Source organism: Nannospalax galili, unplaced genomic scaffold, assembly GCF_000622305.1.
Source record: "Nannospalax galili isolate Female #2095 unplaced genomic scaffold, S.galili_v1.0 scaffold1688, whole genome shotgun sequence".
NCBI classification, from domain to species: Eukaryota; Metazoa; Chordata; class Mammalia; order Rodentia; family Spalacidae; genus Nannospalax; species Nannospalax galili.
The window spans coordinates 692,040-818,349 of NW_008358621.1; the positions used below are offsets into that span (position 1 = coordinate 692,040).

At 51.0% G+C, this 126,310-nt stretch overlaps 1 protein-coding gene across 3 annotated transcripts; it reads left to right on the forward strand.

The window, feature by feature from the left end:
• Positions 1-8,946: 8,946 nt before the first annotated feature.
• Positions 8,947-112,677, forward strand: Pax7 (paired box 7). 3 transcript variants are annotated; one of them, XM_008821811.1, is made up of 13 exons: positions 9,031-9,115; positions 11,544-11,779; positions 12,333-12,462; positions 13,185-13,313; positions 63,873-64,072; positions 70,418-70,583; positions 71,717-71,919; positions 77,112-77,118; positions 78,717-78,746; positions 89,011-89,034; positions 102,061-102,065; positions 103,513-103,759; positions 112,448-112,563. In XM_008821811.1, the coding sequence occupies exons 1-13, from the start codon at positions 9,031-9,033 to the stop codon at positions 112,561-112,563; spliced, it is 1,578 nt and encodes a 525-aa protein (XP_008820033.1). The 3 variants fall into 3 exon arrangements, with proteins under 3 accessions (XP_008820031.1, XP_008820032.1, XP_008820033.1); XM_008821809.1 differs by lacking the exons at positions 77,112-77,118; positions 78,717-78,746; positions 89,011-89,034; positions 102,061-102,065 and having other exon boundaries at positions 8,947-9,115; positions 13,179-13,313; positions 112,448-112,677; XM_008821810.1 differs by lacking the exons at positions 77,112-77,118; positions 78,717-78,746; positions 89,011-89,034; positions 102,061-102,065 and having other exon boundaries at positions 8,949-9,115.
• The last annotated feature ends 13,633 nt before the right edge of the window (positions 112,678-126,310 follow it).

Consider the following 126,310-nt stretch of genomic DNA (forward strand, 5'->3'; position numbering starts at 1 on the left):
GGGGAGGGGAGGGGGAGGGGGAAGGGAGGGGAGGAGGAAGAGGAGGCAGCAATCCAGCACATGCCATCACCTCTACCATGGAAAACAGATTGTTTTGGCTCTGGAAAGTCTGGAAAGAGGAGGAGGAAGAAGAAGAGGAGGAGGAGGAGGGGGAGGGGGAGGAGGAGGTGGCAGTTCAGCCTGTGCCATCACCTACATGACTGGCATTCTAGTTTTCAATGCAATCCGTTTTCCACCACGGAAGATTTACATTTTATTTATTTATTATGTCTATGTGGGGGTAGGTGCACTCACATGTAGAGGTCAATTTGAGAGAGTTGGTTCTCAGTTCTCTCCTTCCACCAGGTAGGTCCTGGAGCTCAAACTCAGGTTCTGAGGCTCAGTGATCATCACCTTTACCTGCTGACCATCTCTCTGCGGAAGTCACATTTTCAGACAAACACCCAGGGAAGCTTTTAAACTACCTGGTGGTTTTCCATGGCTGCTGCAACGAATCACCGATAAGGGAAACCAGCAGAGCACTGCCCCTCACAGCTCTGGAGGTCAGGGACAGAAAACTATGATCACTGGACCAAAGTCAAGATCTGGGCCAGCTGAACTCCCTCAGGGGACTGGGGGTCCCCTTCCTCATCTCTTCCTTTCCCCAGTGGCTACCCATGACCACATCATTCCAGGCTCTGCCTCTGTGGCCAGTGCTGCCTCTCCTGCCTGGGCCAACCTTTTCTTCCTCTGACAAGGACACCCCAGTGGTATTCAGGTCTGACTCAGGCAGATAACCCCCACTGTGGTCCCCGTAATTTGGTCCCATCTACACAACCCCTTTTATTACAAGAGAACAGAAACTAGTTCCAGGAATGAAAACCTGGAATTTGGGGGTGTGAGAGGGCATGACCCAACTGTTACAGACTATGGAGAGAAGGTAGTTCTGGGGCCAGAAAAAGGGACCACTGTGAGGAAAGGGGTCAACTGTGTTAGCAAGCGGCTAATCAGTTGCTTAATTATTGAAATAAATTAGTGGTTTGGCGGGGAGAATGCTGAAGAGTGAATCAGCTTTATTTTATTTTTAATTATGTGTATGTGTGTGGGTCTGCGTATGAGTGCTGGTGTTGGAGGAAGTCAACACATCAGATTCCCTAGAGCTGGAGTTACAAGAGATCGTGAACTACCCAATGTTAGTGCTGAGAAGCCAGGGGAACTTTGCAAGAGCCAACACTTGCTCCTAACCACCAAGCCATCTCTCCAGCTCCATCAGCTTAAAAAAAAATTTAAACCGTGCTGCCTCCAAGCTGTGTGACCTCACAGGACTTGCCTGACATCTCTGGGCCTTTGTTTTATCTCTTCACTACTACCTGCTGCCTGCTGTCTGCATCAGAATGAAGACCAAATGGTATAAAATTGGTGACCCACCTTGCAGCATGGCCTGCTTTTGTCCACCCCAATACATTATTTATCATCGTTACTGTCATGGTTGTCCTTCTGTGAGGCCCACTTTTTTACACAGCTGTGCCCCCACAAGTATCCCTAGTCCTGAGTGAGAAGAGGAAGTTTTCTGGCTTCAGAGCCTTGATGGGGGTGGGGCACCAGGGAGCTGGCAGCCACCGTGTCGGAGGGGAGACTGCAAGGGCACTTTTTGATCTGCTCTAACTGTCACTATAGAGAATTAGATAGAATTCATTTTTATGATGAAGGAATTAATGGTTATGGAGAGAATCGAGTTCAGGTGGAAGACTTGAATCCAAAGAAGGGAATAAAGCCTTGAAATTCAAATGAAAAATTACTATATAAGCATAAAGGAAACCTATTTTACACCTGTAAGACTGAATGTATAAATATGAACCAACGGCTCCCTCTGGGAAATGGGGATTGTGCTTCTAATTCACCTGGACAAATATGCCGTGCATTCCCCTTCCACCTACACATTCCAATGAGGGCCAGGTGCCCACCCCAGCCCCTGTGCCCATGATGACTGCTTCCTCCCTCTGCTGTGCACCTGCCCCAGTCCAGAGCCCCTCTGACATCCCCAGAAACTACAAGTGCCTGGGACAAGGTCACCCCAAGATCTCCTCCTGCCTCTGTTTTTCTGGCCCCAGATTCTGCCACCCCTAGCAGGCCTCATAGGCAGGATAAATATCTTGGTATCATCAGTATGTTCATTCATATTCATTCAGTCACTCATACCTTTGAGCATCCACTCTGCCAGTCTCCTTGCCTGGTGTTGAGATTTGACATCAAGGGGAAACGGAGGCTACAGGTTAGAGTCATTTTCCCAAGCTAAAATTCCTTCCCTACCACTTTGAGCCAGAACATGACCACCCCACCCCAAGCCTACAGGTTAGAGTCATTTTCCCAAGCTAAAATTCCTTCCTTACCACTTTGAGCCAGAACATGACCACCCCACCCCAAGCCTACATCTTCCCTGTAGAATAGAAATGTTGACATTCATCAGGCAGGGCAGCTCAGAGGTTACAGGCTTGCTGTGAAATGTCCAGGGACGAGTAAGCTTGTGCAGTGGTCAGGGGCAACTCATGAACATTCAATTCTGCTCTCCAAATGAGCATCTTTTGTCGTACACGTCTGCTCAGCCCTGGCATTGTAGAGCTGTACACAAAGAGACCCCTGGGACCAATCACAAGGGGAACCAGCATACACTGAGTGCCAACTGTAGATCTCACCCAACCTGGAGATCAAAGACCAGGCTGGCAGGCTATGTCTGGGATTCACTAGGCATAAGACAAAGCCATGTACCCTGCTCACAGGCCACAAGGAAACCTTGGTTGCAGAGGACACACAAAGGTTCAAGGGTACAGAAAGAACCAATAACCCCCCAAGATTTGAGTTAAGGTCCTCCAGCCTTCTCTTGAGCCCAAATAGCCTGCTTATTGAGGAATCACTCATTCATGAGAATACACTGAGCATCTACTTATGGCTGTTGGGATCCAGCAAGGAATTTATAGAACAGCTCCCTCCCTCAATGGAGCCTCCAGGTCCTTTGCTGCTGAAGCCAAGAGAGGAGAGACCCCTCCCTCCTGAGCGAACCACATTGGAAGCTGGAGCCCCCAGGACCTAGCTTCCTCTTGGCGACCGGCCAATCTGAGATGGAGAACAGGAAGCGTTTGATCTTTTCATCCTCATTCCCATCCTTTCCAGTGCCTCCCAAAGCCTGGGGGTCTGAGGTAAAGTTGGCCTGGGCTTGAGGCCTATCCCTGGCATTTGGCACACAGCAGTAAGCTGTAGGCTGGCCCTCCCCAGCTGTAGGCTAGCCCCAAGCTGCAGGCCAGTGCTCCCCAGGCTTGCTGCGCCCCCTTTGATTTGTTAAATGAAAATGCTTTGCTGGTGCCATAGATGCTTAGCCTTGATAAGGTAAACATCCAAGGGCAAAGTCTACAACCCATTAACACTGGATTTGGTGCAAATTGAACTTGGAGGAGGGATCTAAAGGGCCTGGAGCCAGCAGACAGCCCAGTGCCACCTGACACTAGGTCTTTTGTTTGGGCTTCTGGGAGTCCCCAGGATGCAGGAGGCCAGCTACCGACTGGGTGTGCTCACTGACTCTAATGCACATGTGTACACACATGTTGCAGCCACACACAGTGAACATGCACATTTCCATACCCCCCACAAACCCTCTCACTTCCGGTTCCTAGGACTGGAAAGAGACCCAGTCTTCTACTTCTGGAAAGGCTCTTTCCCACTTCAGAGTAGAGAGAAAGGGAGATAACTAGGCAGAGAAGGAAGGCTGCTACCCACTCCGGGGACTACCCTGTAAGCCTTGACTGTGTCTCTGGGAACCAGTGGCACTCAGGGTGAGTCTGGCAACTATGAGGCAGAAGAGGCCAGTAGTTTTCAATGTCAAGGACATCAGGAGAGCTGCCATGGAACCTCCTGGGTCCCCCAAGCATCATCTGCCCTGCTCTTTCTTTCTAGAACTACAGGAGGTTCAGGCTCCCAGGATCATCTGAGAAGGAAGGAGGTAAAGAAAGAAAGGAGAGGAGAGGGTGGGGAAGAGAGGGAGGAAGTCAGGAGGAAAAGGAAGAGAAAGAGGGGAGGAAGCAGGAGCAGAAAAGGAAAAGAGAAATAGGAAGAAGAGGAAGGGGAGGGGGAGGAGGAAGAGGAAGAGGAAAGGGCAGGAGGATGAAAAAGGAAGCAAGGGGAGGAGGGGGAGGGGAGGGGAGGAAGAGGAGGAGGAGGAAAAGGAGGAGAAGGAAGAGGAGGAGGAAGAGGAAGAAAAGGAGGAGGAGGAAGAGGAGGAAGAGGAGGAGGAAGGCTGAGGAGTCAGACCCTACTCAGGAGCCGGAGGCATCTGGCTCTTAGTACTGAGTCTCTGCCTGGAGACCAAAAATCCCGATTCAAATAATTTCATTTTATGATTCTGAGGAAAATAAAAATGTGAAGTAAGAAAACAACTGGCTTCCCTTTCCTTTAGGCTCCAGTCTGAGCAGGCACTTTAGTGTTGCTCCTCCCTAAAAGAAAAAGCAGAACTGTCCTAAGAGGCCTGGAAGTGGGAGGTGTGCTCTCTCCCCAGGGAGCCTCCTTAAGACTGCGGAGTCCGGGGAGCTCCTGGGGCCTCCGGGGTCCTTTGTAGAGGGTACTCCTTGCCTGTCCTCTCCCACGCCAAGCCTCCTGTCTCATCAGACAGGGTGACCACAGCATTCCGGTTGGTGGCTCTGGCCCCTCCCAACCAAGCAGGAGCCTCAGAATACGCGAAAGTTCCGAAATCACCCCCCACCCCCATTTCAGGGCGGATTTAGCACCCTGTAAAGACAGATGTTTTGGGTAATCACTTTCAAAAAGTGCTTATTGCATCTGAGCCAAAATAAAGTGTCCAGTCCTGTAGTGGGCTCTAGGAGGCAGGGAACCCGCTGGGGGGCAGGGAGCCTGGGTTGGCCTCAGTCTCACACTTCCTGTGTGTCAGGGCAGTCACCAGCAGCCAGGGCCTAGTCCCTCAGCTCCTCTCTCGGTCCTGTTTCTCCCTTGCTTAATCCGGTTTGGAGGGCTCCACTCAAACTTGGGAGGAAGAATGTCTCTCTGCATTGTTGTAACCCTTTAAAAGAGAGAAAAGGTTTGAGTGCAGATTTCCAGACTGGCTGACAGGTAAATGGAGGAGACAACTGTCCAAGCCTCCAGCACTGGAACAAGAGTGGCTCCCAGGGGGGCTAAGGAGGCTGGGCCAGCTTGGAGCTGTACCTTTACTCCAAAGAGAACTCAAGGAAGAAGCAGGGTTGAGGAGGAAGAAGAAGGAAAGTAGGAAGAAGGGGAGGAAGGAGAGGAGGGGGAAGGAGAGGGAAAGGGGGGGATAGGGAAGAGGAGAAGGGGAGAGGAGGAAAGGAAAAAGAGGAGACAGAGCAAAGATGGAAGGAAGGAGCGGAAGAGGAAATAGGGGAAGGGGGAGGAGAAAGGCCCTTTCCCCAAGGTCTCTGCTCAGCTCGGTCTGGACCCCAAGGGCTGGCGCAGGGATTCAGGTTAGAGTTTCAGCCCACAGAGCAGTGGAGGCCGGTCATACCTCAGGAAACCATGGAGATGGGAAGGCGGGAGGACCAGACCACAAAGTCGGAGAGGAAACCCGCTGGGAAGAAGTCAGAAAGGCAAAGAGGAAAAGACAAACAGGGACTTTAGGCACAAAGCAGGCGGGGAGGAAGGGAGACAGATGGTGGGGTGCATAGGGAGGCAGGGACAGAAAATGTGTGCAGAGAATGGACAGGGAGGGAGGGAGGGACAGGAAGAGAAGGAGGGAGGAAGGGAGGAAAGGTAGAGGGCAGGTAGGGGGCTAAAGAGTGTTCTGAGCTGGCAGAGCACACAACTGGGGCTGCAGCCCAGGGAGCCTCAGAGGTGCTAGAGGCTTTGGGGGGGGTTGATTGAAGACTGTGTGGGGAGTGTGTTGGGACAAGGAGGCCTAGCCAGGGGGACCAGCCCATCAGGAGAGCTCCCCTACCCCAGCTGCAGCCACCCATCCCTAGGTGAACGCCCCCCTTTCCCCTGCTGGATGTGAAATTGCCATTTCACCCTGCCACACTTCTTAATTGTTGCAAAAATCATTTGTGAAATTGGTCTCCAAGAGGGGTGAGAACCACCACGCTCATTCTGACAGACTTCTCTTCCTTGCCCCCTTCCCCAAGTGGAGGTGCCCGGCCTGGGCTCTTGAAGTCCCCAGCTGTAGAAAGGCCCTGTGGCCAGGGTGGTGACAGACCCAAGGCCTCTGTGTCTTCCTCCATGGAGGGTAGAGGGTGGCAGTGGTGGATCACCTCAAGGATGAGGTGGCCAGGAACACAGGTTCCCAGCAGTATAGGCCCTTCGCCCACGTGACTGGCTGTGTCTGTCCCACTCAGTTAAGGAGTTGTCACAGAGAAACTGGGTGCCCAGGGTTCCCAGGGAAGCCTTTCTCCCTGCGGAACTCACCAAAACATAGCCCCCCGCCCCCATCTTCCTAGTCTGCTTAGTGCTCTGCTAAGGCACACATATGATTCACAACATATTTAGGAACTCACATTTACCCAACTTGACCCAAGACAGGTAAAGACTCCACCAGCACCCAGACACCCACAGACCCCAGGGAAAGCCACAATTACCCATGAGTACATTGGATCATGCCACTGTATAAAGGAGGGGATGCCTTAAAACCTGCCATGTCGGGGGGTGGATGGATAGAGTAGTAATGTGCAATATACATTAAATGTGTATATTATATAGTTATATACAGCTATCCAACTGGGGAGGGAGGTTCAGGCAGGCCAGTGCCACAGCAAATTGTCTTCTTCCTTAGACAAACTGAAAGGCTAAGTACAGTGGCACACCCCTTTAATCTGGGCATTTTGTTGGCAGAGAATGGGTAGATTTCCGAGTTTCAGGCCAGCTATACAGGGCCTGAGCTATACAGTGAGACACTGTCCCCAAAACAAAACAAACAACAAAACAAAAAAACCTCTGTTTCCACACCTGGGTTGGTGAGGGCCCCTGTGGCTCAGGCACCAGGTGTCACCCTGTCTAGTTGGAAACTGCTTGGCCCTCTGCTCTCTAGATTCACTCCTGTAAATTTAACAAGTTTTTCAGCAGGATTTTCGTCCCAGAAAGTGCCCCCAAAAGTCTGATGAGCCCCCTGTGCTAGGAGAGAGGGTCAGGAGCATGCTGAGAGGGGCAGAGGTCACAGGTGAGGAGGAGGGAACGAGAAGAATTGGGGCCAACCAGCAGAGAGCACCCCCAGGCCGAACTAGACTGACCCTTCCGTCACCAGGAGAGGGCAGGCAGGGGGTGAGTTTGAGGGCTGGATTCATTTTATTGTATTTCGCCTTCAGCATTGGACCAGAGACGCCTTTTCCTGGGGAGAAATGTAGGTGGTAGAAATGGAAGACCTACCCTGATGGTGTCCTTCCCCGCTGGGAGGGTGTTGTGCCCCCTGGAATCCATGTCCTGGGGCTGAGACCGTTGGTCTCTCTGGATTTAGAGAGCTGAGAGTTAGGGACACTCAGAACCATCTAATTAGGGCATCAGCCCCCAACCCAAGTCCCCCAGTGGAGGAATTCAGAGTTGGTAATATGCTCTCCTCAGTCATCTCTACCTCATCCAACTCCCAGGTCAGCAGCCTGGGGTGGTGCACTCTCAGGATACCCAGCAATCTTCTGGAAAGGGGTACTGGGTGGTGGCCTGAGAGCCTGAGGAAGAGGAGGCTTAAGCCCCCAGGGAGAGATGGGTTGGGTTGTCAGCAGGGAAAAGAAGACCATATATTCCCAAGCATTTGGCAGACCCAGGTTTCCCTGCATCAGACCCAGATATGTCCTGCTGGACTGCTCAGAGCTGCAGAAGGCCAAGCAAGACTTGGACAGCAAAGCCTACTATTTCACAGGGAAAGTCCTGATCCTTCCCAGGTCATCACCCCAAGCTGTTTCCCCCAGCCAGTCCCCACTCAAGGACACTTCAGAACGTGTGAGTTAGAAAAAGAAGAGGTGAATGACCATGGGCCCTACCCTGGTTGGGGGTGGGGGAGAGAAAGCGCCCCAGCCCGAGGCTGGCTTTCCTGTACAGCCAGGACTTCGGAGAGCAACCTTGGACACCCGAGGGCTGGGGACCCGAGGACCCGCCCATTCATCAAAGGGTGACACTTGGACTAGCTGTCGTCCCTCCCCAGCCCATCCCCACCCTCTGTTTTCATGGGAGGTTTAACACCCCCTCCGCCCTTCCCCCCCAAAAAAAAACGAGGTCGAGTTCGGGATTAGAAAAGAGGGAAAAAAAAATATTCGTAGGCGACTTCTTTTCATTATTGGCCCTCCTTCCGTCCTGGCCCCCTTCCCTCATGAATAAAAGTCAGAACCTATCAGATCTCGTCCGCCGCCGCCTCCTCCTCCCCTCCCCTCCCGTGCAGCCCAGCACTTTTGCACAACTTACCCAGCTGATCGCTCGCGCCCCCTCGCTCTTGCTCTTCTCGTTCCCAGCCCTGTCACTTGGGCCGCCTCCCCTCCAACCCCGAAACCCGAGGAGGCGGGCATCCCCGCTCCAGTCCTCCGGGGGACCCGGTGTGAGAGAGTCGAAAGAGGCGTGGAGAAGAGGGAGGGAGGCAGAGAGGAAGGAGGGAGTCCAAGTCAGAGCCAGAGAATAAATATATAAATTAAGACCTAAAGACACCAATTCCGCAGCCTCTCGGCTCAAGAACTTTGGCCCCCAGCCGGGAGCCAGAGGTTCGCCAGCCGGAGCTGGGGCCGCGTATCCTGGCCTGGTCTGCCCGAGACTGCCCCGAGTGTAATTGCGCACAACTTCTGGCGGAGCCTGGCGGGTGCAGGCGGACTTGGGGTTGGAGTGTTTGTTTGTTTGAACTTCCTTGTCGCCACCCCCCCCCGCCCCCATCTCACCCCCCTCCCCAGCTTCTGGAAAGCGCGTCTGCAGCAGGGGTGGGGGGTGGGGAAGGGAGTGTGCGGAAGGGAGGGGGAAGAGGTTAAAAAAAACAGAGAGAAGAAGGAAAGAAGGATCACAGCAGGGGTAAAAGGAAGAGACGCCAAGCGATTTTTTTTTTGGCCGACTCTGGATTCGTCCCTGGCGTGCGCAGGAATGGCGGCCCTGCCCGGCGCGGTACCCAGGATGATGCGGCCGGCTCCGGGGCAGAACTACCCGCGCACCGGATTCCCTCTGGAAGGTAAGCGCCCAGCCAGGCCTCGCCTCGCTCGCGGCTCTGCGGGTATCCCCAGGGCCTGCGGAGGTGGCACCTTCCCGGGGACCGCGGCGCCAATCCCCGGCTCCGCAGCCTCCAAGTCCCCGCGCCCGATCCAGGAAGTTTTTGGAACCACTTGTCGGTTTCTGCGTGGGTTTCGCTGACCCGAGGCCTGCGCTTCACAGGTCACGGGCAGCCAGCCTTTCCCCGTAGGGTGGGAGTCCCGGTTCGGCTGTGAGTCTGTTTCGGGTCCTGGTACTTTCGCGTTCTTCACAGTCTCTCTCTGCAGTTCCCAGGCTTTCCATGTTCACCCGCCGCCGACTTTCTATTCTCGTTTTGAATCCTTTCACCCTGGGGATGGGGTTCCTGCCCCTTTCATTTCGAAATACCAGGAGGGTGATCCTCTGCAAACTATCCGCTTCCCCCAAAGCAGCGCTCCTGTTTTTCGGCCGGGCAACACTCTATTATAAGATAATACACGGTAAAAAAAATTTTCTGCGAAACAAACAAAACTTTTTACTGGAACTTATGAACTATGCAAATAGCCCGAGAGAGAACCTGGCGACGGCGAGAGGGAACAGCAATCCAACCTGGGGAACAGTTTTAGTACTGTAACGTATTGTACCAAATTCTCCAGCTACCGCGCGAGAGAGAATGGGGGGACCAGAGGGAACCAGCCGGCCGCAAACGAGTCGGGAAGGAGGAGAAAGAGCCCTTTTCCTGATCTCTCTCTCTCTCTCTCTCTCTCTCTCTCTCTCTCTCTCTCTCTCTCGATGGCTTTCAGCCGGTCACGGAGGGGTCATTTGACTTCTAGGGTCAGGCAGCCCAGAGCGTCTGTCATAGGAGGAGTTTTAAATGCGTGCCACTTTTATTTTTTAGTCATTGTGTGGAACCCTCTTGCGGGTGCGGGAGGATGCGGAATGGAGGCGGGGAAGGGCGCGCGGGCGGACTGGCAGCCTGCAGATCTGGGGAGGGAGCCCCCCTCTCGGGCAGCTAGAAGGCACCGGGTCCCCGAATTAGGCAGAGGCGAAGAGAGCAGGCTGCGTGATCAAGTGCGCGCGAGCGGCCACGCAGGCGGGAAAGCGCGGCAGCCGGGGATTTGCCGGAGCCCTCTCCTGTAACGAATGCAAGTAAAACAGGCGGCTGAGGACGCGAAGGATTAGGACAATATTTGCCCAACATGACGCAGAATACTGAGGAGAGCCGAGTGCGGGTCGCTAAAGAGGCTCTTGAATATAAAGTTGGGCGCTCGAGAGCTCTCCAGCGCTAATGGCGTATCCCGCCACAGAGACCGAGTGACTCTGGCTTGGCGACGCACGATTTCTGATTAAATCCGAGGGTGGCTTCAGACACCTACTTTTACAAAGAGAGATGGGGGGGAGTGAGGAGGGGGGCGATAGGAGCAGCTCAGCAGCCCGAGCCTCTTGTAGCCTTCTTTCCAATTATTCTGTCTGCTTCCTCCGCTCGGGCCGCTGTGAAATCGTGCTAATCTTCCAGATTTCTGCAGCCGCGAGTCCCCAAATTGGAGGGATCGAGGCCGGATTAGTGCACCGGGTCTCCCCCCATCCTTCTGTGCGAAAATTGTGTAGACTTTGCATTAAGGCCTGCCTGAGTTCTCCCATCCCCAGAACACACCAGGAATGCTTGTCTCGAATGCTGGAACACACACACACACACACACACACGCACACGCACACACATGAGACTGGCCCCATCTTCTTCGGAGCAGATCCTATAGGACCGACACTTCCTGGGTTTCTAGGACCAATTTGGGGTATTTTGGAGCTTTTCCACTATGGAGTGTGTCCCCAAATTCTCCCAAAACGAAATCAGAACTTCGAGAGTGTTTAGAAGCAAAAGGGGTCTACTAATGGTCCTCCTCTGTTCCCTGAAGCAGTGCAGAAAGCTTTATGTCACCAGACCCTGAGCTGTGCATTGAGATTAAAATGCTGTGAATCAAGCAGCTCTCTTAGCTACTGATCCAATAGCTCCGTCCCTGCAACTGGGAGTGTGAGTGTGGAACTGACCTGGTGGGCTATATCTCATTGCTGGTGGGCCTCATCCAGAGGCAACAGGCCTGTGGTCCAAGCTATGGCCTAAGGATCAATTGCCACTGCTCCCAGGATCAATAGCTATTCCCCACCAGCCTCCTCTCTGCCCCTTTAGGCATCCATGCCCCCCCCAGCAACACACACCCCAGATATGTCCTCATCCTGCAAGTGAGTTGTAGGGAAAATCTGGTAGCCAGGACCCTTATCCCTCTCCCTGTAGGAATCTTCCAAGGCTTCTGGAAGACCCTGGAGATCAATTTGGGGCTCAAGCAAGGGGTGCAGTGTCAACATGGACACGCACATTACACACACTAACCTTAGCTTGTATCCCTCTCATTTCTCCTCTCCCCTCCTTCCTCCAGTGTCCACCCCACTTGGCCAAGGCCGAGTCAATCAGCTTGGCGGGGTCTTCATCAATGGGCGACCTCTGCCGAACCACATTCGCCACAAGATAGTAGAGATGGCCCACCATGGCATCCGGCCCTGCGTCATCTCCCGTCAGCTTCGTGTCTCTCACGGTTGTGTCTCCAAGATTCTGTGCCGTTACCAGGAGACCGGGTCCATCCGACCTGGGGCCATCGGTGGCAGCAAACCCAGAGTGAGTATCTTTGCCACTGAGGCTGACTGCAGGCCTTCCCAGGTCTGGGGACCCTGGCTGCCACCTCTCTCACTACCCCAATGTCACCCAGTATCCCTGGGTGTCTGGAAGCTTCCTATAGAAAAGATCGCATGGGAGTTTATCCCCAACTCTCAGATATTGCCCCATTATTTTCCCCATTATTCAAAAATTTCAGGGATGGGGTACCTGAGCTCTAGGTTGTCCAAGACCTTGAAGCTGATGATCCGTTTTTGGAATGTCCCCACATCTGTCCCTACCCTGGTATGGTCACCCCAGTCAGAGGAAATCTCCCTTAAGTACTGCCTAAAGTGTTACCTTGGGGTTCCTAATTAGATTTTATTGCCTATCCCTGCCTCCTACCTTTGTTATCCTGAAACCAGGGGAGCAGTTTCCTCAAAAGAATAAAGCTCATCTTAGGAGGGAGGGCAAGGCCACCAGCCTGACCTGGGGCTTTGGGGAGGTTGATATTAAAACTATTTCCCTTTTCCCACCCCATCTCCCCACTCCTGCTCTCCCACCTCCACCTCTGAAGCAGGTGGCGACTCCAGATGTGGAAAAAAAGATTGAAGAGTACAAGAGGGAAAACCCTGGGATGTTCAGCTGGGAGATCCGAGATCGACTCCTGAAGGATGGCCACTGTGACCGGAGCACAGTGCCCTCAGGTGAGAAGGCAGCTGAGCCTTCAGCAGAGACTGCCTGGAGTCTGGCTGGGGACTGGAGTGTAGGGCTGGAGGGTGGAGAGAGGAAGGGGGAGGCATGACTGTCAGGCACCTGGGAGAAAAGTTGAGAGAGAAACAGTTCAGCATTGGGGTGCAGCAAAAATAGAAGTAATGTGGAATGGAAAAGAAAGTTGGGAATGGAGAGGGAGGGGGAAGAGGATAGAAACAGGGTGGGTGAGAGTCCTGGAAGCTTTGGGAAGAAGTGATCTTAGACAAAGGGAACTACCCCTGGGGGTTGATGTTCCTGGAGCTCCCTCCCCAATTCAGCACATCTGTTCTGTTGCTCAGCCCTCAGACCGTGCTGCCTGTGAACGGAAGAGCTGCCTGTTGTATGTCTAAGAGTATTCATGTGTACAGGGCCAAAACACCTGGGTGGCTACAGAAAGGGCTGGGGGCCCTCCGTATGGCCCTAGAGCAGTGGGCATGCTGTGAGTGCATCTAGGGCATGAGGTAGTAAGGCACAGGGCACATGTTCAGGGAAGTGTACAAGGATGCACTAGGTGGGCAACTCGGCACACTCACCCGGAAATGTGCACCCCAGGTGTGACTAGGTTTCTCTACAGACAGGAGTGCATAGGGTGAATAGGGCCCCCTGACTTTTGTCGCCTGGTCCTTTGCCCCAACAACTTATACTCCCTCTTTTGCTTTTAATTTCTGAGGTTTAGTGAGTTCGATTAGCCGAGTCCTGAGAATCAAGTTCGGGAAGAAAGAGGACGATGAGGAAGGGGACAAGAAAGAAGACGATGGCGAGAAGAAAGCCAAACACAGCATCGATGGCATCCTGGGGGACAAAGGTAAGGCCCTGCCGCGGCCCTCAACGCCCGAGACCCCATTTTCCCACGCTCTCGGTGCGAACCTGTGACTCCTGCCAGCCCCTGTCACAGGATTAATAGCGGCCACAGCTCCTGCGGGCGAAAAATGTCGCAGGTTTCATGCGGCCTGGGTTTCTCGGGCTTTACCGAGAGTGTCCCTTCCGGACACCGGGCAATCCAAGCACTGCACGGAGCCCGCGGGTGGCCGCTGCGCCCAGGGGACCTGGGTGGCGGATCCTGCGCCCTGGCTGTACCGCCACTCCTCGCGTACCGTTCCACCCCAGTCTGTATTCTCCAGGGTTGGCGTTTGGGCTGCTCATCCGGGTGTCGATCAATTATTTATAGGAAACTTGGGCGAGGGGGTGGGGGGGCGAGGAAGGAGGAGCCGGCCCGGGGCTCCCTAAATGAATTTGTTAACCAGACCCGCACACGCTCTCTAAACGGTCCCTTGAAACCCCGCCTGACAGCTGACTGACCGCTGCAATCAATAAAAATTAGCTCGGGCCGCGCGGCCTGTGTCTCGGCCCAGCTTGGCCAGGGCGGTCTAGGGGCGCCGGGGTGTGTTCCTCTTGGCTAGCGCTGGTGTGATGAAGGCTGGAGGCCAAGTTCCCAGATGCCAAGGGTCTAGGGGAATCCAGAGGAGGGGGAGAGCCAAGCGCCCAGCACTGTCTCCCCAGCCTTAGCAAGGCTTCGCTGCGCGGTATGAGCTCTGAGCTCAGCTGTCTCTAGGGAGCCGGTAGGGCCAGCGTTTATCTTTCAAGCGCCTGCACTTATCCCTGGGGACCAAGTTGTACTTTTGTTTCTTGACTGGGAAGTTTCAGAGAAGGGAAGTCTTTCCTCATCACCCCTTCCCCAGACATTGTCTTTTGAGTAGTGAGGGTCTTACCCAAAAGTGGAGTGGGAGAGGACTGACCAGGAAAAGAAGGTGCCTCAACACTCGCAGGGAGGTCTCAGGAGGAGAGAAGCTTGGAGACAGTATCTTTGGGGAAAGTTTGGGATTGCTTCCTAAGGAACCTTCCAGAGGTTTCTGCAGGCGCTCTTCCTGGTGTCTTCCAGCACCCCTAGCCTAGGTCTCTATCAGGTTCCCAATAAGTCCTCCCAACTTTGAAGATGAACTTCACAGACAAAAGCCAGCTTCCACAGACAGCTCCCAGAGAGGGAGGCCCAGTCCCCACTGGCCCATTCTAGGGGAAAGGATTGGGAAGGGGCAGCCCCCTTCTTGGGCAAGCTTGTGCCTGGGAAGGGGCTGGCTATTGACATTCAGGGCCCCTAGTGGAGCCGCAGCCCCTCTGGAGACAAAAGGGCCAAGGAAGAAAGAGAGCTAGCTGTGCCTGGTACCCCGCTGTGCGGGGCGGCCAGAGGGGCCTGGGTCTGCTATAAGAGGCAGCCCCTGCACTGCCAAGTAGCCCTTAACTTGGCCAGTCTGTCCAGAATACTGGGACCCAGGGTTTATTTCAACTCTTATTGAAAATACAAGCTAGACTTTTTTTTTTTTTCTGAATACTGGTGGTAGATTTTGAACTTGAATAGTCTTTCCAAGGCACCTCAGAGAGTTAACCTCCAGGGAGCAGTGGGATATTTGAGTTCATTTGGAGAGATCCTCTGTGTGTGTGAGAGAGAGAGAGAGAGAGAGAGAGAGAGAGAGATCCATGTCAGTGTTTTGAAGCGTAAGAGGTTGTTTGCTTCTAAGAAAAGGAAAAGAAAATTAAAAGGGAAAGAAAAAGGAAAACATTGTTTTTAGGGGGATCCCTCTGATACAGAGAATTTGGGGGCTTCTGGAGCTCCTCTGGGTTTGCAAAACCAGTGAACAAGAGTCTTCGCTGGAAAGAGGTTTTCTTTGCGGAAGACCGAGGAAGCTCCATCTCCAGGGGTTTAAAGTCAGATGGGAGCAGTTGAAAACACAGGTGTTAAGTCTACAGAACTGCAGGAATGAAGTGGCTTGCAGGGGCCAGGTGTCCTGACAACCCCTCAGGGTGTGCATTGCTGTGCTGTGTGAGTGGTGCACTGGTGTACTGGATGGAGGCTGTCTACCCACCCACAGGCCTTTGAGTCAGAGATGGCCTCAGGTCTTAATCAGCAGGAGATTGCAACTTGATCTGAAATGGGTGTGAAGGGTGATGGCTGAGATGAGAGATGAGACAGGTTTTCATTTTGGACACATTTAGTTTCCAATATGAATGCTGTAGCAGATTCTCTCTCTCTCTCTCTCTCTCTCTCTCTCTCTCTCTCTCTCACCCTGGACATCAGTTTCACAGTTGAGTCAAAGCTAAGAAGTCCTTTCAACCTGAACCTAGGCTGTCTGGGTCAGAAGAGGTCTGAGATGCCCCCAGAAAGCAGAACAGGGGGAGGGATGTACACTCACAACTTTGTTTTGGCTTTTTGCTTTTTGACAAATGCTTTCTCCCAGGGTTGCCCCTCTCGTGGCGGGGAGCCACCAAAGAAGGGGTTTAAGAGCTCTCCTCTTTAAGCACTAAAGAGAGATCCCTCCCTGAGTCCGTTTCTTCCTATCGTCCGCTTGGCATTTAATAATGTTAAGACTTATTAGAGGTGGTAATGAAAACTGGGACTCTTGAATAGGAAACTGTGTTGGAGAGGGGTGTAATAGCTTCCAGGCATGGTAAGAAACTATTTATCCGCAATCAGTCTTCACTCTCAGAGTTTGAAGCACAAACGTTAAGTTGAAGGGTTTTAAAGCAGATTAAATTGAGCTTTTATTTTCTGCACTTTCATCTCTGAGCAGCTCACTCCTGCTCCCCTTGGGCTGATATTCATGAGACTGTTCGTGGGCTTTTTTTCGCCTCTCTCCTTCTTATCCTTGTTAAGACTGAGTTATTAGGATTGTTGGTTGTGGGAATTCTCAAGACTGCTGCCAACAGGGCCTCCGGCCAAGCTCGGCTTTACCTGGAGAAGTGGACAGTTCTGCACCCCTGGCCGGTTAGACTCTTTCCTCTCAGTCCCTCTCCAAGAATCAGGGGATAGATAGTTGAGAAAGCCATCCAGACAAGGATGGAACAGAGCTGGGAAAGGAGAAGAAGAGAGTCTCCACCGGAAATTGATGGAGGTTTGCAAAGAGTGGACCATTCCTCAGTAGCCACTGAGGGGGGCTGGATACAGAAAGAGTGATGTAAATTACAATAGGAACCGGAACACACAATGGATAGTCCAAGCCTCAGGCATCTGACAGCACTCAAGTTGAAACCACAGCTGAGCAGATCAGACATGGGGTTGGTCTCTAGGGTAGAAAACCCAGTGGGGTTACAATTAATATGAAACACTCAAAAAAAGTTTCAAGAAGAGGAGGATGAGGAGAAGGAGGAAATTGTTTAGCTCTGTGGCCAGAATACCTATGGGTGTCAGTCCAGTGGGTAAAAACCTGCACAGTTCCTGGGACCTCTGAAAGACCATTCAGGGGGAAGAGCTGGGAGAGAGCTAGAATTCTATTTTCTACGAGAGGATGGAACCCGGATCCTCACACAAGCTAGGCAAGCACACTCTCTGAGCTACATACAGTTCAGGCCCTAGGTTTGTTTTTCTTTGCATTTTCCCTTAATTTATTTTGAAGAAGGTAAACTTACAGGTGTGGAGTGGAATGGGATATGATGGCGGAGGATTGGAAAGGAGGGGAGAGCCCGAAGTGTCGGTTTTAGACACTTGTAAAAGGAGGTGGGAAACAATTTAATTTGGCAGAGGCGATGGCTGCTAATGCGGTTTTCGGTCGTTTGCTGCACCGGAGGAAGCTGTTTTGATTGTGTGTACAAGGACCTGCCAAATTTAATTAGGCTCCGGGGGAGCGAATGAATAGGGGAAGGGGGGGCAGAGCTCCCCGCAGCCCACACTTTTTCTTAGTGTTTTTTCCCGGACTTCACACCTGGAAGGGGTGCCATTTAAGGGGTAGGTGAGAAGGGGGGTAGGGAGGGTCCTTGGGAGAGGGGCCAGGGAGGAGACCAGGACAGTCCATTTATCAGGAGGCGATCTGCATTGATTTAAACCTACAACTTCCCTCCTCTGTAAATGTGTGTTTAGGGAAAGGTAATTGACACTGCACCAAATCAAAGGATTACCCCGGGTTGGCAATCTAATCAAACACAGTCCAGGCGGGATTTGAGGCCGTTCAGAGGGGGATCAGCTTCGCATAATGGGGGCTCCGAGGAAGATGGGGGGGTAGCAGGCAATTCCCCGGCTTTAGGCAGAGCTCCGCGGTGGATGGAGACAGAGACCAGAGCGAGCGAGGGAGGGGGATTGGGAGGCCCCGACCGCCGGGGTGGGGGATGGGGTGCGGAGGGGTGGGGAGAAGCGAGAAGGTCCCGGGGGAGGGGGCTCCCGGCGTGGGGGCTAGCCCACACCGCGCTGACAAGACTCTCTCCTTCCCCCCACCTCCATCCCCGGAACCCAAGGCGAGCTAGGGAGGAGGGACTCTGGGACCAGGGGCGAACAATGAGGAGGTAACTGTTACAAAGGCAAACACTGGTGCTAGCTTGCTCGCAGCCCCGGAACCCGCGGTAAATAAAGTCGGCAAACTGCGCGCCAGATAAACGGGTGCCTAAATCGAGTGTGACGGGCCAGGAGAGAAGACATAGGAGATAAGACTGGAGAGGGAATGAACGAGCGGAATCTAATAGAAGACATTCAGAAAACAAACAAAACTTTATAAACAAGAGAGCAAGCAAGCGGAGAGCTACGATACGCCCCGGAGCGCGCGGGAGCCGGGCGCAGGGCCTGCAGAGCCGCGGGAACGGATGCCGGGGATGGATGTTGGGGATGCTGCGGGGGATGCCGGAGCGCGGACCCCCGGGGGGCGCGCAGGGAAAGGAGCTGGGCTCCCGGAGGTATTTGGACCTGCGAAACTCAAGCTTAAGTCGAGCAAGTGGGGTTCCCCGCTGCGAGGACGCGCGGGTAGTGTGTTCACCTCCGGGCACGCACCGCCGCGCAGCGGTCGTTTGAAGGAGTCTGTACCTAAAAGATTCGCGTGCACCGCGCGGCAGTTAAAGGAATTAGATATTTACCGGTTTGAAATAAGCCTGCCTGAGACGAGAGAGACACACACACATTGAAAAGATGAGGCTGGGGAAAGACTTCAAACGAATTCATCATTTGGAATGGCGGAGGGAGATTTACCAGACAGTGTTGGGAAGTTATTTAGATATTAATAACACATTTTCCTGAGGCACGACCACGCCAGCCGTCTGTGCTGTTCTCCGAGCTATTTGGCTGGGTAAAATATGGGCGTCTCAAATGTTGGGAGGCGATAAGGCAATGGGGCCAACCCTGGTCCCGAGACTGCATCGCTGTAGCGCTAAACCCGGATTAACCTCCCCCACCCTCCACCCCTCCCCTTTTCACAGCTTTCCAAATTTTTCAGCGGAATTTACATGGAAGGGTTTAAAATCACATATAACACGAGGCATCGAGGTGATTACTGGAGGTTTTATTTATTTATTTTTGAGGAGCGTCTTTCTGAAAATGATAGTTGTCATACACCCCATTATGTATCAGTATTGTAAAAACAGAGAGAGGCCTGTGCAGATGAGACTTTTTTAAAAAGTTCCTATGAACCTGTATCCCATTGCTCTGAACAGAATAGAGGCGGTCTCACTCTGCAGCCCCCGTTAGAGCACCTAAGGATATAAAGATGCAATGTGGCAAGCTCTAGAAGCTTTGAAAAAGACCACGGCCTGCGAAAGGGGGCTCCGGCATTGAAACCCCAAAGGGAAGGTTCTCCCGAGGCTCTGGGCCCTTAAAGGCCTGACTAAGGGGGACACATTCCATGAATTCCAGAAAAATGACTTCTTCCCCTCCCACTCCACTAATGGGGTAATTAGGAAACCCAGTTGGGGATCTGAGGTGATTGGAAGACAGGGACGCCCCCCTAAGTTTCTGTTATCCTGAGCCCTCCCTCTCTTTACCCCTTCCCCCAACTCCTGCTGAACGTGGGGGAAAAGGTGGAAATGGGGTCAGCACTTTCTGACCCGCTCAGACGGGACTGGCCCCACTGGGGTCAGACCCGGGGAGGGAGGGAACTCGCTTTCTCAAATCTAATCAAGGCAGAACGGTGACCTAAGGGGGAAACTGCGCCATTAGTAGATGGATCTCGCCAAAACTTCAAAGTGGGGTGGGGGAGAGGCAAGGCCGGGATGTAGCGGGGAGAGGGGGTGGGGTGGGGGCTCAACATGTGAAGGGGAGGGGCCTGCTGGAGGAAGAGAAGGGGTCGAGGGCAAAGGGGAGGTGGGGGCCAAAGGAAGGGGGTTATGGAGAGGAAAGTGAAGGCTGGGTCAGCCGTGGATGGAAGTTCAGCCCCTGGGGAGAAGGAAAGCCCAGTACCGCCGCTGCAGCCTTAGGAGAGGCGAGGGGAAGTTGTGTGTGCCCCAAATCCAGTTCCGAAGCGCCCAGAGCGTGCGCTCAGTCCCTTGGGGCGCCTGCTGAGCTGAGCGTGGGTGGATTGCCAGGAACCACGAGGTCACCACAGGGCTCTGTAAGGCCGCCACTGCCCTGAATTGGCCTGGAGTGCCCCGGGTCGAGGGTCAGCCCGGTGGCTGGGTTTGCCAAGTCCTGGAAGTGAGAGGCCCAGTGGAGGGTCCGGGAACTGTAGGGAGCTGGAGCCCAAAGGATGGGACGACAAAGTCCCAGGAGGAAAGGGCGACTATGGAGAGGAGTTTAGGGGCGCTGAGCGGCCGCTGGAGACACAAAGAGACGCAGCCACCGAGCTGGACTTGGATGCGATGCGCCCCGGCCGGAGGCGGCGGGACAGGGAGCAGGGCCCGGCGGCGGGTCGCCGCGCTTTTGATCCTCCGCCGCTGCTGCAGATCAGGCGCGCTGGGTGACATTCGCACAAAGACAGCTCATCACGTTACCGCGCGGCCCGGCGGCTCGCTGCGATCCAGTCGCTTAATTAGAGGCGAGCGCGCCGTCCCGGCGGGGCGGGTGGGAGGCCGACGCGGGGTGGGGACCCGGGGTGAGCTGTGATCCGGAGCTGGGTAGAGTCCAACCAGGGTTCGCCCCACAGGGCTTCCCGCTAAGCAATCGCTCTGCGAAGTTCTTAGCTTTTAAGAGTCGACAGCGGGCGACACCAGCCCCAAGTCCCAACCTGGACGCTCGAGACTGGAGGGCCAGTGCAGGGGAGGGTTCGTCCTCGGCCCAGCGCCAGTTGAAGTCTCCGTGCTGCCCAGGGACCTGTTCCACCCACCGGTTCCCTGCGTCCGAGAGTTCGCGGCCCTCTTCCCTCCGCCTGAGTTCTGAACCCCCAGATGCCCCCGGTGTGGCGAAGCAGGAGGGCCTGGGGAGAGCAGAGTGCACCGGTCCCCAGTACCTAGCCTTGTAACTTAGGGCGCATTGTTCAGCCTCGCTGGGCCTCAAAAGAGAGATTTAGACAAAGGTTTCTATCCTGTGGGGGTGGGGTGGGGGAATCCTAGATCCATTTGAGAATCAGGCAAAACTTAAAAGCAACCAACAAAATCACAAGCAACAAAAACCTAGCCCTTCAGAGGTCCACACCTGAATTTCTTAGTTGTTCTGGTTCATTCCCTAGAGGATGAAGAGATGGAGCTGGAGCAACTGGATCTTGGGTGTCCAAACAGAGGCAGCCTCCCACATTTAATGGTTAGAAGGGTCCCTTCTCTGGCATTTAAAAAATTTTTAAACATTTATTTATTGTTTGTGGTAGCTCATGTGTCTAGATCAGAGGACAACTTGTAGGAGTCCATCCCCCTTTGCACCCAGGTGGGTCCCAGTGGGGTGGGGATTAAACTCACCCTAGTCAAGTCAGGCACCTTTACCAGCTGAGCCACATTGCTGGCCCTTCCCAGGCATGTATATTTGCAGATAAGCTGCATTTCATGCCCCCCTTTGTCCCTATCACCAGAAAAGAAGAAAGGGGGAAAAAAAAAAGAAAGGAAAGAAAAATTTCCCCTGGGGAGTAAATATATTTGGATCTCTTAATTCATACTGTAGAACTTTTGTTGAGCATGTAGTAGGTGTGGGACACAGAGTTAAGTAGCTAAGGAATGCTCAGGACATAGGAAAGTCCCTGCCCTCATGAAATTCTGATTCGGCTGGTGGAATGGAAAATCAGCCCTAATAAACAGATCTTTCTGTATCTATGTATGTTCCCATGGGTCTTTTGTGTGCCAGGTGTGTGTCTTTGAACAATGTGCATGTGTGTTTAGGTTGGTATCTGAGCTCACAGTAGTGTGTTTGAGGTTGGCACGGAGTGTAGCAGGCAGCCCCCAGGCTGACCTCTAGAATTGCGGGAATCTTTTGCCCAATCTCTCTGCACTGAGGGTTCAAGGCAGAGGCGGAGGGAGGAGCAGCCCGGCGAAGGGACTAGGAGCCTGGGCTTCACTTCACTCTTTGTCTTACACTGCGAAAAGACCTGAGATCAAAGGGCCCCAGCGGGTTAGAAAAAGGGGAGGAGACAAGAGAAATAGCTTGGAAAACTTTACCCTGAACTTTTCTGGGGTCTTTTTGGTGTGAGCCCCACCCTAGGAATCCCCAGAGAATGGACAGTGGAGTGGGCCTTTCTGAGGGCACCTCTCCAAGGTCCCAAGACTCAGCGTGGGTGACAGGTGGACAGCCATCCCTCTAGATGTGAGTTTGAATTTAGACTACAGAATTTAAATAACTGCAGAAAGTGGAGACAGCGCAGCTTTCCAGAGTGGTTCTGTAGGGGTATGGGGTTGTCCAGGGAGTATGATGTGGAGTTTGGGGGTCTGGGTTCAAACCTCGTGGACCCTAGGAAGCTTGTTGTAAAGCTTATCCTGAACTTACATGGGCTGTGTAGACAGAAAAATCAGTTTGACTTCTAGGCAAGTTTGAGGGTTGGTGGGGGTCAGGGGGCATCTCAAGCTTCTGGAACCCTAGTTCCTAAGCAGCACCCCTATCTCCCAAGTTCCCTGTGACTACAGAACCAATTCTCAGCCCTTCTGCAGGTCTTCATTAAGCCAGCTGACCCTCTCCCCCCATCTTGTAATTTCTCTCCTAGCCTAGACCTCCTGGGTTTGCCCTTTCCAAGGCCCAAAAATCCAGTGAAGAAAAGAAATTCCGGAGGAGGAGGGAGGGCCCCAGCTGGAAGGCACCTCAGGCTTTGGACCTCCCCTGGTCCTGGTGCAGACCTTGCAACCTCTTCCCCTCCTGCCACCCCCAAATACCCAGATGTCACAATGGCTGCCCTCCTGCTACAGTTAGGAGGACTCTAAATTACTGCAGAATCCTAGCATTTCTGGGCTTTATTACAAAGGCTCCAAGATGTTAAGAAACTTGAAGAGGGACCCCATCCTTCCTGGAGATGTCACTCTTTGAGTTGGGACATTCCCCATCCAGGACCAGTTCTGGCTTTAGTGAGGGGTACAGCCACCCCATCAGAGTGCTCCTAGCCCTGCTGCAAATGGCCTTTGGAGCCTCCCCGCAAAAGACCCGGTTTCCCCTCCAGAAAATGTGAGTGCGGTTTGGATCCCAAAGCCCAGGCCGCGGCGTTGTGACCTCTCAGCTGGGGCCTCAGTTTCCCCATCTGGTCGGTGGCAGGGAGAAGCTCTACGTCTGGACCAGGAGGAAAGGCCTAGGGGAAAGCTGCTGGGAGTCAGGAGAGGCCCGGGCGCCTCCTCCCTTCAGTCCCCTCTAGCTTGCTCGCGCCTCAATGGCCACTTTAGAAATACAAACAACTTTGGAAATAAAGTAACCAAACCCCCAAGGGGCTTTGAAGGGGCGAATGCCTGGTGGCGCTTTGCTGGGGTGTGGGCCAGACCCCGGCCTAATCTCGCTTTCATTTCCACCGACGGCCGCGGGGGAAGCGCTTCTGGCCTCCCGGCCCCTCAGGAGGCTGATTAGGCCACAAAGAGCCCCCATTATCCCTAGAAGAAAACCGGGGGGCGGCGCAGGGGGAGCGGCCGCCTGCACCAGGCTATTGACTTAGTGGATGAAGTCAAGAGCCGCACGCGGGGCCTCGAGGGGCGGGGGCTGGGACAAAAAAAAACCCAACAAAACCGGCAGCCAGACCCCGTGCAGCTCTGCCGAGCTGCTGCAGGGTCAGCTGCCTGTGGTGGCCACCGAAGGCTGGGGACAGTGGGCCCCTACACCCTGCAAGGTGGCTTGTTAGGGGAGGGGGTGGGGGGACCTGCTGCCTCCTGCAACCACAAAAAGTTGGTTACCCAAGTCTCTAGAAGTCACCCCATCTGTGGCCTTCTGACTGTCAGAAGCCACTCCAAGAGATGCTGGAGAGAAGATCTCTTCTGGTATTGAAGTGGGGAGGGTACAGGGTGATGAAGGAGAAAGAGACATGCTGAAGCCGGAAAGATCTGGGTAATCTGGAGTAAGGTCCTCTCTTTGCAAATGACAGGAGGGTGAAGTTGCTGGGAAGAGGAAGAGGATAGCACTGCACAAAGTCCTGGGCAAACCACAGGCTAGGTTAATATTCCAACCTCCTTCAAGTCCTCTCTTAGGGCAGAGACTCTCCACTATGACTTGTTAAATTAGAGAGACCCTGAATGTGGGCTGTACCTCCACAGCCATCACCAAAGGTGGGCGGGGTAGAGGCAGGGTCTGTACAGACAGACTACCGGTGTCCTTCCTATGTAAAAACTTCAGACAGCTAACGTATTGTGGACTGAGGAAGGCCGCCCAGCTCACAGAGAACAAGAAGAGGAAGGTGGACACATGGCACCAATTCTTAGGTCCAACAGACACCGTTAAATCTTGTTGGTGCTCTGCCCTTCCCAGGTAGAGGCTGGGCAGCAGGGTGAGGCAGGTGAGGCTGGACACTGGGGACCAAATGGAAACACCCTTCAGGTGGCCATGAAGGTAAGGTTGAGTGACAAACCCCAGCCTACCCATGACATTCCTTCCCCCACCCCAGAGCTGCCTTGAGACCGGATGTGGACCCTGCATGGCTGATGCATGCTCTGCAGGCACAAAGAGATTCATCCAGTCACTCCACTGCAGTTGACTAAGCTAGTCACAGTAGACTGTGCCAGGGAGGTGCCCCAGTGGCCTGGTTGGAGGCTAAAGACTTGGGACTTATTCTAAGGACATTGGGGAGCCAGGGAGAGATTTCAGCTGGGGGGTAATGGACTGAACAGAGAATGTTCGGCAAGATCTAGAGGTTTTGACCAAGGGCAGAGAGGGGTACAGATGGGAGTGGAAAGCAAAGGATCAGTTGGGACACAGGAGGAGAATGGGGAGCCAGCCACTCCCATAGTCCTCTTTGCCCTGGGGGCCTAGATGTGCAGAGTCAGTGACTGCCACTAGAGACCATGTGAGGGACCTTGGGGTTCCTCTCCAAGCTGAGATCCCAAGAGGGCACAGTCAGGATTAAATAGGTCTTTAAGGTCATCCTTTCACAGCTGAAGTTTAGAAGAAGCAGAGGTGAGACCAAGGTGGGACAGGTCACCTAGCTTATTGGTAAAGGAACAAACTTAGCTGACAGAGACTTGCTTCTAGGGAGTTCCTTCTGAACCCCTTTCTCATCCCTGCAGACCTTATGTATTGAGCGTGGTACATGTTAAACTGAGGCAGAAAGATGGTTAGCCCCAGAGGTGGCTAGCACAGTGAAAGGGCTCTCTCCTGAAAGAATCTTCTGGGCCTTGATGCCCTTGACTCCCAAGGGAATCAACCCAGTTCCTCTGTTTGTTACGGTTGGACAATTGTGGTCCAGCACCCTCCCATCTTTGAGGAGCTCCGAACCTTCAGTCCTGGGGAGACTACGGCTCCAACGTGTACCCTACTGCCATTTAGGATTTAAGCACCTTCAAGGTACATTATGAGATCTCAGAATTGACAGATGCCTCAAAGTTGGCCTCTAAAAGGTCAATTTACTCGAGGCATGGTGGTGCACACCTTTAATCCCAGCACTGGCGAGGCAGAGGCAGGTGGATCTCTGGGAGTTCAAGGCCAGCCTGGTCTACATAGCGAATTCCAGGCCAGCTGGGGCTACAGGGAGACCCTGCCTCAAAAAGACCAAAATAAACAGAAGAGAAATGAAGTTCACAGGGCAAGTAGCTCCTGACTGGCGGGAGCTGGAGTTCAGATCCTCAGTGGCCCATGCAGAAGACCTGATCTTGGCACCGAAGGCTGAGGCCTTCAAGGTGAGCCTCCATGTGTGTCTAGTCCATCTCTTTGTCTGAACAGTGACAAGGCAGGCTCAGCCTTGTAGTTTTCCAACTGTGTTGCGTGTAGACCTGCAGCTCTAAGAATTAGTAGCTCACAGGCCGATGCTGGCAAGTTCAACGCTGGGCATGTGTGCATATTGCAGGGCAAACTGTCAAAGGCGGCCTTCCCTGGGCTGATGGAGGCCTTCCAGTGAGACTGGGCTTTGTCCCAGGGAGTAGCAGCCTGCTGCTTTCCAAGGCCTCTCTAAAGGGAAACTCTGTTTACGCCTGGAATTAAAGCCTGGGGCTGTGGCTGTGGGTCTTCAGAGATAAGGCGATATTGTTTATCTGTTGACAAGCCATTTCTGGTCTCCTGATTAGGGAACTTTTCTGTCCTGGCTGCAGCATCTTAGAATAGCAGGCAGGGCTGGTCTCCAGACACTGATGTCTATGTCCCAAGTCTGTCTAGCTTGCTGTGCTTCACTGGGGGGCCTGGCTGTGCAGCAGGTTAGACTAGTATCTTGGGATGATATTAGAAGGAGGATGCAGTGGAATAGAGACCAGAGCTAAGAGGGCAAAGGAGTGTGTCTCAGAGACAGCCAGTAGGTTTCATAAGACATAAACCCTTGGCTGCTTTTTGGATTGGGATCATCTGAATGCGGTGTCATTTGAGGAATCTGCCCAGGTCATTTGAGGGCCACTATGGTAGAAAGTGACTTGTCTATTATAACACACTGGTTTTCGGATAAAGAAACAGAATCAGAGAGGGGAAGAGACTTGGTACTTGTCACACAGCAAGTTAAGAGGAGTCAAAACAGGGACGCCAATCTCTAGATCCTTAAGTTGGGCACTTGAATGCACCAGCCTTCCTAAGTTTCTGGGTTCTTTGTCTTCTGTTAGTGGCTTATCTCTGTCGGGATCTGATCCAACAAGACACAACACTGCCCTGTCCTGCTCTCTTCAGTTCTTGCTTGATCTGTGTGATGGCCTCCAAGGCAACTATCTCATTTTGAGCTTTCTAAGCCTTGTAACTCTGTTGAGTTCAGGGAGTTCCCTGAGCTGTGGCCTCCCTTGCCTCTGCCTTGGTTTTCCCATCCAGCCAAAGAGAAGAAAAGTAACACACACACACACACACACACACACACACACACACACACACAAAATGAGCTAATACAGGGAAGAAACACCTGACCTTTAGGGAGTGCCTGATTAAAATGAGGTAAAAGCCAAGTGTGGTAGCCTGTCTTTAATCCAGAACTCAGAGACAGTGGCAGGTTGATCTCTCTGACTTCGAGGCCAGCCTAGTCTACATAGTGAGTTCCATGCCAGCTAGAACAACACCACCAAAAAAAGACCTGAGCATGGCCTGTGACCAGTAAACCCCCCACCTCCAGCAGCCACAGAGGCTGGTTAAACAGAGGATTCGAGTCGAGTCAAGCATGTTTATTCATCAGGAGCAGTAAAATATGCGTGAATAGATCACCCCTCCATGTCTTTGAAGGATTTACTACAAAGGTGATACATGTTGTGAAACTACTTCCTTCCTCCTCCTCCCTCTTTTGTGTTTTTGGTTTCTTTTGGGTTGGGGTTGTAGTCCCAGCTAGTCTGGAACTGGCTATGTAAACCAGGCTGTACTCAATTTCACAGAGCTCCACCAGCCTCCCAAGTGCCGGCATTAAAGGTAGGTCCCACCACCTCCTCCTTTTGGTTTTTCAGATGGAGTCTATCCCAAATTACCCTGAAAGTTACTATGTAGCCCTGGATGAACTTGAACTCTTGATCACCTTACCTCTACTTGCTGGGATTACAGGCACCTGTCACCATGCTGGGTCATGTGGTGCTGGGGATGGATCAGACCCAAGGTCTCACGCATGCTAGGCCTGCACACTACCAACTGAGCTATATCCTCAGCACTCATAAAGTTTCAAATAATAAAAAGCATAGAAACTAAAGTTTAAGAATTCACCTCCCAGACAGGGCTGTCCAATGTCTCTGTCTGGGGCTGTGTCTGTACCTATCTGAGTGCCTACCTGTGGCTCTAGAGTAGAGGAGGTTGTGCAGTGTTAGCTCACCCTGTGGCTATAGAGGTGTCAAGGGCTGACCATGAACCCCAGGCTACATTTCTTCTTCTGGGCAGTTTTCTTTAGCTTTTCCTTTTTTCCTTCTCCGTGGTGCTGGGGATGGACCCCAAGGCCTTGGGCATATCCGGCAAGTGCTGTGCCACTGAGCGACACCCTCAGCTTCTTACCTAAATCTCCCAGAACTCTGAGTCCCTAAAAGGTTAAGCATCTGCGTCAGAACATTTGCAGGTGTTTGTCCTCTCGAAGCTTACCCCCCCATACCTTGGCTGCCTCTCCTCCCTCCCTCCTCCTGCACCTGCTTGGGCTTCCTGCCTTTTCTAGCTTCAAAGCAGCAGGCTGGGCTTTACCTGCTGCCTTTGAGAAAGGCAGCCAGGTCTGAAAGGGGAAGTGCTATTTCAGGCACTTAATTAGACCCAGGACAAGAAAGGAGGCTGGCGCTCTGGTCCAGCTAGGGGGTATTGTCAGGGGATTAACACCCAGGTAAACCCGTCAGGACTTCAAGGCTCACTGGCCTCCTGGTGGCAGGTGAATACCTGGACCTCAGAAAGGTTGGGCCTATGGACTGATGTCCTAAGAACCACACTGGATGGGGAGGGGAAGACAGTGGTGTATGCTGGGAGAACAATCCCCAACCTCTGACCTGTAGCTCAGTTGTCCCTTTCCCTTCCCCACCCTCTTATCCTGAGAAGGCAGAGTTAGAGCTGTTATTTTATTCCCACAAGAGATGTATGAACATCTGTGTGTGGCCGGGGCTGGGGGGCGGGGACATTGACTAAGAGCATAGGTGTGAAGAAGCAGGACTGGGCTGCAGACTTCATCCACTGGGAATACCCACGAGGAGCCAGTCCATAAATAAGGAGAGGCTTTCAGAAATGAAGGAGGGGACGAAGAGTGGAAGGAAAGCAGAGGATGGGGAGCCATGGTAGGTGTGAGGTACAGTAGGAGGCATTGTTTGACCTGAGTCCTGGGAGGTAGAAAGAGCCATCTATTGAAAACACCAGCAGGGTATAGTGATTCATGCCTGTAATCCCAGACCTAGCACTGGGAAGGCTGAGGCAGGAGGATCAGAAGTTATGGACCAGCCTGAGCTACATAGTGAGTTCCCATCTCAAGAAACCAAACCAAATCAAAACAATGAAACCATCTACTACTGCCTAGGATGACGGCCAGTGAGGACAGAGTGTGTGCTAAGCACGGGCTCAGTACTTTACAGAGAACACCAGGAAGGAGTGATTATTACAAAGTCCATTCATAGAGAAACAGAGGCACAGGGGTCACAATAGGGCAGGACCATCTCAGTGGACATCCTTATTCAGCCTGACCTCCTCTTACCACGTCAGGAAGAACACAGGGTGTATTATAGGCACATCTCATTTAATCTCCCAGCCCAGGCTGTTTGCTAATGAGAACAGCTCAAAGGTTCATTCAGTCACTTAAAGGTTCATTCAGTCACTTAGAATCACACAGCCAGCAAAGGGCGAGTCAGTAACTGAATTCAAGGTCTTTTGATTGTGACATTGGCGTTTCTCTGTCCTACTTCGAAACATTCAGTAGTCCACAGGGTCCTGTGTCCCTGGAGAATGGCTTCCCTGTCTTCCCTAGGGAGATGGTTTACCTTTTAAATATTTTATTTATTATTTTTATTTCATGTGTATGAGTGTATTGCTTGCGTGTGTGTAATTGCCTGTTGTGCAGTGACTGCAGAAATCAGAAGAGAGTGTCAGATCCCCTGGAACTGGGATGGTTGTAAGCTGCCTTGTGGGTGCTGGGAATTGAACCTGGGTCCTCTGCAAGAGCAGTCAGTGCTCTTAACCTCTGAGCCATCTCTCCAGCCCCAGGTTTACCTTTTAGAAAAGACTCATGTAGAGATTGACTCCTTTTTTAATGGGGTCACAGCTGGACATGTTGCCAAATTGCCTTGGGATCCTGAATTGAGAAATCCCAGTATCTTAGGAGTGTGTTGGAAGGTCCACATGGCAATCCTGGCTAAGGGAACAGTCTCTCTTGCATAGATTTTGTGACTGGCATCCCTGTGGATATCCTTGTATACCTGGGTTTTATCTGGGGCATCAGGAAGTACAATTGGTTCTGGTCAGACTGGGGTCAGCAGGTATCTCTGGTTGTTGGCATGAATGGCATATCCCTCTGACAGGACTTGTGTCGGGCTGAGTAAAGACATTGTGTGGATTTAGGTATGTGGCTGCTGTTGCTGTGTGTAGGGAAGTAGCTCAATGTGCACCTACAGAACAAAGGAGGTGTGTGCTCCTGTGACTTTGTCCAGCCCACTCTGTTGGGTATAGGCCTGTGAATTTGCTGATGGCCCCATTCACAGATAGGAAATGGGGACAGAGGGGTCAAGTCAGTAGTGTGAAGGCATCTAGCTGTGAGTGCCAGGTGGGTACAAGGAACCAAGGCCACCTTCAGAGTCTAGCCTCTCTTCTCTGCTTGGGAGAGATTTAAACGGTAACAAAAAGTTTAAAGGGCAGCGTGGTGCCTCTGCTGTCACAAGGGCTGGGGGACATGTGTGTGATCACACCACACCCTGCCTCCTTTCTTTTGCATTGCCTCTCTCTCTCTCTCTCTCTCTCTCTCTCTCTCTCTCTCTCACCCATTCCCGGCCCCCAGCCCAGCCCCATCATACGAGGGCCTTTCTTTTTGAGGATTGCAAACCGGCCAAAGATTAAGGCCTGCAGCTGGCTGCCGCCTCCGAACAATAAGAAGACCAAGGAAGTGAAGGACTCGCCAGGGGAGTACAGAGCCCTGTCCAGAGAGGCAGGTCACGGTCTGCCCGCTTGACTCTGAGTGACCTCTACCTCCCACCCTTCCCCCAACTCCAGCTCCAAGCTGCAGACTGGAAGCTGGAATCCTAAAGAGTCTATGCAGAAATTCTCACTAGAAAGATGGCCTTTAACCAGAGATTGGTGGGAAGCAGTTAGGGAAGGGGAGGGACACTCCTCCAGGAGGATATATTGAAGCATGAGGGAGGGGCTGGGGCCAGAACCACAACTGTGACCCACTGTGTGAGGTGTCAGCCCCAACTCTGTTGTCTACAACAACAAACAAAATGTGACATAATCCCAGCCCTTGCTAGGCTGGGGTAGGAGAATAGGGTGTTTGAGGCTAGCCTGGTCTATACTGCTAAATCAGTCCAGGCAGGATTTCTCTTTCCCATGTCCTCCCTGCTCCTGCCCTCCCGCTCTCCCGCTCTCCCTCCCTCCCTTGAGAGCTAAAATGTCAGGTGCTACCTGAGAATTTGAATAATTACCTGGGCTAGTAGAGAGAGAGAAAAAAACCCAAAATGGGCCAGCAGGATGATTCTCTGAGCTGATTTGGAAAGCAATGAGAGTTGGGTCTAGGGCACATAGCCCAGGGGTACAGCCCTGGCCTAGGATGCTCAGGACCTGGCAGCCATAAAAAAAACCCAAAATGGGCCAGCAGGATGATTCTCTGAGCTGATTTGAAAGCAATGAGAGTTGGGTCTAGGGCGCATAGCCCAGGGGTACAGCCCTGGCCTAGGATGCTCAGGACCTGGCAGCCATCCCTAGCACCAAAGTAAACAAACCAAAAGTAAAGGCGGCAGTGGCAGACAGCAGGAGGTTAGGGGAGCCTGCTAGCCCTCAACTGGATGCTGTTCTGGGCACACACTTGGGTTGACTGATAGTTTGCTGTGTGCTAGGCACAGTCCTAGCCCCCTCCCAAGTCCTGTGAAGGTGAGATTTTAGGATTCCGTTCTTCACCTAACAGAACAGAGGCTTGGAGAATTAGAGTCACTCAGCACAGATCACAGGGCTACGGAACAACTTCGGAGAGCCATTGGAACGTGAGCCTACCTGGCTTTGGGTCCAAAACTGATATCATTCCTGAGTGGTGCCCAAGGGACTAACCATCGGGAGAACTGATCTTATTTAGCTTGCCTTTCTTGTGGTGATTTTAGCTCCCAGCCCAGAGCCACTTATGCCTTCCTTTAATTTGGCCATGATTACTGGGAAATTTAACTGCTGTTTTATGTGGAACTGGTCATGTGCCTATGAACATCTTCCCCATTTCTCCCATCACATACTGAAAAAGAAATAAAAACCACTGTTTTCGTGGGAGACCCTAATGCACCTCCCTTCTATTGGCCAGATGTGGGTCTCCCTGGATCAAAAACAAGGGCTGTGGCAGGTCCCAGCCCCTGACTACAGAGCTCAGGAATGCAGGTGGCCAGTCCTCTCCGCAGATGAAGCCACTTAATTACCTCGTAATCAATATGCAAACAAGTGCCAGACTGGGTTTGAATCAAATTTCTCACTGGGGACTCGGTGGGGGAGGAGAGCTTGGCAGAAGAAGGGTCCTCCAGGGTGGGCTGCAAGGAAGGCGGCTGGCTGATAGAGAGCCGAACTTTCAGGCTTCCATTGGTGGGGACCCAGACACCCCAGGGCCACTCAGAGGCTCCCAGAGTCTCCAGGGTCTGGCATGGGGCCCGGCTTCCCATTGAGAGGAGCTGGGGTCTGTGGCTCCAGGCTGTAGTCTTCGGGAGGGTTTCCAGGCCTGTCAGCTGGAGTCTGGCGGCCTCTACTAATTCATTTGACTCGGAAATCTCAACTTGACCAGGTTCCCCCTCCCCTCCTTAAAACAAACTCATTAAACTTGTCAACACTCATTAGGCCTGTAAAACACTGAACTAGAGCCACTGGGGAGACTTGGAGAGAGGATGTGTGTGTGCTCGGGAGTACGCAGTCCTGAGCTGAGCCAGGCCTTGGGAGACTCAGCCCAGGCTGGGCAGGGACAGACATCACCAGTCCTTCCTCTGCTTCTCGCATTTGTCTATTATTAAAGGGAGAATAAGGTGGGGAGTGAGGCTCTGTGGACTCCAGAGTCAAGCTTTGGAGTTTGGTTTTATCTTCTTGACTATCTGATGCTTATCTTTCTCTGTGCCTCAGGTTGCCCTGTCTGTATGGGCTATAAAATTAGGACTTACCTCACTGAGATGGTAGAAACCAGCACATAGAGAACATCCCTAATATCCTGCAATGTTGCATTTTATTTTGCAATGCTGGAGGTTGAACTTAGGTCTCATATGGGCAAGGCAAGTGTTCTACCACTAAGCTACATTTCCAGCCCTGGCCTGCTGCATATTACAGGACCATACTGGTAACTGGTATTATTGCTCTTGTGAAAAGCTATTTTAAAATGTCCGAGGCAGCTCTGTCTATAATCCAAAAGTTCAGATCTGGTGAAGTTTGGAATTGGAACATCAGTTTCCTGTTGTGAGCCAGTCTCTGGAATACAGCCCATTTTTCTGAGCCTCAGTTTCCCAGAGTCAAAGGAGCAAAAGAAATGTGTGTGAAAAAGCAGGTCTGTGGTGAGGGGTGAGTTGGCACAGGATCAGAACCAGAGAGGTTAAGGTGTGCTGTAGGAATGTCAAGAAGAGATGTTCTTTATCCCCCCATTCCACCTGCCCCCCCACCCCTAACCTCCTTGCCACACTGTGGAATTCGGGAAGGATGTCTAGATCCTAGTTGGGGGCAGGGGGGTCGCTTTTACATCCCTATCTGAAGTTGGGGAAGGCTTCCAGAAGAGGGGCTAGGCCCAAGGATAGAGGGCCCAGGCTAGGGGTAGAGTGGGCTTAGAACCAGAAGCCGAATTCAGCAAAGGGAAACCCAAGTTATATGTATGGTGTTATAGCTTCATCCTCTCCAGAGAGGCAGGAGATCTTTCCAGCACTGGGGGGCTGTGGGGAACTTCATGGAAAAGAGAAAGCTTTAGAGGAGAGCAAATTGCACCCGCCTACAAGACACCACCAGCTTTTAAACGCTGCCTGTTGCAGAGGAAGCCAAATGACCCTAGGTCTACAAATCACTGCTGGAAGACGAAAGGAGCCTTCTGCTAGGACTGGGGTCTCCCTTTCCTTCCCAAATGTCCTCAGAGGTGGGCTCTCTGCCTCCCCGCAGGCTGTGCTGATGAGGTACCCGCTCGAAGGGTCTGGAGACAGCATCCAACCGCCCATGAATAGCTGTTTTGTCTGGGTTCCCTTTTTAGGATTTCTGGTGTGTTCTTTTTCCCTTTAAAGTGGGGTGTCTGCAGGCTCCTGCTCTTTTCTCTCTCTTCCCTTCCCCCTCTTATAGAGAATGCCCCCTTTAAAAAAAAGATGCCAGCTTTCTGCTATTTTTTTTCCTTTCCCTGAAAATGAGAACATCAGCCATTGAAGTGGATTGATGAACTCTTCCCAAAAGTTTATTAAGGAAAGATTAGACAAAGGCCCCAGGGCCTGCAGGCAACTGAGCAGTCAGTATATATACTGGGCCCTTTTGTCCCCCCAGGGCCGACGCTTGAATACCTCTCAATGGCCCTCTTTAGAGTGACAAGATCAAGCCAGACAACGGCTTGTTAAAAGGAACTGCGAGAGCCGTTTCTCTCTGGCCTGCCGGCCGCAAAGCTGCGTCCCCCCACTTTGCTCTTGCATTAATGTACATCTGCACCCTCGGGAATAATTGGCTGGAATTCTGTTGGTTTTGTGTGGGTTTTTCTTTTTTCTTAAATACACCCTCCTCCTCCTCTGCCCTGCCCCCATCTGCTCTTCCCCCCTCCCCCCTTTCCCTCTCCTGCATAGTGGCCCTGGAGCCATGTGTTACCCAGCTCAGCTGCCTAAATCTTGGGGAGGGGGAACCCCTGGGTGGGTATTTCTGGAGAAAAGAACATGGTTCCAGAGCCTCTGTTTCTTTGGGTTCACCTTCACTGATGGTGCCATATCTTGGGGGGCAGGGGGAGATGGGAGCGTAACTACATCATCACCCTTAAGGCCTTTGACATCAGGGTAGGGATCCCCTGTCCTCACATTTGAATGGAAATCCAGGCAGAAGAGTGGAAATACTTTCCTCAGGGGCCACCTGGGACAGACCCCAGGCCTGGCCGACTCTAGGTCTCATTTTGATGTTCAACAACTGTGTTCAAGAGCCCCCAGGAATAGTGGGCTTTCCATAGGGCTGCTGGGAGCTGGTGAGGTTCGGAGAGACTGCTCTGAGGGTCAGGGTCTGGCTAGAAGTTTGACCCAAGGATGTGGGGTGGGCAAGGCCGTAGGAGATGAGCAGAGTAGGAGAGGAAAAGGAGAAGTTGCCTAGGATGGAGACAAGGATGCTGAGGACAGGTGAGGTGAGGGCTCTGGGTGGAGAAGCCTAGGAAAGGGGGGATTCAAACTTCTTTCAGGTAGGCTGGGGAGATGTGCACCTGTGTGTGCTCACATGTGCGTGTGTACGTGTGTGTATACTGTGGATGCTCAGTTCTAGTGAGCTTCGTTCTGAGTTTCCATGTCTTTGAGGGGAAGGGCCCAGTGACTGTATTCCATTCTGTCTGGATCCCCCCAGCTTCAGGGTCAGGACACTGTGAATGTGTGTCTGTGTAGCAAATGCTCCCCGTATCTAGAACCTTCCTGGAACTTATGAGTAGAGAAAGGTAGAGGGGCAGCCCTCCTCAGCCTAGGCCAGAAGCTCTCCCCCACCTTCTCAAACCTCAATAAGCTTTCTTCTTCCTTTCTTCCCACCCTACCCCACCTGCATTCCTCTGGGTGCTGGCAGAGCCTAGAGGAAGCATCCCAGGTGACCATGGCTAGAGATAACCTTCTGAATTTCCTTCACCTTCTTATCAACCCCTTCCTGGTAATGTTAGGGAAAGCTACTCTCATCTGGGCAGGGCTCTCCCATTGGAGATCAGGGAAAGAAGGGACCTTGGACCAACAGCCAGAGCAGAGCCCTCTCTGGTGAGGACCTACTATCTCAGTTTTGGGGCAGCTGGTAAGCCTTCAGCTCCAGGCTATCCAGGCCAGTGGATGACCCAGAGGGCTCAGGTAGATCACCTGCTGGTCAGGGCAAGCTCAGCCTCACTCTGCCTCAGGTATAGATCAGCCCAGGTTCAGATCCTGATGCTGTGGCAAGTCTTCATGGCCAGCAGAAGGGAGGTGCTGTGGCTCCAAGCCGCAGGCGCAGAACAGAGCATGTCCACACAAGCATTCCGGCATCCAGACCCGCCCTGTCTCTGCTCTTCCCCCAGCCCCCTTCAGGTCTTCTGGTTAAGGATGGAATTGGGAAAGAAGAAAACGGGAAATCCAGATGCCACTAGAGACCAGAGTGGGGTGTGTGTGAGAGTGAGGAGGCACCAGGTGGGGAAAGATGACCAGGAGAGCCATTGTATGTAATTTAAGAAATCTGCCTCCCACCCCTGTCCACCCCAGTGAAGAGTGGCTATTTCATGGATGATTCAAGCCAAACTTCCCCGGAGGAAGGGCTCTGACCCCTGACCCCTGTAACCTGTATTTAGCACCTTCAAAAGCTCTTCTTAGCCCCAGAGAGTTGACCTGAGCGAGACCGAGGGAACAGGGCCAGCAGAGCCATAAACAAGCCAGGTCCTGAGCCCAGGAATCCTGAGTGGAAAAACAGAAGGGAGCTGGGAGGTGCTGGCCTAGCCTGTGAGTGGGTGGCCAAAGGGTACCAGGAGTGTGGAAGGATGAGGCTCCTAGAGGGTAAGCAGGAGGAGAGAGCTAGGGAAGCTGCCCCCTGCTCGAGAAAGCGTCTCCCTGGCTCTCTTGGCCCACCTGTAAAATGGACTGGCATCGCCTTCCTCCAAGGGGTTTTGCAAGAAATTGTAAATGATGTGGATGATAGGCAGTCACAGGCCTGGCTTGTGGCGAGGACTTCACTGTATTTGAGGGGGCCAATGCAAGAATCTGTGTCCGCATGGGGCAGAGGATGGGGCGAGTATGGTGATAGTTGCTAACTCAGGTTGTGAGCTCATGACATACATAGCTTGGCTGAGCACTGGAAATGTCAGGCACAGAGCAAAAACCGAAAACAGCATGGACTGGTCCTGTTATGGTGGGGGACAGGACAGACAGGCAATGTGTTCCCCCATTCTGTGTGCCTGAGGGTGTTCTCTTCACTCTCCTTCCTTCTCCTCCCCCTCCTCCTCTGTTTCTTCTTTTCCCTACCCTCTCCTCTCTCTCTTTCCCTCTCTCTTTCTCTGGCATTTAGAGACACAAGTGCTGTGACAACAGACAAGTCACTGTACCTGGATTGGGTTCGTCTTGGTTTTCTTATGCTGTACATTTGCTGTACAACTTTGAGGCTTTCTGATCTCTGGCTGGGGAGATGGTTCAGTGGGTAAGAGTGCTTGCTCTGCAAGCATGAGTTCAAATCCCCAGCACCCATGTAAAAAGCCAGGCACGGCTATGTGCACTTCTAGCCTCATACTGTTGGGAGTTGGGTAGAGACTGGAGGATGGCTGGGGCTTCCTGGCCCCCAGCCTAGCTCCAGATTGAGAGACCTTGTCTCAAGGGAATAAGGTGAAGTGTGATAGAACAGGACACCTGACGTCCTCTTGTGATCACCCATGCACACATGTATACAACACATAGACACACACAAAGGAGAGAAGGACAGAGAGAGAAGAAAGAAAGAAAGAAAGAAAGAAAGAAAGGAAGGAAGGAAGGAAGGAAGGAAGGAAGGAAGGAAGGAAAGAAGAAAGAAAGACTTTCTGATCTCTGCTCCCACCTCCTGCCTCTCACCCCAGCCTTGCCTCTGACCTACCCAATACCTCCTAGATTAGATGTCAGCCAGGCAGAAGGTTAAGGCTGAGAGAGGGAATGGTCTCTGTCCCTACTGTCTTTAAAGGTCTCCTTGGGGGGGCTGGAGAGATGAGTCAGAGGTTAAGAGCACTGACTGCTCTTGTAGAGGACCTTGGTTCGATTCCCAGCACCCGCATGGCAGCTAACAACCGTCCATAACCCCAGTTCCAGGGAATCTGAAGCTGTTTTCTGTCCTCTGCGCACATTGCCTGACACGGGTGCACTGACCTACATGCGGGCAGCACACGCATACACGTAAAATGAGGGAAAAAAAGTTTTTTTAAAAAAGGTCTCTTTGAAAGCTGGCACTGGGCGGACGCAGCCCTTGATCTGCCACCTTTAGGGAAGAAGCCACCTCTGCATACCTGGTGCCAAGGGTGGGGTGTTCCCATCCCTAAAGCAGAACTAACATCACTTCATTCACAGTGTCCGCAGCGTATGGGTTCTGGTGTCTGAGGGACCTTGGGGTCCACACAGGCGTCTAGTCTGCATACAGAGCTGGGGGCCCCCACAGCCTGGTCCAGCCTTTGAAGCTCAATACAGCCCTTTATTACCATAATTAATTACCAGGGGACAGTGTGCTGCCCGGCCCTCGTAGCCTTCAAGGGACAGGAGTGGATGGAGGGCACCCAAAGGGGGGCTTAAGCAGCTGCCTGTTTCCTGTTTGTTTAGAGGTTCAGAGCACTGTGGCATGTATTGAAATCAAAGAGCACTTCCAGGGAGGGGCGGTAGTCAGCCTGGAACTGGAGGGCAGCTGGCTTTATTATGGAGCTCAGGACAGAGTATAGCTTGGTCTCAGCTTGTGCTGGGGTCCTTGGAGGTCTGGGGCTGGGTGACAGCTATGGGTGGTCAGTGGCAAGGGAGGCCACCTTTCCAGGTCGGCTGGGCAGGACAGGTAGGTAGGTTTAGTGTCTCCAGGGCTAAGAGGAACACTTCTGCAGTATGCGACTCAAGCTGGGCACACATCTTCTCTGAGCTTTGTCCTCATCTTCCAAGTGGGTATAAAGATGACCCCTGCCCCAGGGATGGGCAGGAGACTCACTGGTGGCACCCAAAGGAACCTCTGCGAAGCATTAGAGTTTGAACCTGTGCCTTTCTTCAGTTCATCGTTCATTCATCCATTTATTCATTTATAATTCGTCATTCATTAATTCATCCTTTATCACCCGTCAGATAGTCATTCATTCACTTTCTAAGAGCCTTAAAATTGCAGCTTCAGATCAGATTTCTGTGTGGGATTTAAACAGAGCTGGTTCCTGACAAACATTTATTCTTTTCTATCAAAAGAATTAGATGCATATTGTCAAAGAAATTCAAAGTGCAAACAAACAAGCAAAGGAAAACAAAAAATAAAGCTAGGTGTGGCACGCCTTTAATCCCAGCACTCTGGAGGCAGAGGCAGGCGGATCTCTGTGTGTTGGAGGCCAGCCTGGTCTACATAGTGAGTTCCACCCCAGCTGGGGCTACAGAGAGACCCCATCTCAAACAAAACAAAATAGTCAACATGCATAGAAAGTTAAAAGTTTGTATCTCCCTGCATTCCATTTCCTAGAAATTAGAGATTGTAACTAGTTTGAGAGTCACATCTTCTAGATGTTTCTCTATGGACAAGTGTGCTTATCTCCACCTGTACGAAGTGGAATGGTACAATAGACATCGTTTAGTTGGTGCCCAGGGCAGGGTTGGCTGGGGATTTGAGACGTGGAGGCTCCTTCCTGAATGTCTAGCCAGGAATGGGTTTTATCACTTTCTTTTTAAAAAAGAAAAAAATTATTATTTTTTAAAAGATTCTTATTTTTTAATTTTTATTTTATGTGTATGAGTGTATTGCCTACATGTATGTAAGTGTGTCTATGTTGTGCAGTACTCACAGAGATCAGAAGAGGGTGTCAGATCCCCTGGAACTGGAGTTACAGATGGTTGTTAGCCACCATGTGGGTGCTGGGGATTGAACCTGGGTCCTCTTCAAGAGCAGCCAGTGCTCTTAACCGCTGAGCCATCTTTCTAGCTCCTTATTTATTATTTTTATTTTATGTATATGAATGTATTACCTACATGTAAGTGCACCATATCGCACAGTGCCCACAGAGGTCAGAAGAGGGTGTCAGATCTCCTGGAACTGGAGTTATGGATGGTTGTTAGCTACCGTGTGGGTGCTGGGATTAGAACCTGGGTCTCTGCAAGAGCAACCTGTGCTTTTAACCATGGAGCCATCTCTCCAGCCCCTGGGTTTATCATTTTCTTTGGCTGCTGTTGGTCTGGGCAGAAAGAGCTGAGGCCAGTGGCCCCAAGGCTTCTCACGGTTGCCTTTTGGCTCAGCAGGCCAGTGCCATCCTGCTTTACTAATGGTGAGACCTCGAACCAACCGCGGGACTAGTAACTAGTCTAGTCTTAAAGAGGTAGAAAGCAGTGTAGCTGGAATTTGGAATTTGGATTTGTTTGTGTGTGTCTGTGTGTGTGTTGGGGGGGGGTCATGTACTTGATACAGTTCACATGTTCTCTACCTTCCACCGTATAGATTCCAGGGATCAAACTAACGTAGTTGGGCTTGGCAGCAAGCACCTTTATCTACCGAGCCATCTCAATGCTCCTCTTAGCCTTTTTTTTTTTTGGTCTTTTTGAAACAGGGTCTCCCTGTAGCCCCAGCTGTCCTGGAACTCACTATGTAGACCAGGCTGGCCTTGAACTCACAGAGATCCCCCTGCCTCTACCTCCCGAGTGCTGGGGTTAAAGGCATGCGCCACCACGCCCGGCATGTCTAATTTTTGTTATTTGAGCCATGATCTCACTAAATTGCTTAAGATGGCCTTGAACTCATTCTGTAGTCCAGGTAAGACTTGAACTTGTGATCCTCCTGCCTTAGCCACCCAAGTGGCTGGGACATAAGCCTAAGCCACCAGGTCCAGCTTAAGGTTAGAGTTTGCACTGAAAAAGCTCTTGCACCCGACCCTCTAGATTTTGGCTCTGGAGGCATCCAGACCCTCTCACCTTCACAAGGAGAGGAGCTGAGTTCTCAGGAAAGTTAACTGACTGGCCTAAGGTCACATAGCTCATTGGCGGCCAATCAGAACAGATTTTCCTAAGGTCATAGATCATTGGTGATCAGGTGGAACAAATCCCTAGCTGAGGCCATAGGAGCTTGTGACCTAAAAAAGGGAAGCAAAGGTGGGGAGGGCTCTTGCTGCTCCAGGGATGGGGAGTGAGGCAGACACATTGATACCTAGGTGTGAAGCCACATTGATATCCAGGTGTGAAGCTTCACAGTTGACAAAGCTCTGCAAAGCTGCAGCTCTCACCACCCCCTGTGAAAAGCCTTGTCACCCCCTTTTACAAAAAGAAATGGAGGCTCCAAGGGTGATGTCAGTTGCTCAGATAACAAGGTAAGTGGTGGAATATCTGACCTGGATGGACTGAGGACTTGGGAACCAGTCAGTCCTTCCCCACATTTAAAAAAATATATTTTATTTATTATTTTTATTTTATGTACATCAGTATATTGTCTGCATGTGTGTAAGTGCACCCATGTTGTACAATGCCCTACAGAGGTCAGAAGAAGGTGTCAGATTCCCTAGAACTGGAGTTATGGATGGTTGTTACCTGCCATGTGGATGCTGGGAATTGAACCGGAATCCTCTGCAAGAGCTGTCAGTGCTCCCAACTGCTGAGCCATCTCTCTAGCCCCTTCCTCCCATTTTAAATGATGATGAGGACCCAAAGAGTGTTGGCCAGGAGCTTCTTGCCCTGGAGCGCCTTCTAGACAGAGGACAGTGAGCGGGAAGGGGAAGCAGGATAATGTATTAGCTTTCACAGAGCACTTGCCAGCCTTTGGACAGGGTCCAGCAGAGAGGCCGCCCCTTGGCCTCAGTGATTCTAAGCCAGGCAGAATTCATAGTGGTTTGTTCCAGGCTCTGGCCAAGTTCCAATCTTGATTCTGGTGTATGTCCCTGGAAAAATGACATCATCTCTCTGTGCCTCCATCTCCCCGTGTGCAGTGTGCATGCCATTATACAGTGCTTGAGAGGGTAGATGACTCTAGCACAAACTGCTTAACAGAGCCCAGTCACAGTAAGTGCTCAATAAATGCTAATGAGTTTAGTTGAATTGTCAGTGGCTAGAAGGGTTGGCAGTACCTCTGCTCTTAATTTGGGGTTCCTTCACAGGTCTCTGCCCACGCCAGAGGTGGTCAAGATGAGGAACAGGTAGGTTTATGCCTGGTCTGGGTGGGTTCAGTGGGTTCTGCTATGGAATTCGAGATGGTTCCAAGTGAGAAAGGAAGTGGCTGCAGCCTTTATCCCCAGGGCACAACAGTCAGGCCCAGCTTCAAAACAATGGCTCTATTTCTTCAAAAGGTTCTGCAGCCTCTTTGGTGGCCCTTCCCAGTAGGGAGGCTGGAGGATGGTTCCAGGTCATCCTGATTTTTTTTTTTTTTTTTTTTTGAGACCCAGTCTCAAAATCAAACAACAAACAAAAACCCAAAATAAGCTAGGCATGGTAACACATGTCTTTAATCCCAGAATTTGGGAGGTAGAGGTAAGGAAGATCAAGACTTCAAGGTCATCTTTGGCTACCTAGCAAGTTCAGGGTTAGCGTGAGCTATGTGAGACCCTGTCTCAAAATACTAAAATAAAACAAAATTGAGACCCAGTCTCAAAATCAAACAACAAACAAAAACCCAAAATAAGCTAGGCATGGTAACACATGTCTTTAATCCCAGAATTTGGGAGGTAGAGGTAAGGAAGATCAAGACTTCAAGGTCATCTTTGGCTACCTAGCAAGTTCAGGGTTAGCGTGAGCTATGTGAGACCCTGTCTCAAAATACTAAAATAAAACAAAATAGACAACCCTCCCCCCAAACAAATAAAATAAAAAGAAATTGGAAAAATGAGATAGTTTTAGGGCTGGAAGGATATTTTGGCTGTTAAAGGCTTAAGGTAACAACCAAAAAAAGAGAAAAGGTCTACAGTCTGGGGTGAGGGCTAAGCCCAAGGAAATGTCTGGCCACATGGTTTTACACATGGTTCATCTGTGGTCCTCAGGGAGACCCCAAGCTTCCACCTGCTGCTGACTCTGCCCCCAGTGTGACTTAAGGCCCAACCAGCCCTGTGGGAAAGACTTGGGGTAGGAGAGGGCCCACTGCAGAAGATACCTGGCCAGTTAAACCAGGGCACTTCCCTGGTCCCTGGCAAAGTCCTCAGGGGGTTCAACCTCTCACCCAGGTGGTGTGTGGCAACTTCTTACCCGAGGACAGGCTTTGAAAGTCAATTATTTGAAACCGAGGCAGCAGAGGCCTGGAGGGCCTCTCAGAATTCTCAGAGCAAACAGGTTTTTGGCATGTCAGAGTAAAAGAAACAGGATTGAATTTCCCCTCTATTCACCTGGGGAAAAGTCATTCTGCTGTTGGTGAACTTGGCTCGGAGGTAGGCTGAAGGGGTGGGGCCTTTTAGGGTCATTGAGAAAGGCCCCAGAGGTGGGAGGTGGTGGACTTCCCCTCCCATGGCAGCTGGTTCTAGAGTTGAGGACCACCAGGGCTGGTGTGATTCCCTTGTGCTGCCGATCAAAAGAGCTTGCTCCTGTCTCAGAAGCTGAGTTAAGGTGGCAAGTTCAAGTCTTGACGTGATCATGGCTGGTTTGTAAGTGTGTCAGAAAAACCTGTTTACTTTTGGAAGCCCTTGTCAAGAAACTCCAATGGACTCTCATATGAACATTTGAAAATTGCCCTGTTCTGACTTTTTTCTAGTTTCCTGTCTAGAACTTGTAATGTTAATTACTCTTGCCTTTACTTCTCCTTCACATCTCCTATTCACGATTCAAGGACTTTTTTTTTTCCCCCTTAAAGACAATAGCTACGCAGTTTGGGAGTCTTTTAGATAGACCCACTGAAGGGGTACTCCAATTGCCTCACCCTGCGTCCCTGTTCAGCCGGAGCAGTCTGCGTCCCTATTCCCTATTGGCAATTTGGGTAACCTCTTCAGAGGATGGTGTGATAAGAATAGGAGGTAGGAATTGGCTAAACATTTACGGTAAAAAGACCCCAAAGAAATGTAGCCAGTTTCTTAACTAAAAGTCAAAATTTCCTTGGGCCTGTTAGAAACATACTCTGTTCCAAGGCCAAAAATGTCAAAAGTATTTGGGAGCTCTTATCTAATCCCTTAAAGATTTTAGGGTTACCTCTTCAGAGGGGAGGGGGGATGTTAGAGGGGAGGGAGTGCGCATGGATTTGATCAAAACACCTTATATGCATGTATGAAATTCTCAATAAAGTTTTTGTAAAACTGAAAAAAAAAAAAAAAGAGAAAAGAAAAGCCTCTTTACCTCTCTGCTTGTCCTGATCTGTGAGATGGAGGGAAGATGCAGACACCTGTATGTGAGGGCTGGGACAAGTATGCTGGGTAACTGAGCTTTGCCTGAATCCTTTAGAGGACCACAGGGGTGCTATGCTTGTTTTTTTCCAGACAGAATCTCATGTAGCCTAGTCTAGCCAAGCCTGACCTTGAACTTCTAATCCTTCTGCCTTTACCCCCAAGTCCTAGGATTACAGGACTTAGTTAGCAGGGTTGGGGATCAAACTCAGTGAATGCTAGGCAAGCACTCAACCAACTGAGCTATGCCTTATAAAGGTGGCCCTTCCCCCAGAAACCACTCATAACTGGAGCACAGGAGCCCCAATTTCAACAGATGAGTCTGAGGGACGGGGGCCCAGGACCAGATGTAGGGATGTGCACCCCACTTAGTCTCCACGTGTTGTAATGCAGTGGGGTAGGGATGATTGATGTGGGGAGAGGTAGAGATTTGAACTCTTTTATTTTTAAAATTTTATTTGTATAAGTGTTATACCTGCATGTGTGTAAGTGCACCCATGTCATGCAGTGCCCATGGAGGACAGAAGAGGGCGTCAGATCACCTGGAACTGAAGTTACAGTTGTTAGCCACCATGTGGGTGTTGGGATTTGAACCCGCGTCTTCTGCAAGAACAGCCAGTGTTCTTAACCGCTGAGCCATCTCTCCAGCCCCCCTGAGATTTGAGCATGTAGAACTCTTAGAATACAGAGACAGGGTCTAGTGACTTTGCCAGTTTGTACCTGGGCACTTGGACATGGTGCCCCTTGAGCTGAGATCCCTGCTCCAAACTATCTGGGCAAGCCTCAGGTCAGGGGAAAGCCCCATTCATGTCTGATCTTCCCCTCCCTCTAGCACACATCCTCAGAGATTCCCACAAGGAACTTTCAAAACTCCCAATGCCTATCTGGTGTGTCCTCCAGACCAGTGAGATCAAACAGCCCATGGTGGATGGACTGTTTTTAAAAGCTCCCAGGTGGGGCTGGGGATATTACTCATTTGGTAGAGTGCTTGCCTGGCATGCACAAAGCCCTGGGTTTGATTCCCTATACTGGTGGCACTCTGCTGTCATTTCAGTACTTGGGAGGTACAGGCAGGGGAATCAGAAGTTCAAGGTCATCCTTGGTTACATGGTGAATCTGAGGCCAGCCTGGGCTACATGAGACCCTATCTCAACCAAAACTAACTGACTGACTAACTAACTAAATAGCTCCCAGGTGGTTTCAAGAGCAGCTGAACATGAGAGGTGGGGACAGTCTAGCAGCCAATACCCAAGCCAGACCCTTCCAGATGTCACCCTCCTCACCAATAAAACAAGTCACTACACAGAGCCACCAGGCAAATTAGAAGAGATGCCAGTGGGAGAGATGGCCTGGCACTAATAGATGCTCATTAAAAGCTTGCTGTCCATAATAATAGCATCCATTTCTGGAATACCAATCAGATGCAGAAAACACTTAGGTTTCATTGACAGAGCCTTTTCTCTGGACCAGACCATGATTGGGGTTAGCACATCTTCCCTTAGGAGGAAGGCTGCCTTTGTCCTGGTTTGGGACATATGGGTGTGTCTTCCCAGGCAGGTGTTTGTTTGAACACATCTTAGGCAACCTTGGGCAAACAGTGACTCAGCCACTTGGCCACAGAGAAGTCTCGTCCGGGGCCGGGCGCAGCTTCCTCAGGTTTCTCCCTGTAACCTGTCAAGGCCCAGGAGGATGTGGCAAGCACTTGTGGTGGTTTTCCTATGAGGCCCTAGGGAGGGGCTAGGGGCCAAGGACAGGGGTATCTTCTTAACTCCGTGTTTCTTTAGAAACCTGCTTTGTGTCCATACCCACCTCTGTCCTGGATGCAGGACTCAAGAGACTGAGTGACTTACCCTCCAGGAAAAAGAGGATCCAGGGCTGGCTGGACAGCACCCCATTACTGGAACTTGGGGGTTTTTTTGTTGTTTTTTTTTCACTTTTCCCTTTTTTATTTTATATTTTTTTCTTTTTCATCTTTTTGAGACAGGGTCTCCCTATAGCCCCAGCTGGCTTGGAACTTGGTTTGCAGACCAGGCTGGCCTTAAACTCAAAGAGATCTGCCTGCTTCTGCCTCCCAAGTGCTGGGATTAAAAGTGTGTACTACCACGCCTGGCCTTTCCCTTTTTTTAAAAAAAAAATTTTTTTTTATGTGTAGGGGTGTATTACCTACATGTGTGTAAGGGTACTTAGGTTGTACAATGCCCGCAGAGGCCAGAAGGCGGTGGATCTCCTGGAACTGGAGTTACAACAGTTGTTAGCCACTATGTAGGTGCTGGGAATTGAACCCGGGTCTTCTGCAAGAGCTGTAGGTGTTCTTAACTGCTGAGCCAACTCTCCAGCCCATTTTCCCTTTTTCTTATTCTCAGGTCTATACACCAAGATTTGTGGATCGGGGGGTGTCCCTGCTCCAAGGCTCTCAGGGGAGAGCAAGGGGGATCCATGCCACCTTTATTAATTGTACAGCTAATGAGTAGATGACCTGAGGACTTAGTGCAAAGCAACCCCAGCAGGGACCTCCAACAGATTCCTGTCTGGTGTGGCATGCTGTCGTCCACTTTACTCTTCAGTGACATACCTCAAGCATGTCTGGGGGGTCTCTGGAAACAAAGGCTTGGGACCAATTCTAGCTCCCTCATTCACTGCTATGTGACCTCCAGTGAGTCCCAGCCCCTCTCTGGGCTCCTTGTTTTTCTCATCTGTAAGGCACTGAGTTGGAACTGTATTTGCTCTTGGTTTGAGCATACAGACTCCTGATATGGAAGAAGGTCTCAGACAAAGAGACAGCCCCCTGGGCAAACCATTCCTGGAGGAATCTCGATGCCCACATAAGCCCTAAGGTCAGCCCTACAGCGCTGTGTAGAAGCTCTGTGACAAGGAAGGTGGCTTAGCCTCTGTGAGCTGCTTTCTTTATAATGTAATGACAAGAGTTGACTTTGTTACACTGGCTAAGTGAGACATTCTGTAGCATGCCTCTAACAGTGCCTGGGACACAGGCACTGTCTTCTGCATGTCCTCATGGTCACTGGTGAGGTGACTCTACTTTTAAGAGCCTGAGTGTCTCACACGGGCATGGCAGTACCTACCTGGCCAGAGGAGATCCTGCAAGGATTAAATGAGATACTAGGCCCTTGTAGGCACCTGGGAAATAGCCTTAATCGCAAAGTCAACCTCCTTGGGTGTGGTTGAGTCTGTCTCCCTTTGCCAAGCTCCATCTACAGGATTTCTCAGGAGCCAGAAAGTTTGACCTGTAGGGTGGCATGGCATTTAGCAATGCTGTTCAGCTACTCAGGCATCCTGGATACCCGGGCTTCCATCTTTGCCCTGTCCAACCAGTTTAGCCTATGGCTCTGGTCCCACTGGCCCCAGCCCAGCCTGCTTCTTCAGCCAGTGCCAGTTGCACCTTCTTGTGTCCTCTGTATCAGGATTCTCTACCCTTAGGTCCTGAAGCCTGTGGACTTGTAGTCCAGATCTGCAGGCACCGCCCCCTTCTGTCCAATCATTTACCTATTCTCCATCATACGGGAAGTCCTGCTAGTCAGGCTTTTGGGGCTGGAGGGTGGGTGCTGACCAGCAGGGGCCTTGGGCTGTGCAGACAGCAGCTTTGGCCTGTGGGGACAGCATCCACCTGGCTCCTGAGCCCCTTAGGCCCCACTTAAGAGGCTGTCCTTCACTTGGAGGCCCATTCAGCTAAAGATGCCTTCAGAAATGGAAATTTGGTCCATTTGTTTGTGATTTACTCCCTGACACTTAACGGGAACCCGATGGGACCAATAAAGGCTCCCAGAGTGCCCAGTGCCCGTCTCAGAAGGGCTGGAGCCCATCCAGTTCTCTGGAGGCAAAAAAAAATCTCAAAGCGGAGCCGACCGCTCTACTCCCACCCCAGGACACCCCACGTTCACTGAGACTCCCTAAACTCTTGAAAGCCCCTTGCTGTTCCCCAGCCCAGCCGTGGGCTGCCAGCCTTTCCGTGCTGGGGGCAGGGGGCCGAGGGTTCTGATTCTGAGACAGAGAAAAGGCCACGGACGGGATGTGGGCCAGGGCAGGAATATTCTGAGCACAAGGTAGGTAGGGCCAGGATGGAGAACAAATCCAGTTTTCAATTTTCCTCAAGAGAAAAGTGAGCTCATGAGAGACAGAATAATTTTCCAGTGTGCTGGCCATAAGTAAAACCTTCTTGAGACGTAGTGAGTTATTAAAGTCAAGAAAGAAAAGCAATTGTAAAATCACTTTGCCGTTAGCAGAACTGTACAATACCTCTTATTTCCAGGGGAATTTAATTAGAGGATGGGGGCCAAGCTGGGGAGGGGATAGAGGCTGAGGCTGAGGTTGGGCTGGGAGGCCCCAGTGGCCTGTTCAGGAGGAGGATAATGTGGGCAGAAGGGGGTATTGGAGGAACATTTTCCCTCCCAGCACCACAGAAGGCTCAGGGGCCTGGATGTGAATCTGAAAACCTGGCTTTGTCAGAAATGTAGCATAGAAGATAATTGGGTATGTTGGTTCATGCCTGTTGTCCAAACACTTGGGAGGATGAGGCAGGAGGATTTCAGATACTTGAAGCCAAACTGAGCTGCACAGTAAAATACTTTGAGTTTTTGTTTCGAGACAGGCTCAGTTGAACTCCCTGTATATCCAAAACTGACTTTGAAATTGGATCTCCCATCAGTCTCACCACACACAGCATCTTCCCACCACGTGAATCCAGGTCTGGGTCGCGATGTTTAATCCATTCCCATCAAATGCAGCCTTGAACCAAAAGCTCTGGTTTTTACTGGTCCAACTCACAGATTATTCAGAGCAAGAGTATTGCTCTAGGGGAAGAAAATGGGCTGGTAAGGGAAGTGGCGGTGGCAGCCGTAGCATTTGAGTGGTCTGTAGATTCAGTGGTCTGTTTTCTGCTCTTCATGAAGGAAGATGAACTGACTGGGGGCCTGGGTTCAAGTCCTGACTGGGCTACAGATAGCTGTGTGAGCTTGGGTAAGTTCCAGGCCCCCTCTGACTTTCATCCTTTAGAACTGGGTTGGTCTCGGCCCCACAGGGACATGACATAGGTCTGAATGGACAGTTGACACCTTGTGGGTCATCATAGATGCCCGATTTCAGTTCATCTCTGGGAAACAGCCTTAATCAGCGCTCTCCAGCCTAGTCTGAGAGAGCGTCAGTGAGAATGTTTTATGTACCTCACAATACCTCGAAGTGAGATGTTTTCACTTTAAGAACTGGTGTGTCCAGTGTTTACCACCTCCTGCCTGACAGCCACTGCCCTAGCATGGCGGGCCACATTTGGGGAAATAACATTATTTATTCTATCAAGATTCAGCTAACTGGGCTCAGAGCAATAATTGCTGCAGGGTGCAAGTAACAGATTTTATTTTTATTGATCAAAATGTATTTTTTTTTTACCAAAACACATCAAACTAGAAGAGGCATAAGCAGCAGGGGCAAATTGGATTTAAACTCGTTCGAGAAGTGGCTCCTCAGCAGCACATTTGCAGAGTCGTCTGATTTTAGTAAGATTCTCAGAGTCCATGGAGCTCATGTGAGGGTCCCTGGGTAGAAGGGGCCATTCAGCTGCTATGGTGAAGACACTGAATTTGCATCTGGGTCGGGGGAGTGGATTGAACATCTGGATGCAGATGGGGGGTTGGTAGATGGAGGATCTGTATATTGGTTTTCAGGGCTTCTGTCCCCCAGCCTTCTTGGAGCAGTCAGCAGGGGCTGGGCGACTGGTCCTGCATAAATCCATCTCTAATGAGATTCTTGTACAAGGAGATGCTAACAGACATTGCCAACAATTACACTGGCTTGAAGAGCAAACTGTCGTGCACATCTGCTGGGGTGGTGCAAAGTTAGAACACCATTTTGGGCCTGGAGAAGGAGGTCATTCATTCATTCATTTGCGACTGTAGACCAGCTCCTCTCCTGGGCATCAGGAAGAAAACAATGAACAAAACAGAAATGAGTATGTGTCCTCATAGAGTAGACTCAGAGCCCTTCAAGTTGTTCAAGTCAGAGGCTGCACAGTTGTCCATAGATTGGTCCGTGTGGTCCCAATTTCAGCCTTTTAAAGGTCACTCTTGATTCTGTGAGCTCTTCTCCTCCCTCTAACTGTAGAGCTTCATGCTCTGGGAAGGATGTTGGGGATCAAGAACTGGGACTTAGGTCAGAAACCAAATGGAGAGGAGTGTCCAGAGAGTGGTGTCCAGAGGCCTGTAGGAGGCAGCGGGGCCTGCTTCGCTGGGGACTGTGGAGATCCTGTGATACAGCAACCACAGGAGGTTGAATAGGAAGGATCAAGCTTAAACAGGAAATTCGACCTCCACGGTGCCCCCTGATTGTGCTGAACATCATCTTGCCCCAACTTCACTGTGAGAAAGATCACAACTTTCTGTTCCTCAGTTTCCTCCCTGAGGAAGAAGAGTTTTAAGTATTGGGGCTGGAGAGATGGCTCAGCAGTTAAGAGCACTGATTGCTCTCACAGAGGACCTGAGTTCAGTTCCCAACACCCACATGACAGCTCACAACCACCCGTAACTCCAGTTCCAAGGGATCTGATGCCCTCTTCTGACCTCCTCAGGCATTGCAGCACACTTACATACATGTAGGCAAAACACTCATATATATAACATTTTAAGTCTTTTCTTGGGCTCTAGGGCCCTCTGTGCAAAGCAGCCCCACTTTGTGGGTTGCCATAGACAGTTCTGTGGAATCCCTGTACATTAGAGGTTCTCAAAGCCTCATATTTCCCCCTATCCTCCTAACCCCCAGACCGCAGAAGGGGCACTTGGGAGCCAGGCTTCAAAGGGACCTTCTTGGGCTCCACCCCGAGGCCCACCAGGTTGAGAACCACGACTGTACACATGGTTCTTCAGACTGTCCCCTGGTTTGAACGAAGTCCTTGCCTCTTGTCATCTGTGCAGGTCTCTGCACCTTTCTGTGTTTCCTGAGAACTGACCCCCCCCCCACCTACATATGAGGTGACTGAAGAGTCTAACCACCTGTTGGGATTCTGGTTCATCTCAGCACAGGTCCTTAGCAACAGAAGGAAGCTACACAAGGCAGCCAAGTATTCAGCAGGCTCATGCTGGTCACCTTTGCAAACTGACTTCACCAACTCAGAATCAACATTACAAAGTCTGAGAAGAGCTGAGAGGCTGCATCTTAGAATTGACCACAGAACCTAAGACCTTAACACCCTGGAGGGACTAGCTAGCACATCCCTTTCTGACCGGAAGAAACAGGCTCTCTGAGGCACTGCACCTGGTCCCAGTGACAGGGTGTCACAGCTGGCTCCCCTTCCCCATGCCTCCTGACCACCTACCTTCCCTGCTCTGTGCTATCCTTTGAGTCCTCACAGCCAACCATCTCCAAGGGACCCACTAGGCTATCTACCTCTTTGAGCTTTGAATTGAGAGACCCTTGAGTCTGCTGTTTTACCCCCTTAGCACGAGTTTAGAGCCCCACCTGCACACATCACATAGAAAGCACAGCCCCCAAAGTTCAAGTCTGTCTTTCACTTCCATCCACTGAAGTTCCCCCACCCCAGGGTTGGGGGCACCTGGGCAGGGGCAGAGACAGCAGGCCTTCACCTGATGGGGACAGGCGCCAACTCTTGCTTGACTGTCCCTGCTGCCCAGCATCCTGGTGTTAGGACTCGATTGCAGGTCTGCTCTTGACCAAGTCTTATGGGGCAGGGGTGTCTGCCTGACGTAAGATGTAACCCTAATTAAGAAATAAGCCGCCTCGTCCAGCTCCCCAGCAATCATTTGGCTAAGTAACTCGCATGGTCCAATGCCTCAGAAATCACCATTAGAGAACGCTTCTTATGGCCATAAAATTTCTCGTTTTCTGCCTCTCGTCAGTCTCCCCCACCATCTTCAAGTTGCTTTATTTACACATTCGTCCTCAAACAATGGCAATAAACTCTTTCCCAGAGTGTTGCAAATCAGAAATTTGTCCACATTTTTCCACCACCTTCCACTGTGGACCTGCTCTGCCTGGGAAAGGCCCAGTCAGGCCAGCTGGAGAGGGCTGAGCTGCCAGGATTGATGGAGCCCCTGATGGGAAGGGGTTGCTTGGGAGAGGGCAGGAGGGGAGGAGACAGCCACAGGGAATGCTCCTTGAAAGACCTTGGCTACCCAGCTACCAGGCAGATGCAAGGGGCCCTGGGACTGGCAGAGGGAGAGGCAGGGAGAAGGAGGGAGGGGAGGGGAGGGGACATGAGTGGGGAGCTTTTGCCCTTCTAGGAGAGAAGAGGGGGTTAGTAGCCAGGAGAACAGGGCTGGTCCCAGGCAGCATGTGAGGGACAATTTATTCCCCTCCCACATAGAAAACATGATCTCAGGGTACCCTGTGGCCCACACTGCACCCCAAACCTAGCATTCCACCTTCTGGAATTCCTTCAACCCCCAGGGACCCACAGTCTTTTCAAGAGCAATAAGCATCTATCTAATGACAGCCAGTCCTACTGTGTGCTGAATACACTAGGCACAAGGAAAAGTAATGAATAAGCAGGCACAACCCAGGGCCCCTTCTTAGGTTGACCTTAGGTGTCCAGGGGGACCCCTTCTTTTCAGAGATGAGGAAAATGGAGCTCAAAGGGGGTTTAGACTCAACAAAGTTTCCACAGAAATTCGGAGGAATGTCAAGGTTCCCATCTGAACTTATCTTGTTTTTTGACCAACCCAAAGACCTACTAGAGACTCTCTTGTGGATGAGGCTGTATGCCACTACACCTGGCTTCTTACATGGGTTCCAGGGATCAAACTCAGATCCTCATGCTAGCCAACTGGGCTAGCTCCCCAGTTCTCCAGTTTTGTGTCTCTGATGAATAAGTCCTCTGGTTTCTGTTTTTAGCTGATAGGTACATTTTTTTCTTATTTAAAAAAATTCTTTGATAATGTCATACACGTATATAATGTATCTTAATCATATCCACCCCCCCAATACCCCCTCAGGTCCCCCAACACCCTCCCAACTTCATGTCCTCTTCATATATAGCCCACTGAGTCTAATTAATGCTAATTGCACATGGGTGTGGGGTCATCCACTGGGGCATGGGCAGCCAACCAGAGGAAACCCCCTCCCACCCCCCAAAAGAAAAGTCACACCTCTCTCTCAGTAGCAATCAACTGCCAATAATGCCGCAGTTAAGTGTAGGGCCTCAGGATCCCCATTCTCCCTCCCTGCTTGGGATATTTATTTATTTATGAATGTTTTGCCTTCATGTATGTAAGTGTACCATGTGCCTGCAGTGCCTGAGGAGGCCAGAAGAGGGCATTGAATCCCCTAGAACTGGAGTTATGGACAGTTATCCACTATGTGGGTGTTGGGAACTGAACCCAGGTCCTCTGCAAGAGCAACCTGTGCTCTTAACCACTAGCCCATCTCTCCAGACCACATGCTGGAATTTTTAACTGACTTGATCTTATGCAGGTAATGCAGCTGCTGAATTCATATGTGCAACAGCCATGTCATGTCCAAAGGATGGCATTTCACAGCATTCCTCCCCATCCTCTGGCTCGTATATTCTTTCCACCCCCTCTTCCAAGATGTTCCCTGAGCCTTTGGGGAGTGCTTTATGAAGAACATTCTATAATGGCTGGGCACTTGGTAGCATGTGCCAGGCCCTGGGTTCCATTCTCGGGAATGTGAGGAAGAGCATTCTAGAATGATAGGACCCATAGAATTGTTCCCAGTTGCCCCAAACTGGAGTAATATCAAGGATAACAGAAGAAATATAGTCTCCATCCTCCCAAAACTCTCTACTCTGGGGAAGCCCAGTCTGAGGAGGTGACCCCAGTCTCCACATGTGAGAAATTCAAAGGAACCTCTTACAACAGAATTGTCAGATCTCCCTTGTAAAAAGAACGTACCCATCACAAGCTAAGTGTTGCTAGTCATGGTGGGGCACACCTGTGACCCCAGCCCTTAAGAGACTGAGGCAGGAGGGTTGTGAGTTCTAGGTCAGCCTGGGCTGCATTGCGAGACTCTGTCTTAAAGAAACAAACAAAAGCTAAGTATTTTAAAAAATATTTTATTATTATTTTTATTTTATGTATATGAGCGTATTGCCTGCATGCATGTGAGTGCACCCATGTCGTGCAATGCTGTGGAAGTCAGAAGAGGGCTTCAAATTCCCCTGGAACTGGAGTTAAGGACAATTCATAGCTGCCATGTGGGTGCTGGGAATCAAACCCAGGTCCTCTGCAAGAGCAGTCAGTGCTCTTAACCGTTGAGCCATCTCTCTAGCCCCAAAAGCTTAGTATTAATCTCCCGAAGCAAAGGGTGGGAGATGGGACAGATGCCACAGGGGTTCAAGCCAGACTCTGGTGTGTTAGACACAGAGGACTTTGTGGGGAAGATGTCTAGTCTAGGGGAGGTGGGCAGGTAGATATTGGGAAGTGGCCTAATGGTGCTGTCCAGGCTACAAGCTGGACATAGAGCTTGTTGGACTCAGTGAGGGATGACCTGAAATGCTTGGTGGTTAAGGAGAGGCTGAACAGCAACCTTGGCTTTTTAGACTGCAAGGAGTTTATGTGAGTTATCCGTCCCTGAGAGGGTCCGGGTAAGGCCAGGATGCACCCTGCAGATTACTGTGGTGACCACAGAGGCTGGAATGCAGGTTTCCTCTTGGCTTAGTATGGATACCAGGGTAACAGACACAGGTGCCTCTTCTGTGTGGTGTGAGCAGCTGTCCCCCTTCCCCTCCCCTGACTTTGAGGCTTCTTTGGTTTTTGGGTTTTTTTTTTTTTTTTTTTTTTTTTTTTTTTTTTTTTTAAAAAAAAAAAAGAGACAGGGTCTTTCTGTAGCCCCAGCTGTTCTGGAATTCACTATGTAGACCAGGTTGGCCTTGAACTCACATCCGCCTGCTTCTGCTGGGATTAAAGGCGTGGATCACCACGCCGGGGGCCCTGAGGCTTCTTTTTAGGTCACCTCCTTCCTGAGGGTCTGTCACCTTCTTCAGTTGGCCCCCTAGTGTCCAGCACTTGTGTTTCTGCTGACACACTTACCTGAGACACCTCCCCGCACCAGGATCCAATCCTCTGCAGATGCCATTTGCACTTGGGAAAGTCCCCTGTGGAAAGGATGGTGTGGCTGAGTCGTGGCTGTCTGTGAGAAATCGCCACCTTCAAGGAGTAAGAAGGATAGAGAGATGGCTCAGTGGTTAAGAGCACCAGCTGCTCTTGCAGAGGACCCGGGTTCGATTTGCAGCATCCACAGCTAACAACCATCCTAAGTCCAACTTCTTCTGACTTTCAGGGGCATTGCACGACATGTGTACCACGTGCACACATGCAGGCAATACACTCATACACATCAAATAAAAATAATAAATAAAACGATTTTTTAAAAAGCATAAGAAGACAAAGGAGCATTCGTTCACTTGACCCCTCTGAACCCACTTGAAAAGCCGGGCATGGTGACAACAGGCTTGTAATTCCAGCACTGAGGAGTTTGAGACGGGTCAATCCTGGAACGCTCACTGACCAGCCAGCCTGGCCTACTCGCTAAAGTTCCAGGCCAATGAGAGCCCCTGTGTCAAACAAAAAGTAGAAGACACCTGAGGCACGACACCCGAGGCTATCCTCTGACCTCCACATGTGTCTGTACAACATGCATACAGCCTCTCGGTACTCACACGTGTACACACACACACACATAGAGAACTAACCTGAGGAAAAAGTCAACAAAAACTGGTGATTATTTTTAACGTGATCTTAAAGTCACAGGAAGAATGAAAGAAATGTGGAGCTTGGCTCCTCTTAAGGGGGGGCTTATTCCTGCTTCCAAGGCACTCATAGTACCCAGCCCCTAAGTCTCAATCCACAGCTGCCACCTCTCCCCATACTGTATGTCAGCCACATAGGACCATGGGTCTTTAAAGAGACGGAGCTGTAAGGGCTGCTTTGACTTTCTGTCTTTAGGCAGGTTAAACCTAGTTTTGAACTCTGCACCCAAGAAGTCTTACCTAAGTGTCCTTTTAAAAGCGCAGATGTTTCCAACCCTGGACACCCTGCCTTTTCTCTCCCACATGTGATCTGTGTTTGGTTCCCAGTTCAGTGCCAAAGAAAGAGCTCCAGATCCACCATGAAAAAACATAGCTCTGAATTCTGGCCATACAATCACACCGTGCATTTCAAACTGTACCACTTCCTTCTTCCTGGAGTTACCCCTTCCTGTCAGGATGTATAAACAGCGCCCTCTACTGCCTAAGAACAGTACTAGTCGGCTAGCACAGGGTCAAGGTCAAAATGACCTACGTAGACCTCACATTTTGTGGCACAAATTGTCTCTCTAGGACTCGGAACTTGAAAACCCATTGTGGAGTTAGGTGGGGACCTCCTGAAGGAAGAAGGGTTTTGTCAAGTTGTGAGCAGGTGAGAGTTGAGCTCCTGCTTTCCCAGAGACCCTCCCTCTTTCCCATCCTTGGGTTGGATGAGTGGAGTACCAAAGGGCTGAGAGCCCAGAGACCCTGTTTGCATCGGCACCTCTCCAGGACCTCTGTGAAGGCTCCAAGGAGGCGAGTGTTCTGATAGCCTGGGATCTGCTTCTGGGTCCCCAGGGGTCCTTCAGATGTAGAATTGGGTGGGGGTGTCTCAGCTTCTGCCACCCAAGAATTCCCCTGAGAAGGAGGAGGAGGCGCCCCCTGCTGGATGGGTGTAGTTCACCCACCTCCCCAACCCTGGTGAGCGCACCTGAAGTGGGCAAGGCTCTGGCTGAGTAGAGCCTGCCCTGACCCCCAGCCCTGCCATCTTCCTGATGGTAGCCCTGGGCACATCTCTAGGGCTCTGAGTATCAGTTCTCACTCTGCCATGTAACTTTGGCCCAGGGGCTGGAGATGATGGAGCCCTAGGGTCCTCAGGACATTTGGGCTCCTCCAGGGCCCCTGCATAGGGTAGGGGAGAAGAAGGAGACTGCAGACCTGGGGGGCGGGGCGGTCAGCAGGGCTGGGAGTCAGTGGAGGCCCCTCTGCATGAGCAGACGCCTGCTGCTCCTGAGCCCCTGGCTCCCTCCCTTCTCCATCTGCTGGGGCGCCCAGTCTGAAAAGGGTAGAGTGCGTGCCTGGGTCCTTGTAACTAGGACAGGGAAAAGTGTGCACATGTGTATGCGTGCACATGTGTCTCTGTGTGTATGTATGTGTGTGTGCACATGTGCATGTGTCTCTCTGTGGGTGTGTAAGGAAGAGCAGTCAAGTGCAGCTAGAAGTCAGAACTCTGGTCTCCTGTGCATCCCAGAGCAGGACTGGGGGTATTCTACTTTCGAGCCCTAGGTGTGGAGAGGGTGTCCAGGATGCTCAAAAATGAGTCAAGGCTGGACCATGCTTCTCCTCACCAGCAATGCAGAACACAACAGCCCTCAGACTCAGATGGAGCAGGGCACCATGGGCAGAGCCATGTGTCCCCAGCGTCTCTCTCTGCCTTGAGACACCAACTCATCTCTTCATTTGTACATTCGTGCCAGCATCTTCAGTGGCTCTCAGTGTACAGCAGTAGAGAGTCAGTGGTGAACAAATGTGTCGAGAGAGAATGCTTGTCCTTACATGGCTGGTGGTGATAGAGAGAGAGAGAGAGAGGGAGAGAGAGAGAGAGAGAGTTTATGTGTATGTTTGGTGACAGTAAGATGCATCTTTCACTTACCCAATGGCAATAAGTGCTTTGGAAAGGTGAGGCTTTCCAGCAAGAACCCATTCACACAGGGGGAGTCCACAGAATCCTTACGTGGGTCAGTATCCTGCACCTTGCTACTCTGCCCTCCTACCCCTACCTCACAGGACCTGATCAGCCACAGGCTTCAGGAGCCTGCCAGGACGTGACCTCACAGGCATGAGGAGGGAGCTCCAGACAGAGGGCACAGCCTTGAAATAGCCTGCAGTTGTGAGGGAGAGTTGAGGGCGTGGTGGAGAGGACAGGCTTAGGCAGGGCAGAGGCCTGGGACTGAGTTCCTTGGTGCTGGACTGGGTGCATGAGAGTTGTTTGGGTGGCAGTGCCCAGCCCTGAAATGGGCACCCAAGAGGAGCAAATGGAGGAGGTGGACAGAAGGGGGGATTCATCCCCTTGCCAGGAGGCCCTGCCTCTCCGCGGATCACGCTCTCCCTGCTTTTATGCAGGGCTGGTTCCTGCAGACCCACCTGGCCCATGCACACCTGGCGGGATGGTTACAGCTGAGTGCTTCACACAGAGGGGCAGGGAGGGCGCCTGCCACAGCCAGGCTGGCGGCCCCCAGCTGAGCAGTAAATGACTTTTCTATTTGCTGAGGTCTGGGCCCAGGCCTGCTTGGTATTCAGGGACGCTGGGCCCACACTCGCCAGCTCTCTGCTCTATCCGAATTACTTGATTAAAACGCATATCAACTATTATGTGATTCGTTTCTCCGCCACAGCTCTGCACCAGGGCCTATGTTAAATTGTAATAACAGCTAGGCTGGGAGGTGGTGGGAGAGGGATGCAGAGACCGGGCTGGGAGGGCTTCTGTGATGGGGTGGGGAAGGAGAGAGACTCTGGCCAGTGTTGGTTTCCACTGCCTCGGGGTGAGAAGGCATTGGGAGGTGGGCAGATTCAGGGACGACCACGACCTAATGTAAGACTTCTCCTCCAGCATGAAAGAGGACGGAAAGCCTGGGGAGGGAAAGCGGTCACAACGATTTCACAAACACAGAGTTCTTGGCAAAGCTGCTACAGTGAGCATCCATCACCGTGTGAGGAGCCTGGCTCCTTGGCTTTTCTTTCAGCCTCACTGCTCCAGGGCTCCACCAGGCACTGGTAAAATGGCCTGATCTCGCCTGCTGGCTTTCCAAATGATGAGAGAGACTGTATTAGGAAAGTGAAGGATCTACAAGTGCTAGAACGGGACATCAGTGTGTGGCCATGGCTATTGAGGGTATCAGAAGGCATTTATGGTCCTTCTGCCAGGTTGTGCTTATCGGTAAAGCTGTCCTGAACACCTGCTGTATGCCAGGCATCATCCATGTCATGCAAGGATCTGCTGGCCCAGAACAGGCCTATTTGCAGACATGGCTTTTGCAGAGATTACAACATGACATCTGTGTGTGTGTGTGTGTGTGTGTGTGTGTGTGTGTGTGTGTCCATGTCCTGGAACTTACTATGTAGACCAAGCTGGCCTACATCTCATAGAGATCCTCCTGTCTCTGCCTCCAGAGTGCTGGGATTAAAGGCGTGTGCCTGACTTGGTGTTGTTTCTTGTCTTTTGAGACAAGGTCTCTCACTAGGACTTATTGATTAGGCAAGGCTGACTGGCCGGTGAGCCCCAGAGATCTACCTGTTTCTGCCTCCCTGTGCTGGGTCTGTAGTACACAGCATCAGTGGCTTTTTATGTATGTTCTGGGGATTGAACTCGGGTCTTCATGCTTGTGCGGCAAGAATTTTGCTGAGTGAATGTTCTCCAGGCCCCTTGGCCCTGTTTTTTGATGGACAAGGCTTAACAGCCCCCCCAAATGGTGCTGAAATCCACCTGGCCAGGCCTGGGAGGCCTTGCTGAGGGCAACCCACTGTGTAGAATTGTGCTAGATGAGTAGGGCCCCATCCCAAGTCAGGGGGCTGGCTAACAGTGGAGGCAGAGGGCAGCCCCACACATTTGCATGGGAAACCATGAGCTGACCATGGAGCCCTGTGTATGGAAGAGTGGAGAGGACATAGGGCAAGAAGGCCTCACTGGCTTAACTGGGGCTTCCTGGCAGAGCCCCCTCACTGGGCAGGAGCTTCCTGGGTAGGGCTGGGCTGTGGAAGGAGGTCCTGAAGGAGGCAGTGGCAGGGTGGATGTAGGAGGTTATGGGAGTCCTCAGAGACCTCCTGTCCTCCATCAGGTAGAATGCTAACAAACCCAATGTCTCTTCTGCCCTTCAACTGTCCCAGGTTTCTCTGGCTTTTGCAGGGCATGTAACAGTCTTGTTGTTTGATGTCTCTTTGTCCTGTGTCTCAGTTCACTCAGACACAGTGATTCTCCCCTTTGATGAGGAAGTCCCAGCACAAAAGTAATGCCTGCTCCATCAGATTAGGAGACTTTCTTCCCCATAAGATTGGGGGTGCCAAGGTAGAGAGCATGTGTCCTTGCTTGGTATGGGCTCCCTGCTCCTAAGCAGAGGCAGGATCCAGAATCCCAGAGGGGTTTCTTCACTGTCCTCTCTCTTGGGGCCATCTCCAGATCAGTACTCAGCCCCTGGCGGTGGTTGAATCCTGCAAATGCAGAGAAATAGGAAGGCAGGGGTCACAGCTGGCCAGGAGGCTGCTCCCTCTTGCCTACCCGAATCCACCAACTGTCTAATGGATGCTTCCAGGTCTTTCCCCCCGAGTGTTCCCTTCCCAGCCCACTGCCCAGGCTCCAAACCACCAACCTTCCTTGCCACTCTGTGCCCAGTGTACTTAAGCTTGCTGATTAACTTAACTGAGAGGCTGAAGGGCTCCTAGGGGTAGGGAAAGATGGGGGGAAGAAGATGGGGTACAGGGAACCAAATCAAGGGTACCAAAGCATGGCATTGGGGCTCCTTGTGTCTCTTCTCAGGACTGTCTGGTCCTGTTTCTCCACCATCACTAGTAACAACCATCCTACCTGTGTCCTTTTTGTCCCAGATCACTCCCCGTCTGTTTCATTCCACTTCCACAGGTGTAAATGGATATATTTTATCCTCATTTCTCAGTTGAGAAAATCAGAATCTAGAGAGGAGAAGGGACCTCTTCAAGGCTACATGCAAGGAAAAGACAGAGCCCAGGGTCTAGCTCTCAGATCCCAGCTAGACCAGAGCCATCCCAGGGGCCCTTACACACACTCGATCTGTCCCCCTAACTATATCCCTCTCTAGAAATCATGGGCTTAGAGGTGTGTAGCCTCCTTCAAGTGACCGAATCTCTTTGAGCTTTATTTTCCCTGTTTGTAAAAGATTCAGAACTTCACAGACCCGTCAAATGAGGCCCCACAGAGAAGGCTGGTGGTGGTGGTCGGGGGGTCTGGTCCCCTAGGATGGGCCAGGGAGCTTCTGGAAACTGAAGTCGTAAGTAGGCTGCAGTCTTCGTCCCTTAAGATCTCTCTAGATCTCTGTGGACAGAGGGAGAGACTTGTTCTCCTCAGCACCTAGAGCATTGCTATGGCGACACTTTATCCCAGAGGCCTGGTCCACATCCTCTCAGACAGCAGAGATCTGTGGGCTCTGCTCTGCTTCTCTTCAGTTTGGTATCTGGATCCACAGAGGTCCCCAGTTCCCCACTAAGGGGAGGAGCGACAGGGAACCAGGAAGGAACACGCACCAGAAGTCAGTAGGGAGTGTAGACAGCTAGAATTTGGAGAACGGGAGAAAAGGATGGGTTAGGAGGGGACACTAGGTTAGGTAAGGTAGAGTACCTTGGGTTTCATGCCTTAGCCAGCAGAAACCAAACGACCAGTGGCTGTCCATAACTGCAGTTTTAAACACAACCCCTGTGATCTGTAATTATCTCCTTAAGATTTTGCTTTATTTTAAAGACAGGTTTCATGTAGCCCCGGCTGGTCTCAAACTTACTATGTAGCCAAGGTTGACCTTGAGCTTCTGATCCTCCTGTCTCTACCTCCCTAGTGCTGGGATTATATGTGATGCTGGGGATACAACCTAGGGCTTCATGTATGTGAGGCAAGCACTCTACCAAGTGAGCCACATCCTCAGCCTCCTCCTTAATATTCTATGTAAAAGCACTTTAAAAAAATCTAATTCGAGCACCTGGAGAGATGGCTCAGTGGTTAAGAGCACATACTGCTCTTGTAGAGGATCCAAGTTCAGCTCCCAGCACCCATGTCAGGCAGATCACAACTCTCTGTAACTCCAGCTCCAAGGGGTCTACACCCTCTTCTGGCCTCCAAGGGCACCTGCACTTATGTTCACAGACCCACACACATATACACATAATTAAAAATTAACCCTTTTAGGGGCTGGAGAGATGGCTCAGTGGTTAAGAACACTGGTTGTTCTTACAGAAGACCCGGGTTCTAATCCCAGCACCCACATGGCAGCTAACAACTGTCCATAACTCCAGTCTCAGGGGATCCGACAGCCTCTTCTGACCCCTGCAGGCATTGCACAACATGGGTGCACTTACCTACATGCTGGCAATACACGCATAAATTTTTAAAAATTTTTAAATAATTCTTTTAAAAAGTACGTTAGGAGCTGGAGAGATGGCACAGTAGGCAAAGGGACATGCTATTGATCCCAGGGACCCACATGGTAGGAGAGACTCTGACCTTCACATGTGTGCTGTGGCACACTCACACTCACACATACACACACACGCACATACATACACACACACATGAATGCACATGAAATCAAGAAAATGTAATAAAAAAATTTAAAAACCTAATTCAAGGAAGCCACACTCTTGTCAAAGAATATCATTTCCTGTAAGTAGATGGAACGCTCAAAATGACTGACCTAAAACCAGCGTTGTGGTTAAATTCTGCCCAGATGCTGTCACCTGCCCGTAGCGCTAAGCCCAGATCAGGCCTCTCTGTCAGGAACGTGAAGAGTTGTGTTAGACACAAGCCAGGGCTGTGTGACCTATGCAGGAGCCACCAACCATGCAGGACTTTGCAAAGTTAAATGAAAATTAAGTAGCATGGACTGGGGATATGACTTGTCTGGAATGCATAAGACACAAAGGCCAGGTTCTACCTTGTTCACCATGAGCTCATTGACCATTCAGGAGTGCAGTAGGCACTCTGGTAAATGATCTGATAAATGAATGGATGAATGAGTGAATGAATGAATGAACAAAAAAAATCTTGGAGAATGCCAGATATGGAGAAGGAAAGGGAAGGGGGAAAGAAATGGAAACAAAGCGGGGGGGGGCGGTAAGGGGCAGGGTCCCCGGCTGGTGTGCTCTCTCTCTCTCTCTCTCTCTCTCTCTCTCATCATTTGCTAGGCCAGAGATGGGCAAGAGGCTTACGCACTGGTGGGGATGAGGAACCAGTTCTGCTCCACCCACCCACCCTCCCTATCTTTTTGCCCCAACAGCTGGGGTAATTGATCAAGCCACTCCTGCAGCCTCCTGAGCATGATTCATCTGAACCCCACAGTCCCTTCCAAGAGCTAGAAAAAAGAAAACAAGTTCCAGCTTCCTGGCCTCTGCACAGAGGACCAAGGCCTTTACCTCCTCCAGACACCAAAGGGGAAGTCAGTGAGAGGGATGAAGTCACCTGAGTGAGGTCACCCCTTCCTCCTGGGAGGTCACTCAGAGGTCTGGAATCACCCCTCCCATGGCTATCCGTGGAAACCACAGTCCAAATCTTATGTGTCACACAGAAGGAAACTGAGGCCCAAGGAGGGGAGACTTGCTGAGGCCACATGCTTGGGAGCAGAGCCAGGTGGGCGACTGAGCCTTTTAGAGATGGGCTCTGGTGTCCACATCAACTCCCTCTCACCCTCTTCTCCTGCCTTCCTTCCTCCCTTGGCTTTTGCAGTATCTCCACAAAATGTAGGACTATTCTTTTTAAAAAAATATTTTATTTATTATTTTTATTTTATGTGTACGAGTGTATTGCCTGCATGTATGTGAGTACACCCCTGTCTGTGCAATGCCGCAGAGGTCAGAAGAGGGCTTCGGATTCCCCTGGAACTGGAGTTAAGGACGGTTCGTGGCCTCCATGTGGGTACTGGGAATCGAACCCGGGTCCTCTGCAAGAGCAGTCGGTGCTCTTAACCGCTGAGCCATCTCTCCAGCCCCAGGACTATTCTTAAATATAAACAGAAGTGCTGTCACCCTACAGGTGGACATGTGTTCGTGTGTTGGCTTTGGTATTCCACAGTGACTTGGTGTGTGTGTGCTTTTTCCAAAGGTGAAATTGCATGTTGCACTGGTTTTTATCTCTTTTCTTAAGTCAGACTTACTGACATATAATAAAAATCTAGCCAAACTCCTTCCTCCTTTAGACTGTATCATTCTGAGTTTAAAAATTTTTTTACACTTGGTTATTTATTTTTGTGGGGGAGGGGCACATACCACAGCATGCTTTATGGAAGTCAGAAGACAACTTAAAGGAGGAGTCATTTCTCTCTTTCTACCATGTGGTTTCCAGGGATCGAACTTAGGTTGTCATGTTTGTGTAGCAAGCACCTTTACCCACTGAGCCATCTCACCAGCCCTCATCCTATGAGTTTTGACAGATGTATTTTACCATGAAACCATACCCCTCCCCTGAGTCTCAGGTCTTGGGCATCCATGTCAGTGTGGATAATCTAAATGCCCAACTAGAGGGGATTGTCTTTAAAAACAATGGAATGTTTAGGTCACAAAGCATTTACCCTCTCCCTTGGGGCTGGGCACAGAGGTTGCTTCATGTCCTTCACTGCTTCCTAGTCTCTGGGAGGGACTTGGTCCCCAGGGCAGTGTTTAGAGGTGGACAGAAGCATGACCCTGTGCCCTGCCTCTCATGAAGCCCACTGTGTGTCACTGGCTGCAGGGAACAGGCTGGATGAGGGCTCAGACGTGGAATCGGAACCTGACCTCCCGCTGAAACGCAAGCAGCGCCGCAGTCGTACCACGTTCACAGCCGAGCAGCTGGAGGAGCTGGAGAAAGCCTTCGAGAGGACCCACTACCCGGACATCTACACCCGAGAGGAGCTGGCACAGAGGACCAAGCTCACAGAGGCCCGCGTCCAGGTGAGGAGACACCAGGTGTTCACTGTGGTCCAGAGACTGGGATGGAGAAGACAAGGTGGCCAAATCCTCACCCTAGGGGTTTGCCATGGGTAGTCCTCAGACCATGTGCACAGTAATGACCCCAGCTGGTGAAGGAGCACCACATGCTGGTTGACTGACTAACTGATTGACAGAAAGGTGGAGAGCCCAAGGAGGAGGATGGATGCAGAGTGAGACAGGGGAAGAAAAAAGAAAAGAGAGAGAATGGCAAGAGAAGAGGGGAGGGAGGGATGGAGAGAGAAAGAGAGGGCACCAGTCAGCCAGAGCAGGGCACATAGAGTCTCCAAATCACTCATGAGGAGGGACATTTCCCAGCAGGCCTCTATCTTCCTCAGACAGGGAGTAAGCTCTCCGATGCTGGAAGGATGCAAAAGACAGGGCAATAGTGTTCTGGGTAGATTTGAAGCATCGGGTCAAGGCAGGTTCACCGAAGACGTTAAACACCCTCGGGCTCATGGTCCCTCCTCAGTGGGATTGGTAACAGTGAGAAATGTCAGAGCTAGCTGAGGTTCCAGGCCTGCACGGGGGAAGCAAAGTTGGCCCATCTCTTCTCAGGGTGAGCCCTGGAAATATATTCAGCATCTCTGCACCCACCTGGAAAGGACTAAGGCTGGAGGCGGGGAAGGCATGACAGTCCTGATGAATGGCTTGTGTGGGAACCTGGTCCTGGGCATCTCCCACCATGGTCAGGGGAGACGAGGCATCTGCAGAGGGGCCATCCAAACCATGGCATCATGTGTGTGTGTGTGTGTGTGTGTGTGTGTGTGTGTGTTTGTGTGTGCGTACTGCGTGCGTGCTGGCACTGGCTGCCATCCACAGTGTTCAAGGTGATGGAAATTCAAACTCACATGTCAAGTTGGGATGGCCATTCCCCCAATCCAAGTCACAGGTGCAGAAACTGGCATGCAAAAGAAGTGACCTGGAGGCCACAGAGCTGGCCTGGCCTGGCTGACTCTAAAGCCCATGTTCTTTCTGTGCCCAAGAGGAGGAAATGACTCAGAAGCTGGAATTGGAAAGCACTAGGCAAGGTCCTGGAAGAGTCTGGCCTTAAGCCCTCCAGGAACCAGTGTCTTTCCCTCCACCCTCCCACCCCTGGTAATGAAGGGGGAGGGCAAGGAGAAGAGGGCAGTGAGCAGCAGCCAGCTCATCTCCCCCAGCCCCTCCTGGTGACACTAGAGCTGCAGGCTGCCTTCCCTCATTCCTTGATCCTTGCAGCTGTTGTCCCGGGCGCATTCCTCCCTCTTTTCTCACTGTCCAGTCTGGCAGCCTCGCTGCTTCCCACCACCCAGAAGCCTGGCAGCTCCTTGTAAAAAGTTTCTGGCTGTCAGAGCAATGCTTTTATTGGCCCAAAGGACCAAGGAAACAGGTGTCACTCAAGGTCCAAGGAGGGAGGAATCTGGGAAAGGAAGGCAAACCTAGGAAATTTCGAGTCCCAGGCTGATTCTCCACCATACCCCGGGCCCCTCCTTCCATGACCTGTGAGCTCCCAGGGTGGGGCCAGAGCAGAGGAAGAAACAAACAAACAAAATGTTGAGCTTTTTAAAGGATGGACAGAGGCTGACCCAAAAGTTTAAGAAACACTTAATCCTGAGAGGAGTCTTGAAGCTGCTCAGAGGTTTTTGGAAGTAGGGTGAGGGCTGACCACGCAGCGGCTCAAGGCTAGCAGTGAGGTCTGCAGGAGGAGGTTGTGGACAGAGAGTCCCCTTTCCTGCTGATGACCAGTGGCATCCCTTTTCAGTAGCTAGCTTAGCTTCTGCTCCCCAAAGGATGTTTCCATGAGGAACATGGGATGGAGCTCAGTAGCCGCCAAGGCTCCTTCAGGTTCCAAAGTGCTCCCGACACCACAGATGGCCAGTGAGGAGATAAGATCCCTGTCTCTGGAAGCATTCAAACAGAAACATAGTGTTCGGTGGGTAGGGGACCCTGGTGAGGGGCTCCTGCTATGGGCAATGGGGCAGAGACTCCAAGGTTCTGGACACTGTGAGACTCTAGCTCTGCTTCCTGTGTCTTACTCTCTACATTGAAGAGTCTGTGGTTCTCAGGTCTCACAACTCAGTGACATCTCATCTTAATGGGTAGGTGAGTGGTGTGGTTGTAGGTGGGTGTGATTCCAGCCCCATGAATATCCTTTCTGACCCCAGTCTCTTCTGCAAAATGGAAAGCTGGGTGTTGTGGTGCACACCTTTAATCCCAACACTCGGGAGGCAGAGGCAGGCGGATCTTCCGGCAGTGACTGTTCTACAATCCTGAATTATTTACTATCTGGCTCTTTACAAAAAAAAAAAAAAAAAAAAAAAAAAAAAAACCATAACAGAAGAGTGTGCCTCCTTCTAGGGTTTCAGGGTTCAATGTAAAGCAACAAAAAGATAATAGGAAATGGGGCCAGGGATGTAGCTTGGTTGATAGAGTGCTTGTCTAGCATAAACAAACAAGGCCCTTGGTTTGATCTCCAGCACCACATAAACATGGTACTGTGGTACACATCTGTAATCCTAGCACTTGGGAGGTGGAGGCAGGAGGATCAGAAGTTTAGTTATCCTTTGCTACATAGTGAGTTTGAGGCCAGCCTGGGATACATGAGACCCTGTCTTGGGAAAAAAAATAGGAAATGCCTAGCACCCAGAAACACATAAAGGCAGGCTGCTCACAGCTGCCTTTGCAGCTTTGTCCTCTGGCATTATTTATTGAGCACTTGCTGTTTGCCTTGTGTGGCTTTAGACTCTGGAGATTCAACAGGCTGAAATGTCTGCACCTGCAGAGCTGCTGTGTCCCTGGACAGGTCAGCAGGTGTCCAGGGCCAGCTCCTAGCACTGGTATCACTGGCATCAGTGGAAAGCCGGGCCATGGGATGGGAGGACCCTTGGCCCTATTCTGGAGGATTCCCCATTCCAAACAGCTGATGGCCTGGCCCCAGCCTGGCTTGCCTGTTCCTTGAGGGTGAGCAGGTCTGTTTTCTGAGTGCCCAATCCTGTGCCTAGGTGCTTCTGGGAACAGAAGTCATGGGTCTGATGGACCTGGAGGTCACCACGTGTCACTTCCTGCTCCCACTTGGGACAGCTTTCCCACCCTTTGGTGATAAGAGCCAAGACCCTTGGACATTACACGGTGATGCGCCTGATTTGAAGCCCTGCTATCGGTTTCATTTGTTTTTCTGATCAGAAACCCCATTCTAGAGGCACAGTTTAGGTTGTATCTTTTAATGGCTCTAGAGAGTGTTTATGGCATATCCATGACGCAGTAGGTGCTGGTGCTCACCACACTGTGTTGCCCTCACATCTCACTGCAGCCCAAGGGGGCAGGGGGATTATTATTTCCCACATTGCAGATGGGGACACTGAGGTTGAACTGTAGGAAGTTTTCTGTGCTATGTTAAGAGACAGCCAGGTAAAGCACTCAGCTGTATAAGCAGCTAGTGCCTGCAGTGTACTGATCCCAGTGGTGGGGGTGTAGATAAAGGCTCAGAAAAGGAATAATCGGGGTCAGGGGTGTGGCTTGGCTGCAGAGCACTTGTCTGTATTCATCTCCTAGCACTGCATCCTCACATACAGAAACATAAAACACTGGGGGCTGGTGAGATGGCTCAGTAAGTCAAGGTGCTTACTGCCAGACCTGACGACCAACTTAAGTTTGAATCTACATCATGGAAAGAGAGAACCTACAAGTTGCCCTCTGACCTCCACATGTGCAACATAGTATGTTCATGCCCCCCAATTAATTAGTTAAAACCCCAATCTTGATCAAGGCTCTTGGTGGGGTACTGGGGCCACTTCCTTCTTAGAGACCCTGGGAGAAGGAGATGAGATCTAGAAGCAAGGAGTGAACCCTCTTCCGCAGGAAGCCCTCCTGGATTTTGAGAGGCGAGGTCAGAGGCACCTCACCTCCTCAAACCTTCCTTGGGGCACCACATGTACCGTCACAGTCTCAGGACGGTGCTCTAAAAGACAGCATGCCAAGGCTCACCTGATCCATGCCAGGCCCAGGGCAGTGTGAGGCTAGGATGGAGTACTGTTTATCTCTCCTCAGTGTCTCTTTTAGCACAAGAAAAGTCCCCATAAAGCCTAGGGTGAGGAGGAGGGAAGCAAGGGAAGAGGGAGGGGTGGGCAAAGGAAGAAGGGTGGGGGTAGGAAAGGGGCTCCCAGCCTTAGAACTCTGATAAAAAGGCGGCTACACAGAGAATCAGAGCACCCTCCAGCCACCTCTGGAGATTTTTGCCCTGTTCATTGTGAGCTATGGTGTTACCTGCTTTGTAATGAAATCAATGTATTTTCTTCTTTGAGATAGGGTCTCATGTAGCCCAGGTTGGCCTTGAATTTCTTATGTAACCAAGGATGATCTTGACCTTCTGATCCTCCTGCCTCCACCTCTTGATGCTGGGATTTATGTGCCACCATGCTTGGTTTATATGGTACTGGGAATGGAGCCCATGGCTTTTTACATACTGGGCAAGCACTTTACCAAGTGAGCAACATCCACCTCCAGCCCAAATCAGTGTATGTTGAAATGGAAGTGTGTATCCGTTCCATAAAGGAGTTGTAGAAACCATGCACACATAAGAAAGAACAGCATGACTTAAGTCTTGATAAACATCAGGTGCAAAGTCCCCTCCCTGTGTTCCAAAGGACTGAGGGCACATTAACACCAAGACCAGGATGGTTTCTCTCAGGAAGAGACTGGGGTGGAGAACCTTCCTCATCACCTGAGTTCAAAGTTGTATAATTCCCCCTCTGTCCAACTGGCTCATCTACGGGGTCCTCACCTACCCAGGAGGCTGGGAGCCAGGAGACAGTGCTCACAGGTGCCCCCCCTTCCTGCAGGTTACCAGTGGTCTCAGCCTGGCTGGTGGGACCCTCCCAGCCCAGGACCCCCTACCAAGTTCAGGGCCCTGTAGAGGTGTTCTCGGTACCTAAGGAAGTAAGGAGAAGCTGCGACTGATTTTATTTGGAGCAGGTTGATGTTACTTCTGTTGCGTGTGTGTGTGCGTGTGTATAGGTGTGTGTGCTTGTGTGTGTGTCAGAAGTCTTCCTCAATCACCTTTCCACCGGATGTCATTCCTAGCCTGACTGCTTGGTGTCTTTGTTCTGAAAACAGCCATGAATCAGAGCAGCTCTTGAGGTTTAGGAAGCCAATTGGCTTTGTCCCGGGAAGGATAGAGAAAAGACCAGTGTCATCTCGAACTTCTAAGCACGTTCTCTCCCCGCCCCTCTAGCTGCCTGACTCCCCAATCTTGGCAGATGTGATCTTGAGGTTCGGGGTCGTGAGTGACCTGGTGCCAGGGCGGGTTAAGAGTCTTCACCCCTACAAGGGGTTCCAGCTGGGCCCTGTGGTTCCAGCAAAGACATATCAGAACCTCCCTGTGTTCCCTATTCCTTTCTAAATTCCTTCAGCATTTTTTGAGCACCTATGGAATACCCTGTAGGGAACAATTAATGCAGGGTCTTTGCCCTGGAGGCCCAGAACATTGGGAGAGATGGAGAGCCACTTAGCCAGGGGCACATACATAGAATGGTGGTTCATGTGAGGAAGGACTCGGGGTGACACTCTCTGGAGAAAGCAGGACCCACCTGTCCCACCTTAGAAGTAGCATGAGGGTGTCAGCCTAGGAGAACCTTTCTGGTGAGAGGGAAAGAACAACATTGCTCAAAGCTGGAGATGAAAGTGTGCATGCGTGCGTGTGTGCGTGTGTGTGTGTGTGTGTTCTGTATACTTGTGTCTGTGTGTGCATGCACATGTGTGTTGATGTGCACGTGTGTATGCATGTATGTGTGTACCTATACCTGTCCTATTGTCCTATTCCAACAGGGCCAGAGCTTTGTAAGCAGAGCTGGGTCTCAGCTTCCAGGTTGAGAACTAAAGAGTCAGTTGGCACATATGGGTCCAAGGGTGGCCTCACTCAGGAGGTACTGCATGTGTGGCCTCTTCCTGGAGGGCTTCCTAGAGGAGGAGGGAGGCTCGGAGCACAGGTGGGCCCTGGAGCCCTGGGCTGGAGCACTTGCTATAGGAAGACTGGACTGAGAGTCTTAATAGGCTTCCTTGGCCTCCAGTCACCCTATCCTGTGGCCAAGTTACCTCCTTTCTCTAGTTCTCAATTTCCTCCCCTGTAAAGCAGGGGTCATGCTAAGAACCCCTCCCTGGATGGCTATAAGAGGATCTGAAGCACCCCCTCTCCAGCTGTCCAAGGTCTCACAACAGTGGGCTCCATGTCCTGAAGATGGACACTGACCAGCTGGAAGCTGCTGGCTACAGGACCCCCAATGTCGGTGCTTCAGCTCTCCCAGGAGCCAGACTGAGCCTCTTCTTCCCCCTCAGGTCTGGTTCAGTAACCGCCGTGCCCGCTGGCGCAAGCAGGCAGGAGCCAACCAGCTGGCTGCTTTCAACCACCTTCTACCTGGAGGCTTCCCCCCCACTGGCATGCCCACACTGCCACCCTACCAGCTGCCGGACTCCACCTATCCCACTACCACTATCTCCCAAGGTGAGTGTCTGTGGCCCCTGTCCCTCCCCCATGTGTCTGCCTTTCCTTTCTCTTAGAAAAGTTAACCTTTTGTTTGACTATTTGTCTATTTCTGTGGGAGGATGGGTTAAGATAGAAAAGATGGAGTCCTATTATGGTCCTGCCCTTGAGAGTGATGGTCACTCAGGGCTAAAGAAGCAACCTCCTCCTTCCCCTCACTCTGGTCTTTACTGGTCAGGCTCAGACCCCTGAGACCCGTCAAGGAAGGAAGATCCCTTGGGCCCTGTTTTTCCAGTGGCTTTTAAGATTTCAGCTTCAGCCAAGGGGAAGACCGAGGGAGGAAGGCAGAGGTAGGAAGGCCCAGGAGATCTGAGGGACCTCAGGTAGTGAAGTGAAGGTTTTCCTGAGCACCCCGCCTCTACCCCAGCCCACAAGTAATCCCAGCTTGTCTGGAGCTCACCATGTAGACCAGGCTGGCCTTGACCTCACAGAGATCTGCCTGCCTCTGCCTCCTAAGCGCTTGGATTAAAGGCGTGTGCAATGATGCCAGGCTTAACATCTGCTGTCAGCAAAGTCTGGTACTCAGGCATCCTGGAGGCCAAGAAGCAAGAGAGCTCCACCCATGATTTTCAGTAAGAAACTGAGTCATTGTTGAGGAAGGCAGGATCCTAGCCCAGCAGGCTGTATAGAAGGGCACAGGCAGCAAGCAGATCAGCAATCTGGGAAGAGAAATCGCCTCGCTCTGCTCACTCTGAACAAGGCTCACTTATTGGCCCTGACTCTCACAAACCATATGTAGCACAGCCCTGCCGAGCCTCAGTTTTCCCCTCTCTAAACTAGAACTCCCTCTTGCTTCATCCCCTTCCCCAGCATGAATAGAAACACCTGATAGGCAGCCAGTGCTCACAAGGTAGTAACAGTTTGGGTAGATAACAAGTCTCAGCAAAGTATTTATTGAACATATACTGTGTACCTAACACCAAGCACCTAACACCCATGTGCAAGTTGCCTCGAGGTTGACTGCTGGGAGCCAGCTTATCCCATCCCAAGTCACCTGAGAGGCTAGTCCCTCCCCTCCAGGGGACAAGACTGGGTGGAGGAGGTCTATGGCTGCTTTTGCTTCTTGCTCAAGGCCTCTCTGGGTTTCTTCTCAGATGGGGGCAGCACGGTACATCGGCCCCAGCCCCTACCTCCATCAACCATGCACCAAGGTGGTTTGGCTGCAGCCGCTGCAGCTGCCGACACCAGTTCTGCTTATGGGGCCCGTCACGGCTTCTCCAGCTACTCTGACACCTTCATGAACCCTGGGGCCCCCTCCAACCACATGAACCCCGTCAGCAACGGTCTGTCTCCTCAGGTAGGTAAACTCTGCTCTACCTGGGGTCCCATGGCCAGACTGTTGCTAGCCCAGCCAGAGGGGATCTGAGTAACCCAGAGGGTCTAAGTAACCCAGGCTGGCTCTCTTCAGAGGGGACAATGGTATTTCACTCAGAGTTCTAATGGTCTCTGGAAGCCACAGGTCACTGGGGATCCAGAATGTTTGAGTAGGAAGTGGTGTACCTGTCCTCTCTTGTCAGTGTCTGTGATCATGGATCCTGGGCTGATCTTCCAGTTGCAGACCTGGAGCTGGGAGAATGACTTGTGTTTCCACCCAAAGAGGCAACGATTGTAATTAAGACATGCTCTGAGTCCTACAGCCGCTCAGAGCTTGATAGCTGGCCCTCTGGCCCATAGTGTCCAGTCACATATACCAGGCACATTCTGACAATGCACAGGGGAAGGCTTGCTCTGGGGTTTGGATCTAGAACCAAGGATCCTTCCTAGATCCATCCTGTGCTCTGTGTCCTGCCTTTCACCAGGAGTGACCCTTGGCTGGGCAAGGCAGGGATCTCTTATTGGTGGAGAGAATTACTGATAAGGTTCTAGATCAAGACTTCTTGCATTGGGGCGTAGAAACTCACAAGCAGCCCAGTCACCCATGGCCTGATAGTGATTTTAGAAGCCATGGAGCTTGCTTTGGAGGAAGGTAGGCGTTAAATAACCCTGGAGCAGTTCCTGGTGGGTTTGGTGAACAGACCTGATGTTTGGTGTTTGAGTGGTTTTGAGGAGCTTGGATTCTTTTTGTTCAGCTATAACAGGCTCCCAAATCCCCCTGAGGGAAGGGGTTAAAAGGAGACTGGGTTTACTCTGCCTCCCACCTGCTGAGCCCCACCCCTGTCTGTAGAAGATAGACTTGAGGTGGGGAGCAAATTGACCTGAACAGCTGTGGTGTGGGGGAGAACATCCAGGCTTCAGGGAGGTTTAGAGCCTAGTTCTGCTATTCTGGGGCCCGTGTACATCCGGGAGCCTCAACCTTCCCCACTAACAGGGTCTGCTCCTAACAACCTACTGAGAAGTACTTGGTCTGTTCATTGTGCTGACAGGTCAAAGTCTCTAGCACAGCCTGGCACAAAATAGGGACTGAGAAAACACTGGTTTTCTTGGTCTTCTATTATCTGGACAGTATCTTAATAATATGGCAAACCTGTTATCTAAAGAAAGAAAACAGTCAAAGGGGTGGGACGTGGTTCAGTTGGGAGAATATTTACCATGCAAACATGAGGACCTGAGTTCAAATCCCCAGCACAGATGTGGTAGTGACACATATCTGGAATCCCAGGGCTGGGGAGGTACTTTCAGAAGGATCCCTGGTGCTCACAGGCTAACCAGCCTAGCTGAATTGGTGAGCTCCAGGTTTAGAAAGAGACACTGTCTCAGGAAGTAAAGCTGGAGAGTGAATGAGAACTATAGCAAATAGCAGCTTTTGGCCTCTGCACATACGTGCACGTACACACATGAAAGGGAGGGAGGGAGAGAGGAGGGAGAGAGAGAGAGAGAGAGAGAGAGAGAGAGAGAGAGAGAGAGAGAGAGAAAGGAAGAAAAAAAGAAAGTCAAAGGAGGTAGCAAGCTACTTGCTGCAGGCCACATCACCCAGCTACCTGCTTGTGTAAATAAAGTTTTATTGGAAGACAGCTTGTCCCTTGCTTTATGACTGACTGCTTTTGTGAGGAGATTGAAGACAGGGTTTCAGAAGAGGCCACAGGGCCAGCAAAGCCTAAAATGCTATCTTGCCTGCACACAGAGAACAAGACAAGCTCTGGCGTGACCCGTTGCCAGTGAGCTGTCAGGGTCTGTGCTGCTTCCTGTTTGCCTCTGTTCATTTCCGTAGATGAGGAGCCCCCGCATTTCAGTACCATCATTTCCTGGTGGGAAGACCTAGAGCAGGTTGGTCCCCCCATCTGTGCCTAGGTTTGTCTCATGCATGAGATGGGTATGGTGCTCACCCTATGGCTGGTGAGGACTGAATGTACTGGGTAAGGGTGAACAGCTACATATACAGCCCTGAAGCGGATGTGCAGGCCTCTGGGGATGGTTCCACCAATTTGGCAGGACTTGCCATCCTCACATTGACCCTCACAAGGCCTCCCAACTCTCTCACTGGCACCCCAAGTGGTGTTAGCGTCTTTGGGGTTCAAGGTCATGAACTGTGTTAGTGATGCCAGTGCTAACTAGCCAGCCTAGGCTAAACTTCCAGAACTGGTACAGGGGAACAAAGGGTTCCTGGCTCCCAGGTGGGGCTCAGGGGTAGAGATCAGGGATGGAGTTAAAGGTGAGAAGGGAAGGTGGGGGTGGGGAAACCAACCTACCACGGGGGAGATATCCCCTGGGGGCCGGAAGTCCTGTTTCCTATCCCTGCTGGAAGTTCCCGAGTTGGATCCATAGGCCCCTGTCCAAGAGACCCCCGTGAAATGAAATGCAAACTAGAAACCAGAGCCCCCAGGGTTGGCTTCCATCCCCAGCAGTCCATTCCATCCATCCTGGTCCCTGGACTGAGAGGCTTGGAGGACATGATGGATTGGCTGCCTCTGAGCCCCCCCCCCCCTCAGGTTCCCACCAAAGGTGTGAAGACAGATGGAAGGTCTGACAGGGGCAGAGGGGACACCAGGAGAACAGCTGCAAGGGAGGGGCTACCCCTCAGGGAAGGGGCATGGGCAGGCAGGTGGTGCATGTGGGCGCGCGCGCGTGTGGAATGTGGTATGTTTGTATGGTGTGTATGTATGGATGTGTGATATGTGTGTGATGTGGTATGTATATGTAGTATGTAGGTGTGTGGTGTAGGGGTGTGGTATGTGTGGTGTGGGTATGGTATATGTATGTGTGTGATGTGTAGTGTGTGTGTGGTATGTGTATGGTGTCTGGTGTGTATGTGGTATTGTATATGTGTGTGGTATGTGTGTGTGTGTGGTGTAGTGTGTGTATGTATGTGGTGTGTGTATATGGTGTGTGTGTGGTGTTTTGTATGTGGTGTGTGTGTGTGTGTGTGTGTGTGTGTGTGTGTGTGTAGTATGGTGTTGGGGTGGGGGCTCTTGAAGCTTCTAGTCAGATCTGGGACAGGCATGCTCATCTTGCTGGTGGCCTGTGGCTGTTTGTGGGAAAGCAGACCTCATCGCATGCATTGACCAGGGATCCTTGTCTCCACCCAGTCCTGGAAGTGGGTGTCTCCAACCTCAGGGACTCCCTGGAGAGGTCCAGCCAAATCCACAGAAAGTCATTTGTTCTTGCAGTTCTGTAAGGTGCCCCACTCTAGAAGGGCATCTAAGAGGACAGATGCACTGAGTGCAGGCTGTGCCCCAGGCCATGCCCCTGCACTTGGGACAGATCAGTGAAGGCACAAGGGACCCCAGCTCTGGACACATCAGCGCAGCAGAGCAGCAAGCCTAATAAAACCCAGGACCATGGTGACTCCAAGACAGGACAGGGGCACTTCCTGCAGGCCTGTGACCTCAGACCCTGCTCTGATTGTTATTCCTATTTTAACCCATGTATGGAGTAAAATCAGGGTTCAAACCCTTAGAGAATTCCAGATCTTAACTGCTCACCATCCTGCCTTGTAGAAACGGCCCACACTGGCCCAGTGAGGTGGGAAAAGTTCCTTTGAACCATGTTGTAAATGTGGAAATAGGCCAAGGACTATGGGTTGAAACCACTGGCAGAGCTGAATCAGATGGGCAGGAACCTTCCCCGAGGCTTGGTTCCCTCAAAGCCCTTCACACACAGACCCCACCTTATAGTACCAGACACTAAGCACTCAGAGCAAGACCCCCTGGCTTTTGCCCTGAGTTCTGAGGGAAGCCCTCCAGGGACCTCACTTCTGATGTCTGTCCTAGGGTTAGGACTTGCTCCTGGCCCAGGGTCAGTTACTTAGAAAATAGCTCTTAGAAGCACACCGACCTGGCATGGTGGCACACCCTTTTAATCCCAGCATTTAGGAGGAAGAGACAGGCAGATCTCTGTGAGTTCTAGACCAGCCTGGTCTACATAGTGAGCTCCAGACCAGCTAGGGCTACAGGAGGATCAGGAGCTCAAGGTCATCCTTGGCTACTTAGTGAATTCAACGCCATCCTGGGCTACAAGAGACAGTGTCTAAAGAGAGACAGGCAGGCAGGAAGGAAAGAGGGCCTTGACAGTAGGAAAGAAGAAAGGACAGGAGGGAGAAGGAAGGGAGGAAAGAAAGGAGGGAATTCTTTGCAAAGTCAATCTTCTGATTTGGATGTCAGGAAGAGCACAGGAACTGGAGAACAAGGAGGATTCCAGTCTGATGAAGGAGTCCCAGTCTAATTATAAAACAGAGCCCTGGCCTTAGGAAGTAGCATGGCAGAGACAGTCCTAGTCCCAGGTGCCCTGGTGTGATGGCCAGAGCACAGCCCTCCCTTGTCGAGGTTCTAGTGGGAGGTGGAGACAGCTACTAGGAAGCTGAGAAACCGCCATACTTATCCACCTCAGAACCCAAGCAAAGGGTCAGGAGCAGAGTTCAGGGCCCCTGTGCTGGACACTCTTCAGGGGCTGAGTCTCGTGATGTGGGGGCAGAGGGGCTCATTCCCTGGTGTGTTTGAGTCTTCCTGTTCTTTGATAGCTACGAACTCTGCCAGAGATGGAAGTGGAAACTGAGACCCTGAGATTCAGGGTCCCAAGAGTCAGCCTAAGGCACACTATAGGCCCTGATTCCAGGGTTCCTACTACTGTGTCACAGAAGGGGACAGGGTTGCCACCATGGTAGCTAGTGCTTGCTCTTCACGTCCCTTTGTCCCTCTCAGACTTCACAAGATAGAGCCCACACGCCTTTAATCCCAGCACTGGGGAAGCAGAGGCAGGTGGATCTTTGTGAGTTCGAGGCCAGCCTGGTCTACACAGTGAGTTCCAGGACAGCTGGGGCTACAGGGAGACCCTGCCTCAAAAAATGGGGGGAGTTACATATTTAAAGCCCCCAACCAGGCAAATGAGTCTCTAGGTGGGCTGTTAATCACGTGACCAAGACCTCAGCAAACCAAGCTTTCTTGCCCTTTTCCTCTTCTTGGTATTTTCTCTTTCTGTTCCTCCTGTGCCTGTAATAGTTATGGTGACAAGCTGGGGCAAAGCACTGCTTACCCTGCACTATGCCCTGGGTTTGACACCTAGCAGTAAATACATTAATAGATCAATATTAATTAAGAACTCTGAAGGCACAGTCAGAGGCAAGGTGGATCTCTGTGAGATCCAGGCCAGCTGGGGCTACAGGGAGACCCTATCTCAAAAAACAATAATTAAGGAGACTATTAACACAGAATGCTGATCACAGGTCAGGCATAGATGGGGCAAACTGTGGCACTGCTTCTATCCCTAGAACCCTGGCAGCTGCCTTTTAACCCCCATTTTGCAGATGGGGAAGCTGCTTGGTCCAGGGCCATCCATCCATCTGTCCTCCCACCCATCCAATCCATTCATCCATCCACCCACACACCCATTCATCCATCCATCCATTTACCCATCCACTCACTCATCCATCATCCATGCATCCACCCATCTACCCACCCACCCATCCATCCATCCTCCCATCCATCCATCCATTCATCCATCTACTCATCTATCCACCCATCCATCCATCCTCCTGTTTATTCATTCATCCTCCTGCCCATCAGTCCATCCACCCACCCATCATCCATCCATCCTTCTACCCACCCATCCATCCATCCTCTCATCCATCCTCCCATCCATCTACCCATTTATCCACTATCCATCATCCACTCACTGATCCATCCATCCATCTCCTTATTTATCCATCTATCCATCCATCCATCTATCTACATATCATCCTCCCATTTATCCATCCAATGAATATTCATGGAGCAACGTACTATCCCAGTCTCTGGCAGGTTCTAGGAAGTGGCAGAGCTAGGACAAACTGCCTATAGAACCCTCCCTGCTGATGTGTTGTATCTGCCCCACAATGTTGGCTTGGTGGTCCATGTAAAAAAGCTGAGGTCCAAGGCCACAGACTGCAAATGGCAGATCCAGGTTCAGAGTCTGCATCCATACAAAACACGCTTCCCCTTCCTCTTGAGACAGGCAGGAGTAGTGCTCCAGATATGAGAGGTTGTTGGAGAATGCTGTCTCCTGGGCGCATCTCAGTGGCAGATGCCCAGTTCTGTCCTCATTCATCATCTGAGGGCTCCAGGGGAGACAAAGCAGCAAGGACAAGCCCCTGGTACCAGAGCCCATGGGAGCGTCTGGCCTGTCTGAGGTCATTCAAGCCCACAGCTCCATCTACCCTTAGGGAGACATGCTCAGCTCAGAGAGGTTAAGTAACTTGATGAAGGCCACAGAGCCACTGAATGGTGGAATTAGAGTTCTAAAACTGAGATGTATTTGATTCCTGAAACCCACCATCCCTGACCCACAATTGGCCCAAAGCAAGATAGTCTGTTGGCTCTTGGGAACTGAGTTCCACCTGCACAGGGTGGGCACAGGAGACTCACAGCCCCCTTCTCCTCAGACTTCCTCTTCGTCCCACCCCTTTATTGGTGACAACGCGTTTCTAATAAGCATTTAAAATGAGTCTTGCTGGACCAGGGACAAGGAAGGAGGAGGGAGGGAGAGACTTGTAGGAAGGAAGATGGGGAGGGGGAAGGGGGATCATGGGGTGTTAAATAGCCCAGAATTTTTTAAAAACCTGATGCAAATCACTGGTAGGAGAGAAAATTACGCGCAATTACGCCCTGATATTGGAAGGTTTTGCCTAGCCCAGGCAACAAGATCTCATTAACAAGCAGAAAATAAGATTGAAATGGTCTGTAAAAGGGCTGAAAAATGAATTTGAATGCTGCGTTTGTCCACAATTACCCCCTCCTTCACACATATTTTATTGCAATTTTTTATTATTCTTAATCCCTCCATTCCTCAAAGCAGATTGGGGACATCCTGGCATTACCGGGGCATCAGGAGGAGGTGTGGAGGATCCCGGCTCCCCTGAAAGGAGACCCTTTCTCTCCAACATTTTCCAAGGTTGGGTTTTGGAGGGATCGGAATTCATTTCTCCGGCTTAGTGGGTTGTAGGAACACGGGGCTTTAACCCCAGCCAGAAGCTCCTCTGCACCCCCCGCCCGGCCATTCTCCTGCCTCCCTTCTTGGAAGGCTCTTCTGCTACCATTCACTTCCTTCCTGTCACTTCCTCAGAGTCCCTTTGGCACTGTTGTTTTCTCAGAAGGCCTCTTCCTCAGGCTCTACTCAGAGAAGGTAGTCTGGCTCCAGAAACCCTGGGGCAGCTTGCTTAACCTCTCTGTGCCTCATCTTCCTCACTTGAAAGGAGGAGCCTCTCAGAGGCTATGAAAAAAGGAGTTTTGAAGGGGCTGGGGAGATGGCTCAGCAGTTAAGAACACTGGCTGTTCTTGCAGAAGACCTGGGTTCGAATCCCAGCACCCACATGGCAGCTGATGGCTGTCCATAACTCCAGTTCCAGGGGATTCGACGGCCTCTTCTGTCCTCCACAAGCATTGCACGATACGGCTGCACTTACCTACACGCGGGCAGTGAGTGCATACACAAAATAAAAATAATAAATAAAATATCTTAAACAAAAGAAAAAAGGAGATTAAAGTGCCTGGTACACATAGTAGGTGCTACATAAATGCACATTCTCCACACCCTGTGTGTCCAAACTCCATCTTCCATGCCTCTTCCCTTCTCTCCTGGCCCTCTTACCCCTTTCAATTGGAAAATGGCTGCATTGGTTTCCTTTCTAGAACAATGTTGGGTTCTCTGCTGACCCAACCTGGGAAGAATAGAGGTTCTGATGTGCAGGCAGAAACCACCTTGGGGGCCACCCCTTATGCCCCAGAGTGTCAGGGGTCGGGGGGAGATGAGCCAGGAGGGAAATGAGGGATGTCTCAGACTAAGGACACAGGCTTTGCATGACTTTTTCCAGGATTAGGGAAAGCCAACTGAGTCACTCCTTGTCCCATTTCTCATGGTGACCAACAGTGTTGGCAGTGGGTGGGGACAGGTCAGGGGGTCGGTATGTGGACAGGACCAGGAGTCCATGGCTGGATTTTCTTTAACCTGAAGCCCAGGCCGTTTTTCAATGTCTTCTCTTCCCCAACTGGATTTCACTATACCATAGTACCCATAATACTCCCACATCTGTCAGCCCCAGGTTATAGCCTGATGGGGAGCAGCTGGGGTATATGACGCCATCATCTAGGCATCCCCCTCAAACCCTGGGCATTCCCTGGTGTTCCTGATCAAGTTGGTCCTGGCAGGGAATTGGCCACTGCAGAGGTTCGAGCCCATGTTCTTGATGTCTAGCTTTAGTCCGGGGCATTCTGAGCCTCCCTACCCTGGGGGTACAGACCTTGCCAGCGCCTGCCCTCTAGCCACTCCGCCTTTGTCAGAGGTCACCCACCTCCGTGGAAAAGCTGAGTTATTTCCCATCGGCCCAGTAGTGAGCCCCTCACACAGCCACCTGCTTTTGTCCATCAGGGCCTGAGGCTCCAGTCCCTGGGGAGAGACTGGGCAGCTGCCTCCAGTGAAAACAGAGCTGTGTTTATGTCTCTGTTTTGGCCCTTTATCCAGGGCAGAGAGAGCAAGGAGGGGGTGCTGAGGACTGTCACCCTAAAACAGAATGGGAAAACTGTGTAGCTAGCTGGGGAAAGAAGATCATGCATGCAGGGATTGGTCCGGCTTGCAGGGCAACAGTGGGGACTTTCTGTCACTGAAGGGACAGTGGCAGAGCCAGCTAGCCTCTTCTTTCTCAGAGGCAGAATAAGACCCTGGGAGCTGTGGTTGAGCTCACTAGGGAAACACCTACATTCATCTACCTGCCCCCCCAAAAGGTGTGGCCATGCCTCCCTCAACCCCTGCGTGGGGTCAAGAGAACCAGAAAGAGAAATATCCTACATGAAGATACAGAGCACAGGACTTCAGTGGCCCCCAGGCATCTCTGTGCTGCTCAGCACACACTGTTGGTGATTCCTGTCACTCCCAGCATCGGGCACATAGTAGGCCATCAGCATCTATTGGTCAATCCCAGGCCTTGCAGATCTGATGAGGCCCAGCTGCGGTCAACTCCCAAGAGGTCTTTAAAGCAGTGGCTCATCTGGTCTGTACTTAGAATGTCTTCATGTGATTTCTATCAAGTTCATTGGCCATAACACCCTGGGTACTCTGGGTAAAGGAGGCTGTGAGACTGTGCTCTGACAAGGTGCATTTTGGGGAAGATAGCACCCCCTCACTCTTCCCTACCACCCACCACACCCAAAAGCCATTGGAGAATTGGTTATGGACAATTTAGTGTGATTTCTGGTTCGATGGGAAAAGCAGAAGTTCGGAGGCTGGAAGGCCTGGTCAGGCTTCCTGAAGGAAAGAGAATTGGCTTGGGGTAAATAGAGGGATAGGCGCATGAACTGGCCACGTGACAAAGACTGTGACAGCCACTGAAATGTGGCAGGGGCTTGGTGGCATGGTCTGCAGACCAGGGTTTCTATTCTAGTTTCACTCTTTACTTGCCGTGTGACCTCAGTCAAGCTATATGAGCTCTGTGGGCCTCCCTCTCCTCATCCACACCGCTCACTGCAGCCTTAGAATTAAATGGCTAAGTAGCTCAATTGGTAGAAGCCTTGCCCAGCATGCACAAAGCCCTGAGTTCTGTCCCCAGCACCACATAAACCAGTTATGGTGGTGCATGTCTGTCATCACAGCACTCAGGAGGTAGAAGCAAGAGGATATGAGGTTCAAAGTCATCCTCAGCTGTATAACAAGTTCAAGGCCAGCCTGGGATACATGAGCCCCTATCTCAAAAAATTAGAATGAGTCTGTTCCCTGGAAAGAGCCCTCACATATTTTACCACACCTGGTCATTGGTTGAAAAACACCAGCAAATTTGAGTTTCTCTCCCAGCTCTACCTTTAGGCTCACTGTGTGATCCTGACTTGCTTTCCTGCTGTGGGCCTCAGTTTCCCCACCCATGCTGAGGAGGTGGGCCAACTGCTAGCCAGGCGCCTTCCTTCCTGGTCAGAGTAAGTGACTCTGTATACATCCTCAGCAGGGCAGTCACACTCCATAGCCCTGCAGCAGTGTGGGCCCCCCATTCCTACTGTTTCTCTTTCCTGCCCTCCCAAGGCCCCAGCCTAGGTTGCTGGGCTTCCCAGAAGGCCAAGGGTTTAGCCTTCCCGAGCTGCCTGGCTTGGTGGGAAAGAATGCAAATAGCAGATTTGCCCTTCTTTCTGATTAGCATGAGGGCTCCGGATGAGACAGTCCTGGCAGATAGGGAAAAGAAATTGAAGGAGATTAGCAATTAATACTGCAGGCAGACTGGGAGCCTCAAGGCTTGTCCCTGGGGTCCCTGGTGGGAGGGGGCTGCTGGGAGGCCACACAGGACCCCAGGGAGGAGAGGTGGGGGTGACTTTGAGGGTCTTCCAAGGGCCATGTTCTTCCCTCCCCGTCTCTACCTGCTGCCCCTTCCATCTTGGACCCCTTCCCTACCACCCCACCATCGTCTCGAACCCAGCCCCACTTCCTCTTTTATAGATTTGTCCCCCTGGGAAGTGTTCCTGTGGCCTTTCCTAGTGGGATAGCTGTGCCTCCTCAGGCTTTTATCACACTTTATCAGTGTATGGAAAATGCCTGCATTACCAGACAAGTGCTATTAAATAATAATAATTATGGTTACATTTTTTTGAGTGCTTACCCCAGGCCAGATATGCATTGAGCCCAGTTTGTGGGTCACTTTATTCCATCTTTGGAGGGGGTCCTGGAATTATTTTTTACAAGGCAGAGCAGTTTAAGCAATTTGTCTAGGGAAAGCTGTCAAGGGACGGGGCCTTAACTTGAACCCTGCCTGCCTCACCTCAGAGACCTTGCCCTTCTTAGGGCATGTCATAAGAGGGTGGTGCTAGGTGGTGTTCTGTTCTCTATTGTAGTGTTTTGTGTGTATGCAGGCACAACAGTGCACCGGTGGAGGCCAGAGGGCATAAACTTACAGGAGTTCTCTCCTGCCATGTAACTCTCAAAAATCAAACTCAGGTTGTCAGCCTTGGTGACAAGCTCCTTTACCCACTGAACCATCTCACTGGCCCTCTAGGGAGGTCTTTGTAAAGCTCCAAGTGGGACTCTTTGACCTCAGCTGATTGCAGAGCCCTGTATACCAGGAGAGCAGGGTATAGAGGCAGGAAGGGAGAGATCACAGGCAGAAGACCAGAGGTCAGGGAAATGGCTGTGAAATCCCAGGCAGCCTCTTCCCTGCCTCAGTTTCTCTGTCTGTAAAGTGGGGCTTTACAGGGAGTGCAAGGAATAATCTGTTCCCAGATGTACACATATACACCTGCCAGTCTCCGTGGTTGTCCTTAGAAGGGGCTGAGAGTCTCTGGCAGGGACCATGATGGACCCAAGGTTACAGAGCCAGTGCAGGGCCAAGCTAGACCTCGTTTTGGAGAACCCATTTCCCAACAGCTTTCTTCCAGTTCTGTGGGATCATTTCCCATCTTCTTTACTTTTACCCCTCCTTCTAGGCAAGGCGCCCCCGCCCCCTTCGGCCCTTCTCTTCAGCTGGGAACAATCCTCCAACACCTTCTACAACTGGGACAGGTGTTGGGCCACCCAGGGAGGAAAGCTCTGCCTAGGGGGAGGCAAGAGGCACCAGAGACTCTTGCTATGGGGCTGGTTGGAGGCGCTTAGAGCTTGAATTTATGCGCCATAAGGTGCACTTTGGCCTGGCCCAATCCCCTCTGGGGGCCCCTTCTTCTGCACTTTCGAGGGAAGGTAGCCAGCCTTCTCCCTTCCTCCTCCTGGGGGACTTTTCTCTCCTGACTTCCCCAGCCCAGAACTTTCTCTAGACACACCTGCTGGGAAGTGTGCCTTTGACGTGGCGCCTGCTAATTCTTTTCCCTTCCTTTTCCCTCCTTGTCCCCAGCCCCATTTTCCCTCAGCCCCTCTGCCCTACCCCCTGGATACCCCCCACCTCCCTCATACCCCCCATCTTACCTTCCTCCCATTTCACCAGCCACACACAGGGGCTTCCCCCCTTTTCAGGGCCTTCCCCCACTCCTTGGTTCAGACCTTCTTCCCTGCCCTTCCCTTCTTTCTTGGCAGCCCCCCCGCCCCCGCCGCCCCTCTTGTGACTCCACCATCCCTCTGGCTCCCCGCATCTATCCCTGTGACTGATGGTGGTGGTGGGCTGCGGCCTAGCTGTGTGCAGGGTCCTCAGCCCCGGTGTGGGGGTGGGGAGCAGGGGACCGGGATGGGGACGGGGGCGGGGCGGGCGGATGCGTGGATGGACGCCCCACCCGCTCTGCTGCTACTGCTGCTGCTGTTGCCGCCGCGCCTTTGATCCATGGCCCGAGGCCGCCTGACAGTGGAAAATGCGGGGAGACAAAACCACTCAGTCAAAGTGATTCCCAACAACTGTCTCCCCGAGATAAGGACGCGCTCGGCTCGGCCCGCCTGCTTAATTCCTGCTGCCCGGCCTGCGATCCGAGCAGCAGCTAGCTGGCCGCCGGGCCGCTGCACCTCGGCTCCTGGGACCAGCCTCACCCTTCCCAGGACCCAGGACCAGGATGAGGACCTGGCATTAGTAGACGAACCGAAGATGAGGCGCCCCTGGTGACAGGCATTCCCCCCCCCCGCCCCTTCTGGGAAGCTGAACTTCCTTGACAAATTGGGGGGCTCATTCTTTCATTGGGTCCCCTGCGCCAAGGCCACTTGACTTCCTTCTCTGGAACATTCTCCTCCCTCAATAAAACCTCACTCACTCTTGGTGCTCAGCTTTGCACCCACCACTTCCCCTACCCCGTTGTTGCTGGGCTTGCAATTGGTTCTGAGCTCTAACTTTCTCAATATTTCTCTAAAGCAAGGTCCAGGCTGGCTGGTGGCAGAAGCTTCCAGAGAGGGGGTCATGCCTTGGCTAAACCAGCAGGGATGACTGTGGGCCTCAGTCACCCCCAAGCAAAGGACAAACCTTTGTCAGGGCTAGGTGGTTTGATGGGCAGGTGTCTTGAAGTCAAAATTGGTCCCGTGTCCTTAGTAATTGGGGTTGGGTGTGGAGACCAGGGGGCGAGATTATGCAGTGAGGTCAGGAGAGGCCCCAATGGTAGAAACCTCCAGAACCCGGTAATGAACCCACATGGACACCCGCAGTGTTGGGTAGAGAGAGCATTTGTATTTGAGAGGTGGTGAAGCAGAGGTCACAACAAGAGGATTGAGTTCAGGAATTCTGACAGCTGGGGTTGGAAGGGGGCAGTCCTGAGAGTCAGTGAGCACCCATGGTGCTGGACTGGGGCAAACAGAGTGGGTCCTTCTAAGGCTAAAGAGATAAGCTCATCACCAGAGCCCGTCGGAGCCATGCATCAGAAGGATCTGCGGTACCTGTTAAAATTCAACTCCCAGGCTGCCCCTGTGTCAGCCATGACAGATCCGCAATGGGCCTGGGACTCTGGATTTTAAAGAAGGCATTAGCCATCAGAGGCAGCCTGTTGGAGGCCTGGTACCTTCAGAGCACTGTTAGCAAGTACAGTGGGAGATCCTATCAAAGGCCTCCCTGGCTTCAATGTGCCTGTACACCCCAAATGCATCAGCATGTAACCCCTTTTCTTTATAAAGTAACTCTGGCTTGCCAGGCATGGTGGTGCATGCCTTTAATCCCAGCACTCAGGAGGTAGAGGCAGGCAGATCTCTGTGAGTTCAAGGCCAGCCTGGTCTACATATTGAGTTCCAGGCCAGCTAGGGCAACAGAGAGACCCTGTCTCAAAAAGATAAAAAGAAAGGGGGGGGGATTCTGAACAAGACATGATTTTGCATGCCTGCAATCCTAGCACTTGGGAGGCAGAGGCAGGAGGATTGCTGTGACTTGAAGGATTGCTTGTGCTAGGCTGCACAGCAAGACCCTCCTTAGACTGAAGAGATAGCACAGTTGGTAAGGTGCTCACTGTGCAAGCAGGAAGACCTGAGCTCGATCTCTAGCACATACCTAAAAATAGCTGGGTATAGTGGTACATACTTTTAACCCCTGAGCTAGGGAAGCAGTCAAGGGGTCTCCTAAGTCTCTCTAGATGGCTAGCTTGAACCAGCAAGCTCCTGGTTCAGCAAGAGACCTTGTTTCAAAAAATAAGACAAAGCTGGGCATGGTGGTGCACACTTTTAATCCCAGCACTCAGGAGGCAGAGGCAGGTGGATCTTTGTGAGATTGAGGCCAGCCTGGTCTGCATATTGAGTTTCAGACCAGCTGGGGCTACAGGGAAACCCTGTCTCAAAAAGAATAGTAGTAGTAGCAGCAGCAGCAGCAGCAGTAGTAGTAGTAGTAGTAGTAGTAGTAGTAGTAGTAGTAGTAGTAGTAATAATAATAATAATAATAATGCAAAGAGCAACTGAGGACACTGACAGCCATCTCTGGTCCCCACATGTATATACAGACACGTGCATGTGCACTTACACACACACACAGGCCTACACAAATACACATCTTTACCCCTAAAAGAATAAAAAAGAAAGTCACTCTGAGGAGGGTCTGTTGGAACTGCACTAATACTCTGTTTCCAGACACCTCAGAGCTGGGAGATGCCCTGAAATAGCCCATAGCTCACGTTACACCTAGAGATGCTGCACACTTTGGCTACCCAGAGAGACTCAACCTAGTCAGTGGACTTTTCTGAATAGCCATCTGTTTCTAAGGCTATGGCTGGGGCAATGTCTGCTTTAACAGCAGAGCCTGGTAAATCCCACATCCAAAACAGAGACGGAGGCAGCCGTATGGGTGAACCGTGCCAGCTAAGAGGACAGAAGACCCATCCTGCCCTTTCTTTTTGTCCTTCCACTCTGCTGCTGCTCAGACCTCAGCTCCCCAAGCCCAGAGGACTCCTGGGTAGAGCCAGCCCAAGGCCAAATGAAGGCAACCCTCTCATCAGACCAGGAGTTTTTGACCAGCGGCATCAGAGGATTAAGGTCCCATGAGGGTCCTGGCAAGTGTCTTATCATAAAGGGGACATGTCCAGGCTGAAATTGAGACATGGTGCCCAAGGGCAGAAGTTCCTGAGCCTCTCCTGCAAGGGGCTGTCTTCCCTTTCCTACCACAGACAATGCCCTCCCTGCCTAGAACTCTCCAGCACCCTTCCTGAGCCCCCAGGATGTCTACCCCATTCCCAGCCAACTTCACTCTCTCTCAAGGTCTCTGAGGTAAAGTAGCTGTCCCCACATATGAGGCTGCTTTGATCCACTGGGAACTGGGTCTAGCATACTCACTGTGCGTAGTGACTAAAGTGGTGGTCTTATTTTGCTTTGTTTTTGCCCTGAGGATGGAACACAGTGCCTTGTACGTGCTAGGCAAGTGCTCTGCCACTGAACTACATCCTGAGCCTTGTTTTTTTGAGAAAGTTTTTACCTATAATCTAGAATGGACTGAAACTTACTATGTAGCTTGGGCTGGCCTCAAACTGGAGGCAATCATCCTTCTTCTGCCTCCCAAGTGCTGGGATTACAGATATGTGACTTCACATCCAGTTTGACAAAGCATTTTCACTCCAGTTGGCTGTTTGGTCCTGGCTGAGCACTGAGAACCTGAGTCAGACTGCTTATTTTGCAGACTCAGAAGTCAAGTCCAAGGTCAGCACGAAGAGACAGTGTCGGAACCCAGGTCTACCTCTGGTCAGTTCTCTCCTTGCTGGGTGACCTGAGCAAGACAGATAGGCTACTTGCACTCTCGCAGCTCAAGGTCTGGACTAACTTTTAGGAGATTCCCAAGCACTCCATGCCCTGAAGCTGTAAGAAGCACTGGCCAGGTGGCCTGTCCAGCCTAGCCCTACCAGGAATCTTGAGTCAAAGTGTCACCTTGGGCAGCAAAGGATGGAGGGAAGACAAGACCTAAAAGGAAATCCCCAATCATCAGGGGCTGAGAGGAAACAGCAAGAGGGTGAGGGAGGTAAACTGAGGACATCTCTACTCTGAGGTCCCTAACAGAACTGTGCTGACCACCAGCTGGATCAGGGTCAACCCTGGTGCCCTCAGATACTAGTCTGATTCAGGAAGTGGCCCTGCAGGAGGCATGCAGGGGTGATGGGCAGAGGGGTACAAAGAATAATACATATGGACAGATGAACCAAAGGGCTAGGTTGTGAGATGCTGGAGAGAACAGGAAGGTGGGTCCAAGGGGACCTACAGAGCCAGGGATGAGAGAGAGAGGTAGAGATATTAGAGAGACAGACAGGAGGAGAAGGAAGACCCAGAACAAGAGAATGAAGAGTAAGGTGTAGAGATGCGGCAGAGGCAGGAAGAGCAAGCAGAGTGATACAGGGGAGGCAGGAGTGCTGTGGCAAACAAAGGCTACTGGAGGGTGAGAGCCCCTAGTGAGGAAGAAGCCAAGAGCCTGCCTGGAGGTGGGCAGCCACAGGGAGGGGCTGGAGGGCTCTGAGGGGAGGAGACCCAGCTATGCAGCCAGAGGAGCCCAGATTGGAATTTCAGCCGCTGGGCTGCCCCACCCACTGGATCAGCAGTAGCACAGGTCCCTTTGTCCCCTAGCCTGGTTGACCTGCCAGAGCTACTGTTGTCTGTACTCCCCGTAAAGCCATCCCCTCCCCCATCCATGTCCATGGAAGGGACATTTTCCAGGGTTGCCAGACCTGAACCCCAGATGCTCCGGTTTCCCGGCATGGCAGTGGCAGGTCCCAGAGCTCCCAGAGCCTGGGGTGAGAAGTCCTGCCCTTTTACCAAATGTTTTCCTTTAGTTCCAGATGCCACCCTGACAGGTGCTTCCTGTGATTAATGTCCCCACCCCCTGTCCCTGGGACCCGGTCCTCCTCCCCAAGCCACAGCTGGCAGTGGGTGGGTGGGCAGCGTAGAGTGCCGGCCTTTCAGAATCCTCTTCTGGTCCCTCCCTCCCCTGGACCTCCCTGTCCAGCTCAGTTGACCTCAGCACAGCTTCCTTCAAGCCTATCTATGTGATGGGGTTAACAGTCCTGCTGTTCTGGTCAGGAGGCTTTACCAGCAAAGTGCCTGGAGCCCACTGGGACAAAGCAGCAAGGCTGCTGGAGGCATCTGTGCAGTCACACGGCCCCCAGAACGAAGCCACCAATGGACAGAGTACAGAACAGCTTTGGCTCTGTCTGAGATACGGGAGGGAACCTGACAGTTGCAAGAGCGAGTTGGAAACAGAATCTTCAGCAACCTGAAGTGGTATATAGAATGGGAGTGGAGGGGACCCTGCATAGCTTGGGGTACAGTCAAGATTAGGGGTCTTTACTGGCCGCCCTAGGAGATTGCAGTCAGATTTAAGGATCACGGATGGAGTTAAAACTGGTCATATTGCTGGGTGTGGTAGCTCAGGCCTTTAATCCCAGCACTCAGGAGGCAGAAGCAGGAGAATCCATCCTGTGAGATGGAGGCCAGTCTGGTCTACATAGGGAGTTCCAGGCCAGCTGGGGATACAGGGAAACCTTGTCTTACAAAGCCAAGGACAAACCAACCAACGAACCAAACCAAAACTGGTCATGTCAAATTGGAGACTATTATTTAATGAGGAGCAGGACTTACCAGCTGTGTGATCTTGAGCAACTGACTTGACCTCTCTGTACCTCCAGTGTCCCAGGAGCTCTGAAGATTAAATAACTGTTAACACACTCCAGTGCTTAGGACACTACCTGGCCTGAATCACAGTCAGAAAATAATAGCTCTGATTATAAATGGCTGTATTTGGAAGTGTAGCCAGCTCTGGGGTCATGGGGTGGGGTTAGGGGGAGTTACAGGCTCAGGTGGGAGCTAGGGGCCTCAGTGTAGGATAAGGTGAGGACTCCATTCTTGTTCCTCCCCATAGTCCCCTCCCCGCCACTTGCCACACCCCTTCCTGAATACCATATAAGCCATCAGCTTCTCTTTCCCAGCCAACAAGCCTCTATCTCTTGCCGCATCTCTCCCGCCCCAGGATGCCCCAGGATGGAAACAGACAACATCTCTCAGCGCCATCCCCAGCCTCTTGTTTGTTTGCTGTGGAGTTGTCCATGCCCTGGGCATATTCTTGCTAATTTTGTAGCTGCTTTTATCAAACGAGAATTCACAGGCGCCTTATCCTTGATAAGTGGATTAGTCTCTGAGCTAAACAAGGAGGTGCGGGGCGTGGGGGCTGCTCCACAGAAGATATTTGTTTCTGGAAGAATGGAGCCTGCGTTCTCTGCCCTGTTCAGGCTTCTAAGATGCTGGAAGGGCCATCTGCCTTAGCTCAGGGCTGGGAGTCTTAACTCCAGAACTTACTACAGAACAAGCGGAGAACCAAGGTGGGGCTGGGCCTTGGGGGGCTGGGGAGGGGATCCTGGATTGCATCCAGGCACATGAGCCACCTGAGCCCACTGTGCTCTGCAGGAAAACACCTGCCTGGGCCACAGTGGCTCCCTGTGGTTCTCTCCTGCTTCCCTCCCTTCCAGTCTCCACTTCTTCCCCCGAGAGCCCCATTGTGAAGCGGGGAATCCTGTCTCCCATAAGAGACAGTCTCAGCTCCTGCAGACGTCCTGGTCCAATTGAACAAAGCCTGGTCCAATAGAACAAGGCAGAAAGACACATGTCTGCCCAGAGACTCTAGAATGTTCCCTGATACTCCCTTAGCTTGGTGGTTTCTGAGAAGTAGTCTTCCAGGTCCCACAAGGCATCTCCAAGGGACTCTTGCCATCACCCTTGATAAACAGTTGAGTGCGCTTTCCCTTGAAGTGCACATGAGTTCTGCAGCATTTTGGTACCCGGTCAAGTTGACCCTCAGTCTCCTGGAAGTTGCACCATGATTTTGTTGCTTGTGATTTTATATGGCTCATGATGACCAACCAGACGTTGAGGCAGAAGAAGTCACCTGCAACCAAGACAGTCACAGATACAAGCAGGGAATACCAGGGAAGGCTCCAGACCAGAGCCAGCTCTTTAGAGGTCAAAACCAGGAGGCAGCCACAGAGGTGCACAGGGTAGAGGTCAGAGGCAGTCCCCTGCAGAGACCTGGAGACCGGATAAGATACACAGAGGCTAGGAGGATGCTTGGTCCAGATCCACCCTGAAGGCTGGTTGGAAAGTGGGGTAGTGACTCTAATGCTTCCTTTTTTAGTGTGAGTTCTGGGGGTGTTCAGCTCCCTGCTCTATGCTGGCTGAGGGGTGTGGGGAGCAGAGGGACCAAGAGGGAAGGATATGGCTGCAGCAGAGGACCATAGGCCCTCAGCTGGTCCTTAGCTGCTCTGTCCTCCCAAGCTGCCTCCAGCTGAGTGTGATCTTGCTGTTTATTTACATGTAATTATTGCTATGAGGTGCAGATATTAACGCTGTCAAGAGCAATTTGCTCTGACATTTTTCACTCGCTCAGTGCCCCCGCCACTCTTCGATGGGGCCCAGGGCTCTCCCGGCTCAGCCACTGTGTACTCAGTGGCCCGGCTGGGAACCACCCAGCCGGCAAGGAGCAGCGTCAGAGAGCCCACCGGGCTCCTCTGCAAACTCATTAAGCTTTGAAATTGAATTTGGTCCTGGAGAGGGTGTCTGGGCCCCCTGCTCTACAAGGCAGGCTGGCTTAGGGCACAGACAAAACCAGGTAAGGCTTGTCCTTGCTGGGGTGTCAGCCAAGAGATCCAGGGTGGGAAAGAGGACCGTTGTCAGAAAGGTGGGTGCACATGGCCAGGATGGTGGGTGCACCATCCTGGGTGTGACCGTTCAGTTCAATTCACTCTCTACCCCAGTGAGAGACCATGCCTCATAAAAAAGGTGGATGGCTACAGTGTGTGTGTGTCAGGGGGGATATGTCCAAGGTTGTCCTCTGGGCCTCCACACACACATGTGCAGAACACACAGAAGAAAGAATACTTGGAGGGACAGTATTTCAATGGGTGGCTGGCCTACATTTTAAGGAGAGTTTGCTCTGGAGCTGGTCTGACATCTTAGTCTCTGTGGGGTGGGAGCAGGAGCTGGACTTGCCTGGCCCCACAGTGAGTCCCACGGGTAGATTCTAGAAATAGAATTGGCTTCAACTTAAACCTTCGAGGTTCAAATCCCAGTTCTACCACTTATTGTGCGTCAGTCTGGGCAAATTATTAACTCTTCTTGGAGCCCCATTTTCCTGGTCTTTAAAATGGAACAGCTGTTTTTTCTTTTTCTTTTTTTAAAAAAGATTTATTTTATTATTTGCATGGGGGAGAGTATGTGCGATTGTGTGGGGGTGTCCTCAGAGGCTAGACCCCCTGGAGCTGGAGTTACGGACGGTTGTGAGCCACCTGACATTGATGCTGGGAACCAAACTCTGGTCCTCTGCAAAAGCGGCAAATGCTCTTAACCGCTGAGCCATCTCTCCAGCCTCCAAACAGCTGTTTTTCTTTAGGCCTATATTCCACTGGGTCCAAGGTGACCTATGGACATTGGCTCATCCTTGATCTGACCAGGAGGTGTGCACAGAAAGCCTTTCACAGCATCCCAGCCTCCTGATTGTTTGGAGGCATCTGATAGTGCAAGGAACAGCCTGTTTCAAAAAGATTAAAATACGTGTCTTTGAGCTGGCATGCATCTGACTTGTGGTGGGAAACAGTGACTGACCACACACAGTAGGTGGGAAGGAAGGGCTCCCTGCACACAGTAGGTGTTTAGCAGTGTGAGCCTGTTGGTTTTAGAAGAGGAAATGGACAGGTGCATCTTTTCACCTGGCTGCTGGGAATCACCCCTCTGCTTAGGCAGCAGGCCTAAGCCATCATGGCCATGGGTCCCTAACGTACTGTGATGCGTGCCAGCTTGTCTGTCCAGACACTAAGCAGGCCTCCCTGCCACCACTCAGTCCCTGCCACCACCAATCTGCATTCTCATCTCCGACAATTATGGAAGAGACACACACACACACCAGGGGGCCTGAGACCCCCTCCTCTTCTCTCCCTTCAGCTCGACCAATTAGGCCCCTGACACCTGGAGCCACTGACAAACTGTTTCTGTCACTTGCTCTCTGTCTTTCATTAGGACAGCAAAGGAGGGGGGGGGGCAGGGAAGGGAGGGGAGGGAGATGGGATCTTTCATGCTTAGTAAGGCCAGATACATTAATTACAAAACGGCCATTTGCCGCGTGAAACTGTGCTAATTAAATTTATGCAATCATTATCTTTAAATAGTCATATCTTTCCTGGCGATCGGCTCGGTCCCTTCCTTCCCCAACCCCTCCGCCACAGCTTGGAGCAGAGTTGCTCTAATCCCCTGGTCCTGTTTATCAAGCTAGAGCTATCAGAGATACTTTTCAGTTTTATACCCCACCAGCCCCAGTACCCACCGGGGCCTGTAGCCCTTTGCGGGGGGGTCCCCTCCAACTTTGGCCAACCTAAGGATCTGCTCAGGGAGGGACAGCTAAAATCTCTACTCAGTTCCCAGAGACATCTAGATGTTTATAGATACTTGGAGGGTGTCATCTTGTCATCAGATTACTGAGGATGTGTGTATGTCATAGATTCCTTCCAGCAGGAGCTAGTCTGTCCACAGGTCCTGCCTTCCTGGCTCTGTGGGCTGGAGAAGGGTGCTTGTAGAATCTTTAGTATGGGGGGACATAGGCATGCCACTAGACCTTCCCCTTATTGTTCCATTCAAGCAGTCCTGTGCCAGGCCTGAGCTGGGGAGGAGATTGAGCCCTTCCTTCCTTCCTTCCTGAATCTGCTCACTTAATAAATGTTGAACACCTACGGTGTGCCAGGTACCCAGTCTGTCCCCAGGCAAGTCCTGCCAGATGCAGGGTTGTTGTGCCTGGCCACAGGAAAACATGCAGGTGTTGGGGAGGTGTTTGCATGTGAGGGAATCTGTGGATGTGGGTGGGTTTGTCCTGTGTGTACATACAGGGTCAAGGTCAGCCTGAGGCAGGGAGGTGGTCAGGCTGCAGGAGGGCCAAAGGCTGCCTTCCTGAGGCCCAGCCTACTGAGACTTTCCCAGCAGAGTGTTCCCAAGTCTCTTCCTGACACCAGGAGGATCTTCCAAAGTCTGTCCTGCATCTCTCCTGCTGTAGGTTCAGAATGTTGTCTTGAGTGCCCTTCCTCTTCACTGCAAGAACTGGCTGCAAAAGGAGGCTTTTCCAGTCTGTGAGGCTGAATTATACATTGAATGACAAGAGTCCTAATGGGATGAGGGGCCTCACCCTGGTGAGAGATGGCAGGCAAGGATTAGTGTTTACCTAGGGCCCCCCAGTTGCTGAGGCCCTGAGTAAGAGTGAGATTGTCCCTAGAAGAGCAAATGAGACACACACTCCCTCATGTATGCAACACACACGCACACACACACACACACACACACACACACACACACACAAGCCCTTAACAATGGGCACATAGACTCACAAGCACATACCCCAAGCATACATGCGTGTACATATACATGCTGTGCTCACACGTGTGCATTAATAGTACATTTGTGTACACACAGATGCACAATGCCATACATACATAAGTGCACACAAATGCACACAAACACACGACTCTCACAGGTACAGCTAATATTCCCTGTGTACACACAATCCTGAATACAGTAGTGATATCCACACACGTGAACACAATGTTCATGTAGGCATACAGTTAACAGCTATGCAAACATGCACTCAGTGCTTTCTTCACATGCACACACAGTCTGCTGATGCATGATATTCATATGTATGTCCACATGCAGACAAAATCTTCTACTGGAGAGATGGCTCAGTGGTTAGACCTGGCTGCTCTTGCAGAGGACCCAAATTCAATTCCCAACACCCACATGGCAGTTAACAACTGTCCCTAACCCCAGTTCAATGCCCTCTTCTGACCTCCGTGGGCAGTGCACAACACAGGTGCACTCACACACATGGAGGCAATACACTCATACACATAAAATGAAAATAAACAAAAATATTTTAAAAATCTTCTGTAGGCTAGTCCTATGTGCAGAGGTATACAGTGCTCTTGCATGCACACATCCAGTAACCATGCATTCACACACCAGTGCTTCATACACACACACTCAGACCTTACACATGGAGTACTCATACATACTGAGTTGCCAAGCTGTCTGGTAAAGCAGACCAGAGTGCATGGCCAGGTCACAGGGCCAGAAGCCACAACTCAGGGTCTCACTCCAATCCTGCTACCTGTCTAGGCAACTCCAGACAAGTCCCTGAGCCTCAGTTTCCTCATCTGCAGAGTGGGGTCCTGCTTCATAGAGTTGGTACTAGACTTGATGGGGACAGGCTTTGGAAACTGCAAGGTACTGCGCTGTGCAGATGGGGAGAACCCCGGTGGGTAGCTGAAGGGAAGGGGGCTGCCCTGAGAGGTGGGGGGGCAGTGATGGCTGCTAAAGGGGTGGGGCTGGGGAGAACCACAGGAAATCTTGTTTGGAAGTTCCAAGTCAGCACCCGAAGTCCATTACTGCTGTCCACAGGGGGGCGGATAGGGGACAGATCCTCTTAGCAGCAGAGAATTGAGAGGCAGAGGGGGAGCAGCCGTGGCTGCCTGGGTGGGGATTTCTCACTTGCACTAATCCCAGCTGGGGACAGGCAGGGGACAGGATGGCAGAGTGCACTTGTGTGTCTTTGTGTGTGTGTGTGTGTGTGTGTGTGTGTGTGTGTGTGCGCGCAGCTTCTCACTTGAATCATTGTGTATTTGTGCTGGCCACTTGCACAATGTCATGTGCATTCCTGGTGTGTGTGTGTGTGTGTGTGTGTGTGTTGTGTATCCCACTTCTTTGCCCATGTGGCCATGTTTCGGGGCGATGTGTATAGCAAGTGCAGGTATTTAGGGGCAGTTGGTTACCCATTAGAGTCACCTGCGTGGCTTAGACAATTCCCAAGTCCCAGACCCCCAGGTGATACAACAAGAGGAGCAGGAATTGGAAGGTGGTAGTGCTGTCCCTCTTCCCTGCTAGGTCCATCCTGATGGAGAGAGTGTACATGGACAGAGACCCATGGGATCCAGGGTCCCCAGCCCAGTGTGGGGACAGTTCCTGGTCCTTCAAAACATTTGTGCGATATTCCAGTAAGCCCTGCATGCCGTCCCTGTCCAGCTACACCCTCACAACGGAAAGGCTATCTCTCACAGTCCTCCTGTGGCTGTTTCCAGAGGCCAAGGGGATGCATTAGCAAGATCACTGGTGAGCCGGGGCTCGAGCTGGACCTGGGGCTTGGGTGGAAACATACATCTTGTACTAAATCATCAAGTCCTTCCAGACCAAACACAGTCTGAGGATGTGGGGTCTGGTGGCAGTAAGCCACTTACCGAAAGTAGGTGTGCAGAGGTAAAGGATTTTCTTGATGATAGTGGAGGTTTTGAGGAAAAGCTGTTTGGGGCTCAGAAGGGGATTCTGCGTTGTCCCACTGCAATTGCATATATATACCTATGCCAGGGTAGGCGGGTGCCTGGCCACCTAGGGAAAAGCTAGAAGATCTCATCGATTTACCTAGACCTCTCCCAAGCTACCTTCTCTTTGGTGATGACCTTTGAATCTGAGGTGGCTTGCTAAAGTAACCCCCACCTGCTCCCTCACCCAGCTTCTGGGTGAGGCAGAACCACCCCAGATCAGAATCAAGCTTCTTCCAGAGGTCTGCTCTGGGGGACAGAGCAGAGAAAGACATGCAGCTCCCAGATGGGTGGACAGATTCCCTGTGTCTGCTCTCTTGGCTCATGTCCATCTCAAAAGGTATCCATCTCTGAGGCCCCTCCCTGATTCTCTCTCTTCTAACCCAGGTGCAGCGGGGTGGGAGCGCTAACTGGCCCTTTCCAGCCAGGCACCACTTCAGTCATCCTCAGGAAATCTCTAGTCAGCATCAGGTACTGCTGTTCCCATGGCCCAGCAGGTTAAAGAACTCAGGGTGTGTGTGTCTGTGTGTCTGTGTGTCCGTGTGTCTGTGTCTGTGTGTGTCTGTGTGTCTTAAGCACCTAAGTTAAAGGAAATATTCTAAAGTTGGGCATGCTTGTAATCCCCACACTCTGGAGGTAAATGCAGGAGGATCAGAAGTTCAAGGTTATTGTCAGCTAAATACCAAATTCTAGGTCAGCCTGGACTACATGAGACTTTGTCTTTAAAAAAAAAAAAAAAAAAAAAAGCAGGGGGGCTGGAGAGATGGCTCAACGGCTAAGAACACTGGTGGTTCTTGTAGAAGACCCAGGTTCGAATCCCAGCACCCACATGGCAGCTAACAACTGTAACTCCAGATCCAGGGGATCCGACGGCCTCTTCTGTCCTCCTTGGGCATTGCACGACACAGGTGCACTTACCTACATGCAGGCAATACACGCGAACACATAAAATAAATTTAAAAATCTATAAGAAAAAGCAGAGCAGATAGCTCATACCTATAACCCCAGATCACTGGAGGATATGTAAGAGGATATGTAGGAGGATATGTAGGTAGTTAGGAGGCTTAGGAGCTGGTGAGTTCAAGGCCAGCCTGGGCTACAAGAGTGAGCTCCAGGTCAGTCTACAGTAGAGTGAGATCATGCCTCCAAAACCAAAAATGAACACCCTCCAGGCCTACAGGACCCTTCCCGAATCCAGCTCCAACTGGTCCAGAGAACTCAGGGAGAGTGCTCTTCCTGTCAGGGCCATGCTGTGCTGGTTAGTTTTATCCACTTCCCCTCTGGAAGGACAGAAAGAAGCAGCCTCTAGCCTGTAACTGGTCTTGAGGGGTCTTTGAGTTGATGGCAGGAACCATGTCTTCTCAATCCTAGGGCCCCTCACCCGCCTCTCCCCAGCACCCAGAGCCTGCCACACAGCCTTGGTTGGAGCTCTGACACCTCTAATTGCAGCCTTGCTCCTTAAGCCACGATGGGTTATCACAGAGGGTGCAGAGTTCCAAGCTCAGCTTCCTTCATCCCAGGCCCTCAGGCCAGCTCAGGAACGAGGGAATTAATTACATTCTACTATCCCCTTCTTTTAAACTAGGGGAGTGAGCCAGCTTGGCCACAGAGGAGGGGCTGCAGAGCCAGGCTGTGGAAGGGGGGAGGCTCACCCCTAAAAGCAGCAAGGCCTCTCCCCAGGGGCAGAAGGGAGGGGTGAGGCTGGCCCCTTATTGATTTAGCCAGGTCTAGGCTGGGACTGATTTGGAACAGGGGGTGGGGGTGGGGGTACTGGGTGGAGGGAGGGGGAAGGCAGGAAGGGAGAGGAAGGTAGGGCTGTCAGTCAGGCTGATGGACAGCCCTAAGATTTGCCTTCAGATAAAACCTTACAGATGTGGAGGTCCGTATTGATTTTGAGTTAGTAACGGTACCTCACCAAGAAGCAATACATTAGTGAAAGCAAAGTCACCCGGAAAAAGTCAACCCCACCCGGGAGAGGCCTCGGCATTCCAGAGGGTGGGGGTGCCTTACCACATCAGACCAGGACTTCCTCAAGTTCAAAAGTGTGCGCCAGACCTCTGCTGGGCCCCTTTCTGTGGGCAAGGCGCTTCCTGCTTCTGTGGGCACAGAGGGACTTCCAGGGGTCCCCAAAGTTCTGCACTGTTGGTGGTGGGAAGACCCCGAAGCAGGGCAAGAATACCACCAGGGGCCAGAGAACTGAGTGCAGATCCCACTGTGGCCGTAGACCTGTTGTGTGATGTCTAGTGTGCCTTTTCACTCCCCAGGCCTCAGTATCTCTATCTGTAGATTTGGGATAGGAAACCCATTTGCTTGAGCGGCCATTGCAGTGACCAGGCACCACCCTGGCCAACGCCTCTTCTCCACTGTGGCCCCTCCTGGTTCTCTTCCTTTGGGTCCTGCCAGAGACCTGTTTCTGAGGAACAGCTACTGTTTCTGAGAAGCTACTCAGCCTGCAGATGAAATGGAAACTCATCCTTGGGCCTACAGGGACTCTGGAGCTGCCATTCACACCTACCCCAGATGTGGATTTGATTTGATGTTCCAGGCCAAATCCCATTGAGCAAATCCCATTATGGAAAAGCTCCTGGGGATGAGCTATCTCTTCAGAGGCAGAGACCAAGGCCTTTGGAGCTACCAAGCAGCACACAAACCCCTCTGACAAAGGACTGCAGGAGGCCTTGAAGTCACTTCTCACCATGTAGCCCTGGCTGGCATGGAACTCGATATGTAGATCAGGCTGGCCTAGAATTTACAGAGATCCACCTGACTCTGCCTACCAAGTACTGGGATTAAAGGTGTGTGCCACCACACTCAGTTTAAAACATTTTTAAAAAGATTTATTTACTTTCTATTTTATGTGTGTGTCTTCATGAGTCTATATGCATCAAATGTATGCAGTGCCCACAGAGGCAAGAAGAGGGAGTCAAACCTCCTGAAACTGGGGTTACAGGTGATTGTGAGCTGCCTTGTAAGTGCTGGGAATCAAATCCAGGTCCTCTGCAAGAGCAATCAGGGCCATCTCTCTAGCGCCCTCCATGTTGATCTTCTCATTGTTTCTTAGACCTGCTGGGTGTGCTTCCACCCCAGGGCCTTTGCACTTACAGGCTCCCTTATTTGGAAAGCCTTCTGTTGGGACCTTCTTCGTGTGACTGGTTCTTTTGTACTGTGCTTGAGGAGGTCTTCCCTGGTCTCCCTCTCCCCCTATGCCCTTCTATATTTCCTCTGCAACAGTTCAGTATTTCTAATCCATGCATTTATTTGTGGTTAGCTTACTTCATGAGACCAATGCTCGAAGAGGGAGCTGGGATTATTCACTGATGTATCCCAATGAATATGCTTATGTGCTTAGGGTCAGGTAGATAACAAGCGCTCAGTAAATATTATTTGATTCCTATGCATGAATTCAGCAGAGCCTTTCTGGGAGCCTCATAGACATCAGGCACAGTGCAGGCACTGAGGTTTCAGAGGCTGAGAGAGCTTACAAGCCAGAGCTGGGCCCATAGCACATTCCGTGACATGTTTGTTGGATGAATAAATGAATGCATGGATGTTATCTTTGAGAAATAACAGTGTTTGGTATTACTGGGCATACAGGAGAAGATGGGATAGGTAAGAAAAGGTCCGATCACAAGAAGTCTTTGTTGGAAGGTACTGAGAAGCCCTTGACAGTTCTTGAATGATGCAATCAGATTTGGCATTCTTTGCAGGTACCATATGAGCGTGAAGTCTGTGCCTTGCCTCCTCCCCTACCCACCTGCTCTTCCCCCCTCTCTTGTCCCATCATCTTTTCTGAGTTGGTGAGGAGCAGAACTGGAGAATCAAGCTGGATGTCATTGTTATTGTGTCCCTCGCCCCCACCCCTGAGCCTCCTCATATACACTGTGCTTTGAATAAAAGGGAAGGGGCTTCTGAGTCTATTTCTGGGGTCCAGGCTTCCTACAAGGGGGAGCAGGGTTTGTGTTTGTGTGGTGTGGGGACTAGGATGGGTGAAAACTTTTTTTTTTCTTCCCGTCTTTTCAAGACAGGGTCTCCCTATAGTCCCAGCTGGCCTGGAACTTGCTATGTAGACCAGGCAGGCCTCGAACTTACAGAGAGATCCGCCTGCCTCTGCCTCTGGAGTGCTGGGATTAAAGGTGTGTGCCACCACTCCTGGCAGAAAATTTCTTAATTTAGGTGGAGAGTGGGGTCTAGATTGAGAACCTGACCTACTTGGGAACACTGATGTTTCCCAGCCCCAGGGTAGTTTTAGTATCTTGATTTTGCTCTGGGTTCCTCTTCCCCTCTCCTATACCCCACAGCAAGTTCCCCAGGCTGGGGACACCTATCTTAAAGATCAGGAAGACACACACCCAGCCCAGTGCTCAGCCCTGCTCACAACCCCCACAAAGTCCAGCATCTTGCTCTTACCCCTTTGGTGGCAAAGACTCGGGAAGCATTTGCACATGCAGGGTGAGTTTGTTCATTCTCTGAGCACAGAGTGGTCCAGTGCACCCTGCTCACCTCCTGCTTCCCCCTTCAAACCCAGAAACACACAGTATTTTTGCCATCTTGGAAGGGTTCAATGGGCTCCAACCAGCCTAAATCTCACCGCCAGAGCCTGTGGGTAACCTGCTTTTGGCCTGGTTCTGTGCAGAGCAGAGAGAATGAAGCCTGCAGGATGAAGGCTGGTCTTAGGAGGGTAATGTAGTCAGGGTCTACTCCAGTGCTCGGGTCCCAGAAGAGGCATACCATCCATCTTCTGCCAGCTGCCCAGGAAACAGATGACTGCATGACCCTGGTGTAAGACTCGCCAAAGGATTCATATGGATCAGTTCAGTCCTTGGGTGTCCATGGCAGGAGAGCTGGGGTGGCCATTACCCTGGCCCTGGCCCACTGGTAGAGGCATAAGCCTTTGTACACCTCAGTGTTTTCATCTGTGAAATGGGTACTTAGCTCTGTTTCCATGTCTCCATAGGGCTCTGAACTGGGGGTATCATGTGAGTGAATGGCTAAGAAGAGGGGTAAAAGGGAGGGTGCCACTGAGGAGGCTTATGGGAGCAGGGCCAGGTTTCCCCAGCTCTACCCAGGGGAAGGCATGTCCCAAGCAGAGCTCTCCTGGTCCTCCCAGCTACCCTCTGATGAGGCTGCCCTCACTGTCCTTTTTCCTGGGATCCAGAGGGTCATGGGTTTGTGTACCACCTCCTCTCCAGTCGCACAACTGTTACATGCAGAAGCTCTGCATCTGTCCAGGGCCTGAAGAACACACATCTGTGCCCTTCAGCTGCTCTCTTCCCTCAGAGCCTCTGTGGACAAGTCATTGGAAAGACAGGTGTCTTCTGAAGGGGTCTGGCCATGCCTTCCCCAATACCTGCAGTCTGCCCAGTCCCCAGAGGCAGACAACGAGGCCACAGTGAAGCTGCAGGCCTGGCAGGGGTTGCCCTGTGTCCTGCTCAGAGCTGGGCAAGTGATGGGCCTCCTTCCCATATGGGTGGCATCCTCAGGAGGCACCCAGAGGCCAGGGCCCTGCAGGACAGGTCTGTGGGGGCTCTGCAACCCTTACCTTTGCCCCCTCCCCTGGCCAGGTGGGGTCACTGTGCCTGTGTCACTCTGTGGGGACTTTCACCAGAGCTGTCTGCCCCTGCTGTCTCGGAGTGCTCCATAGCAGGTCCCACCTCCCCTAGAAGCTTCCTTGGACCTCTGAGCAGTCTGGGTGCCCTCCATGGCTCCTATACCCCAACCTATATCCTTTAAGCCCCTCGCTGCTCTGCACCTTGAGGGTCTTTGTTCATTACCCAGACCTTCCCCTTCCAGTCCCCGACTGGGGCAGGGACTTTGTTCTGAAGATCCACAACTTCAACCTGGAACCTGGGGCCAGACTTACCACAAATAAGTGTCGAAAGACCAAGTCAGCACCCCAGTGTCCCAACGCCCATTCTTTTGACTAGGTTTCTGCAGACCAGTTCTCCAAATGTCAGTTTGGGCGTCCACACTAGATGGGAGGCCCTACTGATGAGTGAGGCCAAGTAGGGTCAGGAGTAAAGGCCATAGACAGTGGGGGCTCACAGGATCACAGAAAGTGCCTGGAAAGCTATTTAAAAGCACAGGTCTTGGGCTGGCAAGATGGCACAGTGGATAAAAGGCACTGGATGCCAAGCCTGACAACCCAGGTTCTATCCCTGGTACCCACATTGTGGAGGACAGAACCGATTCCTCTGAGTTGTCCTCTGACTCCACATGCACACTGTGGTGCGTGCACACACGCACACACACACATAAATAAATAAATAATAAATAAATAAATAATAAATAAATAAATAAATAAATAAATGTAAAAAAAATACAAGCACAAGCCCTGCACTTTGGCACTGTAGGGGTAGGAGCTCAGAGTCCAGACAGTCAAAAGTGGCACAAATTTACAGGGGGGCTGGGGGTGTATGGAATAGGTCAGCCTTTCTTTAGTGCATGTGAAGACGGGGCATCCCAGTGTAATGGGAGGGGCACAGAAAGTTCCCTGACTGATGAGAGAGACCGCCATCTAGTGCACGCAGCCATTTCTGTGTGCATTAGCTCGTTCATTCATTCACCCATCCGGCTGGCAGGCCCAGATGTCTTTATCTAGTTAGTGTATTTATTCACTCATGCATTCATTCATTCATTCATTCACTCACTCATTCAGCTGATGGGCTCGGGGTGCCCTTTGGGCAGTTAGTATATTTGCTAATTCATGCATGCTTGCATCTATTCATTTATTCATTCATTCATTCATTCACTTGTTGAGCTGATGGGCCCAGGATGCCCTTTATCTAGTGAATCTATTTGCTCATATATGCATGCATTCGTTCAGCTGACAGACCATTCATGTATGTGTGCATGCATGCATCCATCGGTTCATTCATTCATGCATGCGTGCATCTATCCATCAGTTCATGCATGCATTTTTCCATGGGTGCACACATGTATGCATCCATTGGTTCATTCATTCATTCAGCTTATAGGTCCAGAGTGTTCCTTATCTATTTAGTGTACTCTGGCATCCGTCCATCCATCCATCCATCCATCCATTTAATCAGTAGACCTGTGATATCCCTTATCTAGTTTATTTATTCCCGAATGCACCCACTCATTCATTTGGCAGAAAGCCCAAGGTAATCTGTCAAGGCAGCCTGTAGGTACATAGAGGTGACTAAGGGCCTGCCCTGCCCCCTGGAGCTCTCAGTGGGGAACAGCCCCATGGGCCAGCACTTTGACAGGGAAAACACTGGAGACCAGTGCCCACTTCCTGCTGGCCGACCTGGTCCCTACATGCTAATATCCTGTGGTCCACCCTCCGGCACTGACCATCTCTCCTGCAGGTGATGAGCATCCTCAGCAACCCGAGCGCGGTGCCCCCGCAGCCCCAGGCCGACTTCTCCATCTCCCCGCTGCACGGTGGCCTGGACTCAGCCTCATCCATCTCAGCCAGCTGCAGCCAGCGTGCTGACTCCATCAAGCCAGGAGACAGCTTGCCCACCTCCCAGTCCTACTGCCCACCCACCTACAGCACCACCGGCTACAGCGTGGACCCTGTGGCTGGCTACCAATATGGCCAGTACAGCCAGAGTGAGTATTCCCGTCCCTACATGCTCTCTAAGGGACCTGCTCATTCCTAAGGGGCTGTAAGGTGGCATGGGGGTATCTCTAAAATCTAAAAAAATTTGTATGTGGTTGTGATGTATATGTGAGGGTGTTCACATGTCATAGCACATGTGTAGAGGTCAGGAAGTCAGTTCTTCCTCTCTACCTTTATGTGTATTTTAGAGATCGAACTCAGGTTGTGCCTTTACCTCCTGAGCCATCTCACCTACCCCCGTGTCTCTTTTACAGATGGGAAAATGGAATTTTGGAAAGGAGACAGAGCTGATTTAAGATGCTCTGAGCTGGGTGTCAGACCCAGGCCACCTCCTGGCCAGGCCCCTGTGCATGTTCTTGAAGCCACAAATGCCATTACCCCTTATAGCCACATTTTAAAGTTTGAGACAATGTGGAATTATTTTCACTAGCATATTTTATTTAACCCAATATAGCCAAAGATGATCACTTCAGCACACAATCCATGTTATTAATGAGATAGTTTTTAAACTTTGATGCCCAGTGGGTTGTTGTTTGATGGTACTAGGGATGGAACCCAGAATCTCGCCCATGCTAGTCCAGAACTCAACCACTGAACTACATCCTCAGCCCTCCTTGTACTTTGTATTTTGAGGAACTTTTGTGTTTTTTGGAGACATGATCTCACTATGTAGCCCCAGCTGGCCTAGACCTTGCTACGTAGACAAGGCTGATCTTAAACTCAGAGATCCTCCTGCCTCTGCCTCCTGAGTACTGGGACTAAAGGCATGTGCCACCACACCTGACTATTTTTTATTTTGAGACCAAGTTCTCACTGAGTTTGTCCAGAGAGGCCTGGAACTCACTCTGTAGCCCAGACAGGCCTTGAACTTGGCAACCCTCCAGCCTTCTGCATAACTGGAATGACAGGCCTGTGCCACCAGGCCTAGCTCAGTGTGTTCTATCCCTGTGGCAAATGTTAAATTCAGACACTAATTTTTCACCAAAATACTTGAGCTATACTTAAAATATATAGAGTTTGCAGTTGAGAAAGTAGAGTTATACACACAGGTTCTGCCAAAGACTTCGAAGTTTTTCAACCATGAAACAACTAAATTGCAGATTGGCTTTTAAATTTAAATAACATAAAACTAAGTGAACACCTGAGTGCTCACACCCTGCTGTGCTAGGCATGGGTCAAGTCCTGGGCAGCCACGTGTGGCTTGTGGCAACCAGTGGGGACAGCGCAGTAAGGATCCAGCTCTCTCTGCCCCCTGGAAGGCTGTGTACGGACCTCAGTCCTCCGCTCCACCCACCCCCCCCCGCCAGTTTCCAGAGTCTTGAGTGCCCACTCCAGCCACGATCACCTTGGCACCTTGCCTGGATGTAGGGAGACAGACCCTCAGACCAACAGCTTGGAAAGACAGGGCCAGACACTGCCTCGGGTCACCTAATGGGGCCAGCAGCAGGGCAGGCCCAGACAGGATAAGGAGCCAAAGGTCACAAGGCTGCCCTCCTGCCACCTTCCAGAAAAGGCCTCACCTGCTGGTGTCAAACTAATCAGGAGGGTGTGTGGGGAGAACGGAGGCCTCCAGCCTGAGGGCGTCCTTTCCTCCAGCTGCCGCTTGACCCTGCCACACTGACCTCTGCTTCCTGCAGCCCCAGTCCACTCCAACCCAATGGCCTTGGCCTCCATGCTTAAATGAGGGCCAGCTGTGTGGGCCTCTACCTCCCATGTGCATGTGTGTGTGTGTTTGCACATGTGTATGTATATCATGGACCTGTTACAATCCTTGTGTCTGTCTACACACTGGATACAAGTGATGTGTCTAAGTATTTTGGAGCTATGCAGGATCCAGATCTTCACAGAAAAATGAGCTACTCATAGTTATGATGAACATACATGCACACATATGCACATAACTACATACATGCACATATAAATGACCATTTTGTTTACACATGGTATATGTATGAATACACACATACATGTGATGGTATATGATGTGCATCCAGGTGATTCTGATGGGCTGGTATGTCTATGTATGTGTCTGTGCATTTGGTATATGTGTGGATGTCCTTTGGGCACAGACAGTAAGTATGTCTGCCTGTACATAGGTGTGTATGGATGTGTGGTAAATGTGGCTGTGTGTATATGTTGCAGATGTACATCTGGGCTTGAGCATGTTTGAAGATGTCTGTGATAAGGCATGTTTTGGTGCTTGTATAGCATGCTATGTGAAGCTGGGTATGCTCATGTGGCATGTCTGCATGTGACTGTGCATATGGCTATATGTGTCAGACTGTGGGAGTGTATGTTTGCATGACCATGCATGTGAATATGTGTGCATGGGGAGCATACCTCTGCATGTATGTCTGAACAGGATATACCCATGTGTATAGGAACCTTTACAGCAGGGCTCTGGTGACCCCCTGACCCAGCACATGTTCCCATCTCAACTCAGGACACACATGCTCTTGATAAAAGATTTGAGAGCGGCAGCATGGCTGGGCCCGGGGCAGGCGTTAGTCACACCCGGAGCCCTGAGCCTGTGCCCTGCTCCAGGGCGCCTGACCAATTCGGAAATAAAATTAACCCCAAAGTCAGCATGGGATGGTGGGGGAGGGGGATCAAAAGGGAAGGGGCCCAAGAGGCCAGAAGGGAGAGGCAGTTACCCTCCTTCTCCTTCCTCAGCCCTCCCTTCCTCTCCCAATCCCCTGTTGCTCCCAATCCCTGTCTTGGACCCGTTCTCCAGCCCACACAGACCCCACTCACTGAAACTTAGTTTGAGCTAGAAGTGAGCTCCTCTGCCACCAGGTGTCTCAGGACAAGCTATACACTCACCTCTGAGTCTCAGCTTCCCATCTGCACAATGAGGCTGAGTATTTAGACACATCATCTCAGGTTTTCCATCAGGCCTCCTTCACTATTGACATTCTGGGGCAGGCCAGGGACATGTCACGTTCCCATTAACCACTTGCCCACATTCCCCAGGCCACTGAGCACACAAGTGGCTGGGCTCCCTAATGAACAGAGAGTCATGCATCCTGAACTTTCCCTGTGTGTGTCCTGATCTACCTGCTGCCTCCCATCCTATGCTTGAATCTAGCCCCCAGAGCACTGGGTAAAATGTGCACACCCTATTCATGCAACTCTCAAAGTTACTGGTCCCCAGCTTGTAGGTGCAAAACTCAGGTTCAGAGGCACAGTAGCTTTCCCAAGGTCTCTCAGCAGGGAAATGGTGACCAGAGCCTCCCAATTTCAAACCACAGGTGAACCAGACTTATATAAAACACTTGGCAGAGATTTAAAGAGACACTCCTATATGCAGACTTGTGTTCCAGATGGGCACATGGACACACAGACCTAAATATGAGTCCTACTGAGCATGTGCACACTGAGTCAAGGTACAACTATGCCAGGTGTGTGTATGAAGGGAGGAGCCATGACTGTTTATTGAGCATCTACTATGCTATCGGCATTCTGTCCACACAGTTCCCCAGAGCTGTGTGCGTGGTTATTAGAGCCTCTAATTGCACTCTACAGAAATGGTATTTAGAGGTTACTTGCCCAAGGTATCAAGGGATGGGTAGCTATGCCTGCACCCCAGCCCTCAAGGGCCACTTCCAGGTGTACTTAGAACATATACATGACCCAACGCATAGGCAGGAGAGCTGTTCTCATCTCCTAGGGCCTGTCACCTTCCCAGGGACACCTTCACACTTCCCTTTCCTGCTCCAGCATGTCCATCCATCTGCCCATCTCTCCCTGTCCCTGGAGGGGTGGGGGCAGGGGGCCAGGGACGGGGCACATGGTAGATTAATATGGCCCTGGTGTTCCCAGAGGCCAGGGCCACTCTAATGATGGGGCTGATAGAACGCAGAAGTGTGAAAAGAATTTTAATAGATCTGACAAGTCTAATAAGGATTTGTGTCTAGAAGGGTCCTCCTCTGGGGCCGCGGGCTGACGAGGCACTGACGGCTGAGATTTGTTTACTGGTTGGCATCGCCGGCCCATCTCCTGCCAACTCTTGATTAATCTAATTGGAGACGTTCAGAGCCCAGGCAGGGCGTGAGGCAGTGGAAGGGAGAACATAGAGGGACAGAAGGACAGGAGGGCTGATGACAGATGCCCTAATGGGAAATGTTGCCACCCTGCCTTCTCTCTGGCCCTTTGGCTCTACCCTGGATCCTTGGGTGCCCCAGAGTTGGCAGGGGTGGCTAGAGAGTTTGGTAACCTAGTACTTTCTTGGCTGCCTCAAGGAAGGACTGGGAAAGCTCCTATTGTGTGCTGAGTGGTGGTGGGTACTCCAGGGAGAGTAGGTAGAGGCGTCAAACCATTCTTTCTTTTTATTTTCTTTTTGTGTGGGTATGTATATGTATGCATGTGTGCAGATGTGTGCAGGTGCATGTGGAGGTCAGAGGTCAAGCTCAGGCGTCATCCTCAGATGTCTACTTTTTAAAACTTTTTATTTTGTGTATATGAGTATTAGGCCTGCATGTATATAAGTACTTGCACCTGTGTTGTGCAGTGCCCTCAAAGGTCAGAAGAGGGTGTCAGATCCCCTGGAACTGAAGTTATGGATGGTTGTTAGCTGCCTTGCGGGTGCTGGGAATTGAACCCCAGTCCTCTGCAAAGAGCAGCCAGAGTTCCTAACTACTGAGCCACTTTTCCAATCCCATTCACTTTTTTTTTTTTGAGATGTCATCTCTCAATGGTCAGGAACTCACCCATTAGGCCGGTGAGCCCCAGAGACCCCCTGTCTCCACCTCCCCGGTGCTGGGGTTATAAGTGCTGCCATGTCTGTTTTTTAATGTGGGTTCTAGGGCTCAAACGCAGGTCCTTACATTTGCTCAGCAAGTACTTTGCTAACTGAGCCATCTCCCCAACCCCAAGGGCACCCGTTCAGGCTCCTCCAGATCACATGCTAAGTATGACTCAGAACCGGTAACTGCTGTGCCTCAGTTTCCACCTTTGTCAAGTGGGAACAGTCCAGCATGAGGCACAGGACTCGTGTCCCCCTAGTACACAGGACATGCCAGCTAAGCGCGGACTTTGCCTTTTCAGTTCTCATTGCTTAGCAACGGCATCAAGCCCACTGTAGGAACAGCTGCAGAGGTGGTGTCGGGTCAGCATGGTATGGGCTAGAGCAAGGTAGGATGCAGTCTTCTGGGACTCGGGAAAGGTCACCTGAGGTGGCATGTGCCCTTAGTAGACCATGGCATCGCCTAGAGTAGAAATGGGATGATGTGGGTATTGGGGGGGGGGGTGAAAAGTGCCTCACAGAGTCTTGAGGGCTGCTTATACACCAGGGATAGTCCCAGGGGTTGCTGTTGAGGCCTTTGTCACCCGGCACCCAGCTGCCTGACTTTGAAAGCACAGGGGTCAGCTAGTTTCAGTGATGCATTCTCTCAAGTCTTCAGCTCTCCCTTCTGTCAAACAGGGACAGGGAATAGACATGCTACCTCCTTGTGAAACTGAGGTGAGACGGACAGACACCGTGAGTACATGGCTGGGAACAGAATGGCATATCTGGCTCTCTGCAGCTGCCATTTCTGTCCAGCCTGTGCCTGTCACCCCTCTAAGAGGGTGGCTTATTGGTTTTTGCACCCTGGTACTTAAGGAGGAGAGGCAGTATGGTTAGAGCTGCAGGGTCTTCCCAAGGCTAGAGCTGGCTAGGAATCCCACACTCCCTACCCACAGCTGGGCAGAACTGGCCACAGCTGCCTCTGTTCTACCAGTGACATCAGGGGAGGCCCAGGCAACCCAGGAGCTCAGCACAGGACTCCTTCCATTACTCACCTTGAACCTGGTAAGCTAAGATGCACAGAAGGCCCACACTCCAGAGACCCCAGGGCATTTGCACATCTTTCGAAGTCTAGGGGACCTTGCCCCGAGCCCTCTGTGACCTACATGTTTGAGGACACTGTTCCCTCCTCGTTTCGCAGATGGACAAACAGACCTAGAAGAGACTAGTTTTCTCAAAGCTACATGACAGAAGTGGCCTCCTCCTTGGCAGCCCTTCCTTTCATGCCTTCATTAAAAGTCACACCTGCGCTGGGCCCAAACTCACAATGCCACACTTGGCCTTCATGACCATTTTTGTGCATTCTCTCAAGGCTCTCCCCCCATCCCAACCTCCTGCTGTTAGTCCTCACATACAGATGAGAAAACTGAGGCTGAGGTGGTGTGCCCCAGATCACATACTCAGAGTTGACAGGCGCAGGATTTGAATGTAGGTCACTGGAATCCCCATGTGATGCAACTCACATGTTGATATTGTCCTGGCCTCCCTGGTTTGGCTATCAGTCCACGTCTATCACCTCCTGGCTCTACCCCCTACCTTAGGGCTAACAACCAAAAAATGAAAGGTTCGGTTCCCACCCCCTACCTTAGGCAGGAGGCTCCAAGCTTGGGGAAGCCCTGGCAGGCAGGTGACAGAGGGAACACTGACCAGACTTCTTGTGGCTCCTCACACAGAGCTTTTTGTATCTTCCCCTCTGTGTCCTGGGTGGGTGGGGAATGGGTTGGCTACAGCCACAAAGCCTCACCTGGAAGACAGCATCCTGATCTCAGGAGGCCTCAGCCATGTGTCTGTCAAGTGACTTGGTTAGGACGATTTCTGCTATAACGTCAGGCAGGGCAGAACTCATAGGCCTGCGGGCCAGCAATTGCAGCTGCCCCTGACAGATAGGTGCCTAGGACCCTCCCGGTGAGCTCTCCTGTTCACTGTATCTGTGTGTACATGGGTACATGGTCATTCCTAGTGTACATCTGCTCACATGGCTCACGCGTGTATGTGTAGCACTTGGGCATGTACAGGTATTGCTCCATGTGAACATTCAGGCTGTGCTTCATAGAGATGCTGGTTTCCTCTGATCTCAGAGCTCTCTCTCTCTCTCTCTCTCTCTCTCTCTCTCTCTCTCTCTCACACACACACACACACACACACACACACAATGTGCATCACTCACGTGCACACTTCATACTTCACCCAACACTGACCAGAGCTGACAGGCTCAGCCCCCACTCTTCCTCCAGTGACCTCTTGGCTTACCTACAAAGGCCACTTTGGCTCTTGGGAAGGGGTCCTGCTGTGCCTCATCCATGAGCTGCACTCAGGGTCTAGAGAAGGTAGGACTGCATGATCAGTGTTACCTAGACTTAGTCAGCAGGATTCACCAGCCTCCCCAGGGCCTGGGTATGCAGAGGGCTTGCTAGAAGGGGGTTTCAGTTCTCCACTGAGTACTGTGGGGTGTTTGTCTGTACTTTTCTGAAGAACCAATGAGAGACCTAGGTAAATAATAAAGTTGGGGCTGAAGAGATGGCTCAGCAGTTAAGATCACTGACTGCTCTTCCAGAGGACCGGGGTTCCATTCTCAGAACCTACATGGCAGCTAACAACCAACTGTAACTCCAGTTCCAGGGGATCTAATGCCTTCTTCTGACCTCCGAGGGCATTGCACAACATGGGTGCACTTACATACATGCAGGCCTAACACTCATACACATACAATGAAAATAATAAATAAAATATTTTAAAAATTAATTAAATAAAAAATAATGTTAAGGAAATATTTGCTGACTGGTTTAGAGAAGAGGTGAGAGAGAGTCATGAAAAGATGGATAGAAAAAAGCAAAGAAGGGTTAGGAAGAATGGAAGGTGTTCTAATTCCATGTCTGTTGCTCTGACAGATACTCTGACCAAAAGCAATTTAGGGGAAGAAAGAGTTTATTTGGCTTACAACTCCAGGCAGCCCATGATTACAGGAAATCAAGTCAGGAACTTGAGCATCACATCCACAGTCAAGAGCAGACAGGAACAAATGCATCTGTGCTGTCTTCTTGCTTGTGCTCAACTAGCTTTCTTCACTCAGACAGTTCAGGGTCCCCTGCTCATGGAATGATTCTGCCCACAGTGGGCAATTAACAATCAATTAACAATCAAGACAATCCCCCACAGACATGCCCACAGGCCAGCCTGACCAAGACAATTCCTCAACTGAGAATCTCTCCTCAGATAATCTAGATTATGTCAAGTTGACAATAAAAACTGGGATAGAGGAAAAGATGGTCAGAAGGACAGACGGATGGATGGATGGATGGATGGATGGATGGATGGATGGATGGATGGGGTGGATGGATGGATGGGTGGATGGGTGGATGGATGGATGGATGGGTGGATGGGTGGATGGATGGATAAACACATAGATGGACAGATGAGCAGAAAGATGGAAGAATGGAGAGATGGAACAAATGGACAGATAGAATGATGGATGAATGGAAGAATGTGTCGATAGATAAGATGGATGGATAAACAGTTGGACAGATAGGAAGAAGATGGATGGACAGAAGGATGGATAGAAGGAAGGATGAATTGCTGGATGGAAGAATGGATAGATAGGTAGGATGGACAGGAGAGCTGATAAATAGATGGACAGATGGATATATGGAAGAATGGATGGATGAATGCACATAGATAAAGGGATGGAAGGATGGATGTATGGAAGAATGCATAGGTAGGTAAGATGGATGGATAAACATGAGTATGTTTATAGATGAAGAATGGATAGATGGATGGGAGAGTTGATGAATAAGTGGACAGATGGATGGAGGGATAGGTAGACAGAAGAATGGAGGTTAAACAAAAGATAACATAAAAAAAACATCAATTTCTAGGAATTTCTTTCTCTTCCCAGCTGCTGTTGATTACCTGGCCAAAAACGTGAGCCTGTCCACACAGCGCCGCATGAAGCTTGGGGAGCACTCCGCCGTGCTGGGACTCCTGCCTGTGGAAACGGGCCAGGCTTACTAGGGCCCGAGGGACGACTTTTCCTAGCCCATACCCCATCCCAGCCCTTTCTGACCCCTGAGCCTCCCCACCTCAGTTCCTTCATCCCCCTGGGGTCGCAGGAGGCCAAGAAAGGAGTCCCTTTCCTTCTCACCGGCAGCCCTCTGGAGATGGATAACCAGTGTGTCATTCACCAGTGTCTGGGGACCCAGAGTGGCCCTTTGCAGTCGTCCCCTCCCTCTGTTCCCAGAAGGGATCCTAGCCAGCCTGACATGCTCCACAGCTCAAGTTGCTGTGGCTTCAGTTCTATCTCCACATGGAGACTGAGGCTCAACCTGAACCCAGCACCTTGGCACCCAGAGGAGGATGGTGCCCAAGACAAGGTACTCAAGCCCTTGGCCTCTGAGTCCTGGGTGCCCTGCAGGTGATGCTCACAGTGTCCTCAGCTACAGGACTGGGAGCTGTGTGAGGTGGGTCTCTGGCTCAGCACCAGAACCACAGCCCCTTCCACTGGACACCAGGACTCTATCAGAGAGGGCGCCACCTAGGAGTTCAGAACACTCCAGGATCATCCCCACACACCCCTGCTGGGCTTCAGGGGACCTATCAGAAGTGGGGGACAACATAGGAGACTAGGAAGGGACTCTACCAGGGAGTGGAGCACATGGAGGTGAAACTTGTCAGCCATAAGGCATCCCAGAGTACCTGGCCCCAGCTCCAGCACCAGGAGAGCCAGAACTCCCAAGCTACAGCCTCATTTCAAGTTTGTGTGCTGCAGTAAGGGCTGGGGCACCTGCAGAACTTGTCAGTTCCCTCTGTGAGCTGAGGATGGGAAAATCATGAGGTGACAAGAAAACAGGAAGAAGATGGGCTTACAGGGGCTGAAGCTGCTCAGCCTTCGTGTCTACACACCTGAAGCCTACATTTTTGCACACTGTTTTGCTGGGAGCTAGGGGCCTTCCCCATATGTACCAGTCCTTTGGGAAGCTGCACCTCCTTCTTCCAGCTTGTGAGGCCCTTGACACCACTGGGTGCACAGAGTCATCTTCTCACACTGGGCAGAACTGCTGGTCCCCCAGAGAAGACTCCCCAGTCTTCTTGGCATCTCAGTGGAAGGCCATGTCCCTATCCTAATCAGAGTGGCATTTTAGTGTGGACTTCTCTCAGCCAAGAGATTTTTGTCTCCCAATTGGGCACACAGTTCATCTGGGGCACAGTTTTGAAGCCACCACTCCTGGGCAAAGGAAGATGCCAAAGGTCCCAGAGAAAAGGAAAAGACGCATCTAAGCACCCCAGGGTCATCCTCATGTGCCACTCTCTTTAAGAGCTAGGACTTTGGGGGGATGGATGGCTCAGGTCCCCCAATTCTCCTGCCCAGAGCTCTTCGTTACCTTCTGTTTATCAAAATTCTATCCATCCCCACCATCTTCCTCACTGTAATCTACACTTGGACCACCTTTCTTCAGTGCTGCAATGCAGGGCATTTGCAATGGGGGACACAGCACTGAACCCACAAACATTGGGCCCAATTGCTTGTCCCCACCTGGACACATGAGCCCAACCTTCTGGCCCAGTCTGTGCCTCCTGCCCTCAGCCAGCAAGACATTCCTCAAGAGAGGGGCTGCCACTTTGGGAACCCTACCTGACTTCTTTCTGATTGGGGCGCTGGATTGGCAAGACCCTAGACACTTGTCTGTGTGGACATGTGACCAGTGTGCACCTGTTTCTCATCTTCAGACCTCTTTATCTGAAGCCTGTCCTGGGCCATGACTAGGATGGCTCCTATCTGTGGTTTACAGGAGCCTATTTCTAACTGGAGACACTCTGGTAGCAGCAAGTACCAGATGGGCCTCATCAAGTTCCACCTAGGGTTTGACAGAGTGTTCATCAAAGAAACTGGGTTCCTCAAGCTCTGCACAAAAGGAAAGGTCACATTGCTCCTTGGAAACCTACACTCCATGTTTATAGTTCTCACAACCCAAAGCAACCCTTTCAGAGGACCAACCACATCTTCCTCCACATTCCTTCCCCACTCTGGGGATGCCCGACTCTGGGTATGTCTAAGTCTCATTCTATCCTGTATGATTCAGGAGCAGAGACCTCAAGCAGGTGACATCAAAACTTCCCAGCCACTCCCCAGGAGGCACCTTCCAGTGCTTGGACCAATCTCAATGGTCTCCCAAGACCTGCTTGGGAATAAACCAAATGACTTCTCATTCCGTACAAGTCCTCTGAAGTTTCCCCCAAGTCGCCATCTTGGTACAAAATGGGACTTTTTTCTGAGGGGTGCTTGACCCCAACATATGTTCCCCAGCATCCTGTTTTCGTGCGTCTGTCCAACTGGGTCTGTAAATTCAACCTTGTGTGGGTGGGCAGCTTATAGCTTCACCGGAGAGGTGATGTAGGTTGGATGAGAGGCACCAGGCCTCCATCCCTTTGAGGTTGACCACAGCCTAGAAGAAGGCCTGACTGACCCGGAAACACTCCCCATCCCTGTAAATAAAGTCTATAGCAAGAGGGGTGCCCTCCACCTCACCCCAAGTAGCTACTGGTCATACCGGTGGAGGCCCCTCTTCCGAGCTCACTGTACATTAGTTGGAAACGTGGTGCCGTGTTGTTTGTTGATAGGAAGTTGACTTTTTATATATAAATCTATATACTAAAAAAAAAAAAAAGAAAGAACCTCTTTCCCACCCCCACAGTGTGTGTTGTGCTTGTACCAGGGACCATCAGTGAGGATCTTTAACACATCGTGTGTTTTGGGTTAGACATTCCAGGCTCTCTTGGGTTCTTTCCATTTTAATGCTTTGGATTTTTTTCCCTTTTCAGTCCATATTTCTCTCCTGCTATGAAGATGAGCAAAATGGCGCATAAGAATCAAGCTATGCTTTAATTCTCTTATTTTGTACTCAATTCACCTTTGCCCTTCTTTGCCAGAGGACCAGAAAAGAGCAGAGGAAACAAAACGGAGGAATGGGATGGCAGGAGGGGAGGATGTAGCCCAGAAGACAGGAAGAAAGGTCAGCTTTGCAATCTGGCAGTGGCTGGGGAATGGGACCGATCCTAAGAGGTGGAGTTGGGCCTTGCTGAGGAACTCTGGAGTAGCCAGCTAAAAAGATCTCCTGTAGATCCGACGTGAGGTTGGCATTTCCCCCAAGCTCCTGAATATGTCTTTCCCTATTAGTTGCTTTTAAGGGTGCACAGGTTTCTCTCCTCCTGCAGAAGCACCAAACCAAGACCAAATGGGGGTACTCAGGCCGCCATCTTGAAATGCACCAATTCACCCCTGCATTTAATATTTTCTTCTGTTTGTGCTGACATGGTCAACTCCCTACTGGGAAAATATCCACACAGGTTCTAGAACTTTCCTTCTTCCTAGTAACCACAACATTGTTGCTTCCGTGTTTGACTCAGCCATTTTCTTCCATGTGGAAGTAAGTGTGTATGTGTGTGTGTGTGTGTGTGTGTGTGTGTGAGTGGAGTGTGCATGTAAACGTGTGGGTGTGTGTCTAAATATAATCGCACCATAATTTATTCAGCTATATGGAGTTGTAGACTAGAAAGACAAACTGGTATTTGCTTTAACTACCTGCTGCTTGTAAGCGCTGCCTCTGTAACTCAGGCGTAACTGTTATACATTAAAAAAAATTAAAAGCACTGTGAAGGTCTGTCCTCAATCGACTGCTGTTATGGGGCTGGGGGCTGGGATGTTGGGGAACCGCACAGTGGGCTGAGATAGAAACTTTCTTGTACCTCACTGTGTGTATCCACTGATACCAACCTGCTGCTGATAGGCCGCATGTGCCTCAACTCAATGGACCAGTATCGATACCGATCCACACAAATCTGCAGCTGCAGCTACTGGAGTGTCCCTGTGGGCTCATGGGAGCAGCGCAGATACAGAGAGTGAGGAGAAACTTCCAGAGCAAGTGTTCCCTGCCACTGAGCTGAGGCACTCTGGTGGCTGTCCCACCAGACTGGGCTGGTGGGAGGGGCTCAGAAATGCATCTCTTATCTTAAAAGCAGAGACCCTCATGCAGGTTCTCTGGAGGGTGAATTATTAATGGAGAACACTTAAGAGAAATCTCCAAGGGAGAGACGGGATCACAGCCAAACAGAAAAGAAGCCCAACGGAAGGGTTTTCCAGGGGTCTAACCTCAGCCACTCTGACTAGGCTCCAGAGTTAGTCTACCTTGTACCTCAGGCTGGCCTTTTGTTGCATCTCGGACATCTCTGGCTGGTAGAGGAGGAGTAAAGCGCTTATCTGCCCAGCATCTCTAACCAAAGTGGCCCTGTGGGTCAAGGACACAGCTGTGAGCCCTCAGCAGTAACCTGCACTTCAGTTCAGGGACAGGTGCTCTAATCTGATACGGGGGTGGGGGGACCAGCAGTATCCATTCCATGCAAACTCTTTGGCCTAATGACTTGGGGAGTCCATGTCACCCAGAGTGCTAGTTTCCTTGGATGGCATTCTGAACAGGAAGGACTGGATGGGAGTTGGGAGAAATGATACCCGAGGAACTGGTAACAAGTTCCTGTTATCCTGTACCTGTCTAGTCCAGGTCAAGTTCTCCAGACCAGGACGTGGAAGGAGACTGGGTCTGCACAGGGCCTTAGACCAACCAGAAGCTGCCCTAGTGCCTTCTCCACGCAGTTCTTGGAGAGGGCCTCATACCAGCCCTTCGACCCTTACTGCTCTGTCCCCAGTCAGGCCCTGACCCTCAGTCAGGAAGATTTGAGGATTGTCAAAAACTCATGAGTTTCTATCCTTAACTCTGCACTGGACTGGTTGTAGGGTCTGAGGCAATTTCCACTATTTTAGAGAGCAGGGTAGATGATCTCTTAGGATCTTCCAGGGGAATTAGTTACCATGGGGATCAGTTGAGCAAAAGGATGGGCTTGACGGTAGTTCACAACATAGTGGCAGAGCTCAGAGCTGCTATCTTCAGGGATATAAGATGGATACCAAGATGGACCTTGCCCTCGGGGGGTCCTGGAGAGCTCCCTGACACCCTCCTCGGGAGCCTTACTAGTGGTATTCCAACGGTCTTTGTCTGCACCCCAAGGAAAGCTGAGTGGGCCTCTGGCCGGCACACTACTGCCCAGCCAGATTTCTATGTGTGGAGAGAAAGGTAGTTGTTGGGCAGACATTTGTATCAGTCAGCTATTGCCATGATAATGCTGCACAGCACAGCAGTCTGTCTTGGTGGTTTCACTGGCCATACTCACCTTATGTGGGATCCATCCCCAGACCTTTCCTTGGGTGAAGGTGACTAGGGGAAAGAGTTTGCTTACACAATAGACATATGGAGCCACTGAGGTGGCTGGGGGGATACCTCAGACTTAGTCTAATATCAACTGTTGCCTATCTGGTATTCCCTCCTCTCCCTAGGCTGCCATGACTTACTCTGAACAGAGATTCACTTTCCTGATCCCAGCCATGTGAACAGCTACTTGTGGGAGCAGGGTTTGTTTCCTTCAGCCTACAAGGAACTGGTTCAGAGCACCAACCACCTCTACTGCCTCCCCTTGAAGAATCTAAATGTGCTCCCTCAGATCGAGCCCCCCCATTGGTCCTCCATCCCTTCTGTGTGACCATAGGCAAGTCACCTTCCCTCAGCTGTCCCGGTCTTCAAACAACTAAAGTGTGTCCCTCTGCATCAGGACAAGACTCTAACCAACAACCTCACATCTTGGTTGCTCCAAATACCAAAAGCTTGTATTTTTTTTCATTGTCATCACTCACATCAAGTACTTAAGGTTTTAGTCTGATTTCTGTTGCTATATCAAAATACTCAAGATTGAGCAATTTATAAAGAAGGGACAAGGCTAACGAGATGGCTCAGTGGGTAAAGACACTTACTGGTCAAGCCTGGTGACATGAATTTTATTTTGGAGCCCATGTAACAGTGGATAGAGAGAACCAGCTCCACAAAGTTTCCCCTCTGGCCCCCACACAATTGCCACGGGATGCACACCCCCACATACATCATGCACGCAAACAGTAATAAGACATTTTAATTTTTTTTTGTCTTTTTGAGACAAGGGTCTCCTTGTAGCCCCAGTTGTCCTGGAACTCACTATGTAGACCAGGCTGGCCTCGAACTCACAAAGATCCGCCTGCCTCTGCCTCCCAAGTGCTGGGATTAAAGGCATGCACCACCACGCCCGGCAAGACATTTTTTAAAAAAATCTTTAAAGACTTGATGTTTATTGGCTCATGGTCCTGCAGGCTGGGAAGTCCACTGTACTTTGGGCCACATCTCTCAGCACCTGGTGAGGACCTCATGGTGCTGACTCAGGTCTCTCTTCCCATTCTTAAAAACCTACCAGAGCCCTCATACGTCTCCACCCTCAAGACCCCATTGAATCCTAACTACTACCCAAAGCCGTCTGCTCGTTCCATTGACTTGTGAATTAGGGAAGGAAGTCCCCATCCCATAAACTTTTGGGAGGCACATTCTCAGAAATAGCTCATCAGAGCCTGTGCAGAACCCCAGGGATGGTCCCTCAAAGAGAACACCAGGGATGGATGGTCCCAGTGATGAGGCCACCACTACAAGGAGGAAAGAGAGGGAGTAAACACAGCTGGCAGAGCCTCTACCCAAAGCCACAACACTGCTGCTCACGCCATTGACCAAAGCAGATCACATGATCACACTGACCCTTCAAGGGATCAGGGAAGTGTAATCTACCAGAGGCCTTGGAGGTGGGATTGAGGCTCAGTACTGCTGCAGAGGGCTTCTGTGAAAATCAAATGAGGCCATGGGTATGAGAGGGGACACGCCTGCTCTGTGCTCCTCTCTCTGACTGGCCCTGGAGGTAGGATGGGGTGGAGGAGACCTTAATCAGAACACACATAAACCGAATGAGGTGACACACCCTGTAATCCTAGACTAAGATTGAGACAGGAGGATCCCAAATTCAAGGCCAGCCAGGGCTAAGCAAGGCTGTCTTAGAAAGATAAATGGTGTGTAGCTCAATGGTAGAGCACTTGCCCAGCATGTGCCAAGTCCTGGATTCCAGCTCCAGCACCAGAAAGGCATAAATGATGTATTAGTTATTTTTCTGGTTGTTGTGACCCAGTACTTGATAAAAATCAATTTAAGGGAGGGTTTATCTTGGCTCACAGTTCAAAGGAATGCAGTCCATCATGGTGGGGAAGGTATGGGGGACAGGAGTGTAAGGCAGCTGGTCACATGGCATCCAAAGTCAGGAAGCAGAGAGAGATGGAAGTTGATGCTCGGCTCACTTTCTCCTCTTTATTCAGTCCAGGACCCCAGCCTGGGGGATGGTGTGTCCCACATTCAGGGTGGGTCTTCCCTCCCCTCCCTGGAGACACAGACACTCTCAGAGGCGTGTTTCCATGGTAATTCTAAATTCTGTTGAATTGATAGCGAACATTAGCTTTCACTAATGGGTATAGCTGTTACTGCTTATTAAGGCTCTATGATGGACTCAGGCAAAGCTTTTTGTCACATCAACATAAGAATCTTGAGAGGTGGAACTTTAGCCCTTTGCTGTACAGAGAAGGGTCAGAGAATTAAAAGGACCTGCTTTAATTCACACACTAGTCAGTGGTAGGGTCTGAGCTCTCAAAAGGTGGCAAAGTCACCTTAAATACTAACTTGCTAGAGAGATGAAAGAGGGTGTCTAGGAGGGCAGATGCCCAGCAGCCCTGCCCCATGGGAACCAGACAGACTTCCCTCTGCTGTCTGGCTTGGCCCAGAGTCTACTTAGAGTCAGAGGCTGCAGGTCACCCTCTGGTCTACTGATGGCATGTCAGCCAGGCACCCAAAGCTCGGAACCCCCAGAACCCACACCACAGGTACCTCAGAAGAGAGGGCAGATCCCCGAGTGAGAGCAGTCACTGACACACATGCAGCAGGTGCTCGGTATCCGCAGCTTAGTCATCCCCCCAATGCCCTGATGACACAGCACTGCAGGTCTATGACACATCTGAGGAAATGGCCCCAGAGAGTGAAGAGGTGGTGGGTCAGGCCCACACATAGAAAAGGGAGGAGCAGAGGTGCAAAGTCAGGCCTACATGCCCATCCACCATAGCAGGCTGCCTTCCCAAAGTGGAGCTAGGACATACAGTAAGCTAGGATGAAGGGAACAACAGCCAGGAAGTGCCACAATGGCACCAAAATGTTAACCACAGCACGACTGTCTGATTTGGGCTGGGGATGTGGTTCAGTTGGTACAGTGCTTGCCTAGCATGCATTAGGTCCCGGGGTCCATCCCCAGCACGGCATATACTGGGTGTGGTGGTACACGCCTATAATCCTAACACTCTCGAGGTAGAGGCAGGAGGATTAGGAGCTCAAGGTCATCTTCAGCTACATACCAACTTTGAGGCCATCCTGGGCTCATGAGACCCTGTCTCAAAAGTAAACAGCAAACTCCTGTACCTTGTTCAGTGCAAACACTGACCCCCACATGCACAGGCTTGTCATTGCTGAAGCCTAGCTGATCTGGGCACACATGGAGTGGTAGACCAAACTATGAGCTATTGATACATTGGGACTTTTGCACCTGTGTGGCTCCTTTTTCTTGAGTGTGAGCAGGGACTCTCCTGAGTCAGTCACAACCTTGATGTGCTTGTACCACATGGCAGAGGAATGGGAAAACCACTCTCAAGGGCTGGGGAGCAGCTCTGTTACTAAAGTACCTGCCTCGCAAGCATAAGGGCCTGAGTTCCATGTTAAAACAAAAAACTCAAGTGTGGTAACATGTGCTTGTAAGCCATGCTGGGGGACAGAGACAAACAGATCCCTGGGGCTCACTGGCCTAATTGGTGACCTACCAGGTCCCCATAAGAGACAGTCTCAAAAAGAGGTGGATAGTGCTAAAGTATGTATGGCATTCAAGGTCATCCTCTGACCCCCACTTGCACGCACACATGTGTGCACACATACACATGCACACGCATGTGCACACAAGCCCTGTACCCACATACGTAAACATGCACACACATAAGCACACATACATGGGCGTGCAAACGGAAAGTAATTCTAAGGGTTGTGTCATGTTCCATAAGGCTCTATCATGGTGGGCTGGAGAGAGGTTTTCCTGTTGGCTATAAAAGATGTCAGAGAGAGCCAGGCGAGGGGTATGGTGGGCATGACTTTAATCCCAGCACTCGGGAGGCAGAGGCCGATGGATCTTTGTGAGGCCAGCCTGGTCTGCATAGTGAGTTCCAGGCCAGCTGGGGATACAGGGAGCTCCTATCTCAAAAAGATATAGTGAGAGGCCACATGGTTAGAGGTCATCTCTAACTTAGAATGATCCTGTCTAACAGCAGGAAAATGGTGGCCTCCTAGGAACAGAATCCCAACTCTGGAGTGAGCTTGTAAATTCATTCCTCCCTGATGGAACCTTCAGATGAGACCTTAGGTCATGCTTGATTTCCATGGCCAGATCCTCAGCCAGGGACACAGTTCTGCTGGGGCTCAGACCGTGAGATACTCAGTGAGTGCTCTTTAAACACCCCATTAGTTATATTGCAAGGGGAACTTCCACAGAAGGACAGGTGATTGACAGACAGCTCCTGGTCATGATTACAAAGCACCAAAGATCAAAGTGCAGTGTAGGTGCCCTCATTTCAATCCGCTTCTGACCTCTCATATCAAGTCCCCTGACATCTCAGGGTCAAGGTAAATCTCATGGCCAAGCTCAAAATCAAGGGATACAGATGCACCTCCCACCCATCCTGAGGCATGGGGAGGCACAGAGTTCTAACTTCATCATAGAGGAGTTAAGAATTGATACCCATTGTTCAGGAAACGTAGCAAAATTACCCTTGACCCTCTCCACCTTCTCAGGCACACAGCTGACCAATCAGCAGCTATTCCCTGATGGAGGAGGAGTTGAAGACCTTGGTGCTTAATTTCTTCAGCCATGCAAAATTGGCCCATCAGAGAAAGGTCTCAAATCAGACAATGGGACCATGGGGAAGTGAGGACACATGTCAGAGCATCAGAATAAGGTTATTGGGTCATTAGGAACAGCGTGGGACATAAGCTTGTGATCAGGAGCATCTCAGGCCTGAGGTTTAGGTAAGGCTTAGGGCAGACCATCTGGCTTGCCTGGACCTTGCACTAGACCACACCCTCCTGACCCCTCGGAGCCTCCCTTCTTTGGGAAGTCATGCTGAGGCCACATGTTAGCTGTCTGAACTATGAGGCAACTATGAGTTGCCCAGCATTCTTCTCTGCCAGGCATCTTTTAAGCATGATTCACCTATGGTTTTAGGAGTGCAGGTCTGAAGTCAGCCCATGTTTCAACCCAGAAACCACCACTGGCCAATCTCATGCAGAGTCCAAACTTCTCTGAGGACTCAATTTCCTCAACTCTATCAGCAGGCTTAATGATGGCACCAACTTCCAAGGTAGGTGGGAGGACTCATTGAGGTCATAGAATTTCCTCATCGTTGTGGGTCTTTTTTTTTTTTTTTTGGTCTTTTTGAGACAGGGTCTCCCTGTAGGCCCAGCTGTCCTGGAACTCACTACATAGACCAGGGTGGCCTTGAACTCACAAAGATCCTCCTGCCTCTGCCTCCCAAGTGCTGGGATTAAAGTCATGCACCATCACACCCAGCCTCATCGTTGTGATTTTAAAACTGAATTGAGGGGCTGGAGAGATGGCTCAGCGGTTGGGAACACTGGTTGTTCTTGCAGAAGACCCAGGTTCAAATCCTAGCACCCACATGGTAACTAACAACTGTCTGTAACTCCAGTCCCAAGGGTTCCGACAGCCTCTTCTGACCTCTGTGGACATTGCATGACATGGGTGCACCGACCTACATGCAGGCAGTACACACATACACATAAAATAATAAATTAAAAAATTAAAAAAACTTATTTGGGGGCTGGAGAGGTGGCTGAGCAGTTAAGAACACTGGTTGTTCTTGCATAAGACCTGGGTTCAAATCCCAGCACCCACATGGCAGCTAACAACTGTCTGTAACTCCAGTTCCAGGGGATCCGATGGCCTTTTCTGTCCTCCATGGGCATTGCATGACATGGGTGCACTCACATACATGCAGGCAATACACTCATACACATAAAATAAAAATAAGCCAGGCATGGTGGCACATGCCTTTAATCCCAGCACTTGGGAGGCAGAGGCAGGCAGATCTCTGTGAGTTCAAGGCCAGCCTGGTCTACATAATGAGTTCCAGGACAGCTGGGGCTACAGGGAGACTCTGTCTCAAAAAGACCAAGACAAATCAAGTTATTGAAATTTATCAGAAATAAGACTGTAGAATTAGTAGGAAAAGATGTTAAAAGTTTTTAAAACTGTGTTTCACATTTCCATGAAGCTAAAAGGTCAAACATGTTCAATAGAAATATAGAAAATATAAAATACAAACTTTTAGAGATCAAAACTATGGTGCCTGAAAAGAAAATTACTGGAATGGTATTAACAGTACATTAGACATTACAATGGGAAAATAAGACCAGTAAACCTGAAGATATATAAGTAGAAACGATGAAACTCAGAAACATCAAGCCTGCTAAAAAGGAGGAGGAGGAAGAAGAAGGGAGGGAGGGATCGAGGAGTGAGGGGAGACCACCAGTGAGCTGAAGAATAACTTCAAGTGGCTAAGTGTAGCTGTGGTCAGCCAAACAGCATGAAGAATAGAGAGAAATGTCTGAAGAAATAATGACCAAAATTTTACAAATTTGATGAATTCTGTTAACATTCAGATCCAATTAGTCTGAAAACATTTTAACAAATAGTAAGCACCAGAGCCTGATGCTTACAGCATGATGGCACATGCTGTAATTCCAGCATTTAGGAGGCTGAGACAGGAGGACCACCAGAAGTTGGAAGCAAGCCTGGGCTATCAAGTGGGACCCTGTTTCAAAACAACAACAACAAAAACAAAAACAGCAAAAAACCCACAACTTTTTCTTTTGAAAATTTTAAATCTTTATTTTTTTGTAAATAATTTGAGAATTTCATACATGCATATAAGGTGTTTTGATCAAATCCATGTCCACTCACTCCCTCCCCTCCAACTCCTCCCATCTCTCCCCATCACTTTTTTCTGATAACTTCATGAACTCTTCTTCTTTTATTTTTTTATGGGGCTTTTGGCTACTCTAACATTCCCCCCTCTGAAGAGGTAGCCCTACAATCTTTTAAGGATTAGATAAAAGCTCTCAAATATTTTCAACATTTTTGGCCTTTGGAATGGGGTATGTTGCTAAGAGGCCCAAGGACATTGTGACTTTTAGCCAAGAAACTGGCTAGTTTTCTTTGGGGTCTTTTTTACCTGAACTGCCTAGCCAATTCCTACCCTATTCTTATCACAGCATCCTCTGAAGAGGTTACCCAACTTGCCAATAGGGAATTGGGATGACAGACAGCTCTGGCTTCTTCCATGCTGAACAGGGACACAGGGTGAGGGTGAGGCAATTGGAGTACCCCTTCAGTGAGTCTAATTAAAAGACTCCCAAATTGCATAGGGGGAAAAGAAAGTCCTTGACTGGTGAATAGGAGATGTGAAGGAGAAGTAAAGGCAAGAGTAATTAGCATTACAAGTTCTAGACAGGGAACTAGAAAAAAGTCAGAACAGGGCAGTTTTCAAATATTCATATGAGAGTCCATTGGAATTTCTTGACAAGGGCTTCGAAAAGCATCCCTCTTTTGGGCTCCTCCTCATTTTTCTTTTGTCTTCCAAGGCTGGACTCTAGAGTGATGGATTCAGGATTTGCTTTCAGGTATTTTGATAGCTGTTGGAGTGGTTAGAATCAGAATCTTTTACTGTAGAAGTGTCCCTTGATCTTCCCAGCAACCAGGAGGGCAAGAGGAACCCAATGAGCTACATAGCTGTCAACATCAGTGAGAAAAGAAGTTTGCTAAGGGAAAGTCCAGTATTGTAAGTCATTTCTCCCCAGTGTCTTCCAAAAGAGAACACTAGGTGATAATAAATGACAACTTGAGAATGAACTTTTGATGGACTGGGCATGGTGGTGCACACCTTCAATTCCAGCACTCAGGAGGCAGCACCAGGCAGATCTCTGTGAGTTCAAGGCTGTCCTGATTTACATAGTGAGTTCTAGGCAAGCCAGAGCTACATAGAGAGAAGGGTCTAAAATAACATAATGAACTTTTGAAATATATAAAGAAGTGTTGTGGGAACTGGAGAGATAGACCTGCGGTTAAGAACACTGGCTGCTCTTGTAGAGGACCCGGGTTTAATTCCCAGCACCCAGATGATGGCTAACAACTGTCCACAGCTCCAGTTCCAGACGATCTGATGCCCTCTTCGAGAATTGCACGACACGGGTGTACCAACCTACATGCAAGCAGTACACTAATACACATGAGATAAAAATAATAAATAAAATATTAATTAAAAAATAAAGATGTGTTGTGAGGAATTATTTCTCATCGAGGTTTCCAGGTGGCAGGTAAGGAGAAGAGACAAGACAAGATCCAGACACAGTTCCTTGAGGGTGTTACTTGCTTTGAGAGTCTTTTAGGAATAGCTAGAGATGGAAGGCAATACCATCAAGACAACAGAGTCAAGGGGGCTGGAGAGATAGAGCAGCGGTTAAGAACACTGACTGCTCTTGCAGAAGACCGGGGTTCAAATGCCAGCACCCACATGGCAGCTAACAACTGTCTGTAACTCCAGTTCCAGGGGATCTGATGGTCTCTTCTGTCCCCCACAGGCATTGCGCAACACGGGTGCACTTACCTACCATGCAGGCAATACATGCATACACATAAAATAAAAATAATAAATAAAATA

Excerpts from the sequence above, each read along its gene's own strand:
- Pax7 (XM_008821811.1), top strand. The coding sequence starts at position 9,031 with ATGGCGGCCCTGCCCGGCGCGGTACCCAGGATGATGCGGCCGGCTCCG. Across the intron at positions 11,780-12,332 it reads TCGGTGGCAGCAAACCCAGA|CAGGTGGCGACTCCAGATGT; the intron begins GTGAGTATCTTT and ends CCACCTCTGAAG. Across the intron at positions 103,760-112,447 it reads ATATGGCCAGTACAGCCAGA|CTGCTGTTGATTACCTGGCC; the intron begins GTGAGTATTCCC and ends TTCTCTTCCCAG.